Source organism: Mustela putorius, unplaced genomic scaffold (genome assembly GCF_011764305.1).
Source record: "Mustela putorius furo isolate JIRA1106 unplaced genomic scaffold, ASM1176430v1.1 tig00537227_pilon_pilon_pilon, whole genome shotgun sequence".
NCBI classification, from domain to species: domain Eukaryota; kingdom Metazoa; phylum Chordata; class Mammalia; order Carnivora; family Mustelidae; genus Mustela; species Mustela putorius.
In genome coordinates this window covers 39,719,866-39,864,044 of record NW_025422368.1, presented here as the reverse complement: position 1 = coordinate 39,864,044, position 144,179 = coordinate 39,719,866, and the positions used below count along the sequence as shown (strand labels likewise).

The window sequence follows — 144,179 nt, the reverse complement described above, 5'->3', positions numbered from 1 at the left end:
TGGGTCTCAACCAATTCCATTTGGGGTTATAAAGGTACCACGTCCTGACATTCCTGTGAAATCTGCAAAGCCTACCTTCACAATTCCATTCCAACTGACTCGTGTTCTGCAAGAGGGATGGCAAAACCGCTCTCCAGAGATTGTACACCAGCTGAGACAAGCATCTGCTTTCACTGCTCGTACTGTCTCTGGAACAGGCTGGATTGGACATCTCAGGAGATGCTTTCTTTGCATAGAATGCCAGACCAGACCGGACTAAAGCAGGACTTGGCTTTTTGGGTAGACATTTAGCCAATCGTTCATTGCCTTGGTGCCTCAACCCATACCCAAGACCCAGCTGTAATCAGCATTGACCAGTGAGTGCCCTGGGTCCCCGGGGCAGAATAGGACCATGTAAAATAAACCATGCAACATGCTCTCACTATGGGGGAAAGATGAGCTCCCCAGAAAATCGGTGCAGAACATTCGGGTAGAATTTTTTCTAATCATTTGACAAGTTTTTCTTGGACGCGATGCTGGGCCATAGAGGTAGTGCTGAACTTGACCAACACCCCCGCCCTCACCTACAGATTTGAGAATCTAACTGATCTGACTTCAGATCCAAGTGATTATCTTTGCGGAACCTTTTCAGGTATAAAATGAGGACAATAAAACCATCAACAGGGTTATCGTGAGGGTTAAATGAGAGAGTCCCCGTGAAGTATCTGGCCAGCTAGCTGCCTTGCTCTGAATCAATGGTAGTTATCATTAAGGTAATTCTCATGTGGAGGCCCCAAGCAGCCAGCCTCCAGGTCACAGCAGGAACACTGGGAACTGAACCCTGGACACCAGAATGCCCTGATCTGTGCCTAAAGGGCCTTGCACCAATAACCAGACCCAGCATCTCTAAACACTGCATCCTGGGTCCAGACAGCACGGCCCTAGAGCTCTAGGCTGAAGCTCAGCACATGAGATACAGACAGAACCGGGAAGAACCCAGCCACCCAGCTGGCAGAGCTGTGTCCCAAGCTACAGTAAAGCTTCCCAGGGGCCTTTTGTCAATTGCCCTTTGAACAGAACATAAACATCTCCACGGCTGCCCTTCAGTGGACATCCTGTTTACATGGTGAGTGGGGATCTTGGTCGCTTTCCCTCAGTTCTTTTTAAAGGCTGTAATTCTGTTTACCCAAGTCCAGCAGTAGGTGCCAGGAGGGCTGTGAGTCGATTTCCCTGGCTAAGGCTGCAGACGGCTGGCGGCACCCCCACTGACCCCCACAGCCCAGGCGGAGATCCAGCCCTGCACACACACCGACACTCTCCCTACAAAGACAGCCATTCTGGCCAAGCTGTTTTCTTTCGGTGCACACTGGGATACACTGGATAATAATGGTCTGGCGAATGCCAAATTCTGTCAGCACTATGCACTTATTTACTGGATAACTGAATCATGAAAGGAAGAGAACAGTAAAAAGCTCTGAGGAAGGCTGCCTGGGTGCCCGCAGTGTACCATGTGCATTTCGCATACATTGTTTCTGATAACCCTGTGCAATCCAGAGTTATGTATCATTACCAGATTTTACAGATGAAGAAACTAAAAAGCACAGAGAAATTCATTTGCAGAAGTGTCAGAAGCTCCATAGTCCATGTTCTTTCTACTCCAGGAAAAAAACAAATGAATGATAGAAATCCTTATAGTTGGGGCGCCTGGGTGGCTCAGTGAACTAAGCCTCTGCCTTCGACTCAGGTCATGATCTCAGGGTTCTGGGATCGAGCCCCGCATCGGGCTCTCTGCTCAGCGGGGAGCCTGCTTCCCCTCTCTCTCTCTGTCTACTTGTGATCTCTCTCTCTGTGTGTCAGGTGAATAAATAAAATCTTAAAAAAAAAAAAAAAAAAGAAATCCTTATAGTCTTTTCTGGAAACCCAAATGAGTTGTTATGACCCAGCAGTTCCTGGGCTTTGTAATCCTTTTCCCTCACACTGTACCCGGGGTCACACATGGGCAAACATTAATCAGATGTGTTTTAAGTAAGGCAGACAGCCACTTAGAGCATGGTAGGGACAATGCTTACAGAACACCCTTCCCACGTGAATGACAATGAACTCTGAAAAAAATAGGGGGAAAAAAAATGACTGCTGTGGATTTCAGAAAGTAAACAGGCAGGAGGCAGGCTGTGGAGGGAGATTGGGAAATTGTTAGAAGTGAGTAGCAGGGGGGTTAGTATCTAGGTTTTTGTGTGGTTTGTTGGGTTCATAAAACGGAATCCAGAGAGAAGGCTGGGAGAAAGGAAGAGAAAGGCTCTCCGAAAGGGAGAACCAGAGTTGTGGTGTGAGTCAAGTTATCACTCTCCCCAAAGCACATTTGCTCTTAAGAACCCCTCTGACCCCTCTCCGTTTGGTGCACCTTACTTCCCACTGACAGATAGTACTGTGTTTCTCTAACTCCTCTTGTGGGGTTTAAGGCAACCTCTGAGATGGCCTCCAGGGATCCCTGCTTCCTAGTACCCACTCCTGTGTAATGCCTCCCCCTTGAGTGCAGACTGGATTCAGTGACTCCCTTCTAGGTAGAGAACAGAGAAGTGATGGGATGTTAATTCCAAGATTAGATTATGAAAGATCATGGCTTCTGTCTTGGCATCTCTCTTTCCTGTCTTTCTCTCTCTCTCATCCCTCACTCTCGGGGAACATACTACCCTGCCGTGAAAAGCCCTCAGGAGTCCATAGGTAAAAGGACTGATGCCTCTGGCCAGTGAAGGCCTGAAGCCTGCCAACAGCTGTGTGCGTAAACTTAAAAGTGGATCCTGCCCCAGTTGAGCCTTGAGTTGACTCCAGCCCTGGCCAGTTCCTTGATGGTAGCCTTCCAAGAGATGGGAACTCAGAGGCCCCCAGATAAGGCTCACCTTATAGGTTCTGAACCCATAGAAGCTGTGAGAGAACAAATATTCATTGTTTGAAGTTGCTGGGCTTGAAGGTGATTTGTTACCCAGCAAAGGATAACTAGTAAGGATAACGGGGTAAGGATGGATTTGAAAGAGAACAAGGGGCTGGTGCAGAAGAGCATGGTGAGCAGTTCACCAGGGCGGCGTCCTGCCCCCGCGAACTCATCCCCACGGACCCCCAGGGAACAGACAGCAACTTCATGTTACAGCTCTAGGAATCTAAAAAGAAAATATTAAAAAGCACAGCTCAATTCAAGGGAGGAGCCTTCACGATGTGGTTGCAAGCTGACATAACTCCGACGGAACTGGCGCAGGATAAGATGAGACTTCGTGACCCAGTGAGGGAAGAGGTGGGTAGCAGCAGGGCCGAAGAGAGACCACGCCTGCTGTGGTCTTCAGCCTCAAGGACTAACCAGGAGTTAATGATACTGAATGCAGTGTGACCAAGGGCAGGTAAGGAGAACTTGGCTGGATAACACCTGGCGTCCACATGTAGGCACATCTAGTCAAGGGACTGGAGTGGTGTCATTGGGACTCAGAGGAGTCCCAGTGGGACTTTCAGTGGGAGATGTTCTCTCTCCTGTGGTTGATAATGAGAGGACAACATGAAGTCTGCTGGAGGGTAGGAGGCTGCCAGGGCTCATCCAAATGTCAACCTGGGGTCATAAACAAGAAAAGAAACCAAGGAAGAACATGAACTCTACAGTCTGGGCCAAAGATGGGTTGTAATGGAGTCTATACTTTGTAGGGGTACCAGAAGCTCAGCTGTCAACCCAGGCATACAGATGAGAGCTTCTGGCAACAGGGAGGATTTGAGGCCCCATAGCGCTATGGGCAGAAGGAGGTTCAGAATGTGCTTGCTGTGGTAGGCTGATTAAGGGCCCCCAAATATGTCTACATCCTAATCCCTGGAATTTGGGAATATTACATTGTTACACAGCAAAGAAGACATCTCCCCCTGAACCGGGGAGAGTAAGCCTGCAGTAACCAGATGAGCCCAGTGTAATCACAAGGGTCCTTACAAGGGGGAGGCAGGAAGACTCCAAGCCAATGGAAAAGGCAACGTGATGATCGAGCAGAGTTTGGAGCGATGCACTTTGAAGATGGAGAAAGGGTCACAAGCCAAGGAACACAGACAGCCACAAGAAACTGAAAAAAGGCAAGAAAACCCATTCTCTCCTCAGTCTCCAGAAGAGGCCAGCCCTGCCAACCCCTTAGCTTTAACCCAGGGAACCTGATTTTGGAGCGCTGACCTCCAGAGCTGTAACACAATAGGAAATCTGTGTTGCTTTAAGCCAGTAAATTTGTGGTAACTTATTGCAGCAGCCACAGGAAACTAGTGCAGAGACCACCAGAAAATGGTCAGAGGACACCAAGGAGTAGAGGATCAATTCCCGGAGCCAAACAGAATGGCAGGAAATAACAGTAGCACATCAGCAGAAAGTCATGCTTTAGGGAACCCACATTTGAATTCTCTCCATTGTTGACGCTAAAGGCCATCATTGCCTGTGTCCCTATTCATTATCTTGTCAGTGTCAAGAGCATTTCCCAGAGAAGCTCTGAAGTCCACCTTTTAGTAAGGCTATGAATGAGAGAGAGAAATGAAACACACCAAATGGAAGGGACATCACTGATGGCAACTGCACCTTAGGGTTAAAATTTGTTGCAGAAATTTTACTAGGGAAGATTGCAAATCAAGAGCAACTACTTCCTTCTCTGTTGAATTGCCTTTCTGTGACTTCTAAATCAAACATATGCATGCAAGTATTTCGGGTACAGAAAGTATGTAGAGAAAGTGGGCTCCCCTGAGGTTCACTTTATGATCCAGATAAACGTACACAGAGTCCTCTGTTACAAATTTACAGAAAAAGCCCCAAGCTTCTATAGGTCAAAAAATACACCAAATTCAAAAGTTAAGCAACAGATGTAAAAGCATCTATTTTCAGCTAATATATCCTATAGGACATATTTATAGCTAATGCATTTGCTAATATATTTGTAATTAATATGTCTTATACAATATGAAAAGTTCTTCCAAATTATTATGAAGAATGATTAAATCTTATAGATAATTCTTTAAAAGGAAAACCCCCAGGGATAACTGGGTGGCTCAGTTCATTAAGCATCTGCCTTCAACTCAGGTCATGATCTCAAGAGTTCTGGGATCGAGCCCCGCATCAGGGAGACTGCTTCTCCCTCTCCTTCTGCCCCTACGCCCACCCCTGCTTGAGTTCTCTCTCTCTCTCTCTCTCTCTCTGTCTCTCTCTCTCTCGCTCTCAAATAAATAAAATCTTTACAAAAATAAAAAATAAATAATAATAAAAGTAAAAACCTCAACTGAAAAAGAAAATATGTCATCTTTCTAGATTTCAAAGGATATGGTAAGTTGAAACAGGAAAGTATTTTTTAAAAGATTTTATTTATTTATTTGACAGAGAGAGAGACAGTGAGAGAGGGAACACAAGTAGGGGGAGTGGGAGAGGGAGAAGCAGACTTCTCACTGAGCAGGGAGCCTGACATGGGGCTCGATTCCAGGACCCTGAGATCATGACCTGAGCCGAAGGCAGATGTTTAATGACTGAGCCACCCAGGCACCTCAGGAAAGTTTTTAAACTTTTTAAAACCTCAGCTGCAGGGAATCAGTTGTGACATATGGTCTCATCAGTGTGTGCAAGACCCATTTCTTAACTTACTGCCTTAACATTTCCCTCTGTATTTGCCTGCCCCACACTCATTACCTCCTATTCGCATAGACACCCCCTCTAACATGTATGTATGAATACATGCTCTTGGATAGGTATTAGTTTCCTGTGGCATTTTGTAGCAAATTATCTCCAACATAGTAGCCTAAAACAATGGTTGTCTTACTCTGGTGTATGCCTGTCTTCACATGGCCATCTGAACTCAGTTTGTGTCTACTTTGTATCTCTTATTAAGGTCACTTGTCATTGGACTCAGATAACTCAGATAATCCAAGATGAGCTCATCTTAACATCTTCATTTAATTACATCTGCAAAGATCTTTTTCCAAAAAAAGAAAAGAAAATCACAAATTTCAGGATGTGGCCATGTCTTTTGGGAGGCCACCATTCAATCCACTACAGCATCCTTAAAAGTTATGTAGAGATTTTGTGTGTGTGTGTATTTAATTTTTCATAAGTAATATTCTAAACATCTTATTCTATATCCTATAATTTTTACTTAACACTTTTTATCTATCCATAATGTTCTTAGATACCTAGTTCATATCCTACAGTATACATCCCCATGTTTTCCTTATTCAGACTCAATTATAGATACCTAGGTTCTTACCCTCTGCCTGTCTGCTACCACAAACAATGCAGCAACGGACATCATTGTTCATGTCCCTTTATCAATACGTTGCAAGTGGTTCTCTGGAACATATTCCTAGGAATGAGTTGGCTGGATCCTCAGATTTCTTAAGTGCTGCCAGGTGGTACCTCTTCCAGTTTGCTCCCATGTGCAAGAGGGTTTCTTTTTCACCATATTCTTCCCAATATGGGAGCCATTCAATTTTATATTTGCTATTCTCATGTCTGTAACTTAACTGTTGCCTTAGCTACATTTTCTCCGACAACTAGTGATATAGAACATGATCAATTTCTTACATTTTCCAGTATCTATGACTTCACCCAGAACAGAGAGGCACCTTAGCACCCTGTCACTTCCTTGAAATATTGGTATTGTTCATTTTTGTTCTGGATTAATATAGATGTGCCTTTCTTGTCTTTTCTCTTTGCTCTTTTAGACAGGAATTAATTTTTTTTAAAAAGATGTTATTTATTTGACACAAAGGAAGCAAGCATGGGCAGGGGTGAGGGAGAAGCAGAGTCCCTGCTGAGCAAGGAGCCCAGTGTGGACTCCATCCCAGGATCTGGGATCATGACCTGAGCTGAAGATAGAAGCTTAAAGACTGGGCCATGTAGGTGCCCCTAGACAGGAATTAACTTTTTTCATTTATTTACACAGCCTTAGTTCCTAGGTCAGTTATTTGTCTTTGGTTCTTAACCTCACACTTGCCATTCTATTCTGTGGAGAAGGGGAGCCAGCAGGAAGCCTGAAAATTCCCAGAGTTCCTTGCCAGCTAAATTCTCATTAGCCAATGGGAGGTACCCGCATCTGGTCAGCAGCAGCTGGAAGAAACATAGCCATCCTGTTTCTTTCTGATAGCACCCTGGCTACAGCAGCAGCTCTGGACAGTGGCAGCCCCGTAGTTCTAGCAGATTTGGTGACTCCATGTTCCCCGTAGGACTGGCTCCAAAATTGGCCACAGTGAGTATGGGTACACAGGCTTTAGCCCAGGTATGGGAGCAGCTCCCTGAGCTCTCAGTAGAATGTCTTTTCCCTTTTGCTGCTCTAGGTCTTCCAATGTCTTTGTAATTGCCTCTCTGCTTTAAATCCCGTCAGCTTGAACAATCTAAAATGATCTGGTTTTCTGCCTGGGCACTGACCAGTATACTTTCTATATTTTTAGCATTCTCCTGGAATGAGTCTTTGTCCTCCCCCAGCATTTTGAAGCATGCCTTTGGGAGGTAAACATTCTCAGACTTTGTATATATAAGAATATCTTCATTTCATCTCTTGCATTTCAGTGATAGTTCATCAGGGTATAAAATCCCAGGAGCAACGTTCCTGTGCTTTGAATGTATTACTCCACTATCTTCTTGCATCCAGTGTTGCTGTTGAGAAGTGTGATGACAGATTATTCTTGTTCCTTTTGAGGTCATCTGATCTTCCTGTCAAGAATCATCTAGCACTTTTTTAAAAAATCATCTATAACTTTTTCTTTTTCTTGTAAGTTCTTAAATATCTTTGTAATATGGCTAGTGTTGATTTTTATCTCTACTGTATGACACTCTAAAAGTCTTCTTGATCTAAAACCTTTATCCATATTTTTATATAGATAGTCATAATTCTTAAAATATTTCTTCACCCACTTTCTCCCATTCTAGGATCCTTATTATATTGGCACTTCCATATTCCATATCTCTTAAACTCTTCTTTTATCTAGTCCTGCTCTTTATTATCTTTCTGATACCTAAGGGCTCAGTCTCCAACCCATTCATTACTCTATCCTAAGTTTCCATTCTATGATTCCATCCATCTACTGGGATTCTCATTTTATCTCTTGCCTTCCTGTCACCTTCACAAGGTGGGGATCCTGGTGATCGGAGCTGAAATGATGGGAGGACTACTGACTGATGATCAGTAGACAGCTTTATTTCTTACAATCACTTCTTTTATACCTTCCATAAGATCCAATTACAAACAGGATATAGATTTATGTGCAGGGCATATGCTACATGTGAAATGTGCTTTAAGTGCAGGCAAGTGAACAACAATGATTATCTCTTAGCTTTCAATGACAAGAGCAAGTTAAGGATTCTCCACACTTATCAGTTCTATCTAAAGGAGGACATGAAAACTCCAGGATCCTCCCATGTTTAATCTGGGTGTTGGCCCAGGAAGACTCTCGCCCTCCAACTCCTGGAGTTTTCTCACAGGATTTGACATGACCCCAGTCACATTGGCGAGGATCCAGGTTGTGTTCCAACACCTTCCTTTTACCTAATATCTCTGGTTGGATCTCCTTTAGGCTGTTCATTTATGTTTCTATTTCTGATATTTTTTCATTTGAGGATATATATTATATTTATTTTATATTCTTGTGCTTTCTAAGCCATTAATTCAAACTTTCTTTATTATCAATTGTTTAGTTTGTTGTCTGTCTTTTTATGACAATCCAACTCTTCCAATCTCTCCTTATTTCCCCACAATGAGTTCAGCATAACAACTGGCTAGCATCGTGGCAGATGGAGGTGCAAACCAAGGTGACCCAGTATGTGTTGATCATTTCCTGAGAGTTTAGAAAGAGGTATGGAGGAATGAGACCACCTCTTCTTGGCCATTTCAAAATCCACCAGCACTACCACACACAACTATCCACACTCCCAATCAGTAGCCCTGTTATCCAAGCACCTCCTTCTCCTTCCATCTGGGGTGCTGCAATGCTTACGGAGCAGCATCCCTCACTTGGAATCACCTAGCCCACTGGGTGGAGACAGAGGGAGGAAGGAAGAGAGGATCTTCAGGAGCTAGACCTTCCACCCACCTTTGGTACTAGCAGCTGGGTTCTAGTTTTCCCACAGCTTCAAGCTAAGGAAAAATGTCACTCTATTTTTGTCTCACACTGGCTGTAGGGAAGGCAGTGACCAGTTCCCTATTTATCCCCCTTTCAATTTATCCCAAAATGCCACTTTCATTATGTCACTTTCACACTGAAACACCTTCAATGGCTCTCCATTATCCATTGGATTAAAAAAAAAAAAATTCCAGCATACAAGGCCTCCTCTAATTTGCTTTTTTCTCAACACTTTTCCTCTGGCATTTTCGAACTAACTTTGCCATCCTTTCTTTAATCTTATATAGTCATCACAGTATAACTTCTTATGAATAGCACAGACATAAAAAACATACCTCTTAATTTGTTGTGCCAGCTGGTAAGCCAATGGTAGTAAAGAAGTGACAAAATAATTGTTCTTGGTTTAGAGAAAGAAAAAATCCCTCTTGTTGGGTGCAAAAGAAGGACAAAATCTACCATCATTAAGACACATATTAAACATTTTCACAATGTTGGAGAAAAGTTTGCAAAAGAGTGAGCCAAACTCACTTACTTGATCTCTCTTCTGATCAAGGTTTCTTGTTTTCAAGATGTCTTAGTAGTTTGTTGCTATCGATCAGGCTTATGGAAATTGACCTCATGATGTCAATCTCATTATCAGTATTTTAACAAATAGGAGCTAACCTGTAAGGAAAGCAAGGCACTGAAAGATGTTGTAAACTGTTCAAGTGTTCTGATCTGATAGCTTCGATTATTGGTCCCAGGACCAATGCAGCAGTTTGCAATTATGATCCCCTCCCCTTAATCATAGAAACTTGTCAGTTCATAGGAGGTAAAATGGGTCTTTAAATAAAGACTGCAAGATAAACCCATGCATCACAAACAAAATATATGCATGATTTCAACAGGAGAATTAATCAAAAATGGCCAGCAGCTGGATGAGATTTCTTTTGATGGCTCCACTTATCTTTGGAACCCAGTCATTTCTATGTCAGCTTCCCTAAGTAGGGAACTTAAAAGTTGCCAATAAGGACTCTGACTTTTTAAAGGTCTGTTTGTGTCTGCATGACTAATGGTGCCTATGTGTACTTAGGAGGAAATACCAAGCTAACAAGGAAGACCACGAATCCACAAAATTTTAATTCTAGTCTTGGTAGAAGTTAACCTCCACATTCATGTTTTTGTGTTATGAATTTTCATGACGACTTTAAAGCTTGCCATGGTATTTATGGTAATTTCATTACAAACCGCATCTTCATCTTTTAATTTCTTTCCTATTTATAATTATACAGCTGTAATTAAAAGGTATTACCACTACATGCTATCCTAGCTAAAAGCTAGGTCTGCCAGACTTACAATATTTAAGACATTTCTCTGGCTTCATTTCTTTTCTCCATTTTGGAAGAAGGGTGGGGGAGGGAAGGCAGGCAGCAGAGACTTTGGTCATTATAACCTCAAATCCTTTCATCAACTTCTCTTTGTTCCTTAAAAAAATTAAAAATTTTCCGAACTGTCCCCCCCACCAAATGAAATGTTTTGATGTAATAGTTTCCATTTCGGCTTCTCACCACATCTGAAGTGACACTCATTCAGACTCACTAAGAACATGCAAAGAACTCCAAGGTTTGTTGAGACTTGGATTGAATTCTGTCTTCCAGTGGTTGGTGCCAGCAGCCTCTATCCCCATTGTTCAGAGTCCCAGAGGCTGAACACCATGGCTGAGGTACTGCTAACCTTTCTCATTTAGCACATTTCTGTGTGGGAAAAGACTTTTCCTCATTCCAATGAAGTATCACTCACAAGTCCAAGAAAATTATTTAGAGGCAAGGAAACTAAGCATCTGAGGTTAAGCCTTGGCTGAAAAAAAAGAAGGGGGCAAGCTGGGATAATTAACCATACTCTTAATATCTTCATAGAAAGTTGAAGCTGTGGAACCCAGCAGCGTTGTCCTCAAGGAGTTCACAAACTAGCTGGAAAAGGGATGTACATCTGCTTGTGTTTTGCCAACCTACTCGCCATCTTTCCATGAGAGAACTGACACTCTCCCAGCCCACGCCACAGAGACAGTGCTGTCTGCGCTGCATGCCACCTACTTTAGGCCAAACAACTGAACCAGGTCAACAAAATTACATTGGGTAAAAGAGCACTGAAACAATCTGTCACTGTTTTGATCATTACTGCTATAAATGTGGTCTCATATTGACGCTGATTATCAGACTCTCCCTTCCCTCAGGAAAAGCTCTTCTTGGGATACTCTGGGATCTTTTCCTCCTTAGAGGAGCTTCACTGAAACCATCTTGATCCACTAGAAGGTTGAATCTACAAAAATTAAGTGTCAAAGTCTTGATTGCTTCCCTCCTGAAAGGATCCTAGGTACCTCTTCATCCAATCTGTCCTCTTTGTCAAGCCACAAGGAAAGATCTCTTTCCTGAAGCACTTCTTAGGGGGCGAAGGGTAACAACTGCCTTTGATTTAGAGTGATTCCTTACAAAAGCAACAGAATCTGCTCCAGAATGATGTACTGTCTGCATTTTGATCAGTACCTTACAACCGTAGCTCCATATCAACATCATGTGGCTTGTTCCTGGAACCTCCAAATGCCCAGGCCACACTCCACCAATTAAAGCAGAATGTCTGGAGGTGAGACCAGGCCTCAGGGTTTGTTCACGCTCTGAAGACAATCCCAGTATGCAGCCATATTAGACACAAGAAGGCTACTTGCAACTTTGAAATGGCCAGATTTTCTCTCTTTTAATTTTATTTAAGTGATAGTTCCCACTGTACAATAAGGTTATTCATATGTTATCATATGTACAGCATGTGTTTGTCTCAGTTTGCTGTTTGTTTTTATGATTTTGCCAGACACACACACACACAGGTATGTATGTATATATACATATGTGTATATATAATATGTGTATATGTATATATACATGTGTCTATAATATATATGCATATGTGTATATGTCTTATTTTTTTCAATAGTGTTAGGGAGTGGGTAGAATTGCAAGTTGACAAGGCTAATAGAAGCAGGTGTGCTTACTGACCTAGTGACATTATGGCTCTTAGGTAGAGTATAAATTCATTCACAGAAGTTCTGTATTTGCTTAGTGTTGACTTTGTGCCAGGTACTGTACTAGGTTCCACAGACTCAGTGATGACTAAGGACACACACAGTCCCTGTACCGATGGAGACTAGAGGAAGATGGTGCGTAGTAATCAATCATATGGATAAAATGTTACCTACACACTAAGGCCTGTGCTCTGGAGGAAAGGAACATGAAACCTAAGAGGACGCAACAAGGCACCTAGTGACCAGAGGTCATTCCTGGTCTCTCTGACAATTATTCCAAAGTCATCCCTTACTCACATGGATTCCTTATTAAGAACATTCACTTCCACACTGCAAAGCAGTTTAGAGTCTATTAGTCTTTAGAGAGGATTTTTTCTGGAGTAACTCTAGGTTCCAGGATGGACTTCTAGGACACTATGTTTTTAGCACAGTGCTTAACAAGTAAATCATTTTAGAACATGCCTAATCACCAGCAAGCCTCAGATATGCATTCCACGTTGGTCCCTAAGGAACTCATCTGTGGTTTGGTCAACCACAGAGCCATCCACTTTATAAATGGTCTACAAAGCCAAGGACCAAAGTCCCTTCAGCCTGACAATCTTCTCTTTGTTCCCCAGAATTCCAGGAATTCTCAGAATTCCAGGATTTTAAAAAAATCTATATACACTAGAGAGAATCGGTGATGTTTAAAGAAAGTTGTCAAACTTAGGTGCACCATAAGAGTCAGGTCCTCATTCAGTTTAACATTACTGATCACCCCTGCGGATCAGCCCTGCTCTATGAGCTGAGAACGTCTGTAGATCTAAAGCTTTTCAGGATTTATGTTTCTTGTTCCTATAGGAAAGCAGGAAACACATTCTTACTTTTTAATCTCTCTTCCCGCCCACCCTGATACTCACAATGTGACTAGCATCCAGTAGGCATTCAATAACGCATGTTGAATAAATGGGAACCGTTAGGGCACTGGGGTTCCCACACATACATCCTCTGCTGGGGTTTAGATCAGATGAGGCTGCCATCCGGGTCAGCACCTTGGGATTCTTTGGTGGTGATGGTGGTGGTGGTAGTGGTGGTGAGGTATGCGACTGCTCTTTTTCACCCCAGAGGAATTTTTAAGACTCCAAGCCCCCAAAATGTTCACCAGGGAACACTGAAATCTCCTGGTCTAGTCACAGGGTGGGCCTTTGGAACAATTAGGAACAGAACTCAGCGCTCCTAACAGTTCTCAGTAATTTTCAATGGACTCTCTCACTCTGACCCCAAAGACTTCCTTTGAGGAGCTATGGTTTCATAACCTGACCACCAACCATTATAAATTAGATTGTGTCTCGGTGCACAAACTCAACAAGGAGACAGGAGATGAGGAACATTGGTAAATATGCCTGAGATGAACACCCAAGTGCTCACAGGAAGAGCCTGTGGAATTTGTATTCGGTGGCAGTGCCAGGAAAGGAAGACCTCACACACGGACGTAAACACACTCCCCCAGGACTGGGTGGTCTCTCGGACCTTGTGGAGACAAGGAAGCCAGGGGAGACTGAATTTTAAGGCATAGGAGTCACACGCTGCCCCGAGGTGGCCCACAGGGACTGGACTGTAATGCAACTGTCAGACTGAAAAGTTGTCGTCTATTGACTCAGTTTATCCCCGAAATACTCGGATTTTTTTTTTTAAATAACTACAGGGTTGAGAAACAACTGTACACACTAGAGGCTGATAGTCTCATCTTGGCCATCACAGTTGAATTCTTCACCAAATCTGGGGAATGCCTGGTTTTCCCATCTACTCACTATTTAGTTTGTACTTTGTCAGATGAACAGTTTTCAAAGTTGCCTTCTTTTCTTTCTCTTTTTAAATCCTTTCCTTTCTAGAATGTGATCAATTTCATTCTCTTTCCCTTTAAAATTGCTTTGGACTTGTGATGAGCAGTGTTAGATGAAGTATTGAATCACTATATAGTACACATCCTACTGATATTATACAGTATGTCCACTAATAGGGATTTAAATAAAAACCTAAAACAACAACAAAAAAAAAAAATTGCTTTGGACTTCACTTTGATTGGTAGCTAAAAGGAAGGAAGAGAGAAAGAGAACATTAATTCTCTGAAGACCCCCAGTCTCCCTGGGGCCAAGTGGATCCCTACAAGGGTGACTCCAAAGATGGAAAGCACCTGTGTTAAACCAAAGGGAAGAATGTACTCTCAAGGAGACTGTTGTGTCCTGGGGGTGCACAAGAAGGGATAGCACAAGAGTGGGATGGGTTTGGGAGGTCCTTTGTGAAAATTCCACCAGTCCCTCAGAAAGTTTTTTCTTAATCTTTTTTGAAATCAGAGAACTTCAATGATACTTTCTTAAAAAAAAAAAAAGTTTTTTGTTCTCCAGCCCTGTTCTCACCGACACATACAATCCTAATACAAGAATAAAGTTATACACATAGAAACAAACACACACTTAATAAGTTATCTTTTTTTAAAAGATTTTATGCACTTATTTGACAGACAAAGATCACAAGTAGTAGGCAGAGAGGCAGACAGAGAAAGAGGAGGAAGCAGGCTCCCCATGGAGCAGAGAGCCGGATGTGGGGCTTGATCCCAGGACCCTGGGATCATCACCTGAGCTGAAGGCAGAGGCTTTTAACCCTCTGAGCCACCCAGGCGCCCCAATAAGTTATTTTGGTAACACAAAGTGTTGTGTTATGCGGCTTCTATCAGCCATCTTTCTTTCTTTTTTTTTTTAAACGAAAAAAATATTTTAGATTTATTTATTTATTTGACAGACAGATCACAAGCAGGCAGAGAGAGAGAGAGGAGGAAGCAAGCTCCCCGCCAAGCAGAAAGCCCGACACGGGACTCGATTCCAGGACCCTGAGATCATGACCTGAGCCGAAGGCAGAGGCTTTAATCCACTGAGCCACCCAGGAGCCCCTATCAGCTATCTTTCTATCAGCTAACATGATTCCAAGTATATAACAACAGTCCAATAAGTGTCTGTTGAGTTAAACTAGAAAAATATTCCACCTGTGTTAAAAGTAATCCAAAAAAAATTAGTTGACATACTATGATTTTGTGTTTTGCCTCCAAAGATCTCTCAGGAATTGAAGCCAGGGTACAATGTGACAGATCCTCCAAGCAAATAATTCATGAGAGAGTTATGGCCTCATATATGTGAGTCCAAATTTAGCTATAAATGTATACTTTAGAAATGCCATTTTCTCTTCTTATATTCTTGGAGAAATGAGTGTATTTACCTTGCTTATTTACATGGTACTGAATTCCATTTTTCATTCAGTTCTATTAAAAAGAGAAAAGGCATCTTACTTTACTTGTTTCAGTTAGTGTAAAGACCTTGTTCGAGAAATTGCCTGTATGTTCCATGCTGCCAGGATGGGATAGCACAAGGAGCATGGGACCAGCTTGGTAGCAGCAGTCAAGGGACAGTTTATGGACACAACAATCGAGTGCTTGGATGGCCCTGGATGGGATGGCTCTCCTCCCGGGTTCTGTGGATCTGACACTGTGCCACAGAGTGTATTCGTCCTATGCCAGTCTGTGCTGAATGTTACCTTGAATCAAGGCTCCTTCAATTATTTTCAAATATTCTTCATCTCTTCATATGCCATGCAACTGATAGAAGTTCAATTTAAGAGTTACCTTTGCCAACTGATTTCTACAGAAAATTATTTTTCTCTAATAGCCCCCATAAAATACTGGCTGCCTGCTTATGTGTTAGCCAGGGAAAGGACTCTCTCTCTGTTGAGTACCCTGGGTCTGGTCTGCTTTGCTTTACTGCCTATGACCTGGAAATGGAAGAAAAGAATGAGGGAGCTTGCACAGCTGGAGAGTTTTCTGACTGGACTCTGAGCTAAAGCCAGTGCTTCCTTTTGTGCCTCTCCTGGCCTGTGTCACACCACTGGACATTTTCTGAGTCTAGTAGCTCAAGTATAATCACCATGTAACCCATTGTCACCAGCTCAATAGCAAATAAGAGTACAATGTTGGCATAATGTTAGAAAATCATGCCATGTCATCACCCCACTGGTATTGCAAAATGTAGAAATAAAAATTGCTTTAGTGGTTTCTATTACAGTTATCTGTAGTAACTGTATGTTACTGTTATATGATATTCAAAATATTCAACCATAGGTAACTACAAGTGCTGACCATTTAGAACAGACACCGGCAGTAATTAACTGATACATACTGACTGAGTGTCGCATATGGGAAATTGTTATTTTTTAGAAAAAAATGTCATTCTTTCCCCAGATATCTGTGGTACAACTAAAACTTATCCTTGGAACACTTGGTGTTGACAAAAGAGTGAGATTGAGGTTGGAAGCCGTGACCTACAGTGCATATGATAAAAATAGCATAAGGACCACCACCTTTTCAGACCACTATCCACATGCCCCCACTTCATCCCCTGCCTGCTATTTGCAGACATCTCCGTGGGGAGATCACTGCTGCCCTCAGGAATGCCAGCTAGCAGGGGTCGGCAATTTGCCATGCATCTTTGGATGACTGCCATTCCGCAGCCCTGCCCAAGCCTGCTGTTTGCAGCCTTGCCACCCGGATAGCCCATCCCTGTGGCCTGCCTTGTTCAGAGCAATTTTCTATTCTGATTTGCTGGAGATTGTTATGGAAGAACAAGGGATCGTGGAGTAAGTGACTAATTTTTTTTTTTTTTTTTTAAGTTTGAGAACTACCTCTCTAGGGCCCAAGATTTAAGTATCAAAGGATTCAGGTAATCTTAGCAGAGTGGAGCTGAAACTTTACCTGTAAGTAATCAGACCGGGTCTCTCCACGGCAGGGATCCCTGATTTGCTTTTTCAAATGAGTCTGGTAAATCACACCAGGAGTGCAAATTATCCAGAAAAGGGAAGTTAATAACAACTGCTTATCATTTTCCAAATCCAAGACCTAAAAAACTATTCAACTGTTTGGGTATCAGTATCAGTTGGTTGTGTATGAATGGTAAAGAGGCAAGCCACGGTGATCATTTAAGGAGGAAGCCCAGTACTTATCAAGGCCCAGGGAGATTGCCATTCGATCTGAGCCTTTATTTCATTTGCTAATACCACGAACATTTGCTGAGTTCTATGCACCATGGTGGGAAGAATAAGACAGGGTCTGGCTTAAAAGATACACAAAAGATCCTACCCCTTTCACTCACATTCTCAGAATAATTGCTCAATTCTCTCAGATATGCTTCTTACATAGACAGATGTACCATGTGAGTGAGGAATTAGAGAAAAGGACCTAACCATCCTGGCATCTTCTGCCCATAGAGAATCCAGGAACCACTCTCACACAGAAGTCAAGGGGCTGGTGGGGAGGAGGCCCTTGTCTGAACACAGCTCTGCCCCTTCCTTGCTCTGGGTTTGTGTGCAAGTCACTTAACCTCATTTGTTAAAGAGAAATATTTTCAATGTCCTATGTAATGTAAAAATCATCTCACACTGTGTCACTCACATCATAAATGTTTAGTAATGGTGAAATACTTGGGATTTATAAATAAGTGGTAATGTGAAATCAGTACAGCAGAAACCCAGCTCAGACAGACATAAACCCACAGACACTCCTCTGTATGAGGATCCCACAAAAGGACTGAGGGCAGAAGGTGTCAATCGTTGGAGTGGGCCAGCCATCTTACTCCCTTTATTTTATTTTGTCCTCACTATAGGCCTGTGCAGGGGATATTGCCATTATTTTGTAAATGAGGCTGAGCAAAGTTGACCTGACCAAGGTCAGTAGTCAATGACCAATGTCAATGACCAAGACAGTATTCTAGCTTTATCTGACTTCAGTGTGAGTGCTTTTTCCTTAAGCCATTGGCTTTCAAAGTTTGGTCTCGGGGCGGTGGGGGGGTGCTGTATATGCATCACCCAGGAAATTGTCAGAAATGCACATTCTCAGGTCCTCCTCACACCCACTGAGTCAGAAAACTCCAAAAGCAGGGCCCCGTCATCTGTTTCAACAAGCTCTCCAGGTGATTTTGATGTATGCTCAAGTTCAAGAACCCCTGCTCTAAGCCATGCATCTCCTCTTCAGTTAAGATCCTACTCCCTATTCTGTGTTTAACAGAGCATGGAGGAAAGCCCTTTGGCTCTGAAATTGAGTTTACGCCAACTCCTCAGCAATGATGACCCATGTAACTCAAGTAACAAGCTACCTCTTGCCCCCTTCCAACCTGCAGTGCACATAGGTAAAAAAGTAGAAATGAACAGTGGGAACCATTTTTCATATTCTTAAGCCCCTGAGCATCTCTCCTCAAAGGAAACTAATGCTTTCCTTCTCGCTGTTGTCAAAACCAGTGGTTTCATTCCCCACTACACTGCTTGGTCTCAGGCAACATGATACACTTATTATGATCCTATTGTCAGCCGGACACTGAGAGAACAGTAGAGAACAGAACCAGCAAAGCCCTCAAGGAGCAGACAGTCTGATTTCTCCCAGCATTGAACACTGTTGACCTTTCCTGGAGTCCTTGAACCCCCAAGGCAAATGGACAAGTTAGGGGCTTGCTGCTTCTCCCCCATCTATCCACCACCAGCACCCATCTGTATTTAGAATGGAAACAATTACAACTCCTAAGCAAAGATGTTCCTAGGAGAAACAAGACAATGTACTCAAATCCTCCTGGACCATAAACATGGGAGCATAGCTAAACAAATGAACAAGGATCAAAGAAAGCCTTTCAAGTCCAGTGAAGCCATTTTCCAAACAACCAGTGTACCAGCAACCCAAGACTTTGAAATTATTCTGGCCCTTAGGCTACGTGCCTCTGGACCTCAGTGTGGGTCTAAAGAATCTGATCTGCCAAACAAGGACCCATGTCTTCCAGTATTTAAGTCCAATGTTTTCTGAGCTCCATGAGTGATGGGTGATGCTAGAGTCATCAAAAATCATCAGCCACGCTGGCCGAAGAGCAAACACCCTGAATTTGCTCTTTATTGACTATAGAAGAACCATATTGTTTCCCACTGAAAATAAGTATTATTTGAGGAATAAAAGAACCCCTAATGTATATTTCACCTGCTGTAGCTGGGTCTTTTAAAGGCATCACCTTCCCTGAATGATTCCAGCTGGTGCTCTCTTTTGTGCTGGCTTTTATGGGCTGTAAGGACGGATACATACGGTGTAGGTCAATTTTTTAGAGAATGTAGAAGTCTTGTCCCCTCAATCTGACACATGCTCCCCATTTCTCCGCTCCCCCCACCCCCGGAAATTAACAGGGATAACGTTTGCCGAAGCAGCTAATTATGTGCTTTTCGATCATTTTGGTATACAGACTGACTAGAAAACTAGAAATGGCCTCATCTGAAAGAGGAGAACCAATATATGGGTGAAGGAGAGGTGATGTGTTTATAATATTTATATTTTCCTGCCCCTTGTCTAACTCACAGGCAATTTCCAGAATAAAATCCTGACATGTTTTTTCCATCAATTGGAGATCTTGAATCAATATTACAGGCAGAGATTTTCCCTGGTTCAATTCCCCTCCCACCTCACAGTGTGCCTGCTACAAGTTTGTGCCATAAATCTCAGCATAAAATTCCCTGTTGTTTAACTTGCCCATAAATGTGGAGCATGGAGTCATGTTCTACAATTCCTGACCTGAACATGAGTTTCCTGTGGTCTAGCAGTGCCTTAAGGAGGACCTAATATGTTCACCTGCTTGTTTTCCAAGCAATAAACCCAGAACAGGTGAAACGAGGAGGAAATTTAAATAAGATCAAAAGGTAGGTTCAAAAGAATAGACATAGCCATCTGGAAAGCCTCAGCACTGCCAGTCTCAAATACGAGCCCCAGCGGAATTTTAAGTGGAATTTCTAGCTTTTGTTTCTTTCAAACTTCACCTCTTTTTTTGGGAGAAAGCGTCTTGTCCCAGAGGTTGGGTCAGAACATGACAAGTGAAAAACAATGTCCATTTCTTCAAAGTCCGCTGCTGACAACCTCTTTCTCCTCTGCATCCCCCTGGTCTCCACTCTTGTTCCTTCAACAAGTGTGCAGCTGTCCCAGCGTTTTACCTTTTTGCAGAATGAGCTTGGGGGATTGGAAGTTATTTGCTGAGACCGGAAGGGAGAGTTTCAGTTTGGATTTCATATTACTCTTTTGTTGAAAAGAATTTGGGCGCCTGGGTGGCTCAGTTGTTAAGCGTCTGCCTTTGGCTCAGGTCATGATCCCGGGGTCTTGGGATCGAGCCCCACGTCAGGCTCCTCACTCTGTGGGAAGCCTGCTTCTCCCTCTCCCACTCCCCCTGCTTGTGTTCCCTCTGTCGCTGTGGCTCTGTCATATAAATAAATAAAATCTTAAAAATGAAATTTGCGGAACAAGAAACAGTTGGGCCCAGAGCAGTACAAATTGATATAGGCTTCCCTACAATCTGGCAAAACATAACAAAATCCTTAAAATTACAAAGCCTATCTGACCCAACAATTCCACTTCTATGAATTTATCTAAGGAAATAATTGTACAAAGACAAGAAGATATACGAACAAGGCTGTTCATTAGAGCATAGGAAAACTGAAAATGACCCTAAATGTCCAAGTGAGATTGGTTAAGTAGGTTCTGATACATTAATAATTGGGAATATTATGTAGTCCTTAAAATAATGATGGAAATCAAGGAAGAATGTCTACTTATATTTTTTTAAGATATTTATTTATTTATTTATTTATTTGAGACAGAGAGAGTGAGCAAGAGAGAGAGCATGAGCAGGGTGGAGGGGCAGAGGGAGAGGGAGAAGCAGACTCCCCACTGAGCAGGGAGCCCAATTTGGGGCTTGATCCCAGATCCCTGATCATGACCTGAGCTGAAGGCAGATGCTTAGCCCACTGAGCCACCAAGGTACCCCTCAGTAAAAAAAAGTAAATCAAAAAATAATGTGTATAGTTGTTATTCCCTAAATTTATACACATACATATGATTCATGGCCTCTTTTTCTGTGGAATTATTTTTACCAGACCACACATACTGAAGTTCAATAAGTATACATTAAGAAATTATCATGCTAAAATGCCACTATATTTTCTCCTCCAATTACAGTGAAGTAAAATCAACAAGTATTTCCCATGAAGATTTGAGCCTTTAAAGCCCCTTCCATGCTGGGCTCATTATGCTCATGCTATTTTAGGTCAACATGACATACATCCCTCTTCCCATTTTGAAGTGTTTTTCATTGAAAAAACAGGTTTTATTTGTGGGATTTGTTGGGAACCCTGACATAAATAAAGACACACACATCAAGGACAGCTATTTCCACATAGTGTCAGAAAATATTTCATTGTAGTGGCTTCTTTTGAATGAGGGCCAAAGCCCGAATTGGAACGGAGTGAAAAGAAAAAAAAAAATCTTACAAGTAAGTTTCTCTAAAACAGATTTAGTATGCATTTCTATGAAAGAGCTTTACACACATTTCCATTCTAATTAGAAACATAATTGGTAACATATGTCTTTATGCTAGGAATATTTTGGTAAAGGAAACTCAAGGACTAGCAATTACCTACATCCCTCAAGAAGCCTAATTATTCACTTTCAGGAGAAAAACAAAGATTTCAAAACAAACAACAAAAGCCATCTGTGATATTAACTTGTGACATCTAATTCTCCTGTTGAGGTGACTGACTATAAAGGATGCTAGAAGCTGGAAATTACAGACAAGACTTACTAAGCCCTCAGTCCTGACTGCCCCATAACACCAGGGACTCTGATTTTATATGTCTGTTTGGGGCCTGGACATCAGGAGTTGTTCAAAGCTTTCTGGGGTCTCGAATATGCAACTGTCATTTAGAAGTCCTGACTCTTTCTCGTTAATGATGAAGATGCAGCAATGACTCTGGAAAACGAAATGAATAAAGTATTATGGTTGGAAGGAATTTTCTAGAAAAGATTCTTTTTATTTATTTAACAGAGCAAGAGCAGAAGTAGGAGGAGCAGCAGGCAGAGTGAGAGAGAGAAGCAGAGTCCCCCCTGAGCAGGGAGCCCGATGCAGGACTCAATTCCAGGACCCCAGGATCATAACCTGAGCCGAAGGCAGAGGCTTAATTGACTGAGCCACCTGCCCCTGAAAGGAATTTTTTTTTAAGATTTTATTTATTTATTTGACAGACAGATCACAAGTAGGCAGAGAGGCAGGCAGAGAGAGAGAGAGGGGGAAGCAGGCTCCCTGCTGAGCAAGGAGCCCGATGTGGGACTCGATCCCAGGACACTGGGATCATGACCTGAGCCGAAGGCAGCTGCTTAACCAACTGAGCCACCCAGGCGTCCCTAAATGTTTGGTTTTTTAAAGATTTTATTTATTTATTAAGAGGGAAAGAAAGAGAAAGAGAGCACACACAAGTAGGGGGAGAGGCAGAGGGAGAAGCAGAAGTCAGGGAGACTTCTGAAGGGAGAGCTAAAGTCAGACACTTAACGAACTAAGCCACCCGGGTGCCGCTATTATTGTTGTTTCTAAGCCACCCAGTCTATGACATTTTGTTATGGCAGTTCAAGATAGCTCGTTAGGCTCTACATTGGCCAGGACCAAAGCTCCAGAAGTGAAAATTAAATTGTTCTGTATCAAGGAAGGATGTAGTTTTGAGGTTTCACAGGAAGGAGGAAGGCATGGATAAGAGAGAAACAGGTCAATGACATGCTGGAAGGCTCCATACTATGCAACATGGTCATTCCTACCAACACTCATAAGCAGGTCTTATTTCCTAAGTCACTGTGACATCAAGATGGCCTTGGCTGCCACCCAGAACACAGCAGTCCAAGTCATTCTCCAGGGGTGGCTGCAAAAGTTCCCTGGCTGGGAGAGGAGGTGAGGAAGGACAAAGCAGCCCAGACAGAACTGTCCTACTCTGGAGGATGGCTGCAGGACCAGGTGGGGTCCAGACCCAGGAGAATGAGAAGAACAGAGGTCGGGCTCACGGAGGAGGGGGTTGGGAGGGCACCTGTGTCAGGAATGGCTGAAAAAATTGGAAAGGCTTGGCCAGAGAAGACCTGTACATGAGAAGAGTATACAGTGTGAGGAGAGACAAAGAAACTTCTCCTGTGGTTTAAAAGTTGTCCCATAAATGCAACATTGAATCTGATGTGTGGCACTATAGGGCAGGACCAAGACAGATGAGTAAAAATTTGGAGGAAGCAACATAGGACTCATATGAATCAGAAGCTTCTGGCAATGGGGCTTTCAATGGTGACAGTCTTGCCCCCTAGGGAACATTCTAGAAATGTAGAGTGGCTTTTTCAACTTCTAATACAGTCACAGCTGAGCATTTGCACACTAAAATACACATTTTTATTATAAGTTTCCTTCCTGTTGTCTCTCCTATGTATTACAGTTAAAGCAAAATACTCGGTTTTTAAAAAAATCATGCTTGTTAGTTATAATATCTGCAAGATTTCATTTTTTAATAAGAAAGAAGTTGATGTCAAATATATGTTATAAAAATGGAGCATTGAGTTTCCTCTTGATGTCAAACACTACTCTGCCAGACAGATGACAAACCAAAAGAGGCCCCCATATCTGCCCTTACAAGCATTTTTATGGGATTTCTTCAATATCCTTTAAGGTTCTGAATTAGTTGTTGACATCTCAATATATATATACACCCAGGGGGCCTGTCTGGCTCAGTTAGTAGAATATGTGACTCTTGATCTTGGGGTCATGAATTCAAGCCCCACATTAGGCAGAAAGCTTACTTACACACACACACACACACACACACGCACACACACCCCGGCACTGAGCTGCCTGGTTGCTCAGAAAAGCTTACTCTGGAGATAGAGAAATGACCCCTTCTCAAAGGGGATGTGCCTCCCAGTCACCACCATGCCCCCCAGCCCCCAGCCCCACCCTGGGTCCTGCTTTACTCACTTCCACCCGCCTTGAGGGATCTGAGGGAATCTCCTGCTCTCCTTCCCACTCCAGCTCTCAGTAAATCAGAGCCGTCCTCATAGGGGCTGGCATCCCCCACGGCAGGGACCATATATTTGAAGCTGTAGGGGCCAGTCCACAGAGCAGGAGACTGAGCCACCAATAAAGGGTCCTCAGTTTTTCAAGGTTGCAACTCTTGGGGGGAAATCGCATAAAACCTATTCACTCTCTTACCAGACGAATGCACAGCCAGACAAACCTATAAATTTAATAGATATGGGACCCTGGTATTTTATCATTCTTCTCAAAAGCAAGACTCTAATGATGTCAGTCCAACTGGCTAGACAAACCACACTTCCTCCCAGCTCCATCTTGGGAGATTTTTTCCAGGAGAGCCCAGCTAGTTTCGTATTGAACTCCGCACGCAGGATAATGACACTCAGTACGCTCTACTTGCTAGTCAGGCAGCTTCCGCGCTCTGGGTCAGTTACCCAGTCCTTTGAATAGGGCAACAAAGTGACATCTAAAATCTGCTATTCTTGGAAAGTTCCTCTTTTCCGGAGGTCTCCAACCTGACCACAGCCAATAAACAAAAGCAACTGAGACCAAATGCCCTCTCTCTCCAGTGACTCCTTGGGCCTATAATTAAATAACAAAGACGTATCAGCTGTGTGAGACAACTGGGCCTAAGGAAATGAAATGTGGCGGTTTTAATTTTCTAGAGAACAAAGGCCTTGAAGCTAAGGTCTGAACATATTCATCTCTCATTTTTATGTTTCTCTTGCAAATTATTCTTTCAACCCCATCTTACGCTGTAGCGCTTTGACTTCAGAAGTCGTGCATCAAAAATATTTTTAAATACACTTTTTTATAAAAATCTATTCCCCTCAGGGAAGAGGGGAGGGTTAAAATTACCCAGCACCCGAAAAAGAAAAGAAAGAAAGAAAGAAAGAAAGAAAGAAAGAAAGAAAGAAAGAGAGAGAAAGAATTACCAACAAGCCTTTAATTTGGCACTTGTCCTTCCTATGATTTAAACTCATCAAACCACAGTCGTCTCTGGATAAATTTAGAATCAGACATAACAAAAACAAGATCTATAGAAAACTACTGGGGACAATCTTCAGGGACTATAAAAAAAAAAACAGTAAATGTATATAGAAACAGTGCTTAAAAAACCATGCAATTCTATATATACCTAGGGCAATATTAATGCACAAAATGGAGAAAGACATAGCATGAAAGTTGAATAATATTATTTCCCTAAAACAAGGTAGTTTTCACAAAGCACCTTTCCTCAAGGAATCACATGACTTCAGAAAGCCCCGCATAGAAAACTGGAAATAGTCCCCAAATCCGGTAAAGTTCTGTTGTGCCGCTGGAAAAAAAGCCCTGCCGAGATCTGGGACATTCTGGGACAGAACTTTGGATCAAACTACTATGGTACTTATCATATCTCTATTTAGAAATGGGAAACCTGGGGTGCCTGGGTGGCTCAGTGGGTTAAAGCCTCTGCCTTTGGATCTCAGGGTCCTGGGATCGAGTCCCGCATTGGGCTCTCTGCTTATCAGGGAGCCTGATTCCTCCTCTCTCTCTCTGCCTGCTTGGTCTCTCTCTGTCAAATAAATAAATAAAATCTTTAAAAAAAAAAAGAAAGAAAGAAAGAAAGAAAGAAAAGAAATGGGAAACCCAATTATGCCACTGAATGGCCTGAGTTACTGCAAAGATTTGAAAAAATAGATGAACACTTTTTTTTTTTATTAAAGGTTTTTATATCTGACAGAGAGAGACACAGAGAGAAAGGGAACACAAGCAGGGGGAGCAGGAGAGGGAGAAGCAGGCTTCCTGCTGAGCAAGGAGCCTGATGCAGGGCTCCATCCCAGGACCCTGGATCATGACCTGAGCTGAATGCAGGCACTTAATGACTGAGCCACCCAGGCGCCCCACAAATGAACACTTTTCCTCCCAGCCTCACTCACAGTCTGGTGGGGCGCTCTGTCCACTTGGCACTCAGCCCCGATCTCTCGGATGCAAACTGTGCTGTTCAGAAATGTCCATGCCCCTTGGCAAGGCACAGAATTATAGCTTTCATGTTAAGCTTAGCACACTAGTGATTTTCGTAGAGTGATAAGAGTGCCCAGAAATGGGTCTCAATGAGTCTTCATACTGTTGACTTAAAATCACCCACACTTTGTGTTTTTCAAAAGCCTCATTCACCTGTTTCTATAATAAAAAGTGGGATGCCATCGCCGTGAAACACACCTCACCTCCTGGCTAATACTAAGCTGTGTACACTCTGAATCCCACAGAGATGCTCAGACCGAGCAAATGAAGTGGAGGAGATACAGGCATGCAGGGAGGGACCAAGACCAGACAACTGTCTCTGTCCCCACAGTCAGGTTTTTTTTTTTTAAGATTTTATTTATTTATTTGTCAGATAGAGAAAGGGAGAGAGAGAGCACGCACAAGCAGGCAGAGTGGCAGGCAGAGGCAGAGAGAGAAGCAGGTTCCCTGCTGAGCAAGGAACCTGATGTGGGACTCGATCCCAGGACCCTGGGATCATGGCCTGAACCAAAGGCAGTCGCTTAACCAACTGAGCCATCCAGGTGTTCCCCCCGACCCAGTCAGGTTTTGAAAAGAGCAGACAAAAGACAATTTTCACCTCCCTTCTAGAATTAGGAAAGTAAAAACTCTATGGTCTTCTTTAGAACAGAGTTATGCGTGTAGGCTTCTTTAGAACAGTTATGCATGTAGCCACAATCCAGTTCCCATCTGGGTGTACTACCTTCAGGATCCCGTTCTTCTAAATCAGGAGCAGCACCTGAATGTCCACAGGAAAACTTCCCAAGCAGGGGGAAATCAGAAAGCACCCGCTGCCTGAACGCTCATCCTCCTGTGTTGGCCTGTCCCTAGGTTAGGACAAGTTGGACAGTGACTCTAGACCCCACATGTAAGGCATGGGTAGGCAGGAAGCATCATTTTCTCTTCCAAACCCCATTAAAATCCATTTCAAATTTTCAGTCCCAAGCAGGCTTTGAAAAACTCTGATAGAGCAGACTCCTTTCAAGTGAGATTATCTAGGCTGGACCCCACGTCAGTTTTGCTACCCTGGGCCCAGAAGGCTCCTCCAAGATATGACCCTGCTTCAGTCTCCATGCCAATGGGGCCCTCCTCCAGAGTCCTGGGAACCTGGAAGGACCCTGCGGGAGGCTCTGCACCTGTGGCAGTGGGTCCTCTGGGTCCTCAGGAGGGACAGAAAGTCCAGAAAGGCACAGGATATAGGTATTTTGGTTTTTATGTAAAGCAATTTTACCATGTTCTCAGAGATTCAATTTAGATTTGATTTAGAATATATTTCTAATTCTAACATCAAGCAAAGTGATGCTTCAAACCACCCTTTGGGTTAGTTACTACTCAGCTTTCTTTTGCTGAGGGAGCTGCTCTACCCTTCGGTAGAATCCACTGGCTCCTGCAATTAGTAAATAACTGAATATAAATCCAGGGGTGAGAATGTCAGAGAAAAATCTATTCTGTGCCTTCCTCCTCTTCCCTTACCTATAGGTTCAGGAATGTTGCGCTCCTCTAACGTAGCAAGCTACTTTGGTTTTTCTTTTGGAAACCATGCAGATTAAAAATGTTGAGTGCCGATGGAACTTCCTGAGACAAAACCCCAGTGGTGCCAGGAAAGCTCAGGGGCACCACTGGTCACTGCTGGCCAGGAGCTAAAAGAAGTCGTAAGATTTAATCTCTCTTCATCTTCAAAGTCTGTCACAAGCCCAAATCATTTGTCCTTGACTTGCTACTGCAATTGTGTGACTTGGCACAAGCCATAGTCCTTTCATCTCAGATCTCAAAGCACTCTGTAAATGCCAGTTAATCCTTGCAACTGCCCTGCAAGGTGACAGGCTATTGGCTAGCCTACTCAGTAAACAGAGACACTAAGTGACTGATCCTAACCACACAGCAAATCGGCAGGCAGAAGTTAGTTGAGACCATGGCCTAGAGGTTCTATTCCCAGGCTTGGACATCAAAGGCTAAAAGCCAAACTTCTATTTAGAGCATCCACATGGTAGCAGGCCCATAGTACATGCTCAGGTAATAATTTTTCAATGAATCAACAAGTTGAACATCCCTATTTCCAGTTGCCTGACAAACGTGTCTGAGTTCTGCCGATAGCACCACTCAGGTTCAAATTTCTCCTCCAAACTGGCTTCAACTCTTGGGTTTCACTTGTTCATTCTCCAACCAGTGCACCCACTCTGGCAGAGACCCAGACAAAGTAAGGCAGATCATAACCAAGAAGAGGAATAATGTTAACTAGTAAGGAGGGTGACGTGACAGTCAATAAAAGCCAGTCACTGGAAATCAAATGGCCATCCTGTGGCCACTGCAGCAGCAAGGCAAGAGCTAGATGTCAGAATCCAGGGCACTAAGAATTCTGTAATATTCTACAAATTATAGAAAGAAATTCTAACGTGCTTCTATTCCCCTATAATTGACAACAAACCCTTTAAGTCAAAAAGCGGTCTGGTCATTTGCTTTCAGACATGATGAGAAAGAGTACACGTTATTTTTTAATTAATATTATGAAGTGAGTTTTGATTCAGTAACAACGGAAAAGGGAGCAAATACAGATAAGTGATTGATAGTTGTTAGAGTGTACTACCAACTGTACTACCAACTGTAGTTTTTCATTTTCATTAACTAATAAATGTTTTTACAGCAGTTTTAGGTTTACAGATAAATTGATCAGAAAGTACAGAGTTCCCACATACTTGCTCCCCTCCCCAGTCCTTACTGGAAATGTGCCTGCCTGCTTCCATAAAGAAGCTGGTAAGAACACTGAGTGCATTAACTTCAGGTTTTTCTGATCCTTCAACCTGTACAAAAACACTTAAAAGAAGAACTCGGGCTGCAGAAAATCTACCTCCTGCTTCTCTGCCTCAGACTCTAGAACCAGCTCTGTCCAGATAAAATTCCATGGGCGCTTCCAGGACTTAAAGTGGCCTTAGAAGAGGAGCACACGTCAGTATCCCTCTTGGGACTCTTGATTCATCACAGACAAGCTCCTGCCCTCCCTTGAGTCCAACTGAGTGGGATCGAAGGAGAGGAGAAGAGGGCTGGAGCTCAGAGCTGGCCATCCTGTCAACAGTCACAGCAATACCTAGGAGTCTGCGGTGCTGGAGAGCTCCCCTGTGAAGGTGTTTCCATTTTTCTCCAGGCACGTAAGACCACTCCAAGGCCCTTGAGCCTTGGTCTGGAAAGGCAGCTTTGTAAAGAGGAATTCCTCAGTCTCATGTTCTCTATCCTCCTAATGCTTCTACAGGCCACTATAGTACCGTCTCTGAACACTCCTAGGCAGGCTTAAATTCGGGCAAACTCATCATTCACAGTAACTACAATTTAGCCAAAGGCAGCAAAGATTTTCCTGACCACTGTAGACAGGGTGCTCACCTCCTCTTATTCCTGTTGTATCATGGAAATACCAACAAGGAGTAGACCCCAAGGCAGAAAGAGAAGAGAAAAAGGTGAATTTAAAAAAAAAAAAAAAGGTGAATTTAAAGGCAGAAATGATCCTCAAATTAATACCTGCTCCCTGAAAGTGAGGGTTCAAAGAGCTGCCTTCCTAAGAATACTGCAGTCAGCTCCAAGACCTTTAAGAAATCATAAACGACCCCTGTACCCCTGTAATGCATTCGTGAGCCAACTGAAAATGCTGAGGAGTTTGCTCATGAAGAAGGCAAGGCCCAGATCCTGAGTGGGCCAGGCCTGGGTCATATAGTCAGGATGACCTAGACCCTGAATGTCCAGACCCTTCACAAGGTGATGAGCCACATTTCTTAGACACAGATACCAGTCCCTAGGCATATATTTAAAATCTACTACCTACAGAGTTTAAGTTCACCTTAATCAGCTACAGACTGGAAATGGAAAGGGATTATTTGGTCAGACAGAGCCATTCTTGTTCAAAAGCTGGAGAGGAGAAGTTGGCACAGCCAGTCCCAAGAAACTGAGAGCGACCCTTTCTCCCCAACACTCTCATGCCCTACAAGCAAGCACATCAGTGGCCTACGTGTGATGGATAGAAAAGGCAGTTATCTAAATAGAGAAAGAGTTATCTAAGTAGACAGACCACTAGCTCAACAGAGGGGCTAGAGAGCCTCAGGGCAGCAGGTGAAGTAAAAAGGCTCCAATCGCCGAGCAACTAATGTTTTCTTCTCTCTGTGTTCTCTGGGCTGAAAGCAGGGCTCCCCCCGCCACCATTCTATCCATTGCTGAATTTAAATTATGACAATACATATAACTTGTTGGCTGGCAAAAACTGGACTAGGTGGTTTACCTATAGCCTCACAATTACTCCTCTTTTTCTGATGAGAAAATTGAGACTCAACCAGGCTAATCCTTTGGTCTCCCTCCCTCCCTGAGGCTCTCCAGGCCACGCTTCGGTCTGCTGTGGGCTCTCTCCAAAAGTGGGGAGCTCCTAGGCTCTTAGGACCCCACAGTAAAGTAGGTCCATGGAGCTGAGCCTCGTGCCTCTGGGGCCTTTTCTGCCCCAGGGGACAGAGGAGAGGTAGCTAAGCTGGTGGCATTAAGACTCGTATGGGAGTACACCACGACAGCCAGTTACAGCAGGTATATTACAACAAAGTATCCCGAGGCCACAGGGCTCCCGCTCCAATCCCATTACTCGATATTTTATACAATTGACATCACCCCTCCCTAAGACAACCTCCCACAGACCATCGCCCTAGGGTTTTCTTGGAAAGATGTCCTCTGCCTCTGCCATTCCCAGGCAAGTAGGTGGACCCTGTTGACCCTGTGCTTTTTATACAGAAGTGCTCCTCACTGTCTCTCCCTTGTGGTGGCAGTGTGGGGGTGACAGCTTCGTGGCCACGGCCAGGTCACTCTGGGGGCACATCTGCTGCCCCAGTTCATGCCCTGGCTAGAACCTTCCACAGGGACTGCAAATCCACTCCCTTTGCACATACGTTGTGCTATGTGAGTGAGGGGTGTTGGTGTTGGGGGATGAGTGTGTGCTGACAGGTGGACAGAACAAGGGATTTCACATAAATGATTCTCTGAAGTCCACATTTCAGGAGCACCTGGGTGACTCAGTTGGGCAAGTGTCTGACTCTTAAACTTGGCTCAGGTCATGATCACAGGGTCATGAGATCAAGCCTGGCGTTGGGCTCCACGCTGAGTGTGGAACCTGCTTAAGATTTTCTCTTGCTCTCTGCTCCTCCCCCAACCCCGTTCATGTTTGCTGTCCCTCACTCTCTCTCTAAAAAGGAGAAAAAAATCCCACATTTCTGTGATGGTCTCTAGGCTCCAAGGTCACAGCCAGCTAGACTTTGAACACAAATCAGCCTTGTTCACACCCCACACTGAACTACTAGTACCTGATGCTGCCTCCTGTTTCTCCTTTCTTCTGGAATTCCTGTGACTCTCCCACACACATAGGCCCTCCCATCTCCCCCACCCCTACCTGTACAGTGTGCACTGTAGCTCAGTCTCTCAAATTTGAGAAACATAAAGGAAAAAATGGGGGAGGGGGTGGCAGACCCATTCTGCACTTTAAGAGAAAATTTAAAGCTGTCCCCTTCTGTGACCCTTAGTTATGAATCTAGATGCAAATGCGGGCACTAAAATTAAATGACAGTGCTTGGTTCTAAGGTGATCATGTTATGATCCAGAATCAGATTAAATTGCTTTTTAAAATATTGAAACATTAAATATATTAATATTAACATTAAATATATTGAATATATTTAATATTAAAATATTAACATAAAAAATAAAAATTTAGGGGCACATGCCTGGCTCAGTCAGAAGAGCACGTGACTCTTGATCTCAGGATGATGAGTTCAAGCCCCATATGGGGTACAGAAATTACTTAAATAAATTAAACGTAAGTAAATAAATAAAACTTTAAGATATAAAAAAATAAAAATGTAAACTTCTCACTGAACTCATGGATCTCCTGGGAATTCATAGCTGGCAGCTTAAGAAACACCTTATTTAAGGGGCGGCTGGCTCAGTCAGGAGAGTGTACGACTCTTGATCACAGGATTGTAAGCTCAAGCCCCAGGTTGCATGGGGAGATTACTTAAAAATGAAATCTTTGATGAATGGATAAAGATGTGGTACATATATACAATGGAATACTATGCAGCCATCAAAAGAAATGAAATCTTGCCATTTGCAACAACATGGATGGAACTAGAGCGTATCAAGCTTAGTGAAATAAGTCAATCAGAGAAAGACAACTATCACATGATCTCCCTGATATGAGGAAGTGGAGATGCAACGTGGAGGGTTTTGAGGGGTAGGAAAAGAATAAATGAAACAAGATGGGATCAGGAAGGAGACAAACCATAAGAGACTCTTAATCTCACAAACCGAGGGTTGCCGGGTGGAGGTGGATAGGGAGAGGGTAGTGGGGTTATGGACATTGGGGAGGGCAAGTGCTATGAAGTGTGTAAACCTGGTGATTCACAGACCTGCACCCCTGGGGCTAATAATACATTATATGTTATTAAAAAACTTTAAAATTTTTAAAAAATGAAATCTTCGAAAAAATATATATCTTCAGAGGAGAAGATCACTTTCTCTCTCTCACAGGTGGGACAGCAAGCATGAACAAGGTCGGCGGGAGGGCAGAGTGAGAGAAAATCTTAAGCAGGCTCCACAGTCGGCGTGGAGCCTGACACCAGGACTTTGAATTAGGAGCGGCTGTGTGTAGGTGCAGGAAGAGGGAGCGGATACCGTGACATGTAATGAGTGCTTACGCTGTACAAGACACATTAAACACATTGCACATTTTATTTACTGAACCCTCCCCAACCTTCCTCTGAGTTCAGTGCTGTACTTACCGCAGGCACACACTTACAAGCACAGACGCCCTGGCCTATGGCTAATGCTACAGAGACAGACTCTCTCTTGTGCATCCACATACACACACACACACACACACACACACACACACACCCCTAATGAGAGATGGCAGCAGCCTCTGCTTTTGTCTTTCCCACTCTATGTTGTCACAGCAAGTTGCCTCCATGCTGATTCCGGACATGACACAGAAAGCCTGCTTCGCCGTTGCTCACAGCTCCAACGCCAGCATCAAGCAGATGACAACTGCTTATTAATACTTGTTGGCTTGTCATGGAGGGACAGAATGCTTTAAACAGTGTTTGTGTGCGTGCATGTGTGTGTGTGTACGCCTGTGACCGTTCATCTCAATGAGATCCTTACTCTTCTGTTCCCTGTTTTATGAGAATTGAGTACTTCCTAGAGCACATCCAAGCAAATTAACTTTCTATTATTGACAGCAGAACAAGGAGACCAAAATCAGGACCATATCCCCTAAATAGGCCCTCCCAGGCATTCTCCACCTCCCCTGGAACCTACCGCTGGTGTGCGTGAATGATTGAGGACACAAAAGTCCCTCCATGTCTGGACGGGGGTGAGAGTTTGGACAAAAATTATGAGGACTAACTGGGGAGAGACATCCTCTGCGGTCTTGGGCGGGTGGGCTCTGTGCCTGACTGGCTCTTTGCTCCATCCTCTTTCATGATTTCGAACAGGCACCCAAGGACACCGGGGATATGTCCATTGTCTCCCAGAACAATAGCATCAGCAACCCCACCATCACTCAGACGCACGTGGAGAGACTTGATTGAAGAAGCATGTGTTCAGACACGATTAAACTTGCTAACTTAAAGAGGCTTTAAAGGCAGGAAATGAAAAAGAGATGAGCCGTATTACTTTACCTTCAGGACCCCAGATAGTATGTTTATACGGTCACCATGAGGTAACGACATGGAGAGGCTCCAAGGTTTGGCATGATCTGAACTGCGAGTCTATCTTTTTGCTTTCCGGTCTAGAATCTTCTCCCTGTGGAGCTGAGTGTTGTCTGGTGATAAACGTTTCCAGTCAGAGACCTTCTAATCTTTCCCTGGAGACAATCCCGAATAAATCAGTGAGTCCTCTTCTCTTTCATTTCCCCTCCCATTCATTGCTGATGTTTTGGAGAATGGGCTCAATACACCCTCACGTAGGTGGTTTACACCTTCCAGATATCTGTTGTCTGTTATCCAGTTCCCCGAAGTCACCTCTGGGTCCCCGCTCCGTGTGCTTGGTTTCTTTAATCTCTCCTCATAAATCAGTCCCTCCATTTCCTTCATCATTTTTACTGCTTTTCTCTGAACGCTCTCCAGTTTGCCTACAATATTTCTCATGCCAGGTGTCTACATATAATTTTGCTGGACTAAAAGCTGAAATTGGTGGGGGAAACTCACCAGTTAAGCTCCCGCCCTGCATTTTCACAGGGGGTCTTGGGTATAGTTCTAAATACCACTGGCCCTTTTATCCTATTAATGCATGATAGAGATCCTCTAGAACAACATAATGTCGTGTGGCTGCACGTCACAGGACTTCCTTAAAGGAGAGGCTATTTTTCTTTGGGGTATTTTAGTACACAGCAACTGAGCTGACATGGAGGGACCCAGCTCATAGCCCATACACTCTCTATTTTATTTAAAAAAAGATTTTATTTATTCATTTGAGAGAGAGAACAAATGGTGGGATAGAGGGAGAGGGAGAAGCAGGCTCCCCACTGAGCAGGGAGCCCCGCATGGGACTTGATCCTGGGACCCAGAGATCATGACCTGAGTGGAAGACAGATCCTTAACCAACTGAGCTTCCCAGGCACCCTCTGGTACACTTTCTAATGAGTAATGTTAAAGAAAAAGTCCAGAGTATTTTTCACAAGCCATTTGCCACTTATGGGGAAAGGTTATTTTTTAAATTGACCATTTAGGTAAGATACACTTCCCTAGAGAAACTGAAAATATGTATCCAAAATCTTTACAACATACATGCCCTTTGACCAATGGATAACTGATTAGGTTACTTCTAGGAAGCTATCCTGAAAAAATTAATTGGAAGGAAGACAAAGATGTATGTATAAAGATGTTTGTCCAAGTATTGTCTATAGTAATAGGAAAAGGTTGAAAATAACCTAACATTTTCTTAAAAGAGTGTTTGGGTAAATATATCTGAAAAGGGGCACAAAGATGTATATATGTAGGACATTTAGCTCCATATTATTTATAGTAGTGGGGAAGGTGGAAATAACCTAAAAATCCAATGTAGGATGGTTGGTTAAAAGATGATGGCTCAGGGACACCCCGGTGGCTCAGTTGGTTGAATGTCTGACTCTTGGTTTTACCTTAGGTCATGGTCTCAGTGTCCCGGGACCTAGCCCCACCTCAGTGTCCATGCTCAGCAAGGAGTCTGCTGAGAAGGGATTCTCTCGCTCCCTCTCCTTCTCCCCTCTCCAACCCCCGTAAAGATACATAAATAAATCTTTCAGCTTTAACCTGATTCAATAATAAGTAACATATATCAGACCTGTTCTGTGCACAGTGCTGAGCTCTGCGCTTTCCATACTTTTCTCTACACTCAAGAGCAAGTAGTTTTAACCCTGTTTTCTCTAACGGATGAGGAAATAGACTTGGAGATGTATGTGATGTGACCAAGGCCACAGAGCTCTCCACATCTGCAAAATAGTGGCACTTCTCTGAGGCTGTCTGGAATCCAAGCCTGGCTTTTTCCCTCTACCTGCTCAGACTACCGCCCCCCCACACCCACTCCCAGAAGTGAGAAAGAGAGATAACTCAAAGACAGCTCTACACTTTTTAGTTAGGGACCTAAGTGGGTGGTGATGCCACTGAGCTAAACAAGAAAAATAATGGGAGACTTTTTAATGGGAGACTTTCCAGAATTTTAGAGAGAGAAGGACTCTTTCAAGTTAACCTAGTCCAACCCACATTTATGATTTCAAAATGTCTAAATCCAGAACTTGATCTGTCTCTTCACAATCCGCTGCCTCCAGAGTATCAAATTCACCCCTCAGTTAAAACTAACACTTCCTTCCCAACACTTTGTTGGGCTTGAACTATCCCTTTAGTATAAATATTTTAGCAGTAACTGATGATCTCTGGAACACACAAGTATTTAATGTTTGTGCTTTTCTTATCACTGAAGTGGTTAGTCGATGTACTGGATCAGCATTCAGTTGATTTCACTAACAACCTTTTAAAACTAAAACAATTAGAAAACCACAGTCAACACACAGGTCATTTAAACTCGGGTTCAATCAGACTCTCAGTAAGGAAATGTCCAACCTAGAATTAAGCAACAAACATGTGCCCAGCACGGAGCTTGGCACTGAAATCACTTCCCACAGTTCCCAACCCCAACCTCTTCCTGCCTCTCATCCTCACACATGCCCAGCCTTCATCATCACCCTCAGTGAGCTGCTGCCTGTTAACTGAGTGTTGATAGGTTCTCTTCAGGGCCATTGTGAAAGACTGAATCACAGCTCATGTTCCCACCCACTTTCCAGATTCTTGGCTCTAAGACAGAGAACAGTCCATTGAATTCCAGATGCCAAGATGCACGCATCATCCAACAGAGGAATGATTTTTCTGTTGAGAGATGTTATCTCTCCCTCTGTAGATGACCTGGGAAACCAAGGATATTCAAGCATGCGGGCATTCACTCACAGCACACGGGGTTCTTCAGGTAGGAGGCTACCAAAAGTTCTTTGCATGCTAACACTGTGGTTTAGCTACAGAGCATTTTGTTGACCTGTCTCCAAAATAAAGGTCTTCACCATGATCAAAGGAAACATCTAAATTCTGAAGTCATCCAAGAGGGTAAAAACGGAGAAACCACTAGAACCCGAATTGTTATACTGTCCTCCAAATTAGACATGCAAATGTGGTTAAAACACACACACACACACACACACACACACACAACACACACACACACACAGGAACCAAAGAAATAATCAACATATGCTAGAGAAGAATTCTCTTGACTTAAAAGAGGAGCAATGTCTGCAGGTAGAAAGAGCTCAAGAAGCACCAAGAAAACATAACAGTGTGAATGTACTCAATGTCACAGAACTATATACTTTTAAATGGTTAAAATTATAAATTTTGTTATGTATATTCTACCACAATTGAAAAAGAAGAAGTACCAGAAAAAAGTGTACATAAAGTTAGATCCTGATTATGTAGAACAGTTAATATATATAAATTATCCGAATATACATAGAAAATACACTGGAAAAAACATTCTACAATATGAATAGCTCTTATTACTAGAGGTTGAAATTTCTGGTAGGTTTTTAATGATTTCCAAATATTTTCTAAATTTCATAACAATGAATATGTATTTCTTTTATAATTATAAGGATGCTGTAAAATCTATTTCTTAAATATGTCCCTTCATCACCACAGCTTTTAGCAAGACCCTCATAATCATGTTTCATGGACTATTTCTTTAACTCTTCCCTAGTGAATGAGAGCCTCTCCACTTTCTCTTCCACACAACCGCCAGACAGAGAAAGAGTTCTTCAGAAGTATAGAGCAGAGGACATACACCACATAACATCACATACTACCCCACCCTATTCCTGGTCCTTACTCATCCCAAAGCCTCAGCCCACCCTGAGTCTGCCCTTGTCCTTTAACTCCACTCATCCCTCCTCCTTCTCTTTGGTTGAGCCCCAGGATGATCTGATTTGTTGGTATCAAGAATGAATTTGAAGGGCGGTTGCAATGAGGGATGTGGGGTAGTGACATCTTTGTAAGTGTCTTTAGGAGGAGATTCAGGTAGGAATCTACCTGCGATTGCAGAAGTTGTGTTGTATTTCAGTTTGGGAGAACCTGAGTTGGGGGTGATGGAGATGAAAGGGGTTGTACTAAAGCAGTGTTTGCCAACCAGGAGATCGTCTGATTATTTATTTACTTGGGGGCGGTGTGAGTTAGGGTGGATGGAAATTTGGAGAGTTCTATTCTCCTCAAGCCACCCTTGATTTACCTTCACTTTTTTTTTTTTTCCTGATTTATCCCCACTTTAGCTTCCTGCTAACTCTTAGGTCTCTCTCATCTCTCAGCTCAAGCATCACTTTCTCAAGATTCTGGCCAGACATCCTAATCTGGAACACATACTCTTCTGGAATCCCCTAACATTTCAGCTATGCTTTCTTATAAAGCACTTCCTACACTCCTCTCCATCCCTTTCCTTGCCCACCCCTACACTAGACTGCAGTCCCACCAGCATGAAGAATCTCTTTCATTCTGTATTTTGAGCACCAAGCACTATGTCTGGCAAATGCCATGTGCTCAATTATTATTTTTCAACAAATAATCAGTGGGTAGAGAAGAATTAAAGATATGGGTAATTCATCTCAAGAACGTGAGAGTTTCCAGAAGGATACGTGGCCTACTATTTACACCTCCACACCAACCCTAATGATTAAGCCAGAAGAAATGGGCTCCTCATATATAAGTTCCAGTGAACTGGTATGTGAATCAGCCATTGATGAGTCAAGGAACTGATGAATCCATCTAAAATAAGGCTCAAGACAAACTTCAGAACCAGATGAAACAAAAATGTATGATTATTTGAGTCCCTAGAACTGAAGGCAGATAGCAGACAGCAACAATATCATAGTCTCAGAGTCTAAGAAAGATCAGGCAAGGACTCACCAGGCCCAGTTAGGCCATAGGTATTCTAAGAACAGATTGTGGGAACATCGGACATTCCTCTCCACGGGCTTCTAAATAGCCCTGTCTTCCTCGTGTTCCCACTCCAGAACAGCAGCAAAGCCACTGCTATTTTTAGTCACTTGCCAAATGCAATTCAATTGATACAGCTTCCCCAAAGAAATAAGTCTTGAACAATGAGCAGGGGTTAGCCGAGTGCAGAAAAGTAGGTAGGATGTTTAGAAAGATAAACAGCATGAGCACAGGCGTGGAGGTGTGAAACTAAATTCTGTGTGTGTGTGTGTGTGTGTGCGCACACTGCAGTGGGTATCAGGAAGTCTAGTACACACTGCATGGCAGGACAAGGCAGGGTATGCATAAGTAGGAACTAAGTCCAGGATAACACTGTATGCCACACAAGGGAGCTAAATTCTTAACTTGATTACATGGGAAGCTATCAAGTTTTCAGGCAGGGGAAGGAAAGAATCGGATTAGCATGTAGAAAGACTACCCTGGGAGTAGAAAAGATAGTAGGGGGGAACATGGAGAAATGGCTGCTGCCATAGTTCAAACACTCATTGCCCCCAAATTTACCTGCATCCTCAAAGCAACATGAAAGAAGAACTTCTAGGGAGAAGTTAGAGATGAGAGGAAATTTTGTAGACAGTAATTGTGAACAATTCATGTAGCCAACTCCAGTCCTTTGTTTAAAAGGATATAAAGAATAGCATGTCTTGGGACGGTCTAGTCCAGCTTGGCCCCAGCCATCAGGCCTGTTTCTGACCCGTAAAGCCAACCCCAAAATGTCTGATCCCTAGACCTTGCCTTCGTCTTGAGCTGTGTTCTCAATCATTATCATCCAAATCTGCCTTGTTTTTGGTTCTGGGGCCCTTGCCTCATTTGCTGGTTGTGGTCTTACAATCAGCACCCAAACCTTATGTCCACTTCTCTGACATTTACCTCTGGCTGATCACGGCCCCCATTTCACTGCTATCTCTACAGCAAAAACTCTCCAAAGACTTTTCTGCACTGGCTGTCCCCAATACCCCGCCCTCCATTCTATCTCAGACCTACCCACCACACACACCGAACCTACTTTTGTCAAGATCACCCAAGACACGCCTGTCCCTAAATACAACGATTAATATTCATTTCTCATCTTACGTGACTAATCAGAACCATCTGACACATCTTCTTCTTGATAAACTTTCTTCACTTGGCTTCTAGGATCCACAACTTTTGGGTTTGTCCTACTTGCCTGATTATCCCTTTCCTGTCTCCCTTGCTGGTTCCTCTTCTTCACCCCTACTTCTTATGTCTTGCTGGGTGGCCCAGGCTGGGTCCTTGACCTTCTCTTCTCCATCCATACAAGGGTTTCTCAGCTTTGGCACTATTAACATTTGGGGCCACGGAATTCTTCGTTTGACAGTAGGGGGCTATCCTACACATTGTAGGCTTAGAGAAGCATCTCTTGCCTCTACTTACTAGATGCTAATAGCAACCCTTCCCCCAACTTGTGACAATAAAAATGTTTCTAGACATTGCCAAATGTCCCCTGGGTGGAACAGGGAATCACCTCTGGTTGGGAACCACTGTTGGAAGTCTACAGGAAACGCTCCTTTAAATATTTTAGACTTAACTGATCTCTCCTAGGTTTTAGATTTTAAATACTATCTACATCCAATGACTCCCAAATCTATATATTCACTCTAGACCTCACTCATGGTCGATTTCCCATTCAAATATTTCACTTCGATGTCTAACAGATATCCCAACCTCAAAATGCAGTCTTTCCCATCTCAGTTGAAGTTGACCCCATCATTTCAGGCACGCCGAGTAAAAGTCTTGGCATCATCCTTGACTTCTCTTTTTCACATCCTGCCAAGAAATCTTATTAACTCTACCATCAAAATATATCCAGAATGTGAGCATTTACGCCACCTCTACATTTACTACCTGATCCAAGTCACTGTGATCTCATACCTGGTCATATCCTTCTGCCCCTTACTATCTATTCTCAGCAAAGCTGTCCGATGAGGCTTTTTGGGTTTTGGTGGGTTTTTTGTTTTGTTTTGTTTTTTGTTTTTTTGTGATGGGGAAGTACAGAGGGAAAAGGAGAGTGAGAATCTTAAGCAGGCTCCACACCCAGCTCGGAGCCCAATGGGGGCTCGATCTCAGGACCCTGAGATCATGACAGCCAAAACCAAGAGACACACACTCCACCAACTGAGCCATCCAGCCACCCCAGATGAGTATTTTTTTTTTTTTATTAACACATGATGTATTATTAGCCCCAGGGGTACAAGTCTGTGACTCGCCAGGTTTACACACTTCACAGCACTCACCATAGCACATACCCTCCCGAATGTCCATAACCCCACCACCCTCTCCCTATCCCCCTTCCCCCAGTCACCCTCAGTTTGTTTTGTGACAGTAAGAGTCTCTTATGGTTTGTCTCCTCCCGATCCCATCTTGTTTCATTTATTCTTTCCAGATGAGTATTTTTAAATAGAAGTATGATCATTTCATTCCTTCCTGAAACCCCTCCAATGTCTTTGCATCTTACTCAGAGGAAAGTCAAAGTCCTTACTAGTCCTTATGTAATCTAACCCCTTGGTACCTCTCTGACCTTATAAAGTGCTCTTTCTGTTATCACCTGAGATGAGAAAGCTGAGAGGAGCAGATTTGGAAGGTACAACCGGGAACTCATGTTTGGATGTTCTTATATATCCAGCAGAGACATTGTATCAAAACATGGAGTGTGTGACTCTTGATCTTGGAGTCATGAGTTCCAGCCATATGCTGGGCATAGAGATAACTTAAATAAGTAACTCTTAGGGGCGCCTGTGTGGCTCAGTCTTTTGAGTGTGTGACTCTTGATTTCGGCTCATGTCATGATCTCAGGGCCATGAGACTTGTGCCCCATGTTGGGCTCCATGCTGGGTGTGAAGCCTGCTTAAGATTTTCTCTCTCTCCTTCTCACTCCTTAAGTGTAGAACTCAGCGGGATTTGGGACTGGGGGTATAATTTGGGAGTTTTTGGTATAATGTTGGGAGTTGTTTAAATACAGAGTATTTAAAGACATAAGCCTGGGCCAGGTCAACAAGGGAGTAGATAAAGACAAAGAGAACCAAAGGACTGAGCCTCGGGGGAAACTAATATTAAGTGAGTAGAAAAGAAAGGAGGAACCAACCAGCAGAGGAGATTGAAAAGCAGCAGTCAGTGAGGTACAGGGGAAAACAAGAGGGTGACATGTCCCATCGGCTAAGTCTGAAAACAATCCATCGGTGAACTAAAGTCTGTGAATTAAAGGTTTCTCACTAAACCTAGATTCATCTTAGGGACTTCTCTAGGAAATGTATAATCTACTTGCATAAGAAAATGCAGAGCACAGTGTAAATATCTCTTTCATCATTATGCTTAATTATCCACTAATTTATCACATATAGTTCATGCAGTTCAGGGTCTTGTCTCCATTCAATGTCCATCTGTTTTCCTATTTATCATGCTATCACAGTTTAACTAAATAAACCAAAAGCTGAGATGTTATATGAATAGGGCCTATGGAGGTAGAAATACCAAATCAAATCAACATGTATGACTAATATCTTAAGTGTATTTTGATATTATCTAACTATTAATCTTGTCATTTGCCAAAATAACTTCCTAAAATCCAAAACTAGGGAATGGGTTGTTCTTATCACTAACCTTCATCATAATGAAACCCCTTAAACACAAAATGGCTACTATTTAATTACCAATCTGACATTATTCAGACAATATATTAATTAGTTAATTTTGAAGGTTTAGCCAAGACTTACTTAGCATTTGGAACCACGTCACTTCGCTATTTCTTCCAGTGCTATACAGGTGAGTATTGGTCAGGTGAGTACAACATTCATGAGTTACCATAGCAAGCAAGGTACAAACAAAACCAGAATTGGAACTTGGGTCACCATCTCTGTAAGAAAAAAGATGTCTACTGTATTTCTAGATGGCTTCTTAGAAACATTTCCTCCCCCATGAAACTTGAGGATGCCTAATCTCTGCTTCTGATCATCCTTCTAAGTCAGAAGATCAGAGAAGATGTACTAAAAAAAAAAAAAAAATGAATTAATTAATTCTTTTTTAAAAAGGCCTTCAAGGTCATATTGCCTCAAAACAGTAACTGTGCTCCTGAAACTAAATATTACCAGTGCTTCCCACATATAAGAGATAATGCTCCCTATGATTTACCTCATATACACTATTGTTCTTCAAACTCCTTGAACATAATTATGAATCTACATGTACTAAATTTTACCCCAAAAATGTTGAATTAAGTAACCATTTCAAAATTTTTTAAAACACCCTTTTTATAACACAGTGGTAAATAGAGCACCAAACCATAGAGAAGTTTCATTCACGTTCCTTGTGGAGTCAGATTCCGTAAAAATTAGACTCTTTCAAAGCTCCCATAGAACAAATAAGCCCATGCAGTCATGTTTTAGCAATTAGGATGGAGAGCCAGAAGAGCCATACGTTTCGAATCTGTAAATGTTGCAGCCCGGGAGGGTCTGTTTCACTAGATGAAAGAAAAGGTAGAATGCTTGCCATTTCTCTTACTTAACTGGCATGTGGGACTGTGAGTTCTCGATACCCACTAATTGAATGAATGGATGCATAGAGATAAAGACCAGGGTTGATGGTGAAGATTTCTGTTTTAAAAAAAGTCCAGGATGGAAAAAACTGGCTGGACACAGATCCTGAGAAAAGAAAATCTGGGAACTGAAATTCAACTCAAAGTCAAATGAACGAGCATCATTATAGTATGTAAAAAGATAAAACAATCTTATTATATGGAAGCTTCCAGATTAAGTGCAGTAATTATCCCTATCCTTGATGTGAGTTAGACCTCATCTGGAATGTTTTGTTTTGTTCCGAGAAAGACATAATAAGAAGGCCATTAGCAATTTCAATTTTCTCCAGAGGATGCCCCCATATTGCTAAGCACAGGGTCTTGGACCTAAAGCTGCTCAATAAGTTAAATACTGAAACACCCTGAACTGATATGGAAGAGTCTGGAAATCATATGAGAAATGATTAAGGGAAGCTGAAGCAGATTTTCGCTTAACACAGAATGCACTCTCTAGCAGAACTGCCACATGATAAAATGAGATGCCCAATGAAGTAGGAATCTTAGTACAGAGTATATTCCATCAGGTGAAAACGTTTATCTACTGTGGATGGTACCAAAGAATTGCTTATACTGGGGCACCTGGGTGGCTCAGTCGGTTAAGCATGGCTCAGGCCATGATCCCAGAGTCCTGGGATCAAGCCCCACATCAGGCTCCCTGCTCGGTGGGAAGCTTGCTTCTCCCTCTTCCACTCCCCCTACTTGTATTCCCCTCTCTTGCTGTCTTTCTGTGTCAAATAAATAAAATCTTAAGAAAAAAAAAAAAAAAGAATTGCTTAGATACTAAGTGGGAAATTGAAAGGGATGGCCTCCAAAAGCTCCTTCAGTCTTAGCAACCTGGACAGGTATCAGAGCCGACAAGGTTATGTCCATAGCTAGCTTAGAACACCATCCAGCCTGTGTGGCTCCCCTCCCCAGCGAGCCCCTGCCAGCGTCCTAGTCTACAAAGGGTGAGGCTGCTGGGCTTGGGGCTGCAACTTTACCATTTGCACAGCCACAGAGCCACCTGTGGGGCGCCTTGTTGTGACAGGGTGACCTACTGGACACTGGGTAGCTATGCCCTCAACCAGCTACAGCACTTGCTTTCCCTTACCCAGCTTCCCACTCTACTTGTTTCAAAAGGAAGCTGTTTCTGAAGTCATTCTTCAAGATATAGAGATCTTTGGCTGGGAACTTTGGACCTAAGTGCTCCCAATCCAAGAACCCATTCCACATACATTTAAAACTTGATGAGATCAGAGTGCTGGGGAGGACAGATGCAATTTCTTGCTCATAAGCATCCTGAACACATTGGAGTGAAACTGCCCGCATATTGTCAGAACCTGGTGGTCTTGTGATGTTTGTATGAAGCAACATTGGCATCTAGTGGCAATATAAGGTAACCACATGCTGCCTCCGTTCATGTGAGAAAAACTAACAAAACCCTAATCTTTCTCCCCAACTTCCCTTTGTTCCTCTTATCCAACCAGACCTGATGACAAGTTGGCTGGGAAACAGGAAAAGTTGGTAAAAACAGGGAATCATTAAAATGACACATGCAGAGTTACTAAACACTCATCTCACTATGCTTTCATTCAACCATCAATGCACGCCAAAATTTCTCTCCCAAACGCCGACCCATTAAGTTGGTGCTAGTCTGTGCTGCATAAACCAACCATTATACATCATCTACGGGAGCCAGCTGTTGTTTATTTAAGCAGGTGAGAACCTTAAGACACCCGTGAAACAAGATTTCCTCCATTGGTTTTTATAGGAGTTTTTTTTTTTTTTTTTAGATTATTTATTTATTTATCTGACAGGCAGGGATTACAAGTAGACAGAGAGGCAGGCAGGGAGAGAGAGGAGGAGGAAGCAGGCTCCCTGCTGAGTACAGAGCCCGATGCGGGGCTCATCCCAGGACCCTGGGATCATGACCTGAGCCAAAGGCAGAGGCTTTAACCCACTGAGCCACCCAGGCACCCCTAGGAGTATTTTTCTTATAGTTATCTCTTACTGCTTTTTTAAAAAACCATGGCCCTTCGGCTCCAAGTCTAACTTCAAAGGGAGAAGACAGCTGTGTGGGTTTCAGTATTGGGGGATCTAGTTCCCCCACATGGCATCTAGCACACCATGGGAGGCCAACAACTGTTCTAGGCCATCCCTGATGTAGAGACTGGATCTTGTAAGCATCCCATCACCCTTCTCCAGTGGCCTCTCATGTCTGCCTCTCATTGTATCAAAATTTCTACTGGGAGGAGGGGGCTTCACGAGGCCGGTGGAGGCATGGGCTTCTAGAAGCACTGTCAATAGGTGGCTTAGGGTGTGAGAGCTGGAGCCATACTCCTTAGCTTTAATTCTAGCGTCTGCCACTTTGATCTCTGCCGACTCTATGGTCTTAAGAAAGTTCCTTATCCTGTCTAAAGCCAGGTTCCTTATCTGGAACATAAGAAAGAACACTGGCTCCTACTCTTGGGGTGGATATGAGAATTACATGAGGTAATCCATGTATGGACCTTGGCACAGGGCCTCACAAACAGGAAGCATTTAACCAATAATTACTTATTGGTATTTTGTGTTTATCCCATAGAACTGCAGTTCTCAAACTTTTTCATCTTAGGACCCCTTTACATAAATTCTTCAAAATTAAAAGGACCCTAAGTTCTTAAGTCTATATATGTTATATCTTTTGACATTTATAGTTTTATAAGCCAAATAAAAATATTTGAATTCTTCTTTAAAATGACACTCAATCAAAAAAAAAAAAGACAATAAATCCATTTATGTAGCTAACATTTTGCAAAAAAATAACTACATTCTCCCTAACAAGAATACTTGGTAAGAGAAGGGCATTGTTTCACACTTTCGCAAATCTCTTTCCTGTAAGGTTATTAAGATGGTTGGTTTCCCCTCTCTGCTCCTCCATTCAATCTGTTCTAACCTCACACATCATGTAGCCTCTGAAAAACTCCTTGTACACTTACGAGAAAAGGAGAGTGGAAAAGGCAAATAACAACCCAGTGTGATTATGCAGAGAGTCTTGGCCTCCTGGGCTCCACCAAAGGACCTCAGGAACACACTGGGGTGCCCAGACCACACGTGGCAGTTGGCAGCTGTGGCCCAGAGCACGGCCCAGGGTTCCTGGTGTTGGTACCAACAGAGCAGATGAGACCAGCAGACCCGAGGTCAGCCCACTGGCAAAACTGGGAGGATTTCCACGGACTAACACGTCAATGAAACTGGCCATAAACACACAGCTGCTGGTGAAAGAGGCAGGCAACCCCTTACCCCCAAGTCTACCACAAACCCTCTGGCTCAGAAACTCAGACTCGGTCCACACGGAAGGCCAGAGTCCTGCTGCTCTACTGGGTGGACCAAGCTTGGTTGTGACTAATAATATCCTTCCTGGAATCTGTCCATTTTTCTAGTTGATGGGATACAATTGTTTGCTGTTACTGTTTTTCTTGTTTTAGTTTTTGTTCTTGTTGTTGATGTTATGGAAAAGAGCCAATTCCAGGAAACGAAAACATTCGCCTAATGTAATTCCTTTCTCAGAAATTTTTTTGCGGGCAGGGGGTGGGAGTGTGGGGGGGCTGGATGACACAGTTGGTTAAGCATTGGATTCTTAATTCCTGCTCCTGTCATGATTTCAGGGTCGTGAGATCAAGCCTCATGTGGGTTCTGTGCTCAGCCTGGAGTCTGCTTGACATTCTCGCCCTCTTCCTCCCTCTCTGCCCCTCACCTTGTTCTAAGTTAAAAAATAGAACCTTTAAAAATAAAACAAAACTGTTTAATTCCAGTGAGTGAATATCTAGTGTAATAATAGTTTCCAGAGCAGAATTTAACAATCCGTCACTTACGTGTAACACCCAAGGCTCATCCCAACCAGCATTCTCCCTCATCCGCCTCCCCCGTTTAACCCATCCCCCCACCGCCTCCCCTCCCGCACCCATCAGATTGTCTCTAATGGTTTGTGTCCCTGTTTTGTTTTGTTTTTTAATTCTGGAAATCCAATAGTTGTGTGTGACTTAATCATTGTTATTTCTACATCATTATAGGTTGGATTGATTGGTGGTGGTGGTTTTGGCAAGCTTTTACACAAATGTTGCTGAGTGAGACCCTCTTTTTTTTTTAGATATTACTTGAGAGAGAGTAAAAGAGATAGAGAGCACAAGCAAAGAGAGCAGCTTCCCTACTGAGCAAGGAGCCCAATATGGGACTTGATCGCAGGGTCCTGAACTGACCCAAACTGAAGGCAGACGCTTAACCCACTGAGCCACCCAGGTCCCCCTGAGTGAGACCCTCTTAATAGTGTTTTATTTATTCTTTATCAACCTTTCGAGCTACTTAAGTCTCATCTACAAGGTGACACCACAGTCACTATGTCCCTCTATGACACTCAAAACCACATACGAGGCAAACTTAGGCAGTGGTTCATTCTCTGCAAGTGGTGGAGATGGAGAGACTCCAGAGATCATCTCAAAGACAGTTTTCAAAAGGAATGTAGCATCAGGGCTCCTTGGAGCTGCTGGCTTTGGGAGCAGAGCTTACATTTTTCTCTCTGCAAGGCTCTACAACACAGGGCATCCCTCCCCCACCACATTAGCTTTAGAAACTTGAAAAGTTACTGTGTCAGTCAAAACTCTAGGCTGCCGGCACCGAAACCCCAATGAAAGCCGTTATAGTAGAGCAAGCATTGGAGGGAAATGCTTGTTTCTTGGAAACACCTTGAGATGATTGCACTCAATCCAGGAGCCACAAAGATACATAGATTGTGGGCTAGGAATACTATAACATAGGAACCCTTTCTTATTCATTTAAACAGGATGCTGGGTGAAAGTCTTCCTACTCTTAGGTGAAGTATAATCCCCAGGCCTACCTCTATCCCTGCCTCTCTCCATGAGCTATATTGTGCCTGTCCTGTTTCTATCCTTCCCTACATCTCTACGTACACACCTGTATCCCAGTAACTGTGTGCTTGCTCCTCCCTCTGCCTAGAACATCTCTCCCCAAACACCTGCAGGAGGACCTATGATACAGTAGTGGTCCCTGACTTCCCTCTCTGGTCACTTTCCTGTACCCCTCCCCCACACCTGGCAGCTCCTACACCAGGTACATTCCGTGCATGCAGGGAGGAAAGGGAGATGTTACCAGAACATCGTTTTATGGCATGGAATAACTCTGAACTACAGTCGTCCTCAGTGACAAAGAGAGAGGGGGCCAGATAAGTAGTTTGCAAACTCTACTCTTCAGGACCTCAAGGTCTACAAAGAGCAGCTTGGGGGTGACCTCAGGCAACAAGAGGAGAATATGCAGGCGCCTGGGTGGCTCAGTGGGTTAAAACCTCTGCCTTCAGCTCAGGTTGTGAACTCAGGGTTCTGGGATCGAGTCCCGCATTGGGCTCTCTGCTCAGCGGGGAGCCTGCTTCCCCCTCTCTTTGCCTGCCTCTCTGCCTCTCTGCCTCTCTCTCTCTCTCTCTCTGTCAAATAAATAAATAAAATCTTAAAAAAAAAAAGAGGGGAGGAGTCAAGATGGCAGAGAAATAGCTGGCTGAGGCTACATCAGGTAGCAGGAGATCAGCTAGATAGCTTATCTAAAGATTGCAAACACCTACAAATCCAATGGGAGACAGAAGAGAAGAACAGCAACAATTCTAGAAACAGAAAATCGACTGCTTTCTGAAAGGTAGGACAACGGAGAAGTGAATCCAAAGCAATGAGAAGATAGACCGCGGTGGGGAGGGTCGGCTTCCAGCAAGCAGCGGAGCAATGGAGCACAAAATCAGGACTTTTAAAAGTCTGCTCCACTGAGGGACCTCGCTCCAGAGGCTAAACCGGGGTGAAGCCAACGCGGGGTCAGCGTGGCCCCAGGTCCCACAGGTCACAGAAAAATCGGGGCTGTCTGAGTGTCACAGAGCTCGCAGATATTAGAGCGGGGAAGCCAGCTACAGAGACAGAGCAAAGGAGTGAGCTCTCAGCTCGGGGTTACCTTGAACCGGTCACAGGCTGGGTGAGCTCGGAGCGCAGCCAGAGGCCAGGGAGACAGGAGTGATTGAGTGTTTGAGCGCTTTTCTCTGAGGGCGCACTGAGGAGTGAGACCCCAAACTCTTGGCTCCTCTGGACTAGAGATTGGGAGGCCGCCATTTTCATTCCCATCGTCCGGAACTCTACGGAAAGCGTTCAGGGAACAAAAGCTCCCAAAAGCAAACCGGAGAAGATTATTTAGCCCGGCCCCGGTAAGGACAGTGCAATTCTGCCTGGGGCAAAGACACTTGAGAATCACTACAACAGGCCCCTCCCCAAAAAGATCAACAAGAAATCCAGCCGGGACCAAGTTCACACACCGAGAACAGCAGAATTCCAGAGGAGAAGAAAGTAAAGCATGGAATTTATGGCTTTCTCCCCATGATCCTTAGTCTGGCAGTTAATTTAAATTTTTTTTTAATTTTTTTTCTTTTTTTTTCTTCTTATAAATTTTCTTTAACTTTTACCCCTCCCTCTTTTAACGTTTTTTAACTAGTTTATCTTAAAATACCTTTCATTAAAAAAATAATAATAATCTTTTTTGAACCTTTATTATTATAGTCATGTTTTATCTTTCATTGTATCTAATTATTTTTTTTTGTATACACATAGGGTTTTTTCTTCTAAACAATTTGGGGTACAACTTCTACTAATAGATCAAAATATACCCTAAATATAGCTCTGGGCTTCTTCTAGTCTCCAGCCTGAGAAAATCTCTCCACTTTCTTTTTCTTTATTCTCCCAACCAACTTACTTTATCAACTCCTTTTTTAGAAAAATCTTTTTAAATATTTTATTTATTTATTTAACAGACAGAGATCAAAGGTAGGCAGAGAGGCAGGCAGAGAGAGAGGAGGAAGCAGGCTCCCTGCTGAGCAGAGAGCCTGATGCGGGGATCGATCCCAGGACCCTGGGGTCGTGACCTGAGCCAAAGGCAGAGGCATTAACCCATGAGCCAGCCAGGTGCCCCCCTTTTTCAGAAATTTAAAAAAAAAATTTTTTTTCATCTTCATAGGCATATCCCATCCCTTCATTGTGTTTACCCTTATATATGTTTTTCACTTTTTAAAATTTTGAGAGGTAGTTTCTTCTAAGAGACCAAAATACTCCCAAAATTAAGTGGGTGACCCTGTTCTAGTCCCCAGTCTAATATATATATTTTTTCTTTTTTATATTTTTTTAATTTATTTTCTTTTTAAAAAAATTTTTTTTCTGAACTTCTTTTTATACCTTCCCTCCCCCCATGATTTGGGGTCTCTTCTGATTTGGTTAAAGTGCATCTTCCTGGGGTCTTTGCTACCCTTTTAGTATTTTACTTGCTCCTTCATATATTCTTATCTAGACAAAATGACAAGGTGGAAAAACTCACCACAAAAAAAAGAACAAGAGGCAATACCAAAGGCTAGGGACCTAATCAATACAGACATTGGTAACATGTCAGATCCAGAGTTCAGAATGACGATTCCCAAGGTTCTAGCTGGGCTCGAAAAAGGCATGGAAGTTATTAGAGAAACCCTCTCTGGAGAGATAAAAGCCCTTTCTGGAGAAATAAAAGAACTAAAATCTAACCAGGTTGAAATCAAAAAAGCTATTAATGAGGTGCAATCAAAAAGGGAAGCTCTTACTGCTAGGATAAATGAGGCAGAAGAAAGAATTAGTGATATAGAAGACCAAATGACAGAGAATGAAGAAGCTGAGCAAAAGAGAGACAAACAAATACTGGACCACGAGGGGAGAATTCGAGAGATAAGTGACACCATAAGATGGAACAACATTAGAATAATTGGGATTCCAGAAGAAGAAGAAAGAGAGAGGGGAGCAGAAGGTATATTGGAGAGAATTATTGGAGAGAATTTCCCTACAAAAGGAACAAGCATCAAAATCCAGGAAGTGCAGAGAACCCCCCTCAAAATCAATAAGAATAGGTCCACAGCCCATCACCTGATAGTAAAATTTACAAGTCTTAGCAACAAAGAGAAAATCCTGAAAGCAGCCCGGGAAAAGAGTCTGTAACATACAATGGTAAAAATATGAGATTGGCAACGGACTTATCCACAGAGACCTGGCAGGCCAGAAAGAACTGGCATGAAATATTCAGAGCACTAAATGAGAAAAACATGCAGCCAAGAATACTATATCCAGCTGGGCTATCATTGAAAATAGAAGGAGAGATAAAAAGCTTCCAGGACAAACAAAAACGGAAAGAATTTGCAAACACCAAGCTCTACAAGAAATATTGAAAGGGGTCCTCTAAGCAAAGAGAGACCCTTAAAGTAGTAGATCAGAAAGGAACAGACAATATACAGTAACAGTCACCTTACAGGGAATACAATGGCACTAAACTCATCTCTCTCAATAGTTAACCCTGAATGTTAATGGGCTAAATGCCCCAATCAAAAGACACCGGGTATCAGAATGGATAAAAAAACAAAACCCATCAATATGCTGCCTACAAGAAACTCATTTTAGACCCGAAGACACCTCCAGATTTAAAGTGAGGGGGTGGAAAACAATTTGCCGTGCTAATGGACATCAGAAGAAGGTTGGGGTGGCAATCCTTATATCAGATCAATTAGATTTTAAGTCAAAGACTATAATAAGAGATGAGGAAGAACACTATATCATACTCAAAGGGTCTAACAAGAAAATCTAACAATTTTAAATATCTATGCCCCTAACATGGGAGCAGCCAACTATATAAACCTATTAATAACAAAATCAAAGAAATACATCGACAATAATACAATAATAGTAGGGGACTTTAACACTCCCCTCACTGAAATGGACAGAGCATCCAAGCAAAAGATCAACAAGGAAATGAAGGCCTTAAATGACACTGGACCAGATGGACATCACAGACATATTCAGAACATTTCATCCCAAAGCAACAGAATACACATTCTTCTCTAGTGCACATGGAACATTCTCAAGAACAGATCACATCCTGGGTCATAAATCAGGTCTCAACCAGTATGAAAAGATGGGGATCATTCCCTATATATTTTCAGACCACAATGCTCTGAAGCTAGAACCCAATCCCAAGAGGAAATTTGGAAAGAATCCAAATACACGGAGACTAAACAGCATCCTTCTAAAGAATGGATGGGTCAATCAAGAAATTAAAGACGAATTGAAAAAATTCATGGAAACAAATGATAATGAAAACACAATGGTTCAAAATCTGTGAACAAATCAAAGGCAGTCCTGAGAGGAATATATATAGCAGTACAAGCCTTTCTCAAGAAACAAGAAAGGTCTCAAATACACAACCTAACCCTACACCCAAAGGAGCTAGAGAAAGAACAAAGAAAGCCTAAACCCACAAGGAGAAGAGAAATAATAAAGATCAGAGCAGAAATCAATGAAATAGAAACCAAAAAAACAATAGAACAAATCAACGAAACTAGGAGCTGGTTCTTTGACAGAATTAATAAGATTGATAAACCCCTGGCCAGACTTATCAAAAAGAAAAGAGAAAGGACGCAAATAAATAAAATCATGAATGAAAGTGGAGAGATCACAACCAACACCAAAGAAATACAAACAATTATAAGAACATATTATGAACAACTCTATGCCAACAAATTTGACAATCTGGAAGAAATGGATGCATTCCTAGAGACATATAAACTACCAAAACTGAATCAGGAAGAAATGGAAAACCTGAACAGACCTATAACCAGTAAGGAGATTGAAACAGTCATCAAAAATCTCCAAACAAACAAAAGCCCAGGACCAGACAGCTTCCCAGGGGAATTCTACCAAATATTTAAAGATGAATTTATACCTATTCTCCTGAAACTGTTCCAAAAAAATAGAAATGGAAAGAAAACTTCCAAACTCATTTTATGAGGCAAGCATCACCTTGATCCCCAAACCAGACAAGGATCCCATCGAAAAAGAGAATTACAGACCAATATCCTTGATGAACACAGATGCAAAAGGTCTTACCAAAATACAAGCCAATAGGATCCAACAGTACATTGAAAGGATTATTCACCACGATCAAGTGGGGTTTATTCCAGGACTGCAAGGTTGGTTCAGCATCCACCAATCAATGTGATACAATACATTAATAAAAGAAAGAACAAGAACCATATGATACTCTCAATAGATGCTGAAAAAGCATTTGACAAAGTACAGCATCCCTTCTTGATCAAAACTCTTCAAAGTGTAGGGATAGAGGGCACATACCTCAATATTATCAAAGCCATCTATGAAAAACCCACCGCAAATATTCTCAATGGGGAAAATCTGAAAGCTTTTACGCTAAGGTCAGGAACACAGCAGGGATGTCCATGATCACCACTGCTATTCAACATAGTACTAGAAGTCCTAGCCTCAGCACTCAGACAACAAAAATAAATTAAAGGCATCTAAATCGGCAAAGAAGAAGTCAAACTATCACTCTTTGCAGATGATATGATACTATATGTGGAAAACCCAAAAGACTCCACTCCAAAACTGCTAGAACTTGTACAGGAATTCAGTAAAGTGTCAGAATATAAAATCAATGCACAAAAATCAGGTGCATTTCTCTATACCAACAACAAGACAGAAGAAAGAGAAATTAAGGAGTCAATCCTGTTTACAGTTGTGCCCAAACCCATAAGATACCTAGGAATAAACCTAACCAAAGAGGCAAAGAATCTATACTCAGAAAACTATAAAGTACTCATGAAAGAAATTGAGGAAGACACAAGGAAATGGAAAAATGTTCCATGCTCCTGGATTGGAAGAAAAAATTTTGTGAAAATGTCTATGCTACCTAAAGCAATCTATACATTTCATGCAATCCTATCAAAATCCCATCCTTTTTTTTTTTCAAAGAAATGAAACAAATAATCCTAAGATTTATATAGAACCAGGAAAGACCTCGAATAGCCAAAGTAATATTGAAAAAGAAAGCCAAAGTTGGTGGCATCACAATTCCAGACTTCAAGCTCTGTTACAAAGCTGTCATAATCAAGAAAGCATGGTACTGGCACAAAAACAGACACATAGATCAATGGAACAGAATAGAGAGCCCAGAAATAGACCCTCAACTCTATGGTCAACTAATCTTCGACAAAGCAGGAAAGAATGCCCAATAGAAAAAAGACAGTCTGTTCAACAAATGGTGTTGGGAAAATTGGACAGCCACATGCAGAGAAATGAAATTGGACCATTTCCTTACACCACACACAAAAATAGACTCAAAATGGATGAAGGACCTCAATGTGAGAAAGGAATCCATCAAAATACTTGAGGAGAACACAGGCAGCAACCTCTTTGACCTCAGCCGCAGTAACTCCTTCCTGGGAACATCACCAAAGGCAAGGGAAGCAAGGGCAAAAATGAACTATTGGCATTTCATCAAGATCAAAATCTTTTGCACAGCAAAGGAAACAGTTAACAAAATCAAAAGACAACTGACAGAATGGGAGAAGATATTTGCGAACGACATATCAGATAAAGGGCTAGTGTCCAAAATCTATAAAGAGCTTAGCAAACTCAACACCTAAAGAACAAATAATCCAATCAAGAAATGGGCAGAGGACATGAACAGACATTTCTGCAAAGAAGACATCCAGATGGCCAACAGACACATGAAAAAGTGTTCCACATCACCTGGCATCAGGGAAATACAAATCAAAACCACAATGAGATATCACCTCACACCAGTTAGAATGGCTAAAATTAGCAAGTCAAGAAATGACAGACACTGGCGAGGATGCGGAGAAAGGGGAACCCTCCTACACTGTTGGTGGGAATGCAAGCTGGTGCAACCACTCTGGAAAACAGCATGGAGGTTCCTCAAAAAGTTGAAAATAGAGCTACCTTATGACCCAGCAATTGCACTGCTGAGTATTGAGTATTTACCCTAAAGATACAAACGTAGAGATCCAAAGGGGCACGTGCACCCGAATGTTTATAGTAGCAATGTCCACAATAGCCAAACTATGGAAAGAACCTAGATGTCCATCAACAGATGAATGGATAAAGAAGATGAGGTACACACACACACACACACACACACACACACACAACGGAATACTATGCAGCCATCAAAAGAAATGAAATCTTCCCATTTGCGATGACGTGGATGAAACTAGAGGGTATTATGCTTAGCGAAATAAGTCAATTGGAGAAAGACAACTATCATACGATCTCCCTGATATGAGGAAGTGGAGATGCAATTTGGGGGTTTGGGGGATAGGAGAAGAATAAATGAAACAAGATGGGATTGGGAGGGAGACAAACCATAAGTGACTCTTAATCTCACAAAACAAACTGAGGGTTGACGGGGGAGGGGTCTTGGGAGAGGGGAGTGGGGTTATGGACATTGGGGAGGGTATGTGCTATGGTGAGTGCTGTGAAGTGTGTAAACCTGGTGATTCACAGACCTGTACCCCTGGGGATAAAAATACATTATATGTTTATAAAAAATAAATTTTAAAAATTAAAAAAAAAGAGGGGAATAAGCTGGGGGGATTTGGCCCCTCTGCCCCAGGCTCAACTACAGCAGCTCTAGTATTGCTTGGATTTGGTTTCAAGACAGGGTTCTACTGTGGATCTGAAAGTCCAGAAATAAACCCTAAAACCACAGGTATCAAGTATGGGATAAATTAAAAAAGAGAAAATGGATTATTTAATAAATGGTGTTTGGCCCACTGGGTAACCATTTGGGAAAATGATAAGATGGAACCTTAGTGCACGTCTTACACAAAAGTAAATTCCAGATGGATCAAAGATTTAAGCATGGAAAATTAAACCCATCAAAAGAAAAAAAGAGAATTTTCAAATAATTACAAAGATGTGGGGAAGGCCTTTCTAAATATCATATGAGACCTAGAAGTCATAAAAGACCAAATTTAAATAAATGTTTTGAAATCTATACGCAGGTCAGTAAATTAGCATAAAGTCAAGATAACCAGAAAAAAATGAGAATATTACACTACTACAAAGACATTTTTCTTAATGCATAGAGAACTTGTTTCAATAAGAAAAAAAGACCAAATAGGAGCAAAAGCTATGAACAAAGGACATACAAATGATTTTTAAATATATGTTAACCTCATGCATATTTTTTTTAAGATTTTATTTATTTATTTGACAGAGATCACAAGTAGGCAGAGAGGCAGGGAGAGAGAGAGGAATGGAAGCAGGCTCCCTGCTGAGCAGAGAGCCTGATGCGAGGATCAATCCCAGGACCCTGAGATCATGACCTGAGCCAAGGCAGAGGCTTTAACCCACTGAGCTACCCAGGCGCCCCCTCATGCATATTTTTAAATGGACATCAATACCTTTCTAATCAGAAAATATTAAAAAGTTTGATAAGATATTGAATCATGTGAAGAATTTACAGAACATCTATGGAGAGCAATTTAGCAAAATCTATCAAAATCTAACATTTAGGGGTGCCCGGGTGGCTCAGTCGATTAAGCATCTGTCTTTGGCTCAGGTCATGATCCCAGGGTCCTGGGATCGAGCCCTACATGGGACTGCCTGCTCAGCGGGGAGCCTACTTCTCCCTCCCCCTCTGGGCTCTCCCTGCTTGTGCTCTCTGTCAAATAAAATCTTTTTTAAAAATCTAAAATATACATTGTTGACAAGTAATCCCATATATAAGAATATATCCTGTAAGCTAAACTTGCTCATTTGTAATATAACAACATATATACAAGGACATGCAGATTCCATACACATGCAACAGGAAGCCAAAAAATTCTCTGGCAATAGACAAGAGAATGAATTCACTGTGCACAGACCCAGAGTGGGAATGGATGCAACAGTAAAAGGAATGACGTCAGTCTACCTGCACTGTTAGGAAAGTTTCTCTGATACATTTAGTGAAAAGAAGAGTCAGAATGCTATTATGTTACTATTTATGAAAACTTGTGTGTGTGCCAACATGTTTGAATATGCACAAAATAACTCTAACAGTGCCTTCCTGTAGGTGGAGAAACTGGATAGCTCAAGGACGAGGTACAGCAAGAGACCTAGTTTTTACTACACAGTTTTTTGTACATTTTGAATTTTCACCATGTGCAAATGCTACCTGTTAAGAGTAAACATGCAATCATTTTGTAATTCTGTTGCTTAAAAAACATTGAAAACTACTAAGCTACATGATCTCTCCATCTGACATTTAATGATTTCATTATTCCAATACATTTTTATTAAATAATTCCATATTCATGCGATTTGTTTCCCTCTCGAAAAATGCACAACAAATTCTAGTCCATAGCTCAACATGCAAAGTAGATTTTCAAGCTTTTCACTATTTGTTAGGTTCTGCTGCACAGACATTTGTGGAATTTATCATGGAACAGTTCCCTATAATCTGATTTTTCCCGGACCTCAGCACCTTTTTGATCCAGGTGGGCTCCTTATAACAACAACGACTCAAATCACTCTTCTCACAGATATATTTTGAAATGATTTCTATGAAGTCTTCCCATCCCCTTAACACCAGGCAAGGCTTTCTTGAAATCCTCAGAGGGTGCCTCTTATGTGTTCCCAAAAAGATGTGGTCCCGGCATGTACCCCCATGGCTCTGCTGAACACTACAGGTACCCATGAGGACCACACTTATGTCCAGCCCTGCAGCTTCCTAGCAGACCACACCTGAGACATGCTGGAACCTTCTCTGTGAGAGAGATGAATAGCCACCTGATGAAGGCGGAGGGAACCTCTGTGATAGGAGTTCCCCAAGGATGCAGCTTGGGCTCCCAAATTTTGTGGAACTTCATGAAAATACTTCTTTTGTGTTTTGCTTACCATCACTCTGCTCTCCACAGGACTCAGCCATGAATGCAGATGGGGCTGGAATAGTAGGCAAAATCAGCCAAAGACAGTTTCATACTCAGAATCACCTCTCCTTCTGTGACAAGGAGATACAAGACCAAAGACTCAAGAGCTTGAGGCAAGAACCCTCTTCATAAAATTGTAAGAATCATGCTCCCTGACTCTTCACCTCTTTACACTATTATTGTTTTTAAAATGGTATTTATTTATTTGACACAGAGAGAGAGAGAGCATGCGCACACAAGCAGGGGGAGCAGCAGAGGGAGACGGAGTCCAACTTGGGGCTCGATCCCAGGACCCTGGGATCATGACCTGAGCTGAAGGCAGACACTTAACCCACTGAGCCACCCTGGTGCCCCTCTTTACACTGTTTTTATGCTAGGGAGGACAAAGCCAAAAATAACAGAGAACAGCCGAGGAGAGGCTGGAAGCACTATAAAGTAAGAAATAGTTATCATTTTTCACTGATGATACAATGACTGGTTTGCCTTTACTATCTGTAATCTTCATAACATCCCTCTTCCAAGTAAGAGATGTTTAATATGAACAGTAGAAAACCTGGCCAAACTGGGCTAAAAGCTTCACTGGAATGTTTGTTGATGTAATAAAATGACACAGAGAGATTTAGTTTCAGGTATGGCCTGATCCAGGGGTGACTTGATAGAAAAATGGCCTGATTTCTGTTTCTCACCTCTGCTTGCTCAGTGTTGAGTCTTCTCCAGCAGGCTCTGCCCTTGTGATTACAGGACTGTTCCCAGCAGCAACTTAAGAGCTTTTCCCCTCAAGGTACAAATCCATTAGAAATGAGCAAGTCAGCTTCCCTAAGACTCGAAAACAAGAGCTCAGCATCTGAGTTTCTTCACCCACGTGCTTGTCCATAGGTCAGACACCACAGCTGGGAGGAAGGAGAGTACTGAGAGGCTTAGCTCAGGCCCTGTGCTTCAGGGGCACCAACCTCACCAGAAGTCCTCAGACAGAAGTGGAGGAGGGCCAGCTCGCCAAGCAAAATCAGGCCATTGCTGCCAAAGGAAGGTAGTTAATTGTAGGCAGCAGAAATAGCAGAGTCCACAACAAAACTTGTGAGGTTGAAATGATTATTCTCACCATACAGATGGGGAAATCAAAAAGCCCAGCTGTTAGGTGATTGGCACAAAAATCACAGAATTTTGTGTGCGTCTGCACAGATTGGATTTGACCTCTGTGCTGTGTAAGCTAAGACTAAAAGGATGAGTGGGTGTGTCCCAGGCGAACTGGAGAAGGAGGGTGCTCTGGGCAGAGGTTTGTGGATACACAGTTACGAGGATGTTGGGAGGACAAGGACCTTCCAAGGAATTCCAAGTTGTTTGCAAAGTTGTCAGCACAGCAAAGAAGAGAGCACAATCTGGTGTCAGAGGGATCAGGACTCTGTTATTTACCAGTAGGTGACCGCGGGTAAGGACAGAACTGCTCAGCTCACATCATTATCTGTAATACAGGGACAATATGTTTCCTGGGGTTCTTGGGAGGAATAAGCAAGATAACATAATAATATGGAGCACCTAACACATAGAAACTCAACAAATGGTAAATATTATTGCGCTGATGATGGGTTGTAGAAGGCGAAAAACGGGAAAGATGGTAAGAAAAATAGGCTAAAAAAATAGCCATAGGCCAGAACATGCTAAGATGAGGATTTTAGATTTTATCCTCTAAAAAATGGGGAACAGTGGAAGGATTATTCTGACCAGAGGGATGGCCAGATCAGTTTTTCATTTTAGAAGGATCACCCTAGCAGCAACGTATAATCACTGCGGTGGGGAGTGGGGTAAGTTCTAGTGAAGAGACCATCAGAGTAGGTTAGATTGACCGGTGGTGGCCAAATCTAGCTCAGTGTCAAAATTACTTGGATTTTTGTTTGTTTTAATACAGATTTCTGAAATTCTCAAGGGTGGGGAAACATTTGGGTTGAGGTATCAGTTAGTTTCCACCCAGCCCTGTTGGTCCCTTAGAGGGAATTGATTCACCTCCTTCCAAGAATCAGCACTGCCTAAAGGAAAACTTGGATTGTAGCAGGAATGCAAATATTGAGTAACACTGAACTCTCTGGTTTTCTTAACTCCAGGATTCTTGAGGCCCCTTGGGTGCAGAGTGGGGCAATCAGATAAGGATTGGCGGTGCCAGAAAGAGTGAAGAGAATGGGAGGGAGCATGATTTTCAGGTCATCAGTGGGTCTCACCAGAGCTGAGCTCCAGGAAGGATGTAACTCCAGGAAGGAGATGGCCAGCTGGGAACCTCTTGAGAGTTGATCCTACCCAACAGTCTCCCAGTCCCCACTCAGTCCCCATTTGACTGAGCACCACTGCCTGGTTCTTTCTGCCTGCTTTCCACCACCATCCAGTAAGGGCTTCCAATCCACAGCTATATCCCACTGGCTGACTGTATCCAGACTTCGCTGACTTTAAACTTCTTCATGTGGGTAATAGGTAACAGTCATTTCAATGGGCCACTCATGGGCCAGTGCATTTCCATCTTATGGATGAGCCATAATTCACCCAACCAACCACTTCCCCCATTCTCAAATGTTTACTTTCTTTCCAAATTTCTACTAGTGAATTTACGGCACTGAAAATTTGCACATAAACTTTTACTGCCATCACTTCCAGCTCTAAAATACCCAATACTCTTTGATGAAACCTGGTAATGGTTATTTTCTCAAGTTCAAGTTCAAATCTCAAACACCACTTTCTTCTCTGAGGAGGCAATTGGACATCATTTGAGAAAGTTCAATACGGTTAACCATTGAAGAATGGGAGAGTTAGGGCACAGTAAAAAATCCACATATAGCTTCTGACTCCCCCAAAACTTGACTACTATTAGCCCACTGTTGACCAGCAGCTTTACCAATAACATAAAATCAATTAACACATATTTTGTAGGTTATATGCATTATATCCTGTATTCTTACAATGAAGTAAACTAGAGAAAAGGTTAGGAAAATCATTAAGAAAAAATGTATTTATGGTACAGTATTTATCAAGTAGGTCTACATATAAGTGGGCCTGAGGTGCTCAAACTCCCACAGTTCAAGGTCAGCTGTACCTACTGAGGACTTTTTGAAAAACTCTTAGCGAGCAAAGAATAAACGGTAATTTCTTTAACCTGATAAAGGATACCTCCCAGAAATCTCAGCAAACATCTTACTTAATGGTTCCCTTAAAAGTCAGGAATGAGATATGAATGCCCATTATCACTGCTTCTATCAATACTGGATGTCCTAGAAAAAAAGATAAAAGAGAGACTGCTGCCTCATCCAAGGGTGGAGAGAAGCAGGCATTCTCATTCACAGCTTGTATAAGAAGGTCAGCCTTTAAGGGTAGCAATTTGACCAAACAGGACTTAGTAAGTTCCTACTTTCTGACCCGGCACCACCACCTCAGGGCACAGACCCGGAGGAAACACTTAAGGCTGGTCACAAAGAGTAAGTATAAGGTGCGCTGGCTCAAAGAACCACCTGTGAACGGGAATGACCTGTCTGACAAGGTACTGGTTATGTGAATTCTGGCGTGAAAACGGGATGGTCTACTAGTCACTGAAAATGCCGCAGTGTAAGCGCATTTACTGAAAAGACAGTTTAATCTACCTTTTTGTGTGTCTGTGCACACACACACACATACACACACAAACAAGAACATACTAGAAAAGCCCATACCAGAATACTGATGATTCCTTATGCTCTGTTTTGCAAATTTTCTTAAAATACATACCACTTTTCTAATTAGGAAAAATTCTGTATTTTAAATACTGCTCAAATGATTGCTGTAGACAGCAAAAAAAAAGGGGGGGGCTCAGAAAGAGTAAAGGGGGACTTCTTACGGGGGTCAGGCTGCAGCTACACACTTGTTCACAACTCTCTGTTCGTCTAGAATCCATAAGACCAGGAAGCTTAATTGCATTCTTATTGTTTTGTTTTATTTAAACAAAGGAAAATGACAAATCTAAAGGTTAATTTTATACACACATGAACATTCACACACGCATTCTTAAATAAACTCTCCATTTACTCATAGGAACCCGCCATTCTGCCAAGTTCTCCAAAGGTCATAGGCCACCTTTAACCCAGTGATCAGACTGGAGGAGATGGAGCTTACAGGGCGGGTTCCCTGGATGGTGACCATGGAGGGAAAAGGCTGGAGAGGAAGGGGAATGTTAAGGGCATGACAGTATTCTACGCATGCGCTCTGAGAGAAAACGGCACAACAGCTACAACAATGAGAATCTTTATGCACATATCTCTGTAATCAGTACAATTCTCCAGAACAACAGAGACCCAAAAAAGGAATACAATGTTTCAAACACTGACAGCCCAGAGGTCAACATTACAAACTAGGGTTAAATCATCTGGAGGCTTTTGTAAGAGGACTGAGGTGCAGAAGCATTGGAAGGTGTCGACTCCCCGCACAAGTGTTGACAGGGGACAGACGTGGCTAGAAATAAAGAAACCGCTACCCAGCAAGTACTTCTGGTGCTTGCATACAGCGTCTAGTCTACAGGGACGATAACAGGTCCACATTGGTCTTTGCATCTGCTGTGTGGTAGAGGCAACGCCACCGGTCTTCATTTTCAGAAGCAGGCACGGCTCCAAAATTGCCCGATTCACATCATGAGTACATGGTACAAGGCACGCATGTTATCGGTACAGAGAGCGCTTCGACAGAAATCCTCCGGTTTTTAAAATCCTGACAAGGCCATTTTTACCTCAAAGGGCTATTACACTTTCATGTCTTTGTTCCTTCATTGGGGGTCAATACTTACTCCCAAGCCTGTGCCGGCTCATCCAGCCCTTTCTCAGAAAGACCAGAGCCGGGAATGGGCAGGGCACACGCTGGTAATACCAAGATGCTTTACAGGCAGCAAGAGCAGCAGACTAAGGATGGTAAGCAGCCTTCTCCCAGACCCCACCCCCGAAACAAGATCCTCAAGGGGCTGCAAGAAAAGAAAGAACAATTCTCTACTGGAGTCAGACATCCCTCAAAGGGATGAGTCTGTTATGACTCATGCAGGTCGGGGGAGGAGATAAGAACCTAAGGTGGAATGATCTTGTCTGTAAAGTTTTAGCAGATGGAGGTAAATCATGTCATTTGCTTAACTTTGGAAAATGCAGTGGGTCTCGTCCCCCGAGGGTGGAATGCAAAGTAAGCCCAGCATTCCACCTCGGCTCTTCCCAAGACAGAGGTGGTGGGCAACGCTGCTTTTTAAGAAGCCGCATGCTAACTTCAGATGGCACAGAATTCAAGACCAGAACTGCAATGACTTATTCGTCACATTTTCCATCTTTAGCTCCTTTGGGGGTAAAAATACCACAGAAGGAATAAAATGGCTTTTCTCGCTGTATGTCCTTCTTGTGTTTTGCTGTTCAAAAGAGCCCACACAACCACATTCTCTATTACAAAAATTAATACCTCTCCTAGTAAAAGCCCTCTCTAGAATTACAGCTTTGGTTTCAGAACTGGCAACCCAATTAGCTCAAATTAACATCAGCTGCATCAACGATATGCCAGCCAGCACGGCCAAGGTCTTTCAAAAATGAGGGTAATGATGCCGCATCTATTCTTCTAATGATAGTAAGAGAAGGAGACTGAGGAGTGAGCCTTTGTTCAGAGGAATGACAGCTGCATGAAGCCTTTTTAAAATGAACGACTTTGGGGGGTTAAAGGGTTAGTGCTGGTTTTGTGAAATGCCATCACAGGACTCTGAAGCATCTGGAGGGAGGTCTTTTGAGTCAGGAGGGAGCAGAATGAATGGCTTCCTGGTGGTGGTTTTCAGAACCTACGTACCAATGCATCTGTGCACAAGGAGCATTAAATCCGCCTCCGGAGACGTGAGGGAGTCACACTGAATACCAGGAGAGTTCAACTTGTGCGTCTGAACTACTCCTTCATTCTGCTGTGGCTCAGAGTTCCCTTCTGCATAGTGGAAAAACAGGTGTCGTCTCTGCCCGCGGGGACCGGCAGCCAGGTGGGGAAGAGAGAGCTAGAAAGCACAAATGCCTTCTCCAAAGAAAGGCAGGGTTCAAGTAGCAAAAAACTCAACAAAGCACTTCAATCAAAAAAGCACAAGATTCAAGTAACAGAACTACGGGGGCCCCGCTGCGACCCGAAAGGAGAGCTGGTAGGTGAGTGACTAGGGGGCGGAAGATACAGGACAAGCTCCGCAGAGCCCATCACGTCCTCCCCGCACTGAGGACCTGAACTCTTCATCAGAGGACAGAAAGCTTCGTGGAATCAGCCCGCTACTCAGGCCGATGGTTGGATACCCATCCCATGTGTGTTCTCTGCATAAGATCTTCAAGTTGTTGTACCAACCTAAATTTCAGCAGATACAGGTTTTCTTCATTTTGCAGACAGAAACGGGAAGAATGGCTATCTACATTCTTCTCCTTGCACTTTAGCGTAAGAATTAAAAAAAAAAAAATCTTGAGCTTGGCTGAAAGAAACTACTAAAGAAACACACACACACACACACACACACACACATTCCCTCGGTGGGACTGGAAGAGGGAAATTAAGAAGTTTTTTGCAATAAAGAAACTTACTTCCTTTTTACAGTTTCTATTCTAGTAAGTTAGCGTGTGCGTGCTCTGGGGTCGGAAACACCCAGGGAACCAGAAGATTTGAGGGGAGGGTGGTCACGGGGACCCCTGCAGGTCCTCAGAACAGGAAGAAGGAAGAGGGGTTAACAGTCCAGATTCACAGTCTTGTCTAAACAAGTCACAATGAAAAACTGGGAAAACGTCACACTTGAAAACTACGCTATTTATTCTGCCACAAGAATTCACTGGATCCGTGATCGATAGGTGGGGAAGACGGACCCTTTCGAGCTCCCATTCTCAAAGTTCTAGTTCGCAGTTCCATGTCCCGGTGTTCATCTCTGAACCTGTCGACTCGTTTTCACGGGGCAGTCAAAACGCTTTTGGAGCCATTCAGCTGGAATCCTTAGGCCGCTGGGAGAAGGTGAATGGAGAATCAGCTACCGTGGGCCATCATCGTTTCTTTGTACCACTGCTTCCACCCCCCGATTTGCTGAAGCTCCTGCTCATGTGAGGAAAGTGCACGGTGGGGGTTCTTTCGGTAGGACCATACAATCCCAAATTCCTGGCGGTGGCTGACTTCCGCAGCGGTTTGACGCTGGGGAAAGGGCTGAAGATGGGTGCTTTCGGGTGGCTGCCCTGGGGAGGCTTGCTAGGGGCTCTGTTTTCACCGGGGGCCTCAGACAGCTCTGAGAAGGGCGGTGGGCAGGGCTGGTGTGCCTTGGGCTCCGGGCCTGCAGCTGCATCCCTCTGGCTCAGTTCCAGGGCTTCTAACTTCACCTGGACCTCAGACACGTCGGCATCAGCCTCCCCGAACGCGGGCTCTGGGGACCGCCCTTCGATCGTCCGCCCTGTGCTGCTTCCGGAGCAGCTGCCCTCCCTTCCGGGGGCTGCCCCACTGGAGGAGGCCTCTGCTGCCCCCAGGCTGCTAGTCTTGCATCCCTCATTCTGCTCCTCGATCAGCCCGACGGTGTCCCCGCAGCCCAGCTGACTCCTGGTCCTCGTCATGGTCTTTTTGTGGACTCGGATGTGAGTCCGCCACGGCGAATTGAGCTTTGTCTTCAGGTCTTCGTAGGGGACAGGAGACATCTTGCCTCCCATGTGACCAGGGATGTGGATGACGGCGTTCTTGGCAGGTCTGTTTGACATTTTCATCTTCTTTCCTAAAAGAAGGTGGTTGATAACTGGAGAGTTGTTCACCTGAGACGGGAGAATGCTGGTCACTGGCCCTTTGTCTGAAAGAAATGGTGAAAGGTTGGATGAAACGTACCACAGAGAAACCAGCCATCATAGTACGAGAATCACATAGAGCTTATCCCCCAATCTCGCCCATGTATTTCCCAGATTTGGGCAGAGCCATGTGACTGAAGGTAACAAAAACTGAATTCAACCCTAGAGCCCCGGCATACCTATTCCCTCCTCTTCAGAGAGGAGGAGACAGGAGACTGAGACTCATTGGTCCCTTGTTGCTAATTCATGGGCAGATGCCCTGTTTCTTCCCAAGAGTTTTTGTCTCTGAGAAACAAGCTCAGAGGTCTTCTATCTAGAAAATCTTAGAAGACTTTTTAAAAATAAGTCAAACACTATGACCATTTGGATGATCAGCTGTTAGCTCCTGAGAGGTAGGAAAAGAACACACACCATGTATTGTGAAGTGAGAGACGGCAGGATGAGAGAAGTGATTAATAAGGTGGTAAAAACACAGTGAAGTCACTGCTCCCCGATGCCTGGTCCTAAGTACGAAAATCCATCCCTGTGCCCTCAATGGACTTTGAAAGCAAACTGAAGACTGGAGAGTACCAAAAGCTGTGTTCTCCTGGAGGGCACTGTTGATAGTATTATTGTCCTTCTTCTCCCTTGGCTAAGACCAAGCGTCTCTTTCAGATGATGCTCAAACACATATGGCCCCAGGGAGAAGGCCCCACCATCTTCGTGTGACCAACCTTTGTCCTGATGTCCATGTCATCTGCTGAACTCACTTCTATACTTCTCAACTACTGTCATCTACCTCTGGTCACACTCCAGTCCTTACTGAAGATGCCTCCTCTTCACTCCATATCCTATTACCCACCCTCGGTCGCTTGACTGTTTCTCTGACTGACCCATCCGCACACTTCCTTCTACCACCCCAATTCCATCCTAAACCTCATCACTGAGATCTACCTTCCCTGAAAAATATTTAACTCTCCTATTGTTCTCTTTGACTCTTCTAGTCTCTCTCAATATAGCCATTGACGGTACTGGGCCAAAGAGACTTGAGTTCTTTGATCTTTCAACCCCTTGTCTGTCTCTGGGTCACTCATACCCCTACCAGGCTAGATGTGTGGCTAATCACTGGGACTGGTGCCTCACCAATAACCAGACATTTCCAACATCCCTATGCCTTGATGCCTGGCAAAATCCTAACCCTGGAGCCACAAATCACATTATCTTTTGCAAAAGTGGGGTGGGAGGTGGGATCACACAGACGTGTGGACTGAAAGCCCTTCAGATGCATTAACTTCCTATTTTATTAGGTCCTCAAAGACACTGAACAATCCTTTTCTTTCCTTCTTCCATTCCATCCCATGACCTTTATCCAAATCTTCCTTAGTTTCTCTACTCCCCCACTTTAGTCCCCCAACTGACTCCCAAGCAAATGACTTTTCCTCCAATTGCTCCACAAAAACAGAAGCTATCAGATCCATAAGGCCTAACTTCCTGTCCTCCCTAACCTGGGAGGCTGGTACCTCAACCACCACTCAACCACCATGCTCACCATCGTCCTTTCCATCTCAGGAGCAGAGGTCAGGTGCAGCCTCTCCTGCCCACAGTGCTGATGCCACCTTCTGCCATCGCCTCTAAAAGCTTGCTACTCAAAGCGGGATCCCCACCCAGCAATATTGGCATCACCCAGGAGCTTGCTGGAAATGCATAATCTCAGCCCCACCCCAAACCTGCTGAAACAGACTCTTCATTTTAACAGATCCCCAAGTGATTTATATGCACCCTGAAGTTTCAGAAGCAATGCTCTAGAAAATTGCTTTTGAGCAACAATCTCTCCCTAAAAAGGACCATGTAAACTGTGATCTAGAGGAGTCAGCCAACTTTTCCTGAAAAGGACCTGATTCTAGGTAATTTTAGACACTATAGTGTATAAGCAGTCATAGACAATATGTAAATAAATGGGCATGCCTGTGTTCACATAAAACTTTATTTACAGAAACAGGCAGCTAGGAGGATTTGGCCTGTGGAGCATAGTTTACTGACCCCTGACTAGAGCACAAGGCACTGGGCTGACCTAATAAGCACTGAGAATACCAACTGTTCACCATCCCACCCAGAGATGGGTACGGTGCAGTTGAAAATGGACGATACAAGGAATCAGAACACAGGGGTCTAGCTCTGGCCTGACCACCCACCACAGCTACTAACTCTGCGAAGCCTTCCTGAGACACCATTCCCTCATCTTTTAAAAGGACATAAGAATATCCATCCTTACCTTCCTCACAGATGTGCTTCGAGGACAAAATGAGGATACGCATGAGCCAGTGCTTTGAACATTAAAGTGCTACCCTTGTTTCCTTTGCACCTTCTTTCTTAAGGATTCAGGCTGAAGTAAGATTCTTGGGGAAGCGGTCCACTCCTCCCGCACAAGTGTAAGGTAAGTTCAGTTTTTGTGCAAAATCAGTCACACGCTCGCACAAGCCTCTTAGAAACATGGCAACTTCCTATTTTGATTAACACTGGGCAGGCATCATAATCATTAGGATTTCACTTGGAACAAGACAAACCACTTCCCAAATCAGCATGTGTTAAATAATAAAGCAAACTGTTCCCTGGGATTTTTAGAAGAAAAAAAAAAAAGGCAGTTTGACAGTCCTTGGAAAAGAGCATTTCCAACTGTATTCCAATTACGTTCTTCTCAGCAGACCCCCAAGACACTGCTAACCTATCAGTGAGGCACAGGGATGGGTTTTTTTTTTTTTTTTCCTTTCTGTGTGACCATGACTATTGGTTATATGACTACCTACATGACTGGCGGGTAGCTTCATGTACTAGCCCACAGAAGAATAGGTTCTAGAGGCAAGAGCTCCAAAATGTCTCAAGTCCAAGGACTGCTTGGCGTCTGCAACATTTTCATCATTCGGCTACCCCTCTCCACAAGCACACAGAGTAAAGATGTGTTTACTACCATCAGCTGCCTGGTTCTTGGTACCTAAAAGGAACCCGTGGACTTTTTCTTCTGCAGGGCCTGATAAAATAAAAAATGAGATGCCAAATGTGCTGTCCGCTCGGGCCAGCCGTGTCTGTGGTTGCTGAGCCACCGCGAGTTGCCATGAGGAGGCCGTCCTCGGAGCACTCGTTCTTTCTTCCACAAGGTGACACAGACTTGAAATCGTTCCGAAAACCACATTACCTGCCCGGATGTACACCTGGTGGACCTGCTGCTGCTGCTTCTTCTTAATCCGAGAATACTGCTGCTTCAGCGCGTTGATGTCCGTGGTCATGCGCTCCATCATCATGCTGTTGAAGGCCGCGTGGTACTCACTCCGACAGGAATTGATCGCTCCCGGACTCAGCTCCGCGATGTTGTTAGACCGCAGACTCTGCTCTTCATTCGGTTCTGCACTCCAGGGGAGAGGGATAGGACGGTGTCATGGGGGAGAAAGGGATTAATGAGCATGGGTGACACTATGCCCCAGGGTTCGAACCATCAATCAATCAATCAATCAATCAGTTTGCTACAATTTGTCTGATAGGTGTTTTCCTTTGGCCCTGAAAATAGGTCTGCATTTTCTTATTAGCCTAACTGTGGATCCCAAACAAGCTGGGTGGGTTCACTGTTGCATTTTTATTACCACTTTGTTCATTACGTAGACCTAAGATCAATTGTTTCCATGTAAAAGTCACTGCCATTCCCCACAATTCCCTCAGGGAAAGGGGAACTCCAGGTGTCTGAAGTCAGTTTAGAGATTTGCATGTAATTGTATCAGGACTTACAAGGAATTGATTATAGAGTTTAGTCAGTCATTAGAAGTGAGTTTTTAAGTTAAAAATAGCAACACGTTCTATAAAATCATCAGAACTTCAGATCACTGCATCTCTAGCAAATTTTTTTTTCATGTAAAAAACATTTCCTGCTGTCTACTCTGTATGTTTTGTCCAATGTGGTTTCTCCTCCTCTGATACCTACAACTAATAGATTCATCTAAGATTACATCTAAGAAGCAGAAATAAGCACGGTGTGAGGGCACACACACATATTGCACAAGCTTTTCTAGCACAATATAGGAAAGTGGCCTAGGAACCAGCTTTTAAAAATTGACTAATGGGGCGGTGTCTGGGTGGCTCAGTGGGTTAAGCCTCTGCCTTTGGCCCACGTCATGATCTCAGAGTCCTGGGATCGAGCCCCCGCATCGGGCTCTCTGCTCAGCAGGGAACCTGCCTCCCCCTCTCTCTCTACCTGCCTCTCTGCCTACTTGTGATCTCTCTCTCTCTGTCAAATAAATAAATAAAATCTTAAAAAAAATTATTAATGGGGCATTTCAATTATGTTAACATCTACTCAAAGTGTTATCCAGATAAAGCCTAAATATCAGATAAGCTTACTTACTTTTTCACAGAAAACACTTTTTTAAGGAGAAAAAAATTAAAACGGGCCTGCTAATCTGAGCTTACTTAAAACTGACAAGAAAGGCTAATGACAAAACTTGAGAGAAAGCGATCCTATCATCCTGAAGTACGTAACAGCTACCCAGACAGAAAAACAGAAGGGAAAAGGGCAGGGTGGGGGGGGACATACAGCCAGACTACCGAAACACAGATGCAAAAATTTTGGAGTTAAAATACATATTGATTTCATGGGGCTACACACCAAAAGCTGAAATTCAGGTCACAGAGAGAAGGGGTGGAGGACATGACAAAATCAATAGGACTCTTGCTGAGTTTAGGTGTTTTAAAAGCCATTTAAAGAGATGAGAGGACATAGCAAAGACATACACGCAAAGTCACGTGAATCAAAACTATAAAGCAGGCTAAAAGTCAAAACAAGCTAAGGCTTAAGGACCAGATTACCATGAAACAACCACAGGCAGAAGAAAACAGCCAAACAAACAAAAAAAAGAAACCTTCTAAACACAAAGAACAAAAATGAGAAAATAGCCCCACGACTCTGAAAAGGCAGTAGGAAACTGGCCAAGGGCCAAGAATATGCAGAGGGCCTGCTACCTCTTATCTCTGTCCTCTTTTGCAAGGAATACAGTCTTCAAACTAGAAGACGTAGAACAAATGTCCTAAAGAAGGAACCGCCACCCAAGATAGGAAAGAACATATGGGGATGGACCACCCTCCACATGGCAGGAGGACCACCAACTGCTTCCTAAGAGTTCATTCTATCAATGGTGTCCAGACCACAGGAAGTCCATTCTCCACAAGAAAAAAAACAAATGTAGCATAGCATCCAACTCAAAGGGAGACACGACCCAACCGCAGGGCATTAAAAGGTGAATATACAGAATATTAAAAGTTCTATAAGTCGGGATGCCTGGGTGACTCAGTGGGTTAGGCCCCTGCCTTCGGCTCAGGTCATGATCCCAGGGTCCTGGGACTGAGCCCCGCATTAGGTTCTCCGCTCAGTGGGGAGCCTGCTTCCCTTCCTCTCTCTCTGCCTGCTTCTCTGCCTACTTGTGATCTCTGTCAAATAAATAAATAAAATCTTTAAAAAAAAAAAGTTCTAGAAGTCGTATCTTTTGAAAAACTCCTAACTTGGACGACACGATGGCTGTCCTCAAAGATCTGGTGAAATGTCCAACAGAAGAGGAAGAAGACTTGTTCTGTTTTGTTCAAAAGAACTATTAAAAGAACTGGTAGGTGGAGATTATCTCTTCATGACTAGAAGTCATGGACTAAGCAGAGGATCCAGCAGAATGTCTTATGAGATAATGAGTTTTTAATCACTCAGATTCAAGTAGAGGCTATCTTAATGTTTCAGAGGACATTTCTATAGTGGAAAAGAAGCCAGTCTGTATCAATTGAACTCAGATACAATGTGGTACTAAGCATCTGTTCTACCCCAGGTTCTGAGCTAGGAAGCTGAGCATACCAAGTGGAATCAGGTAAAGGGGGCACAAAACTCCTCAGAAAGAAAAAGAAATATGTATGATGTATGCAACACCTCACAGAGAGATCCTACTAAGTGATAAAGTAGGGGTGCCTGGGTGGCTTAGAAGGTTAAGTGACCAACTCTTGGATTCAGCTCCAGTGGTCATCTCAGGGTCATGAGATTGAGCCCTGCCCTGGGCTACATGATCATCATGGAGTCTGCTTGAGGATTCTGCCCCTCCCCCATGTGTACACACTTTCTCTCTCTCCCTCTCTCAAAAATAAATAAATCTTGGGGCACCTGGGTGGCTCAGTGGGTTAAGCCTCTGCCTTGGGCTCAGGTCATGATCTTAGGGTCCTGGGATCGAGCCCCATATTGGCCTCTCTGCCCAGCATGGAGCCTGCTTCCCCCCCTCTCTCTGCCTGCCTCTCCGCCTACTTGTGAGCTGTCAAATAAATAAAATCTTTAAAAAAAAAACTTAAAATAAATAAATAAATCTTAAATAAAAGATAAAGTAACACAGAAGACACTTTCAATAAAGATGGGTAATCAGGCCAGGAAACAGCAGGCATTTATCCGACACAATAATAATTTAATACACAGAGATCGCCTACATAGAAAGCCACCTCTCTACCTTTGATCTGCTTTTGGTACTTCTGCAGTTCAGGTGCCAGGAGCCCACTGAACGGTCCAAGACACCCCACGGCAGTAGCGACAGCATCTTCATCGTCTGGGTCGTTCTCCTCATCACTGTCTCTGACCTTCCCATGCCATCTTGGAAAACAAAAAAGAAGAAAAATATTCAAGGAAAATAGTGGTATTTTTAAAAAATAAATGATACAGTCACATGGCTTAAATGACATACACATGAGTTTTATATAGAAGTGGACATACAACATATCTATAAAAAGTCTCCATCCCTTCCCTGTCCAACTTCAGCCCCTGCCCCACCTAATTCCCAAAGGTGACCCTTGTTACTAATTTCTGATGTGTTCTTCAGTTTTTTTATGCATACATAAGCAATATAACTCTACAGTCTTACTGTTCTCTTTTTGAATAACTATCAGCATACTATCTACACTGTTGTGCACCTCACATCTATTTACCTAAAAATCTCTCCAGATTCACAAGTAGAGATTCCTCGCCCTGTTTTTATCACTGCATTAGATTGAATGCATGTGGTTCATGTTATGGGACCAGGCCACACACCTGAGTGGTCTACACTCACATACTGTCATTAAGCAATGCCACTATAAATAACCTGATACATACTGGGTTTGGGCAGGTGTAAAAATATATTTGTGGAGTAAGTCATAAAGACAGAATTGCTGGGTCAAAGGAAATATGTACTAGTAATCTAGGGAAATACTGCCAAATTGCCTGCCACAAATCTTGTAATAATTAACCTCCAGCCAGCAATGTGCGAGAGTGTTTGCCTATAGCCTCATCAACAGAGTGCACATCAACCTTCTGAATTTTTATCCATCTGACAGATAAAAACAGAGTCTCAATCTAGCTTTAAGCTGTATTTCTCTTAATACCAGTGATGTCATTCCTCATGTAAACTACCTATGCCCGTTCTCTCATCATTTTTCAATTGAGTGTTCATTTTCTTATTGATTTCTAGGAGCTTTATATATGCAAAATACCAGGTACAAATATTTTTTCACAAACATTTTTTTGTGCCTGTTCATGGAGGTTTGTTTGGTTTGGTTCTGTTTTCAATCATGCAGAAAACTATTTTTAAATGTACTTAACTTTTTCCCTGGTGTTTTTGAATCCATGATTAAGGCCTTCCCTTTCCAAAGAACTAAAGATATTTTCCCACATTTTCTTCTGCTAATTTTATTATTTCATTTTTTCCATTTAAATAAAAACGTTTCACTATTGATTTGATATGCTAAGTTTTCAAACACTAAATTTCTATATATATATTTGTCAATGTCAGTCTTTACATTTCAAAATAGTTCATCTGTCTCTTCATGCACCTGTTCTACCCTATTTTAATTATTAAAATGTTTAATATTCGATACTGTTAAATAAGTTTCTAAATACTCCTTTAGTTGATGCTTCAATCTTCTTTGGAAAGTAAAGTTTTAAAAATCTGTCTCTTGAATGTCAATCAAAACCTTTGGGAAAGAGACATTCAGCTTTTAAGCCCCAAAATACTTTGGAAAAAAAATACATATATATATCTGGGGATTAACAAATACAAAGTTACAATAACACATTAAAGTATTAAGCCTCCCATCATGAAAACAAGAAGGGGGGTGGATAAAAAGACCTTACCCAGAAACAGAGGTGGGTTTAACTGTGGCTGGGAATGGTGTAATGTTGTAGGTGTACTTTTCCCTCAACTCCGCCAACTGTGGGAAAGGGAATGGAGCCATAGAATAAACAGTCTGGAAAACAAAAGCAAAAATGCCAAGTCTGAAACGGTGGCCTCAGACAACTCTGATCAGTCCTGGGAAGACATTAGAGTTTTATGATTTGGATGTGAAGAGGTCGATTCTGCACCTTACCCAGCAGGTGGGAGATTCTATTCAATACCTGTTTTAGAGAAAGACAACAGTAACTGATGAACACAGGGGTAAGTTCTCAAATCAATCCGGCTGTGACTAGGAATTCCAAGTGGTGAACAGGAGGAGTCAAGATGGCGGAGAAGTAGCAGGCTGAGACTACTTCAGCTAGCAGGAGATCAGCTAGATAGCTTATCTAAAGATTGCAAACACCTGCAAATCCATCGGCAGATCGAAGAGAAGAAGAACAGCAATTCTGGAAACAGAAAAACAACCACTTTCTGAAAGGTAGGACCAGAGGAGAAGTGAATCCAAAGCGATGGGAAGATAGACCCCAGGGGGAGGGGCTGGCTCCCGGCAAGCGGCGGAGCAATGGAGCACAAAATCGGGACTTTTAAAAGTCTGTTCTGCTGAGGGACATCACTCCAGAGGCTAAACCGGGGGGAGGCCCACGCAGGGTCAGCATGGCCTCAGGTCCCGCAGGGTCACAGAAGGATCGGGGGTGTCTGAGTGTCGCAGAGCTTGCGGGTATTGGAACGGGAAAACCGGCTACAGAGACAGAGCCGACAGTAAGCCCAAGTGGTGAACATGGGTGGCAGATGGGGGCAATCTGACTTCCTCTAGGCCCAGTGACAAGTGGGTTAATTCAGAAATTCACAGCTCCCTATTACTTTTTTTTTTTCTAATAAGGGCCCGAAATCATGACCCCTAGATCAAGACCTGAGCTGAGTTCAAGAGTCAGATGCTTAACCAACTGAGCCACCCAGGAGCCCCCTATTACTTCTTTAATAAAGTACCCATTGATGATCTTCATACTAGTGCTTATTTTTCAAAGCTTTGTTTGATGATTTTATAGACATTTAATGTCAACTTTCTGGACAAAATTAAATCTAGTGGATGATCTTGTGATCAGCTGCCCACTTTCTCCAAAGATACCACCTTTTCAAATGCCCGTGAATGAGTTCTAGGTGAAAATTGTTAGCTGTTATTTTTAAAGGAAAAGAAAAAAAAAGAAACAAGAAAAAAGTGACAGGGTGTAAAGCATAGGCTGCCAAAAATCTATAAATAAAAATGGGAAAAGCACCTGTGCTTCCTCCAGGATTCCAAAATTATAAATCACTGTATCAGCAGGAGGAAAGTAGTCCTGTTTGCTCTCTTAATTGTATTAAAATTTAATTGCTTCAAACATATTACTTCAATCCTTCAAGTAAGTATTCACCAGAAAATGTGTATTAATCACAGTTTCATTTCTCCCAGGAAGCCATTCACCAAAAACTAACAATGCTATATGTCAACCATACCCTGATAATTTGTAAAAAGAAACCCATACCATTTGGATTCAACTTTAAAAGATGACATTGTTAATGCTAGGAATTTCAAAATTCCTTATAAATGAAGTAAGATATCTCACTGAAGACAATTAATAGGGCAACCAGCTAAAGATTCACTTGTGTTTTATTTTTGCCAGTCTTTATAAAAAGTTATCAAAGTATTCCCTTGTCCAGCCTCATGAAGGAAGCTTGATAAGTAAGGAATGGGAAGTCCATCCTGCCCCTGCTTCATCCTACCCCAGGGTAATTGGCCCGAGCTCCTAGAGATCTCCTTCAAGCTTCCACTCAGTTTCAGACAACTGAGCAAAAAGAAAACTGGCTCCACTGGTGTTTTCATTCTCTATTTTTGATCTTTCTTTCTCTATCCTTTACTTTCAATTAGTCCTACATAGAAGAAATCAGTGCTCCTGAGACAAACATGTTTATACTACTACTCCTCATGTGTTCATTCACGTATTTGAAGGTCTCACATCTGAAGGCAAGTTTATGCCAAGAATGCACACGGCACATCACCACAGCCCTCAGAGTACCCGAGAAGCTCTAGGTTCCCAACTTTGTAAATCAGAGGTTTACAACAGATTCCAAGGAAGGTATGTTACAAGTCGCCTTACAGCCAAATATGGTACGCTAATAGGATCTTAGGGCTAGAAAAGAATGTAAACATAATTTCGCTAAACCTCCTTCTGCAACAGAGATTCCTTCTAGACCATCTACTATAACAGATGGTCACAAAGGCACTGCTTACACACTCCCAGTTATGGCCACACACTGTTTTGCAGAGCAGACGGTTACAATTTTTGACAGCCCTCATTAATCAGACATGATCCTTCTTTTGGACCCGCATCCACATTCTGTCATCTCCACGCCATCACTGATGGGAAAAACCGAACATTCCAGGAGCAACTGGGTGGCTCAGCTGGTTGAGTGTCTGACTCTTGGTTTCAGCTCAGGTCATGAAATCGGTGTCCTAGGATCAAGCCCCATGTTGGACTCTGTGCTCACAGGGAATTTGCTTGGGATTTTCTCTCTCCCTTTCTCTCTGCCCCTTCCCATCTCTCTCCCAGGTGCGTGCTCTCTCTTTCTCTCTCTCTCAAATAAATAAATCTTTAAAAAAGGGGGTGAACAGTCCAAGGGCAGATCCCACGTGATGGCACTGGAGCGCCCCCCACAGGTAACAATCGTTACTGACGAGCTCTTCCAAGTAGGTTTTCCCAAGCACCCACAGACTCTTCTAACAAAAGCACCTAATTTTTCTCTCTGTTGCCCTCAAGGAAGTCATAATAGACTTCGTCAAACGTCTTACTGAAATCCATATATACAATTTCGCCGGCATCCTCCCAATCTCTTTTCCAGACACTATCCATTTTTTTTAAAAACCAGCCATTGCTAATAAAATTAAAAATTAAAAAAGAGCGAGGTGATTTACAGAAGGAAAAAAACCAGCAGATTATTCTGTGTGTGGCACTGAGAACTGAAAGAACAGAGGAAGACCACCAGGGAGAATCCTTCCACGTCTTCAGCTCGAAAATAAAGACCTTATACACAGTCCACATTTTTCATCTGGAGCCATTTCAGGTTTGCTAGCAGATTTATGGCCCACCATAATTGGATCCCAGCCACTGAATTAGTTTTTTGTTTTTTTTTTTTAAGACTGAATACAGGAAAAAGGGTGCCTTGAAATGACATTCACCATTTCTCTCCGTAACACCCTATGATGCCAAAGAAAACCAACAAGTCAATTTATGATCCAAACTATGGACGTGCACTTAAACAGACATTTATATTTAGATACTGCTGGGAAAAAAAATTTCTATGTCTTTTTTCATGACTGACATGCTTTGCAAAAAAAGCCTAGAAACATAAGTTATACAAAATTAAGCTCAGTTCATCTCCACCCAGATGTTTTCCTCAGCAGAAGAAAAGCCACTAAAATGCTTCTAATCAATCAAACCACAGCCTGCATTTTTCCCTCGAGGATTCTCTTAAAGCAGAGGAATGAGGTGGTTCTCTCTTCTCCTAATTCCCAAGATTGGACATTTCTGTAGGACAAAGAGGGTGTATGTCAACATAGCTCTCCTTTGTTCTGGCAATGTTTAAGGGAAATAAAATGTGGGAAGTCCCGCTTTGAGAAAGACATGGTTTGACTAAGGCAGAAGCCGTGTGCTGGGCGGTAGGGAAAAAGCACCAAGCCAGGAGTGGAGGACTTGGCTCCCAGTCCTGGATCTGCCGCTAGACAGCCAAGGGAACTGGCCACACGCTCACTCTCTGTCAAGTGAGAGGATTAGAGCAGTTGATCTTTAAGCTTCTTTTGTTTTCTTTGAAGATTTTATTTATTTATTTGAGAGCTTGTGAGAGAGCGAGAGAAAGAGCGCAGGAGCAGAGAGGGCTGAGTGGGGAACAGAGCTCAGACCAGTGCAGAAGGTTCTGGCCGTGAAATAGTGGGAACACCTTGCATAGGTAAGGCATAGGCATCCAAAATGGGCCTCCGACACAACCTGTCTGCAAACAAGCCCGTCCTCCTCCCCCCGTACACTTGGGCTTGCCTTCCTAAGCCAGGACTCGTCGGTTGTCTTCATTTCCCCATTTCTTCTTCCCTCTCCGCATATCCATCTTCTAAGGCCAACTCCTATCAATTTCGTCTTCTAAGTATCGTCTACTCCATCCTTGTTGCTACCCGTCACTGCCTCTCACAAGCTCCTGCTGTCACACTTGACCCCTCAAGTCCACCCTTCACAATGCTGCCCCTGCCCGTATCTGGCAGAAGTCACAACTCAGATCATTTTCCTTCTCTCCTTAGGACCTTTCAGGTCTTCTTTTTCCCTTTCCAAAGGCTCCACAGAAACCCTGGAATTCCAGCAAGCACAATTTCACAACCACTGGCCTAAAAGGTCAAGTCCAATCCTTACCATGGGCTGGAATCTGCCATACCCACCCCAAATGCCAAACTCCTCGTCGTTTCCTTCACACACCACCAACTTTTCCAGTGGCTATGAGTTTGTGCATGCCACTCCCTCAACCATGAGTCCCCTTCCTGCTCTGCTCTGTACCACTGCCCTCAACATACACACACACACACACAATCTCACATGTGCAGACACCCAGGCGGCAGTGTGGACAATCCCTCTGGCAGTAAAAGGCCAACTGTATTAGAGCTGAGGGAATCTAGAAGGAGGGCCACCATCTGTGAGTGTTGTTTAATCCAGCAAACATTTATTGAAAAAGAGAAGGCAGGAAACTAATCACAGACTCTGAACAGGTGTTTGCTAAATGAAGTAATAAATTTATTGAGCAGCCCTAGTAAAAGGCAAAGTGCTAAGTGTTTATGAGCAAAGCACAATCTCTATCCTCAAGGAGCTTAAAAATATCACCTAGGAAAGAAGATGGTCCTCAGTCAAGGTCAAATGTGATGAATACTCTTGAGAGATGTACAAAGAAAATGCTGCAGTGGTTCAAAGAAATGGGAGATGGTTTTCTTTGGCGGGGTGGGGGGGGCGGAGATGATTTTCATTGAGACTATCAGAGAATGTTCCACAAAGGAAATGGTATCTGAACTTTTCAGGAGGAGGCAGGCCTTGAACATGTGGAGGTAGAAGGGAATGACTGAGCAGTGGGGGTACAGGGACAGAGGGGGCATATTCTCAGGGATTTCAGGGAGCACGGAAGACAGCTTGACTTGAGTAGAGTAAGTCAAGGGTACAAAACGCAAAAGCTATGGCTGAAAAGATGGGTTAATGCCGGTCAAGAGTACTGATGCTAAAGCTGAGAAGTCCTGCTTCATTTTGTAGACAGGACACGGAAGTAGCCACTGAAGTTTCACAAGTGAGGGAGAAGGCATGGTACCCCAACGTCCTGCCTTGGGCATATGATTCTGGCAGTTCTGTGGGACATGGGAGGATCTCATATATGGAAAATGCCAAGCGTGGACCTCACACACAGAGCCGTGCTCAATAAAGGTACTTCCCTCTGAGAGAGAATGAGCAATGATGCAGCCATGGCCCCGGGATATGTGAGGAGAGCATCGAGGTCAGCTTCAGACAGAACCCTTCCTCTTCTGAGACAGGAAAAAAGGAAGAAGAGAAGAGAATGCAAAGAAAAGTTGAAATAAAAACTATAAATGTTCAGGGAAGTTCTGTCGGGTGGTCACCATTCTCAATGAGTCAGGCAGCTGTCTGCTAAACATCAGGGATTCTGAGAAGGAGCTGGAGATGCCAGGAAATGAACAAAGAAAGAGAAACTCCTCACTTCCCCAGCCCTAAGTCAGGGTCTGAGTCTTCGGTTTCCAATCTGTTGACGGGACGGAGCACCCAAACATGACCTCGTGCATGGAACCCAGCATATGAGTACAAACTGAAACCCAGAAACAGGAGAGAGAAATCACAGAGAAAGAAGGAAATAAGGCCCAAGGACAACCTTAGATAAGACCCACGGTTGGTGGGTGGGCAGAAGGAACAACCAGAAAGAGAAGCAGCAGTTAGAAGCGTCAGAGGAAAACAAGGGTAAAATCATATTATAGAACGTAATGCAAGAGAGAATATTAACAATGTTGCTGTTATTACTATACTATCTATTTTAATGCCTTTGTGAATATGATACTGAGATATAATAACATGCCAGAAAATAACAAAACCCTTCAAGTCTTTCATATTAAAACTTATGATTAATACATAGATCTCAGAGTCCTGGGATTGAGCCCTGCACCGGGCTTCCTGCTCCCTCTCCCTCTGCACTGCAACCCCTGCCCACCCCCGCACTGTGCTCTCTCTCAACCTCTCAAATAAACAAAATCTTAAAAAAAAAAAAACATAATGACATGAGTATAAAATATGGATAAAACAAATAAACTACTATGCTAATTAGAATAATCTCCTTTTTATCCAATAATCTCCTTTTTATCCTCAACAATTTCTTCCCCAAAATCATTATGTTGCCCCACAGGTCTCCTTTTAAAAGGTTAAAAATCAGATTCAGGGGTGCCTGAGTGGCTCAGTCTGTTGAGCATCCAACTCTTAATTTCAGCGCAGGTCCCAGTGGGGAGTCTATCTGAGGATGCCCTGCCTCTGCCCCTCCCCCTACTCACACACTCTCTTTCTCTCAAAAATAAATAAATCTTTTTTTTTTTAAGATTTTATTTATTATTTGACAGAGAGAGAGATCAAAAGTAGGCAGAGAGGCAGGCAGAGAGAGAGGGGCAAGCAGGCTCCCCTCTGAGCAGAGAGCCTGATGTGGGGCTCGATCCCAGGACCCTGAGATCATGACCTGAGCCGAAGGCAGAGGCTTAACCCACTGAGCCACCCAGGTGCCCCTCAAAGATAAATAAATCTAAAAATAATCAGATTTGGAAGTTTGGGGTTTTTGCGGTTTTTTGGAGGTTGGACTCTTAAGCAACACAGCTTGAATGGAAGCATAACAAATACCCATTATTCATTTCTTCCTTCCTCTTGTGACAGATTTTGATCAAATTATATATAGACTCTTGGTCAAGTAAAAAACAATCTGAGGGCTAGCCAAACATATTTTCCTGAGTTCCTTGGTGTCAGGCCATGCTGCCCACTCACCTGCATGAGTTCATGGCTTTCCAGAAGGTCATTCTCTAGCATCTCCTGGGTAAGGCGCCCCATGGTGCTGTAGAATTCATCTGCTGTCTCACAGCATTCTATCTGCCTAGATAAAGAAAGGAGAGTAGAAGAAAATGTTTAGGCCCCCCTGTTGTTGTTTATCAGGTATATGCTGCAGGTGCAAAACAAGGTATTGCCTCTTGCCATCAAAGTTAGCAATCAACAAAAATCACAATCCTAGGCACTTGCCTATGGCTTAGACACAGTTTGCATGTCCCTGCTTGCAATTCTATGCTATTTCCAAATTAACCCATTTTTGCTGATTTTTTTTTTTTATAAGTCACAATCCTGGTACACAGTCTGCAAAAAAAACACCAAAGGCGGCTTAGAGGTACTTGTTACAGGATGAGCTCTCTCTCATTTCTGCCCAGCCAGCCTCACAGCCCCACCCGCGGCATCTTGCTTATTTTCATGTGACATGTTCTACACAATACACTCACCATCTGTCAGAACTAATAACCACAAAATTGGGTCCTGAAGAACAATTACCCCCCTGTAGGGAATCTGGGGCCACGATGGTGCTATCACCAATAGACTGAAACCAAACCGCAGTAGAAGTGATAGATGAAAAATACAAGAACAAGAACTTCTAACTTTTGTGCACATTTCATCATCCCCAGGACGCTTTCACAGACAGAAATTTTTCGGTTCTTCTCTAGCTACTGTAGCCAGCTAGCCATTACACTGTGCTTCTTGCATTTGCTTCTTGCATCTACATGTAAATAAAGAAACCTGTCACCTGGCAACCTGTAAGGCAGGTTAGACTTTCATCCTTCTGCAGGGGTGGGGGGGTAAAAAAAGGAAGAGTTTCAAGCACTGAGCGCTGTGAGCAGCTCTTCCTGCCCGCGGGTCCTGGGGCCGTGCTTTACTGCAACCACCTTTCTGGCACGGATAAATAAATAAGCAAATAAATAAATATCAAAAAAATAAAGCAAAAATACCGTGCATGTGTATCTACTATCACGTTTTCTATACAGTAGGATAATTGTATTTGCCCCCCCAACCTATAAGACATACACTTTGACATACGCTAATGTCGGGGAATTTCCACGGGGCCATCCAGAAAACACCATGATGATGGAAAAACTGCAGGTGCTCGAGTGCGCTCTTCAGTCCCCTTGCCATCAAGCGAAATAGCCTGTTGAAGTGTTATTGCAAAACTCCAGAGTAGCGTGTGGGCATAATTGAAAAAGTGGTTAAGTGTACCCTGGAGGGTGAGGAAAGGAAATAATGCTTCAGAAGAGTTCTGAAAAATATACTCCAGGCTGACAAGGAAGAAAAAGCTTTCCAAAGACATGGATGCGGGAGATGGCAGGCCCTTTCCAGGCTGTGGAAGGAGCTCCATGCGACCAAAGGTGGCCAGGTGGCCTGCATGGCCAGAGGGTGACGGAGAGAGTGAGGGTACAGAGCTACAGACAGCAGATGGCAATGGCGTCACGTGCCTGCTGAGGCTCTCGGGGCAAGAGTCCCTGAAAGGCACTTCCGAGGGAGTGTGGGAACAGATGTGCCCTCGGCAAGGTTGGCTGGAGGTCGCACAGCAAGTGTAGGGTATGATGGGAAGACCAGGGAGGAAACATGGCGCTAGGCCAGGATGACGTATGAGGGAGCAAAACAACACAGGGTGTCATAGGAGAACGGATACTTGAGAGACGCCAGGGAAGGCTGTGCTGAGGGTCCACGGCTTACGGATTCCCAAAGCACCGCCTGATGTGAGTGCAAAGAAGAAATGCCAAGTTGCAGGAGGAAGAGGAATGGAGAGGTCCCACGGAGCTGTAGTTCATGATTTTTCCAGCAAAAAGTTTGTGGGGAGGAATACAGGCGCTGGAGTCCGAAAGATCCAGGATTAAGTCCCAGCTCTGCAGCTGATGAGCTATGGGACCATGAGCTAGTTAATTCACCCTCTGGGTTAGCTTTCCCACTTGGAAAGGCAGGAGAAGAATCCTACCTACTCCCTGGGGTTATGCAGAGTACCGAATGAGACCAGGCGTTTAAGCTGCCTGATGTCATGACAGCACTGTGCTGGCTGCCCTTCCTTTCGTTTAATAAGTGGCATACTCAAAAAGATGTAGAAGTGCAGGGAGCAAAGACACTGAAACATTTAAAGTCCCACCAGTGTCATTCCTCTATCCCCTGAACTTCATAAACAATACCAGTTTATTGTCAGTAGACTCACGTTAGTAAAAGTGAGATTCTAGGGGCACGCGGCTGGCTCAGTCAGGGGTAGAACATGTGACTCTGGATCTCAGGGTTGTGGGTTCGAGACCCACATTAGTGGTAGAGATTATGTAAAAATAAAATCTTTTAAAAAAAAAAAGTGCAGATCCTAATGTCAGGATATCTGGGTTCAAAATCAGGCCCTAACACTTACTGAGTGACCTTGGGCGATTCACTTAACTTCTCTGTGGCTCAGTTCCCACATCTGTAAGATGGGGGTGAGAACAGTACCTACCTCATAAAATAATGGTGAGTACTAAACAAGCTAGCTTCACCTCTACAGTGCTTCGAGCAATGCTGGTCCACACCATGACTCCCCTGAGAGGACCAGACAAATTCTGATCCTACGCGTAATGGATGCGGGGAGTAAAACCAGAATCTCTTCTTTTCCTCCTGCCCCATAACTAAGAATGAGTACAAAGGTGACTTTAACGGACTCAGCCTCAGTAAAGTGTTACACTGTTTTAATTCCATAAACTAGTTACCCGGTAACTGGACTATCCTACCCACAGACACAGTCAAAGTTCAAGGAGCTTCGGGCATAGAGTAGGTTGGAAATGTAGGACTGCAGAAAGATCTAGATATCGAGGGAAAATGAAAAGATAAGTAAACAGCACTCCAAATCCCCAAGCAGACTCATTTATTTGCCCAGCTGAGAAGCAGTATACCAAAAATCAAAAGCGAAGGAGATGGCTATGTGCTGTTTCCAAATAGTTGTACAAAATAATGATCTTTCTAAATCCCTGAATTGATAGTTGGTGGATCTTTCTTGCAAAAAAATGGGAAATACTGCAAGTCTCCCAGGAAACAACTTAACATAAATAAAAGGCTGGTTAAAAGGTTTTTGAAGCAAAACACTGGCAGTGATTTATTAGTTTTCTGACATGTTGTCTATGAGTACTCACTCAAGTCATTTAAAACTCTAGGAAACAAACATTAAAAACTTCTCTGCATCTTAACTCTTAACAATTTCATCCCAATGTCCCTTCCATTACCCAAAATGTAGAATTCTAACATAATAGTCATAATATATTAGAGATGGGTGAAAATACCCTCCTTTTCACAGTCCCACTACTGGTAACAAATACAAGTAACATCTATGTGGTACTATGTTTGGTAGTAACAGATTTCATCACAGAATTAATTCCTGATGAAAAATAAGAGGCTCAATGTGTTCTGCTATTTTTTTAAAGTAGGATCCACTCCCAAAGTAGGGCTTGAACTCACGACCATGCGATCAAGAGTCGTGTGCTCTACTAACTGAGCCAGCCAGGTGCCCTCTGTGTGTTCTACTCTTGACTATGTACTAAGCACCAGAGAGACCCTATACATCTTATTTCATTTAATTTTATTATGGCCCTGAAGGACAGAACTAAATAAATACTAAGGACTTAAAATTCATTCACATTGTGAATGTTAGCCAACAAACACAGCTACTCCTCTTCCAATCTTCCTCTCTTCCATCTCGGTTCCTCCCCCTCCCTCTCTTCCCAACTAGAGTCTAGGGAGAGGGTGCACAGTAAACCAGCCAGGACACTAGCACTGAAGTGGAGATCTACAGACCTGGAAAAGCCTGCTCCCCCTTCCCCAACATAGATTCTATTTGCCCCCCCATAATCAAGAATCAGCCAACTAAGATTTCAGAAGGCTAAAGCAATTCAACCAAGTTCCCAACTTTCTCTTTTGCGCCTCCTTAAATACAGATGCTTTTCACGTTAGAGCACAAGACTGCTTCAAGCCCCCCAAACCACAGAACAAAACAGAATGGGGAAATCACTTACTCTCCCAATTTTGCCCAGATGGCCAACGACACTCTCAAGATGATTTCCGAACCTTCAAAGAAGACTGAATCCCAGATCTTGAAGACCGTATGGTGAGGGAGGCACGTAGCAAAGAGAGTCAGAAACCATTGCATCGTGAAGACGTTCGTGAGTGGAGGCTCATAGCCACCTGAAATGAAACAAACATTCTGTGTTTCTTCAGAACTGATGCAAGATATAAAATTAGCCTTGTTCAATCATCCACAACCACCAAATATGTTACATTTCCTGACTGATTTCTTTAGATCTCTACATTTTGGTTCTTTCCTCACTTTTCTCCTTCCTTTTTTTGGAAGAACACAGGTGTGTTTGACAAAAAAAAATCTCAATAAGCGATTTTCACAAATTCTTTATGATACTTCAAAAATCTTTTATCTAAAGATTTTATTTATTTAGTTATATGACAGAGAGAGAAAGAGAGCACAAGTAGGGGAATGGTAGGCAGAAGGAGAGGGGGAAGCAGGCTCCCCGCTAAGCAGGGAGCCCATCGCAGGGCTCAATCTCAGGACGCTGGGATCATGACCTGAGCCGAAGGCAGATGCTTAACTGACTGAGCCACCCAAGTGCCCTGATATTTCAGAAATCTTAACCTAAAACTTAATTTGGCTCTACCTATTTTGGGGTGTTCAAAATTAAGGAGAATGCTCTCCTCACCAAAAACAGGATAAGAAGAAAGGATTTTAGCCTCTTAGAAGTAGAATCCAATTTTCGAAACCTCATAAAGCCCACTTTTATTCAAGTGCTGCTGATAAAAATATGGCTCTTTATGAAATTATTTGTCTACTTCTTAAATTATAGACAGCTCTCAGACCACAGTGGAATTAAACTGGAAATCATAACAGAAAAAGAGCTAGAGAAGCTCAGAGTATTTGCAGATTAAACAACATGAAATTTTAAAAATATTGTGAATTAAACAATCCACACAGCTCACACTGAAGTTTCTGAATTTACCAAAAACACAGAGCTCCCTCCTACTTTCTGTGATGGCATTAAGTATGTATTTTATGAAATGTAAAAATGTAGGTATTTAAACTGATTCTCCCTCCAAGTCAGTCAGACTACACATTTACCCAAGGATTAGCCAAATAAGATCTGTTCTCCTGCCCTCATTTTCTCTCTTCTTCTGCAAAAACAAAGGAACATCACGGTTCAGAAAATCAAGAATCTGAGGACAGGGCTTACGGGCAAGTTCAGGACATTTGGAGGCAAAAGGTGGAACCCAGGAAAGCATATCTGACATCGGACAGGCAAGGCAGTCTATCTGGACGTATTAGGACACCCCCAGAGGTGTGCAAGGGTACTGCACAGCCAAATTAAAGATTATTCAGGTGGCCGAGAAGAAAATGCTGAGAGACAGCCAGGCATCACTAAAATGTCCAGTGTCCTGTAATCACAGATTAGGTCCTCACAACCTTTCCTATTTTCCCAGATTTCAATGCACGGGTGCGGAACTGGCAACCATTTCCAGGAAACACAACAAACTTCATTATTCTTTCTTGGACCCCTGCACAGAGCCAGGCAAGTATAGGCAGCAGGTATGACCACAGCCTCAAGCTCGGGCTCCTCAGCAAGCGGGGCCATGCCCACCAGACAGCGACAACTCAGGGCCTCCCACTTGCTGAGCAGAGGCTCCACCCCTCCCTCGACCCAGGGCCTCCCCCCACACTGCAGGGCTCCAAAGCCTACCTGGAGGTCCGGGGAGCCCTTCTCCAGAAAGAGTGGACCTATTCATCTCTAGTAAACCTAAATACCCCTACCACGGATAGATAAGAGGAGCACTGAACATCCGAATCCAAAAGACTGTTGGTTTATCTCCTAAAAGTTAAGGGGGATGCATATTTGACTCTCCACAGGTTCCATGGTTCAGGCAAAAGCATAGTGTGTGAGAAATCGTACAGTCGCTCAGCTTTAAAGAACTCCTATGGGTTGGTATGAGCTGAGAGCAGCTGAACTAGATGGTAAGACAGACTCTCCATCTAGGAAGAAATGCATCCTGTTAGATGTCCATTCAGGACTGGTAAAGTACTCGGTTCTTGACGGACTTCCCAACCAGGACCAGTCTGAGGTTCAACACGGGGCCCTATGATTTTTTTTCAGTTGTGTTTTTGTTCTCTAACCATCTATTTCAATGCACCAAACGCTCATGAACAGAAATACCTGAAAACAAGTATTTCTGCACAAGGTCTAGGCTCAGGGGGGACAGTGGAATTGGGGAAGTGAAATATTCCCAGGAGTGTAACAGCGCCGAGTCATCACTACCTCCACTTTCCTTGTTCGCGGTTCTCTGAAGAGTGTCCAGGTGCTGAGATAACTCGGGGAGCTTCAGGCTCAAGAGATCCCTGAAGACAGCCATGTCCACGGATAGAGCCCGGAGGTTATTGACAAAATAACTTTCAGGAAGTACCTTATCAATAAGGTAAATCATAATCTGAAGAAAAAGATAAAGAATAAGATCGCTTCCTAAACACTGAGATCCCAACATGTCCCAAATAAAAGGAACATATTTAAAAATGCAGTTAGCCAAAGCACACCATCATTTCAATGTGTCAATACTGAATGTTCTGGACTTCTGTGGCTCATGTGCACGCTGGGTGAGGAGTGAGAGGCATAATTATTAAAGGAACTCAGACCCACAGTCCACTGCTGTCTGAAATTTCTAGATGGGGCACCAGACCCGAGTGCAGCCCCTAAGGAGCTATGCTGGTACAAGGCTCAGCCTCACTCAGTGGTGGAGCCCGAGCTCCATCAGCAGCAAGCAGCAATCCCATACTGGCTCCCTGGTGGCAGCACAGTTTCACAACCTTCATATGAAAACCAAGAGCTGAACCATCATAAACCTCACCCCACTCCGCCTCAAACGAAAGCAAGTCTAGAGACATACTTAGCATCAACCTGGTTATTGGAACTGAGAGTGGCTTTCCGTCCACTTTCCTCTCCCAGGACAATGCAACAAGGGTTTTGTTTGAACGTGGGGTACTTTCAAAGTCTGGATTTCTTTCATAAGATTATCTCACAAGTTCTTCAAATTACTATTTTCATTCTAACTTTTCTAGTTGTGTTACCTTTGCTAAGATGTCAAGAACCACCAGAATGACCCAGCAAAACACACGAGTTCTGTGTGTCAGTCTCGGGTCCTTACTCTGTCAGCTGGTATCCTCTGCTGTGCTCCTCCTCCCTAGAAGACCACTCACTCCCCAGAGCACAGGAAAAACAAAATTAAGAATAAAATCATAGCTGGCCCTATATCATGGTCTCACATTTTAATTTTCAGTCTAACACAAAACTCTATTTCCCAAGAAAATTCTCTCCCAGACCTGACAAGGGCCCATCTTTCCCTCATCTCTGGCTTCCAGTTTCTACTTTTTAGGATCACTGTTTTGACTAAGCGAATAAGGACTGGGCCATTCTCTTGAGAGAATACCTCTGAGACCTTTATTACAGAGGGAGCTGAGCAATAAAAGGAGAACAGTAGATTCAATCTGTGTGGAGGAAGGAGGTCCTGGAGGGACTAGGGCTAGCTGATGAGGGGGTACAGATGTCCAGCAGAGAAGACTGCCCTCTCTGAGTAAGGAGAAGAGGGATGGACAGGCTCACAAAGGCAATATTTAAAGGTAATGGTCTATTATGGTACTTTTTATCTAAGGATATAATACAAGAGAGATACTTCAGCTTTTCTGAAGAAATGATGATCTCTCAAAATTACATGAAACAAGAAGAACAAAAATTTTCAGTTATCATGGTAATTCCTGTGACACACTGAAATTCTCTGTCCAAAGGCATCTCAAAGTCTCACGTAGGGCATCAGAGACAGCCGTGTGTCATGCTAGGTGGGCCACTCCACCCACTGATACATTTTGAAGACCACACATTAGATTTTTTTTTTTTAAGATTTTATTTATTTATTTGACAGACAGAGATCACAAGTAGGCAGAGAGGTAGGAAGAGAGAGAGGCGGAAGCAGGCTCTCTGCTGAGCAGAGAGCCCAACGTGGGGCTCGATCCCAGGACCTGAGATCATGACCTGAGCCGAAGTAAGAGGCTTTAACCCACTGAGCCACCCAGGCGTCCCCAAGCATTAGATCTTTAAAAAAATTCAGATAAATAATGGCAATAGAGCAAAAATAGTGTCTCCAATAAATGGTGCTGGACCAATGGGACGTCCACATGCCAAAAACTAAACCTAGACACAAAACTTACACCTTTCACCAAAAAATGACTCAAGAGAGAACGCATACCTAAATGTAAAATGCAAAACTATAAATCTCTTAGAAGATAAGATAGCCTAGATGACCTTGGGTATGGTTATGACTTTTTAGATGCAACAGCAAGGACACGATCAATGAAAGAAACCATTGGTAAGCTAGATTACTTCAAAATTAAAAACTTCGGGCGCCTGGGTGGCTCAGTGGGCTGAGCCGCTGCCTTCGGCTCAGGTCATGATCTCAGGGTCCTGGGATCGAGTCCCGCATCGGGCTCTCTGCTCAGCAGGGAGCCTGCTTCCTCCTCTCTCTCTCTCTCTGCCTGCCTCTCTGCCTACTTGTGATCTCTCTCTGTCAAATAAATAAATAAAATCTTTAAAAAAAAAATTAAAAACTTCGGTTTTGTGAAAGACAATGTCAAGAGAATGAAAGGACATGCCACAGATTGGGAGAAATATTTGTCAAAGGCGTATCTGATAAAAGACGGTCATCCAAAATATACAAAGAATTCTTAAAACTCCAAATAAAATAATGTGACTAAAAATGGACCAAACAAGTCCTTTGCCAAAGATGCATTCAGATGGGATATAAGAAAAAAGAAAAAGATGGGATATAAGCATATGAAAGAATCTTCACATCATATATCATTAGGGAAATTCAAATTAAAACAGGATACCATGGCACACAACTACTAGAATAGCCAAAATCCAGGGGTGCCTGGGTGGCTCAATGGGTTAAGCCTCTGCCTTTGGCTCAGGTCATGATCCCAGGGTCCTAGGATTGGGCCCCACATTGGGCTCTCTGCTCGGCAGGAAGCCTGCTTCCCCCTCTCTCTCTGCCTGCCTCTGCCTACTTGTGATCTCTCTCTCTGTCAAATAAATAAATAAAATCTTTAAAAAAAAAAAAATGAAAGAAAGAAAGAAAAAAAGAATGGCCAAAATCTGGAATACACCCAATGTTGACAAGGATATGGAGCAACAGAAACTCTCACACATTGCTGATGGGAATGCAAAACCCTATAGCCACTTGGGAAGACAGTTTGGTGGTTTCTCACAAAACTAAATATACTTTCACCATCTGATCCAGCGATCACTCTCATTGGTATTTACCCAAAGGAGCTGAAAACTCATGTCTACACAAAAACTTGTGCACAGATGTTTATAGCAGCTATATTCATATTTGCTGGAACTTGGAAGCAGCAGAGACATCCTTCAGTAGGTGAACGGATAAACCGCGCATACCCAGACAGTGGAGTATTATTCAGCACTAAATTAAATGAGCCACCAAGCCATGAAAAGACAGGAAAGAAGGAACCTTACATGCTTATTACAAAGTGAAAGAAGCCAATCTTAAAAGGCTACATACTGTATGATTCCAACTATATGACATCAGGATAGAGCAAGAGATCATAAAAAGACCAGTGGTTGCCCGGGGAGTGGGGGTAGGGTAGGGGGGAAAGGCGGGGGGATAACCAGGCAGAGCACAGAGGATTGTTAGGGCAGTAAACACACTCTGGATGAATATTATAAAGATACATCATTAAACATCTGTCTGACCCACAGAATGTACAACACCAAGGGTGAATTCTAATGTAAACTATGCAATTTAGGCGCCTATGACCTGTACCAGGCAACCTGTGGATTGTAATCCATGTTACAATCATGGATTGTAACAAATGTACATTTGGTGGGGAATGTTGATAGTGGGGAAGCTGTACACTTGTGGGAGCAAGAGGCATATGGAAAATCTCTGCACCTTCCTCTCAATTTTGCTGTGAACCTGAAACTGCTCTAAAAAAATTACATATTTTTAAAAATAAATAATGAAGGAGCCTAAACATTTTAACAAATAGTTAAAAACAGTTGCTAAGAAAAAACAGTAAGTGCTCAAAAGCACACAAAATGGTTTAATTACTTCCCAAAAAAACTATTTATTTGCCTAATAATTAAAACTTGCAGGGTCCAAAGTGGCAGCTAAAAAACACTGACCCCAATATCTTCCCTTGTATCTGAAGTGATTCTTCATGAATCCAATCTTTGTCTGCATATTCAATGTCTAACCACAAGATTCTGAAATGATGATGATGTCATTTCATCTCACGGAGTTCGTTTTCTTAGAGGCAGAAATATAAATATTCAGTTCCTCAGCTTTATCTCATCCATCTTTTTTATGTGAATTTTTAGTTTGTCAAGGAGTTTCTTTCATGATTTGAATGGCAAGTATGTCCCCGCCCCCAGACCTCTCCACCTCACTCCTAACCTGAATTGCTTATTCCAACTTTTCAACAGTCCTTTTTATAGTCACAGAAATAACATCTGAAAAGAACAAAATCACCTAAAGCTAATAGACTGAGCAAAACAAAGGCTTAATAAAAAATGTTTTGAACTCATGTATTTGATTTGTCATTGGCTCCCCTCTCCCTCACTTAATGTGATAAAGAAGGAGTTTCAGAGCTGTTTCCTGAAGTACAAGAATGGAAAAAAAATGAAAGGGTGAATACAGATTTAGACCAGGTCAGGCTGGGTTTATAATTAATTCCACCATGATGCATATAAAACCTGGAGGAACATTTGTTTATTTTTCCATATGACATTAGTCAGTGACTGGGAATATCACTAAGGTATTTATCGCAGTCAAACACAAGGCTGGGGCCGGGGGAGGCTCCTGAAAACAAAGACTGAGTATCCATCCCATCCATCACAAAGCATTACAACCCCTAGCAGTTTGAGGGTTCAATTATGAATTAGCAACCCCATACTGCCCCAGGCTAATAAGGAAGCAGCCATCCTGTGCCTGTGAAATGCTTCATTTCTCATAAAGATTATTTCTGGTGACTCACGGACTCACATTCCAATTTATTAGCTTAAATTGTTTGTAACCCATCTCAAAGTGTTTCCAAAATGTTTTTACTGATAAAGGCTCCAGGTACTAAAGATTAAAAGATCATAAAATATCATTCATTTCCATAAGCTTTTTCCATGCAAATACCTTCCATCATATACATGTACTCTTAGCTTACCTCCTCCATACCACTCCCCATCTATGAGATAGTAAAGCAATAAAAAGATCCAACTGGAATTAAACATAACTTGTGGAGCAGGCAGCTTCTAACATGACGACCTTATGACCTCCACCTCTTGACAGTCACATTCTTATATGAGCCCTTCCCCTTGAGTAAGAGCTGGACCCAATGACTGGCTTCTAATGAATAGAATATGGCAAAAATGATGGAATGCAGCTTCTGGTATTAGGGTACAAATCTGCAGTTTAATCTCTCCTGCCTTGCTCATTCTCTTTTACTCTCCTCCTCACTCTGAGGGATGCCAGCCACCTCGCTGTAAGATGGAGACATGGCAAAGAACTATAAAAGGTCTCCGGCCAATAGCCAACCAGGAACCCAGGCCCTGGGCCAGCCACCTGTGAGGAATTAAATCTTGCCAACAACCACATGAACTTGGAAGTGAATGCTGTCCCCAGCTGAGCCTTCAGATGAGGCTGCAGACCCAGCCAGCAGTTTGAATGACACAACAATATGACTTAGAGCCAGCTACAGTGGACCCGGGTTCCTGATTCCAAGAAACTGTGAGGTAAATCATGTTTGCTATTTTAAGCAGTTAATTTGTTACAAATCACGATAAATTAATACAATTCATATTCAACTTGCTTTAAAAATGTGATGTTTTATCTATGGGACCAAAAACAATCATTCTCCTCACATCTGGCAGATATGTGAGTCCGTCACTTGACCTGGCTTTAACATGGGGGAAGTGGTGATTATGGGTCAGTACAAGGTGTAGCAAATGGCCATCAGGGAAGAGGAATGACAGTTCACTCTCAGAAGAATTTCAACTGCCTTCTTCAGAGCCCCAAACTCACCTTCAGTGCATCCCCTTCGTTGCCTTCCACTACTTCCAGAATTAGAGCAGCCAGGATGTTAAAGCCTTGGCAGTACCCAACATTCTTGTTCCATCGGGCATAGGCCAACAGGACCCGTTTTAACACAACCCTGTCCTGCTCAGCCTCCTGGCCACAGTAGGAACTGCAGCCTGTGCGGTGAAGATCCTGAAGAAGGCAAACAATATTCTTTTAAAATGTCTCCTTATAGTCTCTCCAAAAAATGCCTTTAACTTTGCCTCAGCATTAAATAGAATCAGATTATCAGCATGGATTTTAGCTTTTAAGAATGTTTATGTACCCTATACACATGGGCCAAAACAATTTTTAAAATTTTCTTTTTCCTAATGTTTTCTAATAAGCTAAGATACATTTTTTTTTTCCCCAGTTTTTTTGAGATGTAGTTGACTTGAACACTGTCAAGAGCAATTTCAGTCAGGCAAATTTTCTAACCTTCTTCAGAATTTTCTGTCAAAATTTAAAGTATTTCCAGAATTAATACAAAAGTGACTCAATTAACAGAAATTACATTCTATTTCTATATAAACTGAAAGTTTCCTTAAGTACTAAGTCTCGGATAAAATAAGAGTCATTTCAATATATGCGTGATCAATGCTAGTCTTATTCCTTTCTCTGAAATGAGATGTAATATTCAACTATCATATTCAACCCCAAATAATATTAAGGAGCAATATCAAAATATCAAAAAATGCAATACTGTAGAGACAGGAAAATCATTCTGTCCAAGACAGAAAAATCTATCCAAATTATTTTATAAATTTGTATAAAAAATAAACCTCTATCGTGCTTTAGTATTTAATGAAGACAATATATATAATTTAATAACTAAGCAGAGACTATGATTTTCATGAGTTAATGTCATTTTACTGACACAGCATTCACTTCAATGAGAAAAATTAAAGATCCTCTAAATAACATGATTGTTATAAAATGTATACTGCCTTAACTCACAATTTAAACAGAAAGAAAACATTTCAAACATGGAATACTTCATCTCTGAGAAACATTCTGAAATTCCAAATAAACAGCTAAAATATGGACAGCGCCCAGGCTTTATAAACAAACAAAATAGAATTTCATCATTCTTTTTAACATTTGTCTGAAATGGACTGAGTTAGATCATAAAGCAGCTCCTTTCATAGTTAGGACTTTTTCATGAAAAAAGTATCTTCAAATCTGTCAAAACCTTAGCCAAATTCTGATGGCCAAAATTAATGAAAGACAATTTCCCTTTTAAAACTCCAGCTTAGGGGTGCCTGGGTGGCTCAGTTGTTAAGTGTCTGCCTTTGGCTCGGGTCATGATCCCAGGGTCCTGGAATCAGAATCAAGCCCCTGGAGCCCCCCAACCCCCCAATACCCCCATCTCCACTTCCTAACCCCCCACTCCGTCCAGGCTCCCTGATCTGCTCCCTGCCCAGCGGTAAGTCTGCTTCTCCCTCTCCCACTCCCCCTGCCTGTGTTCCTTTGCTTGCTGTCAAATAAATAAATTAATTAAATAAAATAAATAAATAAATAAATAAAATCTTTCCAAAAAATAAAAAATAAAAATAAATAAAACCCGAGCTTAGCATTATACTGTAATGAACTCATATAAAACCAAAGGCCATGTGTTAGAGGCCTATGTAAGAGAAGAAGAATGGGATCAAATTGAATCAGCAACCTTGGCTTTTGGCAACAGACCCTAATCAATTGAAATAATCCCAGTAGGCAAACCACAGCTGTCTCCACAGCTGGCTTGAACCCTTGACCATCTGGTTTTAAGTAGACCCATCAGTCAATCTGACTATCTTCATAAATTGGCAGTTAAGAAATTATCAAAGATCCTAATAAGAACCCCCTCTAACATGAAATATACTTAACTTTAAATTTCAAACCTGTAACTTTCATGTAAAAATCCAGCTAACAGCACTGACCCATGCTAAAGAAAGAAAAAGAAATTTCAATCTCCTATCAAGTGAGCAAGTAAATAGAATATGAATAGGAACATTTTCTTCTTACCGCCAACATGCAAATTTATGAAAACAAGACAAAGTTCCCCATTAAAAGGCTGTTAACTAAGGGAATAAGAAAGCAGAAAATATACGGACATTCAGACCATTCCATTTGATCCTCTGTCCAGGAAACATCTGGCTCTTAGAAACCTCCTTCCAAGTCAAAATAAACAGGTCAAACTCAGGGGCCTTACCTTGACTATCTGAATTCCCATCGAGTCATCATCAGGATTACTCCTTTCATTGAAAGTGAAACGCATGGTTTTGTCCCAATCAATAGCTATACTGTGCAAATACTGATCTGCCAAAGTCAACCAAACCTAAAATATTTAAGAGATATTAAGAGATAAAGAAGAATATTAAGAGATAAAGAAGAATCCTAAAGTAAAATATTAAGAGATAAAGAAAAATCCTAAAGTAAAATATATAATTTCACCTTTCTTTATTAAAAAAAAAAATAGTTATTGCAGCTAACAAGAAAATGGGAACAGATCCACATGTAGAAATCAACTTTTCATTGAAATGTTTGCTATACTGAATTGCACCAATTAGGGTCTTTCATTTATTCTTTCCATTAATATTTGTTGAGCTTCTATTATGCACTAAGCAATGATTCAGCCATTAGGGAGGGATACTGTTAAGGAAACAAAAAGTTTTTTCAACTCTTATCTCAGTTCACTGGATTAGCTATACTATCTTCTGAGCTTATTATACTTGGCTTGGAATCACTCTCTGTATTTGGACATTCATGGAAAATGGGTCTTTTTTCACCATGGAGCAGCCTCTGCCTTTAAATCATCCCTCAATCTCTCTCTCACACACAAAACTGACAGATGGGGTCCCATAATGAATAACTTTTTTTTAAAAGAGTCACTGGATATTTTTATTCCTTTGATGACTTTATTCCAAAAAGCTGTTTCTGTAAGAAATAGGGGAACCCCCAATGTTCAAACTCTAAAAGTATTAAAACTAGGTTTGTACTGAGGGTTGCTGGAGGGGAGAAGGGTGGGAAGGATGGGGTGGCCGGGTGATGGACATTGGGGAGGGTGTGTGCTATGGTGAGTGCTGTGAATTGTGTAAGACTGATGAATCACAGACCTGTACCTCTGAAACAAATAATACATGATATGTTACTTTTTTAAAAAAAGACTAGATTTGTAAATCAATATATTAAGAAAGCACTTCAAGTTTTGGTATTTGAACATAATTTAGCAGGAGGAACACTGATCAATATCACCAGCCAGATTTTTCTCCCAAGCATCAGAATCACATACCTTATATTCAATCTAACAGGAATCCATGTCCACTTAGCCTTCAAAATACATCTAGACTCTGATCCCTTTTCTCCATCTCCACTATGGCAACCCTGATCCACCTCTTGCCTGAATTACCCCAAGTCTTCCACTGATCTCCCTGCTTCCGCCCTTGGCCTTCATATTATCAAGCCAGGGAGGTCCATTTAAAATATGTTTTGTCATGTTACTCCCCAGCTCAAAACTTCCCAATGCTTCCCATCTGAGGCTGGGCAAAGGTCTTACGGCTGTCTCTAATGTCTACATGACCTGCCAACTCCTGACCCCCATCACATTTACCTCTATGACCCTCTCTCCAAATGCTTTCCCTTTGGTTCACTGTCCTCAGCACCCCCAGTGCCTTCCTAGTGCTTGCATACTCCTGAGACAATCGTGGGAGGGTGCTTCCTGTTTGGAGTGCTGGTCCCCCAGGTAGCTCCCCTCACCACCATCAGGGCCCTATTCAAATTTTACCTTGCTATTTAAAATGCCACCTCCTTATCTCCATTCCCCGACCCCCAGGGCTCTCCTTCCTTTCTCTGCTTTATTTTTATGCACGGCACTTATCACCATCTGACATACTTTATATTGTATGCATTGTAAACTCAGTGAGGAGGAAAATTTGGGTCTGTTTTTTTAATCCTCCCACTCCTGTATCCTCAGGACCTGGAACAGTACTTGGCATAGAATCAATAATCAATAAATACTTACTAGATGAATAAATCATGAAGAGAGACAGCCTTCAAATTACTAAATCTAGAATGTTCTTTTGGACATTTCAGACATTTTAAAGAGGAACAGAGTGCCGATCCTTTTGTATTTTAGCCCTCTGAATCCTTACCTTTCTCCTCCATTCCTTTGGTATACCTGTTGACAGCCTGGCAACTGCCTTCAGAGCATCATACCACTAGGAACACAGAAAAAACATTGGCAAAGTGATAATATTGACCTGGATAAGCACTTTTCAACCTTTTTCCTATTTTGACATCCAGAAAGTATGAGAAAATTTGTACAGCACACTGAGGTAAACAGAGCTTCTTTCAGCCAGGCTCCAAGGCCTGCCCACCCCCCACCTGAAGTCCTCTTAAGACACCTGAGACTCACATCCACACACAATGGCTGGAAAGCTCTAGTTCAGAAACAAAAACATGTATTATGGATTCAAAATAATAGATATTCCATTTTTTAAATTTTTTTTCACACCTAGCAAGTACAAAACTCACACACATAGCAAGTACAAAGTTTTTCGTTGCAGGTATAAACACAGGCCATTTATAAGCTCCTAAGTTAATTTATCTATAATTTTAAAAACTGACGTGCCTTATGTGTAGTAAAGTATATGTTAGTTTTCCTACTTTGAGAATATACCCTGTGTGCCTTGTAGATTCCCCCAAGTAAGAGTATTTTCAATAACCAAAAATAGTTACCTGCTGAAAACCATTTTGACCTAAAGATGGCTCAAGAGTGAACTTCAACTTTGTATCAACTCCTAAAAGAAAAATATAAAACTGTTATTTTGGAAGAAAATACCGTTAGACCAAAAATAAAAGTAAAAATTAACCTGATTCTACTGAATCATCATAAATTTTTAGAACATATATTTTTTGCTAAATTTTAGTCAATTTTGTTAAAATAGAAGGTAACAATATTGATTTTCTAAAATAGAAAAATACCCTGTGGTCACTAGAATGAAGCTTATCACATAGAATGGTGGCTTCCACAGCTGTCTGGAGTAGTAAAAAAAAAAAAAAAAAAAATTGACACCAAAGACTTGGAGGGAGAGGGAGAGAATCTTATGCAGGCTCCATGCCCACAGCAGAGCCCAGGCAGGGATGGATCTCAAGGACCATGAGGTCATGACTTGGGCCGAAACCAAGAGTCCATGGCTTAACCCATTGGGCCACCCAGGAGCCCAATTCTTTATCTTTAAAATGAGGGTAATAATATCTATCTCAGTAGACTAAGTTTGTGATGATTAACTATAAATCACCTAGCACAGTATAATTTATATTTATGAAATTTAGGAAGATAATTCTCTACTTATGGAATTTGTTTTCTAATACATGCATGAACTAAATCTATGTAGGAAACCTCAGTGAAATATTAAAAGTTATGAAAATAATGTCACTGCCTTCTCACTTGTGGAATAATCCACGTTAACAATCTTATTCAGAGATTTTCATGTATCTTAAAATTCTGTCATGATACACTTGCTCATTGAAGATAAAACAGTTGGTATGTTTAATCATAGACTACAAGCTAAAAATATAACTGAGCTAATTCCAAGTTGTCTATAACTTTAAATAAACTTCTTTGATTCCAGTCCCAAATCTAAGGAAGAAGAGAAAATAAATAGGAGAATATATCAAGACAATGTGCTTATAATATACAAAGACAATATGAAATATTCATATTGGGCTCTTATTCAGAATCCCATGTTAGATGTATATGCTGTTGTTCCTGAAGGAAATTACATGACAATTTTTATTCCCATGTTTATTTTATTAAAAATAATATCAGGGATGCCTGGTGGCTCAGTCTTTAAACGTCTGCCTTCGGCTCAGGTCATGAACCTAAGGTCCTGGGATCCAGCCCAGTGTCAGGCTCCCTGATCAATGGGGAGTCCACTTCTCCCTCTCCCTCTGCCCCTCCCCCACTGTTGGTGCTTTCTCTCTCACTCTCATTTGCTCTCAAATAAAACAAAATCTTTAAAAAACAATAATAAAATCAAATCTGAAAGTGTTATTTTTTTCTACAATTTCAAAATCAACTAAATATTTCAAGTCATTTTTTAAAGATTATTACTTAAAAGTTCAAGGATCAAGATATATCAAACATTATTAACAGAATTTCAGTTTTAAAATTTATGATTCTCATTTATGACAATATGTTTCCTTCTAAGATGTTGACTGCAGATTACTGAAAACCTCCTGACACCTTCCACTGCTTAGGAGTTGGTATGTAGATAGAAACTATCTTCAGAATTTAGAATTACAATAATAAAGTAGACTAGTGGACTCAAGAAATACACGATTTGCCCAAGCCCATGACAGTATGCAGATGCCCTTCTTGGAAGTCCTAGAAGAGTACTGTGAATACAAGACTTGGGTCCTAGATTTCTAAAGTCAAGCTGTGTTACAGAATCCCAGGCATCCAGTCAATGCCCTGATCCGTCTTTTCAGAGCTTCAGGACCACAAGCATATTCTGCCTGAAAAGATTTCCTTCCCCAAGGGAAGTACCCCCCTCAAATTCTAATCTCCCTGAGATGATTTAAATGAAGTCCTGCTTCGATGGTGCAGAGCAATGACACAATGGCCACATGATTGCCTCCAGCTGGGGCGAATGATTTAAGGCACTATGAGAAACACACTTCGTTGTAAGGTTGCTGTCCAGATGCGGAGTGCTGAACGGAGGAGCATGTCGTCATGACTTTTGCTTTATTGTAACAAAGGCAAGAAAATTCCGCCCGCGCAGTTATTTCAACCAACCTAAAATCTCTGGATTCCCTGACCGTATGACCGAATATGCTCCCTTGCTTTTTCAGAGCACCTGCTGGTCATCAGGTGCTGAAAACCGGCTGGGGTTAGTCTAAACCACAACTATTTTCTCACGATCTAAAAAATGAGTCACAGGACTTAACTGGAATTGATCATTCACCACCTGCATGCGATAGCTGAAATCAGGTCATTTTCCCTTTCTTCTAACTGAGTAAGGGAGGGGAGAAGGTTTATGTTTCATCTGATAGTCACGGCTGTTCCGGATTCAGAAATACAAAACACTTTTAACGTGGGAAGAAGCTTTTTTTAAGGGTAAAGGAAGATGGTGAATAAATACTACAGTCTCTGCAATTAGACACTTCCTTGGGGAGAAAAACAAAGAAACCACAAGGTTCATAAAGGCAGTCAAGCGTTCCACCTTTTGGGGTTCCGCGCCTCGTCATATTCTCTCCAGCAGCCTCAGGATAGCAGGTTCCCGATGGCGCTGGGAGGCAGAGGCTCGGGGAGGACAAAGTCATCTGGCACCCCGCTGGGGCGACGCTGGGGACAAGCGAGCAGCGCTAAGCACCGATGAGAGTGCAGCCGGCTCCCTCTACGGCCACCCCTTGCAGAAAGCTCTCTGCCCCAGGCGTCCGCGCCACGGCCGGGCCCATAAAACCCCAGGGAGGGAGACTGGGCGATGGAGCAGACGCGGAGTTATGCAGCCTAGAGAAACAGGGATATGTAAACACAAGCTAGCAGCATAAAGGGCCTAGCCTAGCAAGCAAGGCGAGCTCCCGGACTTTGGCTCTAAGAAAGAATCACTACTTGCAAGAATGTTTCCAACCCGTTCCCCACACGGACACACAAATTTAAGGCTCCAGGCGAGCTGGCCCTGGCACTCACGCCGCACAGATCCTCAGGAAAATGCCCCCAATTTTTCCTTCGCAGCCGCTGCCTTCCCGTCCGTCCCCAAGTATCAAACCTGTGCCTTTCTCCACCTCACGCACCTCTTTCAAGATCTGGCTTCCTGTGAGCCGAGAGCACAATTGGTTGCGCGGCCTCTGGTGGCCCCGGTAGCCGCGGACACTTCCCCACCACGCGCACAGGGCCGAGCGCGCCGCTCGCCCGAAGCTCCCGGCACAAATAGGGCTAGACTGCGCACAGGCCGCGGGGTCGGGACCCGCCGGCAGCATCGGGTCCTCCCAGCCTTGGGAGGCCGCTGCCCGCGCCCAGGCCTTCGCCCGCGCTCTTCCCTCCCAGACAGACCCAGCCCCGCCTGCGCCAAGCCGCGGTACCCTGCACCCCGCGTCCCGCAAGCGCTCCCCGGCCTAGGCGGAGTCCAACTGAGGCAGAGGCATCAGTTCCGGGGCGCCACGCTACTTTCCAGTGCCCCATCTGCAGCCCCGGGTCCTCACCCGGCTCCAGGGTGCAGAGCAGCCGGGGCGCGGTCCGAGAAATGCAGCTGCGCTTTTTGAGCACATTGCTCAGGATGGTACCCACGCCGCCGCCGCCGCCGCCGCCGCCACCTTGCCGCTTCAGGCATCTCCCTCCGCGCCTCAGGGAGCCGGTCAGCTTGTCCTGCCGCATTCGAGAGCGCTCCGGGCTCCGGCGCGGTCGCCGTCCGCCTGGATCCCCGCTACCCCGCCGGCGTAGCGGCTTCGCGCGCGGGACTTGGCGAGTCCGCTTAGCCGAGGGGCCCTCCGGAGCAGCGAGAGTGCGGCCGGCGCTCGACGGTCGAAGGGACCTGCGGGGCACCGCAGAAGCCACCGAGCGCGGAGCGGTCGGCAGGCATCTGCAGTGCGGAGCCTGCACGGCTGAGGCAGGAGACGGCTTGGGGCGGGGAAGAGGGCGGGAGCGAGCGAGCGCGCGGGAGACGAAGGCGGCGCTCCCGCCCCCAATCCCGGCATCACTGTGCGCAGGCGGGGCGGCCCTAGCTCCCCAACGCCCGGCGGGTTCCTGGCATCTGCGCCCGGGAGCCGGGAGCCGCAGAGCTGCGGAGCCTGGAAACCCCGGAGCCCGGGAGCCTGGGAACTGGAGAGCTGCCGGGGGAACAACTGCGCCCAGGGACCCGAAGCAGCCGGAGATTGCTGTGCTCTTCCCAAGATCTGGGAGGAGCTGGAGAGGGGCACCAAAGAGGGCAAGTCTCAGGTGCAGAATATCAGAGAGATCCAAGAGTCCACCTAACCAAACAGCGTCAGAAGAGACTGCGGCCCGAAAGATGAATCTGGCAGTGTGGCAGAGAAGCTGGCAGATGGTGAAGCAAAAGCTTGATCCCAAATTGTGTTAAACTCCTAGCAGCTTAGACAGGCATGGGAAGCACGTAAAAAATAATAATAATGGTTCTTTCTCTTGGAAGAATAGCCTTTAAGAAAAAAGTGTTCACATTTAAAAGCAGCGTTTTTTGGTTGTTTTTTGTTTTTTTAAGTGCTTCCTCCTCTCTCCAGCCGGAGATTAAGTAGTTTAGAACTATTAACTATCACTACTGTTTTTTTTTTTTAAAGCCATCCTTTTTTTTTTTTTTAAGGTTTTATTTATTTATTTGACAGAGAGAGAGAGACAGAGATCACAAGCAGGCAGAGAGGCAGGCAGAGGCAGAGAGAGAAGCAGGCTCCCCGCTGAGCAAGGAGCCCGATGCAGGGCTCGAGCCTAGGACCCTGATCATGACCTGAGCTGAAGGCAGCGGCTTAACCCACTGAGCTACCCAGGCGCCCCAAAAAAAAAAAAAGTCATTCTTAAACCATGACATTAACCAATTGAATATTAATCATGAAAGTGAATGAGGAATAAGGAAGGAAAGGATGTGGAAGGAAATAGAGACATCTGTATTTACTAATATTTAGAAAAGGAACACTACATGGATAAACCAAAACTAAAAGATATTTATATGGGAGGGAACAGTGTGGAATAAAGAGGAATGGAAAACTGAGAGGTCTTCTGGATGTACCTTACATAGTTTGACTCTGGAATAACATATTAATAAAAAGAAAAAATGAAAATGAATGGGAAAAAATGAACCTAACTGAATATCCTGTTGATGGCACAAGAATACAGGAAAAAAATTAGTAAGTTGCTTTAGAATACAGTATTATGACTGTACATCAATGGTGGTATATATTCCAACAGCAAATTGAGCTGCAAAGAAACCTTAAATGTCAACAAGTAGCATTATTGTTATTTGATATTGCTTTCTTTTAATTCTTATGTATACTATGGGATAAAGCAAATAATTGTTACTGTCAAAAGGGACCAAGATCTGTTCAGTGTGACAGGAAATACAAGTATACAAAGAAATTAGGGGTTTTTAAACCCTGCAATATTATATTAAATTGGAAATACTAGTATGAACTCTTTTTTTTAATGTCTCGAGACATGTGTCAAATGTCTTTATTTTTTTTTTAAGATTTTATTTACTTGAGAGGAGAGAGAGAGGGAGAGAGCGAGCCTAGGTGGGGGTAGAGGCAGAGGAGAGGGAGAAGCAGACTCTCCACTGAGCAGGGAACCCTATGACAAGGGGTGGAAGGAGCCTCCATCCCAGAACCCAGGATCATGACCTGAGCTGAATGCAGCTGCTTAATGGACTGAGCCACCCAGGTGCCCCCCCTTTTTTTTCCCCAAAAATACATACACAGTTGATCCTTGAACAAGAAACAGAGGAGTTGGGGGGTCAACCTTCCTCCCTCCCCTCCCACAGTGGAAAATTTGCAAATAAATTTTGACCTAATAGCCTACTCTTCACCAGAACCCTTACCAATAACTAAACAGTCAATTAACTCATATCTGGATGGGGCACCTGGCTGGCTCAGTTGGTAGAGCATGCAACCCTTGGTCTCGGGGTCCTGAGTTCCATGTTGAATATAGAGCTTACTTTAAAAAAAATTAATTCCTGAAGTGCCTGGGTGGCTCAGTCAGTTGAGCGGGGACCCTTGATTTTGACTCAGGTGATGACCTCATGGTCCTAGGATCTGCCAGGCAGTGTTGGAAGTCTGCGCTGAGTCCAGAGTACGCTTCATATTCTCCCTCCTTCTCCCTCTCCCTCCACCTCTGTCCCTCCCCCAGCCAACAAGCTCTGTAAAATAAATAAATAAAATCTTTTAAAAAATTAATTCCTATGCAAACTTTTGGGGCACCTGTCTGGCTCAGTCAGTAAAGTATGTGACTCTTGATCTCTGGGTTGTGAGTTCGAGCCCCACACTGGGTGTAGACAGTTACTTAAAAATAAAAAATTTAAAAAATACTTTGGTGTGTTTTATGTATTAAATATGTATTCTTACAATAAAGCTAGAGAAAATTTTAATCATACAGAAAATGTATTTACAGTACTTCTTGAAAAAAATCCACTTATAAATGAACACAGTTCAAGCCCATGTTGTTAAAGGGTCAGGTATATCCCCTGAGTACAGTTAAAACTAATGAACACCTACAGCACCCAGGTGGTGGTCTCTAAAAACTATTCCCCACTGAAAAGAATCAGGGCTTCTTTGAAGTCTGACTGATTCTAGGACTGAGCCTGAAAAAAGTATAAGATGAGCCTAAATCATTTTTGATGAGCTAAGGAAGTATGGAAGTGTTCCAAGACTAATGGTGTCATGTCAAAAGGATGTAAGGGCCACATGAATAGACTACTATTAGCCAACTATGGACAATTTTGAGCCTCAAAAACAATGGCTGCTATGGATTGAAAAGTATTGAATATTTATTAAATGCATTCCTAGTGAGACTCTACAAGAGCTGGAAAAGCAGTCATTCTTAATGACTCCGGCAGACTTATTTGGTAAGAAGTACATTCTGGGCTTTGTGAAGTAGCCCCAGAATTTGAGGACAACGTCAGAAGTGACACAACTCTAAGCATGAAATGAACATTTCATATGTAAGAATCTGTTAAGATGAGATTGTTAACCTACAAAAGTAAACGCGGCTCAGACAGGGTTTGAGCTCCTCAGTTATGCCTGCCCCACCAGAGGAAAAGTCCTTTGAAAAGGCAATACTCTGCCTCATCACTTAAGAAGATGAAGTCATTGTTTAACCTGGTCATGATTAACTGTTTGGCTTAGATTTCCTAACATTTTACACCAAGCTTGGGTACAAAAATCTATCCTTCATCAGCCTGATGATTTCATAGTTTCAGTCCATGTTCATTTCTTTAGCTTTCTCTTAATTTTTTTTTAAAGATTTTATTTATTTATTTATTTGACAGAGAGAGACCACAAGCAGGCAGAGAGGCAGGCAGAGAGAGAGAGAGGAGGAAGCAGGCTCCCTGGCTGAGCAGAGCGCCCGATGCGGGACTCGATCCCAGGACCCTGAGATCATGACCTGAGCCGAAGGCAGCGGCTTAACTCACTGAGCCACCCAGGCGCCCCTAGCTTTCTCTTAATTTTAATAAAATTAAATTGATGTCTGTTGACTATTCCAGCCTATCTCAGCTGTACTGATAAAAATAACAGAAAGTGAATGATGTTCGGCTTTGGCCAATTTTTTAGAGGGCACCCCAGGCCCCTGGGGGTGAAGATGGTGATTAATGGCCAGAATAAAAGGAAGGGAACTGGAAGGAGAGGGAAAATCCAAGAAAACAAGCTGGTGTCTGCATGCACCGTCTCGTCTTCCACAGTTCTCATCTGCTCAAACCTTTGAGGGTTTTGTGTTCTCTTTTAACAAGGGAAGCTATTCACACTCCGATTCCAGCACTGGGCCAGCAGGAAAGACAGCCGAAGCAGCCAAGAGGAGGAGCAATGGGCTCTGCTCTACAACATTGCCTCTGGAGTGGAAAGGACATTCAGCTCCCACAGCTGGCTGACATACACCGCGCAGACCATCCCCCTTCCTCTGGCTCAGATTCCATGCTCACCAAGCAAACACCGAATGTCATCTGACTTCCCCTAGATTTTGCTGCAAAGAAGAGAATGTTTGGACCCATTAACAGCACAGTCAATACTCCTGAATCTGCTAATCTCTCAGGGAGCTGAGGAAATCAAATTTCTGGACTGCCAAAGCTGAATCTGGACTCCAGATTGCCAAGCCACCTAGATGTGTCATAGTTGACAAAAAGATCTCTCCTTGAAACTCTTCCTCAGTTACAATAGTTTTTTTTTGCCATTGGTAATGGGCACTTGTTGATAAAAATTCTATTTTTACCTCAGATTCATCACAAGGAAAAACTGACTCTTTAAAAAGAAAATCTGTGGCGGGGGCAGGGAGGGGTGGGGCACCTGGGTGGCTCAGTGGGTTCGGCTCAGGTCATGATCTCAGGGTCCTGGGATCGAGCCCCACATCGGGCTCTCTGCTCAGTGGGGAGCCTGCTTCCTCCTCTCTCTCTGTCTGCCTCTCTGCCTGCTTGTGATCTCTGTCAAATAAATAAGTAAAATCTTTTAAAAAAATACTTTAAAAAGAAAGAAAGAAAGTCTCTGGGGTGCCTGGGTGGCTCAGACAGTTAAACATCTGATTCTTGACCTCAGCTTAGGTCTTGATCTCAGGGTTAGAGCTCAAGCCCTCTACTGGGCTCCATGCTGGGTGTAGAGCCTACTTTAAAAAGTTTCCTTGAAAACTTCCCATTCCCATTCTAAACTACACAGAAATGGAAAACAGAAAAAAAATTTGAAAATTTCTATTATACCAATAAGTAGTGAGGGAATTAAGAAATATTATTTTGTTTACATTGAAGAGGAAAGCCAAGATTGCCAACTTTTATAGCAAACAGATAATTAAGCACTAAAATACAATGGTCTAAAAGCAGTCATGGAACAAACCTAGTATTAGGCTTATTGTATGACTCATAGTTTCTTATTCATGTCTGGAATATTGTTTTCTAGAGGCAAAAGATGTCACCTGAAGTCAGCTTGCAGCAGAAACAATGCCAGCATGGACTTTGCTTAAAGCTCTCGGGTGGTGAGATTTCCAGCCAAGGTCAACTTCACATCCCTCTTTACTAATTGAGTGATCTTTACTAATCAAATAACAGTGAATTCACACTTGGGCAAATTGTATCTTGGCCCAGTCCAGAGCACTTACAATTGAAGCTGAATTACAACTGAAGGCTCAGTGAACCCTTCACAAGGATTTTCCTTGCATTGCTGAAGGAACACCCTGCATGTCCCAGAGAGTCCAGTCCCTGTGGGCCATCCCCAGAGAGGGAAGTTCCTAGGTGGACCCAAGAAGTAGGGACCGCTGGGTTTCCCCAGCACCTTCAGGCCTATGAGCTAGGAGTGAGGCTTCCTTGAGAGCAAACTCTCCCTTGAATGGGAGAAGGGGGAAGAAGTCAAAAGGAACGGAAAGCCAAACTTAAGGAAGAAAAGCTCTGTCCCCAGGGGCTTCCAGGTGGAAATCAGGTCTGGGACTCCTGGATTTCCTAACGCTGCTATTTTTATTTCACAGTAAAATCTTAAAATAAAAAGGGCCTACGTGCCTATCTTCAGGGACTGCACAGAACAAGTGGTGACAAGTACCAAGAGAAAAGGCCCTGGAAGCCTGCTTTGAGGGGAGAGAAAAACCGCAGGGAGCTGGCTTGCTCTGGGGAGATGGGCCTGGAGCTCATCCTCCCGGCGGCAGAGTCCCCTGGCAGTTGTTCGTGACTGCACAGGTCTCTAAGGGTAGGAAGAGGTCTGGGCAGAGAGCAGCTCTAGGGGGTCTCCCAGGGGGTAGAGAGTGGGCACGACGTCTTTGCACTCCTGCTAATAACACGGTAGGGGTCTGGTGGCATAAAGCCACTAGTCTCCTCTCTGCTCGACCCACAGCTCTGGAAGGTCGGTGAGCAACTTCTGAATAGCAAAAATAACATCTCCCCTAAAGGGACGGTAACTGTGGCCAGAACTGTACAAAGGTGACCCTCTCCTCAGACCTCCCTTAAAGGAAGGCCGTAATAAGTAGTTCCCTCATCCTTATCCAGGATGAAGCCCACACGCTATGAGCTCATGGTGACAAGCTTCATAACCATTTTCCCCTCATGGAAGAGGCAGAGGAAGAAGCAGGAAGAAACTGAGGGGGAAGAAAAGCCTTACAGTTATCTGACCCATCACCTTACATACATGGGAACATTTCCTTTTCTTTTTGTATGATTTCTCCCCTCAGTCATAAAAACTGATTTCTTTATTTAAATACAAGCATCCTTGGGGGCTCTTGGGGGGCTCAGTAATTAAGCATCTGCCTTTGGCTCAGGTCATGATCCCAGGGGCCTGGGATCGAGCCCCACATCAATCAGGCTCCTTGCTCTGAGGGAGGCCTGCTTCTCCCTCTCCCACTCCCCCTGCTTGTGTTCCCTCTCTCGCTCTGTCTCTCTGTCAAATAAATACATAAAATCTTTTTTATAAATAAATAAATACAAGCATCCTTGAAGACCATCAGGTGTGGCTTTTGTATTTGGTTTACTTCAGAGAAAGGATTCTATCAAGCATGAAACAGAGAAGCTTTTAAATTCCAATACCAAATCAACTCAGCACCTCCTTCTGTCTCGTAAGAGTCCCTGTTGATGCTTTCCCAAGGCCATTCCCTTTAATCAGATACTTTCAAGAACAAAACTCCTCACATTTCCCCCAAACACACTGAAATATTTTGGATGAAGTATTTTAAGAATAATCTGTTTTATCTACAGACCAGAAATTTTTAAATCACAAACTGATATAATAATTTAATTCACAAGGTGAGTGGAAGCCCATTTCAGGGTACCATACTGGAAATGTACTTAAAATCCTACAGGCACGTAGGTCCATATAACCTCAGATACACAGCCAACCCAAAATTTTAGAAACCATCATATTATTCCTCTTGGTCTGTTATTTTCTGTGAAGTATTTTCTTGCCTCAAAATAACTGAAACTGATGTAATACTACTTCAGGTAGGTTTATGTGGCTGATATAAAAACATCTTTCTATTTCTTTTGTTTATTTAGTTATTCATGAAATAAACATTTATTTGTCAATTGCTATTGGAAAGGCATTATGCTATGGTCTATGGGAAATAAAAGTATGAATTTAGTACATTTTCTACCCACAAGAAACTTATAGTTTACTGAAGAAGAGACAAAGTGGATATTGATAAGACAGTGTGACAGGTTTCAATTATTACTATGAGAGGGCACCTGGGTGGCTCAGTCAGTTAAGCCTCTGACTCTTGATATTAGCTCAGGTCATAATCTGGGGTTTTGAGATTAGGTGTAGAATCTGCCTGGGAATTTCTCTCTCTCTCTCTCTCTCTCCCTCTGCCCCTCCCCTGCACTTGCTTGCTCTCTCCTTCTCTCTATCTCACAAAATTAAAAATAAAATAAAATACTCTGTGAGTATTTAAAATACTACATGAGTACTCGGAGGGGTAGCATTATCTTTACCTCCTCCTGAGGATTATATATTTCAATGTTTTCCTAGGCTTTGTTTCACTGAGCAATAATATTTCCACTGAAAATAAGTCAAGGACAAAGCTCATCTCTCCTCTTACAGTATGGTATTTGGCTCTTTGCTTCCACACCAAGAGCAGAACTGAAGACTTGCACCATTGCTTTAGAAGATGAAATCATGGTTCAAGCTAGTCATGATTAACATTTTGTGCCAAACCATCCTAAGATTCCTCTGATCCAGTCCAGGGATATGAAAGGAGAGGGTTTCTGATACCTATAGTTGTAAGTTAGTATGGCTGAGAAATATATGTTCAGAGAGAGGAGAAGGGTCATGCCTTGGAAAAGAACTTGTTTAATTTTGATGGTGAGGAGAGAGGAGTATGGGAAGGAGAGATCAGAATGGACATTAATGTTGGCCTGGCTGGCCTGGGAGGCTCAGATGACTCAGAGAAAAGATGCAGAATGTGCGGATGAATGAGGGAATGTGTGAAAGCAATCTCCGCACCTCCTACAGCTCTCCAGGAGGCAGTGTGGTGGGTCACAAAAGCACCACCACTGAAGGCAGGCAGATAAGGTTAGAATTCTAATGCCCACACTCACTGGCTCAATGTCTCTAGGGGAGATCATTAATTCTTGGGTTTCTGTTTCCTCACCTTTAGAACCAATGATACCAATTTGCGTTCTTGTGAAAATGCAATGGCGTGACAAGTGAAGAGTCTAGCACACAGTGATGCAGAGCCAGCATTCGATACATTTACTTTCGGTGTCCTTTTTTTCCTCGTACTTGTTGTTAGTGTTGCTACAGGATGAAGATTAGAATGGCTAGAGGGTGGTCCCTCCAGATGTCTGCCCAGCAAAGGACCCAGAACCGGATCCACAGGAGAGTCTCACTCAGGTCCTCTCCAGACGTTCCTCTTTTGCCTTCTTATCCTACTGCCCTCACCCACCCGCTACGAATACTGAGATTAGCCTCATGTGTACTCCAAAGGACCAAATCAGAGTCACAGGGAGGCAGATAGCAGAATTAAAGAACGCTCTAACTGTACTAAAACATTGAGCCTCAGGAGGTCTTCAATGTCCTGTCTTTTACAGCTCCCAGGCTGCACACCCAGCACTCAGGAGTACCCTGGAAGGACATGGAAAATGAGGTAAGGCTCAACAATCAATACCGGTATAATAGCTTCAACTTAACTGATACTCAGATGCTATTATGCTGTAAGAAGTCCTCGATCCAATATGATTACCAACTGTGATGCATAGAGAATACAATCTGGGTTGTTATATTTTCAGGTAAACTGAAATTTAAGCAAAAAAAAAAAATCCTTTCGGATTCAGTCCTCATTAATAATGCCTTTTTTTTTTTTTAATTTGACAAAGAGAGAGAGCAAAAGCAGGGGGAGCAACAGGAGAGGGAGAGGGAGAAGCAGGCTCCTCACTAAGCAGGGAACCTGATGCCGGGATCATGACCTGAGCTGAAGGCAGATGCTTAACCAACTGAGCCACCCAGCTGCCTCAAGAATACCTTAAAATGGGGCGCCTGGGTGGCTCAGTGGGTTAAGCCGCTGCCTTCGGCTCAGGTCATGATCTCAGGGTCCTGGGATCGAGGCCCACATCGGGCTCTCTGCTCAGTGGGGAGCCTGCTTCCTCCTCTCTCTCTGCCTGCCTCTCTGCCTGCTTGTGATCTCTCTCTGTCAAATAAATAAATTAAAAAATCTTAAAAAAAAAAAATTAAAAAAAAAAAAGAATACCTTAAAATGTATTATTATACTTTCTTGACTTAAAAAGAATGTTCTGAGCAAACTGAATTTTTATGTATTTATTAAGAATCTTACATTATCTTTAGATCATCATTCTTATCATATAAGAGTCCAAGACAAGTATTAGAAAGAAATTCCAAATCTTGTTAGGAAGTACATTAAAAGGAAATTGATTATCCCCTGAACTACATGGGTGACAGATACTTGGGAGTAAGAGGAATGTTATAGTTTATCAAACAACCCAGACCTCAGTGAAGCCTATCTGGTGATTTACATTCACTTTTAGCTCTACCTTTATAAAAGATTTAGGGATCCAGCAGTGTATCCTTGGGAATGGTCATATATGTGTTCTAGCTTTTGAAAGTCAACCTAAGGTTTTAGTAATAGAGAGAAACTCTTAAAGCAGCAGACAGCTCTTAATAAATACACTTTCTCTGTGCTCCTTCTGCTCCTGAAGTAATACAAATGTGGCCTATTATACTCTTGTACTTGATACAGCAGCGCTGACACCTTTAATTACCATTGTCTTCAGTCCCAGCTTACCCAGGGAGTCACTTGGCAATATGTCATTCTGGCCTAATGCCAGAATCAATCAGATATGCCAGTTCCTAGCAAGGGAATAGATTGTCCTAAAACAAGGAAAGTTTCCTCTGGTTTCTCTAAATTTTAAACCCTCCTGATCTTTGAAAACTAAGTATCACCATGTATTTTAGAAAAAGTCTAAGTAATTTTCTAGCACAGGGCCTGATACAACATAGACACTCAGTAAACACTGTGGGTTTTTTTAATTGCCTCTATGACACACAAAGAATATCAGACCATGGTCCTGGATTAAACTTTTAAAAATGGTACCTGCATGAGGACCCGAATGGACATTTTTCCAAAGAAGACATTCAGATGGCCAACAGACACATGAAAAGATGTTCAACATCACTCATCATCAAGGGAAGGCAAATCAAAACCACAATGAGCTATCACCTCACACTTGGCAGAACGGCTAAAATCAAACCGACAAGAAAAAATGAGTGTTGGCGAGGATGTGGAGAAAAAGGAACCTTCATGCCCTGTTGGTGGGAATGCAAATTGATACTACCACTGTGGAAAAGAGTATGGAGGCTCCTTTAAAAATCAAAAATAGAAATCCATACAATCCAATAATTCCACTACTGGGTATTTACTCAAAGAAAACAAAAACACTAATTCAAAAAGCTATAGGCACCTCTATGTTCATTGCACCATTATTTACAATAGCCAAGATATGGAAGCCATCTAAGTGCCCACTGATATTCAAATGAATAAGGAAGATGTGGTATAAATATACACTGGTCCATTACCCAGCCGTGAGAAAGAATGCAATCTTGCCATCTGTTACAACATAGATGGACCCAGAGGGTGTTATGCTAAATGAAATAAGTCAGGCAGAGAAAGACAAATACTGGGGACACCTGGATGGCTCAGTGGGTTAAGCCTCTGCCTTCAGCTCAGGTCATGATCTCCGGGTCCCGGGATCGAGCCCCGCATCGGGCTCTCTGCTCAGTGGGGAGCCTGCTTCCCCTTTTCTCTCTGCCTGCTTCTCTGCCTGCTTGTGATCTCTGTCTGTCAAATAAATAAATAAATAAAATCTTTTTTAAAAAAAAAGATAAAAATATTGTATGATTTCACTCATTTGTAGAATCTAATAAACAAAATGCACGCACAAACAAACAAAAAGCAAAATCAGAACTATAGAGAACGGATGACTGCCAGAAGGAAGGGAGTGGGGGGAGATGGGCAAAATGGATGGAGAGTGAAGGAAGGATGCAGGTTTCCTGTTATAGAGCGAGTAAGTCATGGGAATGAAAGGTTCAGCATAGGGCATATGGTCAACAGTACTGTGATAGCGTTATATGGTGACAAATAGTAGCTCTATTTGTGGTGAGCACAGCATAATGGACAAGAAGCTGAATCACCATGTTGTACACCTGGAATGGATGTGACATCATGCACCAACCATCCTCAAATAAAAATTAAACAATAAAATAAAAAAATAAAAATGTTACCTGCATATCGTGGCAATGACTTTACAATATGTACATATATCAAATCATTATGCTATACACCTAAAACTAATACAGTATTTTAGGTAAATTATTTCTCAATAAAAATAAGTCATTTTTTTAGAAATGGTACCTGCTTTAACACCTATATTCCATATGACACACTTCTCCCAACCCCACAGCTGACTCATCTTTGTGTTTGAATTATTTATAGGCAGATCTTTTCCTCTCGATAGATCATTAACTCCTTTAGCGTAGGGATGAAGTCTTACTCATTGTTGTATCTCTCCCCTCCCCAGCCTGCAGCGAACCTGGGACTCTGTACACATTTGGGCCTCAGTACACGAATGTTAAAAATAAACATCATAAATTCATCATGCCAAAAAGAGAGCCATACCTTCCCACTCATTGAAAAAGAGCTTTTTATTCAACTACAAGAGAAACAAGCAGCAGATGTGTTTATAAACAGTTATTTTGACTGACATTTGTACAATGTACCAAAAAATCCAAAAACACTATTCTTAGTCTCCCTGACAAGTTTCCAAAATATGTGATGCTCAAATGTCACATACTTGCTCTACATATCAGGTGAAAGATGCTCTTGAAATGCTAGATATAGGGGCGCCTAGGTAGCTCAGTCAGTTGAGCATCTGCCTTCGGCGTAGGTCACAATCTCAGGATCCTGGGATCAAGCCCTATGTCAGGCTCCCTGCTCAGCGGGGAGACTGTTTCTCTCTCTCCCGATGCCCCTGCTCCCCCTCCATTCCTTCTTTCTCAAATAAATAAATACAATCTTAAAAAAAAAATAAAAGTGAGAAAAGCAATGCTCTAAGAATAAGGGGGGAAAACCTTAAAAAAAAAAAAAAAAGAAATGCTATATAATGGAGTCAGCACAATATAGTAGCTAAAAAGCACAGACTCTAGAACCAGCTGCCTGGATTTGAAACCTAGCTCTACCACTCCATAGCTACGTAACTGGGGTAAACTCATTGTCTCAATTTTCTCATCCACAAATGGGACCATTAAAGTACCTACTTCATAGGAGTTATTCTAATGATCCAATGATATAGGTAAAGCTCTTACTACACTGTCTGGTCCACAGTAAGCTCTATATGAATATTATCAATTATATTGGGGTTTTTTAAAGATTTTACTTATTTATTTGAAAGAAAGAGACAACTTGAGAGAGACCATGAGAGAAGGAACACAAACAGGGGGAGTGGGAGAGGGAGAAGCAGGCTTCCGGCTGAGCAGGCAGCCCAATGCACGGCTGGACCCCAGGACTTTGGGACCAGGACCTGAGCCGAAGGCAGGCGATTAACAACTGAGCCACTCGGGCTCCCCCTATTATATATTTAATATATAGTACAATGGGGGTACCCGGGTGGCTTAGTTGGTTGAACATAAGACTCTTGATTGCAGTTCAGGTCATTATCACAGGGTGGTAAGATGGAGCTCTGCAATGGGCTCCCCACTCAGAGAGGAGCCTGTCTCTCTCTCCTTCTCTCTTTCCCTCTGTTCCTCTCTCTGTTTTCAGAAGTGTGCACTCACACGCATGCGCTCTCTCTCCCTCTAAAACAAACAAACAAACAAATAAAATACATCTTAGAGAGATATATAATATAAAAGGCATTTTGACTATCTTTTTTTTAAGATTTAATATCTCTATTTGAGAGAGAGCAGAGGGAGGAACAGAGGCAGAGGGACAAGCAGACTCTGCGCTGAGTCTGAAGCCCAAGGCAGGGCTTGATCCCACAACCTGAGCCAAAATCAGGAGTCAGCCACTCAACTGACAGCCACCCAGGTGCCCCGAGACTCTCTTTTCAAGGAAAGACATTTTAAACTAATTCATCAGTATTGCTACCGATTACAAGCAACGCAACCAGCACACTCCAGCATCTTTGCTCTTTTATTATGTCACTACCCATTTTGGAATACAGATTTTAGTGCAAAACTAGTCTAGGAAGCCCATTAAAAAAAGACATCATTTAAATTGACAAGTTGCCCACATTTTTCATCATCCTGATTTTTTTTAACATGTGGAGGAGAATTCACTTCAATGCAGACAAGCTAATCCTTCCCTGCTCTTCGTGAATTAATAAAGTCCTAGCATTAATTACCCAACAGCCACTTGCTCTGCAAGATCGCTGCAAGCAGGAAATCAATCATTCACGGCATAATTTAAGTAAGCAATTTTCTTCTCAATCTTTCCATTCCACCAATATTATAACTTTTTAAATAATGTATGCAAGTCTCCAAAAATTGGTTCAATCATTTCATTTTATAGGGTTTCCCAAATGTAGACCATCATTTATTAGAATGTTCTGGACTTTCAGTAAATTTTGATTTGCAATATAAATAAGTTTTATGGTGTATTCCACATTCTCACATGTATTAACACTAATTCCTTGCGTTGAGGGTAGCAAAGACATCCCAGAAGGAGAAATAAGTAGTCCAAAAAAATATCATTTTTACAAGTCTGTCAATTTCCCAGGACTATATTTTCTAAGGGAGATGCACAAAGAAAGAAGCAAGGATAAAAGGAGATGAACAACTAATAACAACAACCATCACATACCAATTGTCTACTCTGAGTCTCTACTAAGCTGGATGATTTAATGATCTCATTTTAACCCAGAAAGGCAGGTATTATCTTCCAAGAAATGGGAGTAAAAGGAAGTATATGCATACATTACCAGGATAATTTTTTGCTAAGCATTGGAAACAAATGCCTAAAAGAAAAATATAATCCAATACCATTAATTCTGGGTAGTGAGAATATAGGAGCTTCCTGTGTTTTTCCTTGTACTTTCCTGACTTTTTTTATTCCCTAAGAAGGAACCAAGGAAGGAAAGAAAGAACGAACAAATAAAAAACAAAGAAACCAAGAGATGAAATAACTTTCCAAACGTCACACAAATAATAAGTGGTGGGGCTAGGATTTGAACCCAGGTGTGTCTCACTCCAAAGCCACACTCTGTCTGCTATGCCAATAAAATAAAACCAGACTTTTTTTTTTTTTAAAGAATTTATTTATTTATTTATTTGACACAGAGAGAGATCACAAGTAGGCAGAGAGGCAGGCAGAGGGAGAGGGGAAAGCAGGCTCCCTGCCGAGCAGAAAGCCTGCTGTGGGGCTCTGATCCCAGGACCCTGAGATCATGACCTGAGCCGAAGGCAGAGGCTTAACCCACTGAGCCACCCAAGCGCCCCAGAACCAGACATTTTTTTAATCTGAGCAGGATCAAAAACATTTTGGAAGTTCTGAAAGACGTGTTCACAGCCCCATTTATGTTACCCAAAAGTGAATAAAATACCCATCATTTCCTCAAATTCCCCCTGGTTCTATTTACCTACTAAAACAAAGTGTGGTTGGCGGTAACAAAGGAGCTTCTTCAGCAAGGTCAACTTAGCCCACCCGTGAACAACAACAAAAAAATCCCATGATGCCAGAGCAAACAAGGGAAGTTCTTAGGCTCGGATTACAGAAAACCAGCACAACATGATGGGGCACGCAGGAGCTAATTAGTGCCCTCAGAGAGGGAGGCTGAGTGGAGACCCCACGGGGCATGTCTTTCTGCATCAGCTCACCCCAGAACTCATCCAAGGAAAATCTGGGCCACCGTGAAGTCCCCCCAAGAAACTGCAGATATGATTTATCTCTAAAAAGAATTTGCCAAATGTGAAACAGGAAACAGGAAGCTGGTTTAATTAACTGAGAAAGCAACAACCAGAGACCCTCTCCACAGAGAGCGGGTGGTAAATGACGCGGACTCAGGGTATAATCAGTCTTGAATGACGCTCGTGCTGTTGTTGCATTCCCTCATGTGCAAGGAGCAGCTGTTGTAATTACTACATCTCGGAGTCAGGATAACATTTGAGATGATTCAAACCAAATTGCCCAGACTTTTAAAAACGTGTTTGAAAACTCTTGCGCAATATCACACATGGTAGCAAAATCTCATGGATGCTGAAGATTGGATGCAGTGAGTCAAGACTTCAGATGCTCCCTTGCCAAATGTCCAACATTTGCACTACAAAATTCGATGTACAACTTGATTCAAGATGAACTTTAGTCAAAGAGAAGTGATTAGGGTGCTTTCCACCATCACACCTGACCTCATAGAGGTAGCAAATTCCTCTATGACGGACTCTTCCAGGAGGAGAAATTAGATTAGGCCAGTGATGTGAGTTTACCTTCTACCCCCTAAGTCTTCTGGCTTCCTAACAGTAAGGACAGTTGAGCGCTAAAATAGATTACTTGGGGGTGCCTGGGTGGCTCAGTTGGTGAAGCGCCTGCCTTCGGCTCAGGTCACAATTCTAGGGTCCTGGGATGGGGCCCTGTATCCAAAGTCCGGCTTCTTCCTCTTCCTCTGTCCCTCCCCTTCCACTGTGCTTTGTCTCTCAAGCTCTCTCTCGAATAAAAAAATAAAATCTTTAAAATAAAATTAAAAAATAGATGACTAGGGCCTAACAGAAATGACTGTCGAAGAGCAGAACACTTAAGAACAATATCATTTCAGACTTAATTCAATAGCCAGCCTTTTCTTGTGTCCTTCCATGCGTGCTGTAGCTGTCTTCCGTGTTACGCTGGAACCTTCAGCTCACAACCAGCCTCATGCCAGGGGCACTTTGGGGAATGACAGAGGAGGAACAGGTTGAGAGTGAAGCAGAGGAATGAGGAGGAAAGATGCACCACGGGGGCAGAGAGCACATAGCAGCAGTGGAGAAGTCAGATGGCTGCATCAGAATAGATCCGAAACACTGCTGCCCCCGCCCAGATCCCCTAACAAGGGCTGCGGGGAGCAGGAACTATATTTTGCTATTGGTGGTCCCTAGTCGAGGAGGTCACTTTTCATTTCTCCCAGGCTTGGCAGGAGACGTGGGGAGAGGGAGCGGCAGGAATGGAGGGTAAGGAAAGGGGGCTTCGTGCAGAGCAGAGCCTGGGAGAGCTACTGCCAGAGAATCCTCCCTTCTCTGATGAGAGCAGCTGGGAAAAGCAGAAGGGAAAGCCGTGGAGGGAAGGAGCAAGCACAGCAGGAAGAGGGAGGGGAACACCTTCCACCACGAGATCCCATACCCCGCGAGGTATAGCAGCAAGTCTTCAGACTAGACCTGCAGCATGACTGACCTGAAACCACAAACAAGTGGGCGGGTATGAATCGCAGGAGCGGACCAAAGCCATAGAGGCAATTTCAAGTGAAGAAAAAACAGTCCCAAGATCAAAGCTGGGGAGACTGGAACAGGACAGAAAGCAGACAGATGGAGAAAAATGGTTCGGGATGAAGGCTACAAAGAACTCAGAATAGCAGCGTCTGGGTGGCTCAGTGCATGAAGTGTCAGACTCTTGACTTCAGCTCTGGCCATGGTCTTGGGGTGGTGAGATTGAGTCCAGTTGGGCTCCACACTCAAGAGTAGAGTCTACTTGGGATTCCCTCTCCCATTCCCTCTCTCCCTGTGCTCGCTCACACACACTCTCTCTCTCTCTCTAAAATAAATAAATAGGGACGCCTGGGTGGCTCAGTTGGTTGGGCAGCTGCCTTCAGCTCAGGTCATGATCCCAGCGTCTTGGGATCGAGTCCCACATCGGGCTCCTTGCTTGGCAGGGAGCCTGCTTCTCCCTCTGCCTCTGCCTGTCACTCTGTCTGCCTGTGCTCACTCTCGCTCCTCTCTCCCTTACAAATAAATAAATAAAAATCTTAAAAAAAATAAAATTAAATTAAAAAAATAAAATAAAATAATAAATAAAATCTTCTTTTTTTTAATTAAAAAAGAACTCAGGGTATGAAAGTGTGTTTTTGATGTCGGACTGTATGAATGGCACAGGGACAGGTTCACCGTGTTTATAAAGTCAGAGCTACTCTGGGGCAGCATTCATTGTTCCCAATAGCCAAGGGGTGGGAGCCACTTCGTGTCCGTCACCAGATGAATGAATACACAACATATGGTATATATATAGAGTGGAACATTATTCAGCTTTCGAAAGGAAGGCAATTCTGCCCTATGCTACAGCATGGTTGAACCTTGACAACGTTATGAAGTGAAACAAGTAGGCTAACGAAAAGATAAATACTGAATGCTGGTTGACAGGGGCTGGGGAGAGGAAGAAATGGGAAGTTCTTGTTTAGTGGGCATGGTTTTGCAGGATCAAAAGAGATAGGGAGTTAGGTGATGGTGATGGTTGTATAATATAAAGGTATTTAATGCCACTGAACTGTACACCCTTTAAAATCATTAAGATGGTAAAGCTTCTGTTATGTGCATTTTATCATAATAAAAAAATGAGAGGGCACCTGGGTAGCTCAGATGGTTAAGCATCTGCCCTCGGCTCAGGTCATGATCCCAGGGTCTTGGGATCAAGCCACGCATCAGGCTTGAAATGAAAATTATTTTTCTGGATGGTAATAAACCCATCGAAGGAAGGATGCTTTATCTTCCGATCGATTAGTAATTTTGTGGGGAAAGAAATGCCCTGAATGGCATTTTAGGACAAGCACAGGACAGGAGGTGGGAGGAAATACAGCACCAACTACCCATGTGGCCACAGGCATTTGTGTGTGCGTACGCACTAAAATACATATAACATAAATTTACCATAGTAACCATTTTAAGTCTACAGTTCTGTAGTGTTAAGTACATCCACACTGTTGCACAACCATCTCCAAAACTTAATCTTCCCAAACTAAAACTCTGTACCCATTAAACAATAACTTCCCATTCCTCCCTCTTCCGTACCCTGGCAACCACCATTCTACCCTAAGTCTCTATAATTCTGACGACTCTAGATTCCTCATGTAAGTGGAATCCTAGAGGATTTATGTGATTGCATTATTTCATTTCACACAACGTCCTCAAGGTTCGTCCCCCTGTGGCCTGTGTCAGGAAGGCTGGATTATGTCTCACTGTACTAAGGCACGTTCTGTTTATCGGTTCTTCCACTGACGGACATGTGAGTTGCTTCCCCCCTTTTGGCTATCACAAATAATGTTGCTATGAACACGGGTTTACACATGACCTTGCTCTCAATTCTCTGGGGCATGTACCCAGAAATAAAAATGCTGAGTCATATGATAATTCTAGTTTTAATTTTTTAAGGAACTATCATACTATTTTCCATAGTAGCAACACTATTTTACTTTCCCACTAACAATGTATAAGGGTTTCCATTTTTTCCACATTCTTGTCAACAGTGTTATTTTCTGTTGTTGTTGTTGTTTTTAATAGGGACCTTCCTAATAGGTGTAAGGTGGTTGTAAAGATCTTGTTAAGTTCCTCTGGGCCTTCAATTTCATCATCTGTAAAATGAATACATTGCATTAAATGATGCCCAAGGATCTCCAATTTCATCAATCTATGAAGTGAGGGGAGAGTTAGGTTGACTTCCTGGAAAAACTCAGGTCATTTAATCACTCTGAGGCTCACATTCCCTAACTATATTCACAGCAGTGACACACACTCTGGATGTGGTTTCAAGTAAAACACAGACTGAAACTCAAGTGCAGGGCAACTTTAAGAGAGCCAGGCCCCAGCCCTCCACAGAGAGGGCACAGATAGCACCGGGTACTGAAGCTGATGGGTCCACACAACTGGGGCAAACTTTACAGTTCACCCCCAACACAGGTAGGGTAGCTTGTTAGCAATGACCGTAACAGAGCTGCCTTCTACTCACTGTTCAACGTTCACTTAGAGATAGAACTTAGGGGTGCCTGGGTGGCTCAGTGGCTGCCTTTGGCTGAGGTCATGATCTCACGGTCCTGGGATTGAGTGCCACATCAGGGCCCCTGCTCAGCTGGGAGTCTGCTTCTCCCTCTGCCCCTCCCCCTGCTTGTGCTCTCTCTGTCTCTGTCTCTCTCTCTCTCTCTAATAAATAAATAAAATCTTAAAAAAAAAAAAAGAACTTAGAGATAAAATTGCAACTAAATTTAAAAAATAGCCATGCTGGGATGGCAGAGAGAAGAGGTCACTACCCCCAAAAAATCTGTTGTGTTTTCTGGTGTGGCATGAATCCTCCCCACTCCCAAACACAGCAAGTAAAACTTCAAAAGAGGAAACACATTTTCTCAGTGAGACACCTTGGAGAAGAGCCGCCAGTAAGGCACCGGGAAGAACAGTAAGCTTACAAACAGGCAAGCAGGATGATCTGCCGAAAAAAAAACAGGAACACCAAAACCTGAATCCAGGACTCCAGAACTCAGTCCAATACGGTGCACAATAAATTTGGCTCCTCCTCTAAGAGGGAGGATTATTATTATCACATCTTTCCAAGAAAAACAGCAACAAAACCTACTCATGTGGACGTGTATGGACTGTTTAGCTCCATAAAACTTTTCTGTAGGACAGCTGAAGTACTGAGGACCTTGGTGTGGGAATCAAACACAAGAAGCCTCTTTAATGTTCTTTTTTAAAAGTTTTTTCTTTTAATTTTACTTATTTATTTGAAAGAGAGAGAGGGAGCAAGAGCAAGGAGGAGAAGTAGCGGCAGAGGGAGAAGCAGGCTTTCTGCGGAGCAAGGAGCTCCCTATAGGACTCGATCCCAGAACCCTGGGTTGGAGGCAGGCTCTTAACTGACTGAGCCACCCAAGTGCCCTTTTAATGTCCTATTAAGAGTCATCATCTAACACCTGAAAACCACAAGGTTCAAAGATTGAGTACCTTATACTTTCTGTGGTTGATCTTCGGAGAATTAGGGCAGAAAAACTCAGAGAAGGCCATCAACATGGGCGGGAAGAGATCGCCCCAAGAGTCACACCGTGTGGAGAAAACAGAAACTTTTGTGCCTTTTTTTCCATTCGTTTTTAATGATATTACATACTGAGTCTAGAAACTGTGTGGTCTGACAATTCATTAAACTGCTGGCTATGAGAAAGACCGAGCAGGAAGGAGAGGGCGGGAAGGTGGGGGCCAAGCCCGAGATCAGGGAAAGGAGCACGCCTGCCCTCTACTGGCCAGTCTGCAGAGTGGCAGCAAGACCTGAGAATGAGGATGCAGACAGGCAAAGAACCAAACCGCCCATCTACAAGTTTGCCACCTATCATAAAACTTATGGGAGGGATCACAGGCCAAAGGGCAAACTCAAACGTTGTGTTAGTGGGACCCCTTTTTGCAAATGGTGTTGAGAAGGCGATGCTGGATGAAACCAGAAAAGAGCTCTGTCTGGGGTGCCTGGGTGGCTAGTCGGTTGAGCAGCTGACTCTTAGTTTCTGCTCAGGTCACGATCGCAGGCTGATAGCATGGAGCCCCACATCTGGCCCCACACTTAGTACAGAGTCTTCTTGAGATCTTCTCCTCTCCTTTTGCCCCTTCCCCTGTTCACATTTTCTCTTTCTCAAATAAGATAAGTAACTAAAATCTTAAAAAAAAAAAAAAAAGCTCCATCTAAAAGGCTAAGTACAGGTTGTAATATACACTCATTAGAAACTATTCTTTCCCAACATAAGATATCAGAATATATTTCTGGGGTGCCTGTGTGGCTCAGTCCACTTAGCGGCTTCCTACAGCTCAGGTCATGATGCCAGGGTCCTTGGATAGAGCCCCACATTGGGCCCCCTGCTCCTCTGGGAGTCTGCTTCTCCTTTTCCCTCTGCCCCTTCCCCTCACTCATGCTCGCTCTCCCTTTAAAGATAAAATCTTTTAAAATATATATTCACATATGCATATTTCTATAGAGTCTGTTGCTAACACCTACCTGTTCATGCAATTACCAGGAAAAAAATGATGTTACATTACCCTTCAATGATGCATAATCTATCAAACATAAAAATCATGACAAAAACACCAAGAAGCAGGCAGGGGGGAAAATCCAACATCTTGGGGAGGGAGATAGAATCAGATGCCTATTTAGAGTCAGTAAATTTTACAATGCTGTTAAAGAGATAAAGACAATGAAGTTGAACTATCTGTATTTGCTATTGTCCTGCTGCCTGATATATAAATTTTCAAACAACTTTTCATACCTTCTTTCCAACTAGACTGATATAACCAAATTTTTCTCTAGTCACTCCTTCATCATATAGAGCTAAGACTGCATTAATATCATTAATTAATAAATATAAACTTGCCAAATAGCCAAACTTCCAAATAGTTTTCAATGTCACTAGGAAGGCAGTTCACACACACTAGTGTTCTGTGTTCAATTATAGTGACACTGATTAATTCTGAGGAAACTTCTAGCTCCAAAATTCTAAGATTTGATAATTTTGCAAAATTTCTGCACATTTTCTGACTAAAAAGTTCCAATCTCAGCAATCCTAATACCGCTCCTTCTTAATCGGTCCCTTTCCCGTTTACCAAAGTGATGATTCCAAACAGCACTGTTGTTCACAAGCTCTAAGCCTGCTCTGCCTGCCTGTCTCACTTCCCTCACCAAGTCACTTCCCATGTACACAGCAACTTTGAACCGACCTCTTAATTTATCCACCCCCACCCCCCCATCCATCCATCCAACAGATCTTCAGTGAGCTCCACTGTAATGCCAAGCACTGTAACAGACACTGGAGATAAAAACGTGAATGATACAGCCTCTCTCCCCCAGGGGAGATGGGTCTAATGGCAGGGGAAGGAAATAAAGAAACAAATTACCACCATAAATTTATATAACGATGCATATATGTTATTCGTTACTGGTGCGTTGGTAGAACCAAGGATAGGGAATAGCGGGGTTAAGAGGAGGAAAAGGTTAATCAATGATAACCAAAGAGGACACAGGAAAGGCTCCATACACAGAAGTCAGGACAAGCCTAGTTCTCAACCCATCTCATCCCATCACCCAACGCTTTGGCAGAACATAACACCCCTGTGGTATAAACCAAGTGTAATGTGGCTTCTGTTTCCACCATTCGACTGAAATAGAAAGTCCTCTCCAACATTTAAAAAGGCAAAAGTCAATGCCCTTTTCCGTCATTGTCCTATTTGACTTCTCTATAGTAATTAAATGCACAGCCACAGGTGCCTTACAATAGCTCTTGAGAACTGTTCTCTAGAAGCTAAAATTCCTCGAAGCTGTCTCCGTCCTCCAACAGCTTCCTCCTCCCAGCTCTCGTCTGTGGGCTCTTCTGTGACCCAGGCTCTGTGCTCTGGCCATTCCACACTCCTCCCTAGCTGCCCCACGTGGTGCCCCTCAGGGGTCTCAGCCGTAAGCACTTACCGACACCCCCTACACCTTATCCAAATCCTTGAGTCCCCAGGGTCCTCCTCTTGCCACACCATCCTCCCAGTCCGAAACATCGCACTGCCTTTTCTCCAGTCCCAGGGCTCCTTCTCCCTGGGCCCATCAATTCTACTGCCCTACTGCGCCAGCCTCCTGATACACCTCATGTCCACTGACCCTCTCCAGCCTGACCTCCTTATTCATGCCAGAGTCACCCTTGAAAGAAAAATCCAGCCACATCACTCTATAGGACCCCATGTCAACTCCACCCTCAAGCTGTGCTACTTGCCTCCAGCCCTCAGTTTTGTATCCAGCAACCCTTGAGTACTAAATATCTCCCAAACACCTGATGTTCTCCAGGCCTCTGGCCCATTATCTCTGCCTGAAATGTCTCCCCGTGAGGCACGTATGTCCCCAAGGCACATGCCCATCATTCTTCTGATCCTTGCTCTTGGAGATGTTTCAAGGTGATTCTCATCTTTGCTCCTACTGCAGACAGGCAGTTGCCTACTTTCAGATATAACATGCATCCCCAAAACATGTTTATACATCTTCTTACCAACCAAAACACATAAATGAGGAGCAATCCCCTTGAACGTTTTTTGGAGAAGAGTGAGCTCTTCTTTCCAAGAAAGCTAAAAAAAAATGTAAAAAAACGTAATGATGATTATTTGCTATCTCCTCCTCCAATAGCCCCATCCCATCGGGGTTCTGTTTTTGTTTGTTTGTTTGTTTGGTTTTTTAGATTTTTTTTACTTATTTAAGAGAGTAAGAGAGAACACACACACGAGTTGGGGGGAAGGGCAGAAGGAGAAACAGGGAGGTCAATGCAGGCTGGATCCTGGGACTCCAGGATCACCACCTGGGCTCAAGGTGACTGAGCCACCCAGGCGCTCCCCGTACCCCATCATTTTTTCTACGTAAGAGGAGCTTTAGAAACCTTCACAGTTGCCTTAAAAAAGTGAATATCCAAATGCTGATGGAAAAGCCAGCCTCTAAACCTTCCCACAATAATGGGCATAATAGTAAATAATATAGCCAACACTATTCTCACCATTTTACATACTTCAGCTCACTTAATTCTCCTAACAACGCTCTGAAGTAGGTATTATCATCCCGTTTACTGAAGAAAAGACTCATCAGTAAAATGAAGCACAGGGGTGTTAAGAAACTTGCAGGAGACTGCCTATCTAGTAAGTTGCAGAAGTGGGATTCAAGCCCAGACCACACAAAAGCTCCCCCTTATCTGTGGCTTGGCTTTCCATCACCCACAGTCAACCAAAGTCCAGAAGCAAATGATGTCCCTGATCATATCCCTACTTCAACTCATCATACAAGTACTGTATCATTTCATAGCATCACAGGAAGAGTGTGTACAGCACAATCTGATATTTTGAGAGAGAGAGACCGCATTCACATAGCCTTTATTATAGTTTAATATTATAATTGTTCTATTTTATTATTGTTGTTGTTGTTAATCTCCTACTGTGCCTAATTTATAAATTAAACTTTATCCTAGATATGGATATACAGGAAAAAATACAGCATATGGAGGTTTCAGCACTACCCTAGGTTTCAGACATCCACTGGGGTTCTTGGAACCTACTGCTTATGCATAAAAGAGGTCTACTGTACAGAGAACATAAATTTAATACTGCTCTTAAAAAAAGGCTTATAAGAGACTGAGACACCCCCCCCCCCCCCGCTGACTGGATATATATTTTTCTTTTGTCATAACTCAGAGCAAGGATACCAACCAGGAGCTCCTGAGTCACCAACCAGCTGAGTGAGTTTTAGCAAAGCTCTCAACTCCCCCACACCTCACCCTGCTCAGCCATAAGGTTGGAAGTAAGTAGAAATCAGGTTTAAGTTCTCCTCTGACGCTAAATGTTATGACTTTGAGATTCAGATTTTTTTTTCTAAAAGCCATTTCCCTTTGTAAAGGCTCAAAGAAACATCTGCTGTTTTTTTTCCCCCCAAAGTCACAAGAATGTCTCAGAAGTCAGAGGTTCAAAAGCTGTTACTATTTTAAATATTATACAAATGTGCACTATGTGTAAGGATAACCAAATTAGGAGTAGCTGGGTGGCTCAGTCGTTAAGCGTCTGCCTTGGGCTCAGGTCATGATCCCAGAGTCCTGGGATCAAGCCCCACATGGCGTTCCCTGCTTCTCCCTCTCATACTCCCCTGCTTGTGTTCACTCTCTCACTATCTCTCTCTGTCAAATAAATAAAATCTTTATTAAAAAAAAGAATAAGTAAATTAGGACAAAACAGAAAAAAAAGGATCCTTAGCTGCAAGACACTAAAGAATTTAAAGAAAATAAGAGGAAACTGTGGCTAAAAATATCATAAGCAATTATAATCTCATTTCTTTCATCTAGTCAAATCCTTACTAAGTTACTTCAAGGCAGACCAAACTGCTAATTATATACCAAAATATACCTAAATCTGTTATCAATATTAACAGAATGATGCCAAAATTCACAATTCTGCCACAACGTTCCAAATAGAAGGCAAATTTACCTTACTTTAAATGCTAACTTCCTTTTATGTCAAATATATCTCACTAAAACTCGGGAAAAATGCTGATTGCTTTTCACCTATCAACACAAATGATCCCGTTAAAAAGGAATGTGCACGGGTGCCTGGGTGGCTCAGTGGGTTAAGCCTCTACCTTTGGCTCAGGTCATGATCTCAGGGTCCTGGGATGGAGTCCCGCATCGGGCTCTCTGCTTGGCAGGGAGCCTGCTTCCTCCTCTCTCTCTCTGCCTGCCTCTCTGCCTACTTGTGATCTCTCTCTGTCAAATAAATAAATAAAATCTTTAAAAAAAAAGGAATGTGCACATCTGGGTTAAGAAGAAAGACTGAAAAAAATTGCCTGTATTTTTGGCCCCCACCAAAACCACACTAAAAACACAGTATGGGGATTTTTATCATAACCTACAAGGACCAGGGGGAAAAGAAACAGACAACATCAGAATTTTGAAGCTGAAAAAGCGTATGGACAAGTAGAAATCGACTTAGCAGATCCTACAAAGCCAAATCCCAAATAGACAGGGCAAAGTTTTGTCACCCCACATAGTCCACAGAACACTCAGAGGCAGGCAGCCGGGTCTGAGGAGACGTGGAGGAGACCGTTGAGAAACACCTGCATCCCTAGGTGCTCTCCTCTACTTCATGAGGCGGGGCAATTTCTCCTCTTCCATCCCTACAAAAGTGCGAAGGTTTCGTTTCTAAAGAGGGATAAAGCAGGGAGTCGCTGGAGAGCCAGCTGAGGGTGAGAACCTTTCCTAAAACAAACGGATTCGGCGACCACCTGCGTGCAGACTGCTGAATGCCAAGACCCCCACTCTTATTCCCACCAACAGCTGCCATCCAAGCAGGAGGTCAGCACTCTACCCTGAGGAATCTGAGCAGTCCCGAAAGAAAAACCTGAAGAATCTTACCTGGGGGCCCATCCAGATGACTCTTCAGTGAAGCTCAAAATCAGTAAGCCTTACTGGACAGATCAGAGTCCAAGTCAGTGCTCTAGACTCCCACACACACAATTATAAGCAGACAGCCACGGACTACCAGATATCTGAGAAAGGACTCTAAATTTCAGAACACTTCTGGAAATTTCTTTCCTCCCTGTGTAATCTCTTTCTTCCAAATGGTTGTTTTCTGTTTGTCTGTTTTAGTCTCTATCATTAATATGTTTTAGGCAATAAGAAAATATATTAATGTGTGAAACAAGAGTAGGATACTATATATATAAAAGGAACATTCAAGTAAATACTGCAAAAAAAGAGGTCTCAATAACAGGATTGGAAAATAAAGTTGAGACGGTCTCCAAGAAAGTAAATCAAAAACTAAAAACCAAAAACAAAAATAAAAGGGTGCCTTGATGGCACAGTTGCTTAAGCATCCAACTCTTGGTTTCCAATCAGGTGGTGATCTCATGGTGGTGAGATGGAGCCCCACGTCAGGCTCCACATTCAGCATGGAGTCTGCTTGAGATTTTCTCCTCCTCTCTCTCTGCCCCTCCTGCTCATATGCATTTATGCTCTTTTGCTCTAAAAATAAATAACTCTTCCAAAAACAAAAACAAAACCCACCAAAAACAGACAGATGGAAAAGAAGAAAATTAAGAAAGTCCAGAAGTTCCAACAGCCAAAAAACAGAATTCCAGAAAGAGGGAAAAGAAAAGGAGGGAGGAAAAGCATCAAAGAAATCATTCACATAAATTTTCCAGAACTGAAGGATGTAAGTTGCCTGACTAAAAGAATCTATCTACACCCAGCACAAAACAACCAAACAACACAATCATGAACACGATGATTTCAGAACACTAAGAACAAAGTGAAGATTCCATAAGCTTCCAAGGAGGAAACAAAAAACAATCCAGGACAAAGGATGAGGAATCAGAAAGGCTCAGACTTCTCCAGAGCAAGAGTGGAAGCAAGCAGTTGACACAGTAAGTATAGAGTTGTCAAAGTGAGGTTCTACTAAAGACATTCTCATTCCTGCACAATTTCCAAAATTCAACCTCACGGGCACTCTTGCTCAAGGGAATACAGGCACTGATCTAAAAAGAAAACATGGTACATAGGGAACAAAAGATCCAACCCAGGAGAGAGGCAAAGAGGGAAGGGAAATCCCAAGGTAAGAGCTATGCATGCACCAGACTGAGCACAACCAGTCCAGAGGGTAGCAGTGTGCCGAAAGTGACGGGTGTGCTGATGGTAGTCAACACAGGATCCTTCCTACTCCTGGACCATCTTTCTAACACGAGGAGGGAAGGGAAATCCCAAGGTAAGAGCTATGCATGCACCAGACTGAGCACAACCAGTCCAGAGGGTAGCAGTGTGCCGAAAGTGACGGGTGTGCTGATGGTAGTCAACACAGGATCCTTCCTACTCCTGGACCATCTTTCTAACGCGAGGACTGAAGGCCTAGGAGAGCAGGTCCACATTCTGATCTGTACTTGTTCATCTCACAATGTGCTGACAAAGTGCTCACTCTCTCCTCCCCTCCATGTCCACAAAAGTGTTCTGCTTTGACCTACTTTTGTGAACAAGAGCAAGGCCATGGTCAGATTTGAATCAAAATAAAAAGCAGGCCACTCTCTCACTTAGATGCCACAGAGCTCACTTATAACCTTGATCCCTGGATCCCCCAGAAGGGGGTCCCGTGCGTTCTCGGGGGAACCCAAGACCAGACTGTGACCCAGAGACTGGTTTATCTTTGGGGAGTTTTTAATCTAACACAGGCAACATGAATTACTCTTTCCCTGTACAGCTAGAGTTGGGCTTGCAACTCTATTTCTCAAAATTATACATTGTTTAGGAAAGTACACAGGAAGTAGAAAAACTATAAAGAAAAGTCAGGGCATGACTAACATAGATGTGAGGAAGAGAGGAAATTTCAACCAGGGAGGAGCACTCAGGAGCTTCTAATGGGCTAGTAATTATTACTCAGTCTTGGAAGTTATATATCTATATATCTATGTATATCTATGTATCTATATGTATCTATACATACAGATAGATATAAATATATATTTATAGATCTATAATATTCAATATATAATTAAAATTATATATTAATATAAAATAAAATTAAAATAAAATATAAATTATAGGGGCGCCTGGGTGGCTCAGTGGATTAAGCCACTGCCTTCGGCTCAGGTCATGATCTCAGGGTCCTGGAATCGAGTCCCGCATCGGGCTCTCTGCCCAGCAGGGAGCCTGCTTCCCTCTCTCTCTCTCTGCCTGCCTCTCTATCTACTGTGATCTCTCTCTGTCAAATAAATAAATAAAATCTTTAAATATATATATATATATAAATTATACATAAAATCTAAATTATATAATATTAAAATATTTTATATATAAATATATACATAAATATATATAGATATATTTATATCTATATACATACACATATATCTAGATATATGTGTGTGTGTGTATATATATATCTCATAACCAAATTAGGATATTTCCAGGAATGCAAAGTTGTCTTAACAGTCAACATATTATCTCAAAATAACAATAAAGTATATGATTAAGTTCAACATCTTAGCAAATTGGACAAGACAATTTTCATAATTGGATAAAGGATTTCTACAGAAAACTTTGAGTAAGCATTGTACTCAATAGGGAAATGGTAAGGCAAAAAAAAACTTTCCCTCTGAGATTGTACCTGAGATAAAAATTTCACCCCAGTATCTCTACTTCTATTCAACATTATCCTGGAGGTCCTAACCAGTACAAGGTTGACCTTGTCCTAACTAGACAAGAACAAGAAATGAAAGAATGGTAATGAAAACTGACATAAAACTGACAGTGTTCACAGATGATAAAGATTACATTCTTTGAAAAATACAAAAGAATTTACTGAGGCACCTGACTGGCTTAGTCAATGGAGCGTGTTACTCTTGGTTTCAGGGATGTAAGTTTCAGCCCCACATTGGGTGTGGAGATAACTCAAAAGAAAATAAAATCTTTGGGGCCCTGGGTGGCTGGGTCAGTTAAGCATCTGACTCTTGATTTCAGCTCAGGTCATGATCTCAGGGTTGTAAGATCGAGCCCCACATCAGACTACAGGGGGCTTGGAGCCAGCTTAAGATTCTGTCTCTCCAGGGGGCGCCTGGGTGGCTCAGCGGGTTAAAGCCTCTGCCTTCAGCTCCGGTCATGATCTCAGGGTCCTAGGATCAAGCCCCACGTCAGGCTCTCCACTCAGCGGGGAGCCTGCTTCCCCCCCCCTCTCTCTCTGCCTGCCTCTCTGCTTACTTGTGATCTCCCTCTCTACCAAATAAATAAATGAAGTCTTTAAAAAAAAAAAAAAGATTGTCTCTCCATCCAGATGGCCAACAGACACATGAAAAAGTGTTCCACATCACTCAGAATCAGGGAAATACAAATCAAAACTACAGTGAGATACCATCATCAGGGAAATACAAATCAAAACTACAGTGAGATACCATCTCACACCAGTCAGAATGGCTAAAATTAACAAGTCAGGGAATGACAGATGCTGGCAAATGCAGAGAAAGGGGAACCCTCCTACACTGTTGGTGGGAATGCAAGCTGGTGCAGCTGCTCTGGAAAACAGCACAAAGGTTCCTCAAAAAGTTGAAAATAGAGCTACCCTACAACCCAGAAATTGCACTACTAGGTATTTACCCTAAAGGTACAAATGTAGTGATCCAAAGGGGCAAGTGCACCGAATGTTATAGCAGCAATGTCCACAACAGCCAAACTATGGAAAGGCCCAGATACCCATCGACAGATGAATGTATAAAGATGTGGTATATATACTCAATGGAATATTACTCAACCATCAAAAAGAATGAAATCTCACCATTTGCATGTGGATAGAACTAGATGGTATTAATGCTAAGTGAAATAAGTCAATCAGAGAAAGACAATTACCGTATGATCTCTCTGATATGAGGAATTTGAGAGGCAGGACAAAGGGTTGTGGAGGGTAGGGAAGGAAAAAATGAAACAAGATGGGATCAGGAGGGAGACAAACCATAAGAGACTCTTAATCTTACAAAACAAATTGAGGGTTGCTGGAGAGGAGGGAGGTGGGAGAGATAGGGTAGTTGGGTTATGGACATTGGGTAGGGTATGTGCTATGGTGAGTGCTGTGAAATGTGTAGGCCTGATGATTCCCAGACCCGTACCCCTGGGGCAAATAATACATTATATGTTAATAAAAATTTAAAAAAATATATAACCAAAGCTGTTTGAAAAATGCCATCTTGGAATAAATATAGATTCAAGGATATGAAAAAAAAAATAAAAATAAAAAGATTCTGTTTCTCCCTCTCCCTCTGCCCTTCCCCCCCTTAAAAAATCTTTAAAAAACAATGAAATAAAAATTCAAAAAACATAAAACACAAAAGAATTTATAAATAAGTAGAATCAACAATTTAAAAAGTAAGAGTATTGGATATAAGGTCAATATGCAGAGAACAATCATATTTCTATGTATCAGAAACAAATAAAAAAAGGATTCTTTAAAACATACCAATTTAAAACAGCAAGCAACCTCAACTACCTAAGAATAAATCTAGTAAAAGATATGTGAGGGCGCCTGGGTGGCTCAGTGGGTTAAGCCGCTGCCTTCAGCTCAGGTCATGATCTCAGGGTCCTGGGATCGAGTCCCGCATCGGGCTCTCTGCTCAGCGGGGAGCCTGCTTCCTCCTCTCTCTCTCTGCCTGCCTCTCTGCCTACTTGTAATCTCTCTCTGTCAAATAAATAAATAAAATCTTAAAAAAAAAAAAAGATATGTGAGACCTCTATATAGAAAACTATAAAATATGCCAAAAACCATAAGATGCCTAAGAATAAACCCTAAGCAAAGAGGTAAAAGATCTTGGGGTCCCTGGCTGGCTCAGTTGGTTGAGCACCTGACTCTTGGTTTCAGGCTCAGGTCATGAGCTCAGGGCCCTGAGATCAAGCCCCACGCTCGGTTCCACACTCAGCAGGGAGCCTACTTCAGATTCTCTCCCTCACCCCCTGCTCCTCCACTGGCTTGTACTCTCTCTCTCCAAAATAAATAACATCATATCTAGAACACTTTAAAAACTCTATAAGAAAAAGTTGACAATCCTTTTCTTGGGAGACACATAGTCAATAAATATATGAAGAGATGCTGAACCACATCAGTAATCAGCAAAATGAAACTAAAAATCACACAGCCATTAAACAAACACTCACTAGAATAGTTAAAATTTAAAAGACTGGCAACACCAGTACCAATTGTTAGCCACTCCAAATCTGTCTTTACCATTTTTTTTTTAATTTCCTATAGCACTTATCACTTGACCACCTTCTTACAACACATAAATAGTTATTGATTTTTAGTGAACAGGTGGCCCAACTAGGTCAAGGAAAGTGAATTATGGAACTTTCTGGAACTATGGATAAAGAGATCTGTTCTTTGAGGTAATGTTGCTTAATAGAAGCTGCTCTATTGGCCATTTTGGTGTTATCCAGTGTACAGGAAAGCACAGCTAAGAGATCAGTCTTAAAAAAAAACATTTGAGGGGCACCTGGGTGGCTCAGTGGGTTAAAGCCTCTGCCTTCGGCTCAGGTCATGATCCCAGGGTCCTGGGATCAAGACCTACATCAGCCTCTCTGCTCAGCATGGAGCCTGCTTCCCCCTCTCTCCCTGCCTGCCTCTCTGCCTACTTGTGATCTGTCAAATAAATAAATAAAATTTAAAAAAAAAACTATTTGAACAGCTGTATCTGATTTAGTTACCCCCAAAGCTACAACCCTGGAATTTTAATTATGTAAGCCAATCAATTTCCTTTTTCCCTTAAATCAGTTTAAGTTGTGTTTCTGTACTCATGAATTAAAGAAGATTCTTCACTATTATAATGTTATAACAACAACAAAAAAAAAATAGATTGAAAATCAGTGCATTAATCATTGAAAACTGTATTTATGGATAATTTATGTCAATGGCAAAAAAAAAAAAGGATACAAAAATGTTCTTTAATACACTGGCTTTGGAAAAACTTTGTATAAAAAACGACTTGAGGGTACCTGGATGGCTCAGGCAGTTAAAGCATCCAACCCTTGATTTTGGCTCAGGTCACAATCTCACCGTCTTGGGATCAAGCCTCACATCAGTGGAAAGTCTGCTTGTCTCCCTCTCTCTCTAACCATCCCTCCTGCTCAAGCTTCCTCTCTTTCTCTTTCTCTCTCAAAATAAAATAAATAAATCTTAAAAAAAAAAAAAAAAACTTGAATATTTGGAACTATGAAAAGACTGTCTTTAGAAAATGATTTTTCTCTTCTTTGTAATTTTGTATTTTCCAAAGTTTCCATAGTGTTTTATAGTTTTAACACTTTGTATTGAGATATAATTTAAACACCACCAGAAAATTCACCCCTTTAAACTGTATAATTTAGCAATTTCTAGAATAGTCACAAGTTGTGTAACCATCACCATCACCTAATTACAGAACATTCTCATCATCCCAGTAAAAAACCATGACAACCAGGAATCAACTTCCTATTTCTATGAATTTACCTCTCCTGGACATTCCAAATAGAAGCATACAAAACATGGACTTCTGTGTCTTACTTCTTTCACTTAGTAAAATGCATTCAAGGGTCATCCATCTTGTAACATGAATCAGTACTTCATTCCTGGTTTATGACAAGACTCTTCCATTATATGGATATACCTCTCTCATTAACCCATTCATCCACTGATAAGCATGTGAGTTGTTTTCACTTTGGGGCTATTATGAATAATGCCGCTATGAACATTCATGTACAACTTTTCATGGAGACATATAACTTCAGTTCTCTAGGAGTGAGATGACTGGTTGAGTGCATTCACTTTTTCTTTTTAAGTTCATTTACTTTTATAACTTGTTTTTAAAAACACAGAGAATTGTTTCTTTGCGGAAAATGTTGAATGTCAGTGCCACCAAACTCAGCCACACAAATTCCTTCTCCTGCCACAGAAAACAAGGTATTGTGTTAGAGAAGACAACCATAGGAAAAGAACAAAGACCACTAACTCTTTGACAAGTATCAGTGACCACCAGGCATTTATGAAAGAGAGCAAGCCTTAATCACATTCTTATCAAGATGTTGGGGTAAATTCATCAATCAAATAGGGCTGTAAGCTTTTAAAATTCCTGTACTTATAGACAAGGTTAAAATAAAGACAATACTTCCATGAATGTTCACATTTTTTCCACCCTTTTCTCTTATCACAGTTTTCCGATGACAGCTAGATTTTATCACTTGAATTATACCACCATTTCACAAACTCAACCAGCATAAATAACTTAAATATTTACTACACTGATGCAGAAAATTGTAATATTAGGAAATGCTGATAATTAAGAGGACCTTCCTTCTGCCTTCAGGGGAAAAAGTAGTTAAATCATAAGGAAAGCAAATCACTTAAAAATCTTAACTCCAGGCCAAATATTTATCTTATTCTTCTCACTGTCTTGAAGCCATGAAGTAGATCTCCCCGCACACACAGCCGTGTACTTAATGAACAGTGACAGCTGCTTCTATTCTTATCATTAATGTTATTATTAATATTAAATTGGTTATACCATGGTTATCCTTAGATAGACAGTTAAATATAGGGAAAAATTTGCATTTCACAAGGCATACAGTGATCCTGCTCTTCTTATTCCCACCCCTGTTTTGAAATAAAGGGATTCTGGGGCGCTTGGGTGGCTCAATTGGTAAAGCAACTGCCTTCGGCTCAGGTCATGATCCTGGAGTCCTGGGATCAGGTCCCGCATCAGCTCCCTGCTTGGCAGGGAGTCTGCTTCTCCCACTGACCTCTCTCCTCTCATGCTCTCTCTCTCATCCTCTCTCTCAAATAAATAAATAAAATCTTTAAAAAAGAAAGAAAGAAAGAAAGAAATGGATTCTACCATAAACCTTGGTGTAGGAAACCAAAATATCCAGGCAGTTATATCATACATGTTCAAAATAAAAACGATCTGGTCATTTTGGTTCATTATCCACACTTACTTAGGAAATCATCATATCCCCTTTGGTGTATCAACAGGAAATGACCCATTTTAATATCAAAGATTAAAACAGTTTTATATTACAACATGTTATAGAAGGAGGAGCATCACTTATGGAAAGCATTATAAGCACTGGGTCCATATAGAGCAGGGGAAAGGGGGTTTATCCGGACTTTTGTATGTGAAATACCAAGAAGTCAACATGCTTGTTGTATTTAAATGCATCACTGCCCATCACTACTAAAATGAAAGCTCAGTTATTCAGTGTAAAATAGTGAAATCTAAATTCTTTAGAATTCTAAGCAAATGTATCTATGGGAATCAGACATTGAGTCCCAAAACATCTAACCTCTGGAGAAATAACCATTCAGTCAAATTCTGAGTAATGTCTACGTCATAATATAATGTATGATGAGAATGATAATTCTGATCCATTGTCCTTTCTTAATTCAACAAAAAAAAAATTCTGTTCCATTTAGTTAAGTCTTATTGCCAAGGTGATAATTGAATTCCCGAGGTTAAGAGGCATTCATCCCATTTTCTCTGAAATACAAAACTGTGGCTGGATTTAAAGAGACAAACTCTAAAATACATAGGAAGGCTGCATTCACAAATTCGCAAATTGAATTAGGTGCTTGTGAACACATTTTTCTGAAAAGACACAAATGCCACTCCTTTTATCAGTCAAGTAAATTTAGACCCTAAACGATTATCAGCCCCTGGTACTTATCAACCCCTGATCCCGTGCCAGCCAGCCATTCCTCTCCATCTCCTTATACTGGTCCCATGCACCCTTAGACTCTCCCATACACCCAAACTCCATGCATTTACCACTTTGTGCTTTTAACTTCTGGTACAAACGATAATAATGGGTAGATGAAAACACAGTTGAAATAAAGAAAAATCAAGGTATTTCAAAATAAAAGGGCAAAATAATAGCATTTTTACTCGACACTTGGGAATCAGAATCCATGGAAAAATATCCAATACCGACAACACACTCTAACTTTTTGTAGATAGACATATATAAATATATGCAGATGCGTATGTGTATCTCCATCTGTATTCTCCTTCTCTAGCTATGTCAGACAAGTGCCTGGCTCTGGAGAAAACCTTATTCAAAACCAGTCTATTCAATGACCTTCTCCCCCCCTTTCCCAATGGACCATTATATCATCATGATATTTAAGCAACATCCTGTTTGATATACATTAGATTGAAACCTTGTTTAGTAAACAGCAAGAATAATAATTTGGGGATAACAAACAGTAATATAATAAAACAAGAGGAAGAAAATGTGGTATTTATTTTTAATAATGAACAGAAGAATGGCATTTAAGCCATTAATTTTATTATCTGAAACTAATCAAGCCCTGAAAATTGCTTTATGAAAACAGACATATCTTAATTTGGAATTTTAAAAAACTGTAAAAGGTATCACTTTCTAAAATGTGACAGGGTAGGGGCGCCTGGGTGGCTTAGTGGGTTAAGCCGCTGCCTTCGGCTCAGGTCATGATCTCAGGGTCCCGGGATCGAGTCCTGCATCGGGCTCTCTGCTCAACAGGGAGCCTGCTTCCTCCTCTCTCTCTCTGCCTGCCTCTCTGCCTACTTGTAATCTCTCTCTGTCAAATAAATAAATAAAATCTTTAAAATAAATAAAATGTGACAGGGTAAAGGAACAAAGTAAGGCAACTAACTATCATGTGCACTTGAAAAGCTCTCACACGCTTTTTTATCAAAACATTATTGGTGTCTCTATTTGCCATACCTGAACACACTGTTCTGCCATGCTGCATGTTAATAAAGAATAAAAAAAAAAATGAGGACATGTTAGCAGAATAAAACTAAAACTACTGCAGGGAGAATTTAAAAAATTAATTCACAAGCTCTTATATATAGTATTAAACATAGATCAGTGATTTAACATTTTTAACTCAATTAACAAACCATGCAGTTCTTAGCTATGAATGGATGACTCATGAGACGGATTTAATTTGTTAAAATATTTTGTCCTTTTTAGATTTCAAAGCAAGTTGTAAGATCCTGTTACAAAAGTGTCCTTCTCTTAAGTCAATTCTTAATGCACTTGTTAGAGTGACAAAGCATAAGAGAACAAAGATATGTCTTTTAGGTTGTGTCTATTTGATGCAATTCTAAAAATAAATATTTCAGTCATTATTTAGCATCAGGTAAAAACTACTGTCAAAATGAAGTACTACTTCAAACCCAAAATAGTAAAACTAAGTTTGTAACATCAGACATGTACTATACATTGCAACCAAAAAACTAGGAAACTGAACTGTTCATAGTTCTTAGTTGCAGTGCCATAAGCTTCCATTTAAAGCTTTGCAATATAGCCAAAAACACGACCACTGCTCAACTCCACTAACATTCCAGACACATGTGGCCAAAAACCTGACCTGCACTCCTGCACTTACTTCGCTTCTGGGACACAGCCTGCAAGCATGCAGTCACAATGTCGCAGTTTCTCTGTACTTTGTGCAGAAGCCTGTCTTTTTGCTTCAGCTGCCGAAGTAACTTTGCCGACTGAATGCCAATTCTGTACTTTAGCTCTTGAAGGATTGTCTTCAGTTCATTAGTGTCTATCAGTAAAGAAAAAGAAAAAGGAAAAAAAATAAATACCCAGAGAGGGACACAAATTCCAATGTAATGCTAATCATAGGATAAACACCTAAAACACTCATTTAAACCAGGTAATTCTGGGTTCTCTCACCCAGGATTACATGTATGTATTCAGCTAAGATATTCTTTTTATTTGTTTTTTAAGATTTTATTTATTTGAGACAGAGAGAGAGAAAGCAGGAGCAGGGGCGGGGCGGGACGGTGGGGGGGGTGTGTGCAGAGGGCGAGGAAGAAGCAGACTCTCTTAAGAGGGAGCTCAATGAGGGGGCTCGATCCCACCACCCTGAGATCACAGCCTGAGCCAAAAGCATACAGTTAATCCACTGAGCTATGCAGGTGCACCCAGCTGAGATATTCTGATCAAATAAGTCACTCACTCATTTCCTGCCCTGTCACTGAAACAAATACTGTAAGGTAAATTTTATCCCTGAGACTACTTGCAACATGTAAGCAAAGTCTCTTGTCATATTTAGCTCTGGTTTACCTTTCCTTGCCTGAAAATTGGCATGTATATTTTGTATCATTAAAGTTCAGCTCAGATGGTAAGCTTATAAGAATCTTTTGGGGGGACGCCTGGGTGGCTCAATGGGTTAAAGTCTCTGCTTTCAGCTCAGGTCATGGTCCCAGGGTCCTGGAATCGAGCCCAGCATCGGGCTCTCTGCTCAGCAGGACGCCTGCTTCTGCCTCTCTCTCTGCCTGCCTCTCTACCTACTTGTGATCTCTGTCTATCAAATAAATAAATAAAATCTTTTAAAAAAGAAAAAGAGGGGCGCCTGGGTGGCTCAGTGGGTTAAGCCGCTGCCTTCGGCTCAGGTCATGATCTCAGGGTCCTGGGATCGAGTCCCGCGTCGGGCTCTCTGCTCAGCGGGGAGCCTGCTTCTTCCTCTCTCTCTCTCTCTGCCTGCCTCTCCATCTACTTGTGATTTCTCTCTGTCAAATAAATAAATAAAATCTTAAAAAAAAAAAAAAAAAAAAAAAAAAAAAAAAAAAAAAAGAAAAAGAATCCTTTTGGGGCTATCACATCAATGATAAACCTAATAGCTGATAACAAATGTTTTTAAAACCACTTACATGTTTGTACACGATCAGTTAAAAAAGTAAATAATAGAACCACATTTTTTAACGTAGATGAATATAGCAATATTGGTTTTGTTTTAAATATACAATCTTCCAGTAGCTTGACTATTAGGTACAACATATTAGAAACTCAGCAATTTTTCAAATATGAGAGAAAATACATTTCCTTTCAATGGATAAAGTAAGGATAATTCCAAATTCATAAAATTAATATTAACAAAAGCTGTCTTTCCACAAGTGGAAAAAGATTTGGGGATCAGAACTATTGACAATCTTTATATGAATAATCATTACTATTGGGAGTTCTGTTTGTCACACTTTTTCTTTTAAAAAACTTATTTTTTATTTGATAGAGAGACAAAAAGAGCACAAATGGGGGTAGCGGGTAGAGGAAGAAGCAGGCTCCCTGCTCAGCAGGGACACAGGGCTAGATCCCAAGACCCTGGGATCAGGACCTGAACCAAAGGCAGATGCTTAATTGACTGAGCCACCCAGACGCCCCTGTTTGTCACTTGATATTATCATTAGTCACTATAGTGTGACTGCCAGTCAGGCAAGAAGCTTCCACTCAGCTTGGCATTAGGTAGGCTCTCATTAAAGGTCCTGTGTGAGATTTGGATCCATTCATTTTTAAAGGGATTTGGAGAAACTAGTGAGGACCAGAAGAGAACAAAGGAAGTGTTTAAAAGTAAAAATAAATAAATTTTAGAGGTCAAAGAAAATGAACTTTGGGGGTCTGTATAACAGAAGTACAAGGGGGTCCTTTAACAGCAGTCTTATTTGACTACAACATGGAAAATGTATTTGATCTTAAAAAGAACTCCCTTTGGATCAAGCAACTACCTTTTTGATCTTAGGCAAGGTAGTGCTCTGAGTCTCACATTCTGCTTAGCATACAAGATTATTCTGAGAGACTAATGTCTAATGCTTAGCATACAAGATCATTCTAAGAGACTAATGTGAATAGTCTTTATAAACATCAATATAAATAACACTAAAATAAGAATAAGGGAAGAGAACAAAGGCCGGTTATTTCTCTTACCTTGAGTTTAACATGGTGGTATCTAGTGGGAAGTAAGAGCATATTTAGGTTAAATGATATTTTTTGTGCTCTAAGGACAATTAAATATGGAAACAAGCTACAAGAGACCAGAGAGCTCTTAGATCAAGTTCCTAGATTCTTTCCATTGAACAAAGAGTCTTTCTATCAATGTTTAAAATTTTTCCTTCCTTAAAGAAAAAGGGTAGGAATATCATCATCTTGAATTTACATTATAGATTTCTTCCAACAAACGATCATTTTTAGTGACTCTTAAGGTACCTACAGCTCTGTGACTCTCTGAATTACATGTATTGTCCAAAGGAGGAAAAAATCTCCAGAGTGAGTTTAGAAATTTCTACAGTAATATCTGCTGATACATAAGCATCCTGAAGACAGAAGGAAGCTCTCCTTTATCTTTGTATGTTCTACCACATCAGACACTTTTGCTGTTAAATGAGTGTTAAATAAATGAGTAAAAGTGAGACCACCAACTGACAAGCTGTGGATGACCTCCTCTCTAAGGCATTCTGGTATATACGATAATAATAAAAATCATATCTAACATTTGTTGAGTATTTTACACACATTAACTTATGTAATTATCACCACAGCCTTCTCTCCGGTTAGGTGTTATTATTATCCCCACTTGTAAGTGAGGAAAATGAGACACAGAAAGGTTAAAAATTTTGGCCAAAGTCACACAGCTAGTAATGAACAGTGGCAGTAATGAACAGTAATGAACAGAATTCCAGCATTCTGACCTCAAAGTCCACCACCTTTATAAAAATGCTGAGAACAGAGCCAAGATTTCCTGAGAAATCATCACATCTCACATAAATAAAGGGCCCACACATGTTAAAGATCTTTAGATCAGTGCTACAGCAAAATTCCTAATAGAAGACTGAATTATCACACTGGTTATCTATTTGCATTATATGAAATTCTTACTGAGCACTAGGTTAGCAGGGACACTTTTTGACCCTGAAAATATATCTAGTAATCTAATAAACTATAAAATTATTTATATAGGCAGCTGTTTTCACAGCTCTTTATTCTTAGTATTCTAATGATGTTCATCAATAAATGGGTGTCTGTGTGTAAGACTATTAGAATATGGCACTTTTGTTCATCCTAATAGGGTTGATTTAAAGGAAAGAAGAGGTTAGCAGGCAACTAACCAGGCAAGAAGACTGGAGACTTGGGAAAAAAACAGACTCTTAGAGGTCTTATGAATTAATAGAGTGGTCACTGGTTTGAAATCCACATGCAAAGCTGTACTGTTACCTCTTCTTTATAATTTAGTTTGCCAAATTTCCTCTTCCAAAAGGAAATTACCAATCCCCAGAATTTGCTCAGTAATGAAAAAGCAAACAGCCTTGCAAAAACAGAAAGCCAAATCATAATTCTTCAAAATTGACTTTGTTGGATTCTGAAAGAACTACTGCCCTGCGGAACTCTTGGCATAAACAGACACTCAGAACAGCCAAATAACTGTATCAAATAAAATGGCCCTATTCCAGGCAAAGTCCCAGGCAGAGGGAGGAAGGTGGAAGCCATTTGTAACAATCAGATGGGAAAGAAAAAAAAAAAAAAAGCTAGGAAGCCAAGAGGAAGTTGAAAACTGTTTACATAGATTTGAGAAAGCGGACAGATTTATTCCTTTTCTGCTGTGTGTTTTCCTCCTCAGCCCCTTCCCCACCCCCACCCCCAACTACAATCAGGAGACAGGAGGCCATTCGACAGTATCCTCTCCTTCCTCCCTCTTCTGGTACTTTAGCACGAGGATATTAATTCAAGAAATGTTATGGTGACTTAGCATCTGTTTTCCACATCCTACTTCTTTTGTAAATTGGAGTCTTGGTATACCTATAAAAAAGACAGTGTAATAACTGTGTTAGTGCCTGAAAGGCAAACTATTACGCACAGTTGACCGGGGGAAGAAATCTCAATCAGGCCGTGAGCCTCAGAGTCTGATAACAAAAGAAATACCAAATTAGCCTCTACCCACCAAAAGGAAGGCCATTTTCAGGTCGACCTTTCCAACTGAAGGCACCAGCAGTCAAATCCTGTGATACTGCCAACACAGTGGGGCCCTCCAGTAATCCTCCACTGTAGGGGCGGGGTGGGGGGGGGATTCGCCTAGTGAGCTTCCTGAAACCAGACAGGCGGGCAGAAATGGAATTCATTCGCTCTGCTTAGAAACTGCATTATCGAGTTATTCCGCCTCACTAGTGAATCACTATCCTAGTGCGTAGCCAGGGTAGGGCGGATTAGGGGAAGGGGGAAAAAAATCAGCCACAGGAGTCACCTCTCTTCTCCCGGCGCCCTCTAGGTAACTTCTGGTACACGTATCAGAAACTCCAAACCTGTCCTCACGGCTGTTCTGGGGAAATCAGAAGGTGGACGGCCTCTCCCTTTGGGCCTCCACGAACACGTGACCAGGCGCTAAGGTTCCACTGGACAACTCGAGAGGGAATGGGGGTCGAGGGGCAGTAAGAACCAAGTTTGGTCTAGAATTGGTAACACTGCGGGCACTAGCAGCACGTCAGAGGAGACGCCGCAAACGTACTGAGCGCCCGGCGGCTCGGCCAGGTGCGCCCAGGTGAGCGCGGGGGCGCGGGCGGGCGCAGCGGGCGGGGCTCCAGGCAGCCCCCGAAGCCCCCGGCCCCGGCGCTCACCTTTCTGCCGCAGGTACTGCCTCTGGTGCCGCTGGCTCGGCCGCTCCTGCAGCTCCTGCAGCACGCGCGAGTCGCCGGCGCTGCCGCGGCCGCCCAGGAACACGTCGGAGCCGGAAGCCTCCGTCGAGCTGTCCAGGCTGTCGCGGCGCCGCTGGCGACCCCCGGGCCCGCGGCCCGCGCCCACCGCCTCCTCCTCCTCGGCGCAGCTGTACAGCTCGGTGAGCAGCCCGCTCACCAGGGACGCCGTGCGGCTGGTCCGGCCGTCCCGCGGCTCGCCGGACTCCGGGTCCTCCTCCGCCCCCCAGGAGTCCCGAGAGCCCCGAAGCCGCTCCGCCGACGGCGTCCCTTGCAGGCACGGGGCTCCGGGCACTCCGGGAACCGCTTCCTCCTCCGCGTCCTCCGGCCCTGCCCCCGGCTCCGGGCGCCCCATCCGGCCCCCGCCTGCGGGAAGGACCTCCATGGCCCGCGGCGTGCGATAGCCGGGCTCCTGCCGCTCCTCCCGCCCTGCGGCGCCGGCCAGTTCCGGGAGGAGGCGCGGCCTATTCGGCGCCTGGGGTGCCCTCGGCCGGGCGCCGCGCCAGCGGGCCCCAAATCCCTGGGACGCCTGACCTCCCGGCTTCGGGGACCCGAGCGGCGGCCCGCAGCTCCCGGCCTGGAGGGGCGGGGTGGGGGTGCGGCCACGCCTCCGGACTCCCTAGGGACACCTGCGGCAGGTGAGGCCCCACTTCGCCCGGGAGCGCTATCCGATCCGCGTTAAGGAGGAGGATGTGGCCAGAACACACCAGGATGCAGCCTTTAGCTGGAGGGGGTAGAACGCTCTGGCCGCCGCCACCTTCACTTTTAAGCACTTGATTTCAAGTCAGAAAGAGGGCAACTCCTGCATCCGATTCAGCCACCAGCTAGAAATGAGGCCTAGAGTTC

General features: G+C 42.7%; 1 protein-coding gene across 4 annotated transcripts; it reads right to left on the bottom strand.

Moving 5' to 3' along the window:
• Positions 1-61,945: 61,945 nt before the first annotated feature.
• TBC1D30 (TBC1 domain family member 30) lies at positions 61,946-143,957 on the bottom strand. 4 transcript variants are annotated; one of them, XM_013056088.2, is made up of 14 exons: positions 143,259-143,952; positions 138,257-138,421; positions 97,991-98,052; positions 97,405-97,470; positions 95,466-95,591; positions 93,242-93,427; positions 87,427-87,595; positions 85,129-85,297; positions 81,074-81,179; positions 73,958-74,070; positions 72,303-72,442; positions 68,984-69,190; positions 68,759-68,818; positions 61,946-65,819 (listed from the first exon to the last, which is right to left on the bottom strand). In XM_013056088.2, exons 1-14 carry the CDS (start codon positions 143,716-143,718, stop codon positions 65,038-65,040), a joined length of 2,811 nt encoding a protein of 936 aa, XP_012911542.2. In that variant the 5' UTR covers positions 143,719-143,952; the 3' UTR covers positions 61,946-65,037. The 4 variants fall into 4 exon arrangements, with proteins under 4 accessions (XP_012911542.2, XP_004752548.2, XP_044928810.1 ...); XM_004752491.3 differs by lacking the exon at positions 68,759-68,818 and having other exon boundaries at positions 143,259-143,957; XM_045072875.1 differs by lacking the exons at positions 138,257-138,421; positions 143,259-143,952 and adding an exon at positions 101,459-102,517.
• Between the last annotated feature and the right edge of the window lie 222 nt (positions 143,958-144,179).

Excerpts from the sequence above, each read along its gene's own strand:
- TBC1D30 (XM_013056088.2), bottom strand. The coding sequence starts at position 143,718 with ATGGAGGTCCTTCCCGCAGGCGGGGGCCGGATGGGGCGCCCGGAGCCG. Across the intron at positions 69,191-72,302 it reads GTACCAAAAGCAGATCAAAG|AACCGAATGAAGAGCAGAGT; the intron begins GTAGAGAGGTGG and ends CCTGGAGTGCAG. Across the intron at positions 68,819-68,983 it reads CCAGGTGTACATCCGGGCAG|GCCCTGCAGAAGAAAAAGTC; the intron begins GTAATGTGGTTT and ends TTATTTTATCAG.